The sequence below is a fragment of the Palaemon carinicauda genome, chromosome 32, assembly GCF_036898095.1.
Source record: "Palaemon carinicauda isolate YSFRI2023 chromosome 32, ASM3689809v2, whole genome shotgun sequence".
NCBI lineage: Eukaryota > Metazoa > Arthropoda > Malacostraca > Decapoda > Palaemonidae > Palaemon > Palaemon carinicauda.
In genome coordinates this window covers 26,213,230-26,357,408 of record NC_090756.1, presented here as the reverse complement: position 1 = coordinate 26,357,408, position 144,179 = coordinate 26,213,230, and the positions used below count along the sequence as shown (strand labels likewise).

At 38.9% G+C, this 144,179-nt stretch overlaps 7 protein-coding genes across 8 annotated transcripts in view; 4 read left to right on the top strand and 3 right to left on the bottom strand.

Annotated features, from left to right (window-relative positions):
* The window catches only part of LOC137625360 (uncharacterized), a 170,442-nt gene extending 160,900 nt beyond the window's left edge, over positions 1 to 9,542 (bottom strand). Inside the window, exon 1 of the transcript XR_011040847.1 lies at positions 9,400 to 9,542. The gene's annotated coding sequence lies outside the window, so the exon portion shown is untranslated. The remainder of the gene's footprint in view (positions 1 to 9,399) is intronic.
* Positions 9,543 to 14,424: 4,882 nt separating this feature from the next.
* ND-23 (NADH dehydrogenase (ubiquinone) 23 kDa subunit) lies at positions 14,425 to 22,320 on the top strand. The gene is made up of 6 exons (XM_068356645.1): positions 14,425 to 14,560; positions 16,976 to 17,128; positions 17,968 to 18,049; positions 18,987 to 19,077; positions 20,114 to 20,242; positions 21,900 to 22,320. Exons 1-6 carry the CDS (start codon positions 14,524 to 14,526, stop codon positions 22,029 to 22,031), a joined length of 624 nt encoding a protein of 207 aa, XP_068212746.1. The 5' UTR covers positions 14,425 to 14,523; the 3' UTR covers positions 22,032 to 22,320.
* A 9,614-nt stretch (positions 22,321 to 31,934) lies between these two features.
* Positions 31,935 to 54,717, bottom strand: Yif1 (Yip1d-interacting factor 1). Its single transcript, XM_068356218.1, is given in 12 exon segments — positions 31,935 to 33,287; positions 33,289 to 33,330; positions 35,467 to 35,505; positions 35,508 to 35,546; positions 35,548 to 35,563; positions 36,203 to 36,357; positions 38,067 to 38,161; positions 38,164 to 38,203; positions 39,143 to 39,325; positions 47,477 to 47,586; positions 48,223 to 48,396; positions 54,493 to 54,717. Coding segments are annotated over 12 exon segments (1,041 nt in total). The 5' UTR covers positions 54,530 to 54,717; the 3' UTR covers positions 31,935 to 33,176.
* A 4,653-nt stretch (positions 54,718 to 59,370) lies between these two features.
* Positions 59,371 to 73,885, top strand: LOC137625749 (metallophosphoesterase MPPED2). 2 transcript variants are annotated; one of them, XM_068356643.1, is made up of 7 exons: positions 59,371 to 59,523; positions 64,278 to 64,373; positions 65,303 to 65,489; positions 70,024 to 70,168; positions 71,563 to 71,740; positions 72,864 to 73,090; positions 73,522 to 73,885. In XM_068356643.1, exons 2-7 carry the CDS (start codon positions 64,297 to 64,299, stop codon positions 73,656 to 73,658), a joined length of 951 nt encoding a protein of 316 aa, XP_068212744.1. In that variant the 5' UTR covers positions 59,371 to 59,523; positions 64,278 to 64,296; the 3' UTR covers positions 73,659 to 73,885. The 2 variants fall into 2 exon arrangements, with proteins under 2 accessions (XP_068212744.1, XP_068212745.1); XM_068356644.1 differs by lacking the exon at positions 64,278 to 64,373.
* A 3,694-nt stretch (positions 73,886 to 77,579) lies between these two features.
* On the top strand, positions 77,580 to 91,272 carry und (methionyl aminopeptidase und). The gene is given in 10 exon segments (XM_068356217.1): positions 77,580 to 77,679; positions 77,681 to 77,735; positions 81,116 to 81,222; positions 82,441 to 82,606; positions 83,768 to 83,922; positions 84,630 to 84,867; positions 86,060 to 86,296; positions 87,273 to 87,447; positions 88,086 to 88,215; positions 90,649 to 91,272. Coding segments are annotated over 10 exon segments (1,485 nt in total). The 5' UTR covers position 77,580; the 3' UTR covers positions 90,772 to 91,272.
* Positions 91,273 to 93,372: 2,100 nt separating this feature from the next.
* On the bottom strand, positions 93,373 to 102,681 carry Dtwd2 (DTW domain containing 2). The gene is made up of 5 exons (XM_068356642.1): positions 102,492 to 102,681; positions 100,652 to 100,837; positions 99,787 to 99,982; positions 97,266 to 97,433; positions 93,373 to 94,248 (listed from the first exon to the last, which is right to left on the bottom strand). Exons 1-5 carry the CDS (start codon positions 102,584 to 102,586, stop codon positions 93,895 to 93,897), a joined length of 999 nt encoding a protein of 332 aa, XP_068212743.1. The 5' UTR covers positions 102,587 to 102,681; the 3' UTR covers positions 93,373 to 93,894.
* Positions 102,682 to 103,813: 1,132 nt separating this feature from the next.
* Positions 103,814 to 134,192, top strand: LOC137625356 (dentin sialophosphoprotein-like). Its single transcript, XM_068356216.1, has 13 exons — positions 103,814 to 103,956; positions 106,573 to 106,629; positions 110,260 to 112,285; positions 112,518 to 113,237; positions 114,644 to 114,848; positions 115,274 to 115,511; positions 116,460 to 116,647; positions 117,713 to 117,952; positions 118,244 to 118,382; positions 120,370 to 120,558; positions 129,329 to 129,472; positions 130,782 to 130,890; positions 133,041 to 134,192. The coding sequence occupies exons 1-13, from the start codon at positions 103,935 to 103,937 to the stop codon at positions 133,561 to 133,563; spliced, it is 4,800 nt and encodes a 1,599-aa protein (XP_068212317.1). The 5' UTR covers positions 103,814 to 103,934; the 3' UTR covers positions 133,564 to 134,192.
* The last annotated feature ends 9,987 nt before the right edge of the window (positions 134,193 to 144,179 follow it).

The window sequence follows — 144,179 nt, the reverse complement described above, 5'->3', positions numbered from 1 at the left end:
AATCGTCTGAGCACTAGAGCGTAGCCTACTCCACGTTTGGAGACAACTCCTCATTTGAGACGACTGAAGCCCCATGATAGTGCAAACCATATGCGAAGGCGAGTATATTATCTTCAAATAAAACCTTAACTCTATGGTAGTTTTATTTACTCTATGGTCTTTGTAGCATTCGTCAAGTTTAACGTCAACAAATTTCAAGAAACTGGATCCAGGACACTGGTGCCCGTACTGAGCATGAATCTTCTGCCAAATGTTGTCCAGTGATGTTAGATGCTTTGAAATAGTATATACTGATTAATAACATAGTAGTAATTAACAATCTGACCAATTATAGGGTCTATTTGTTGAAGTATCTGAGCAGTACTTACGTTTGTTTTCATGAATACAATCAGTTTCAACTGCCCCGGCTGGGAGCAACAGCTGACTTTTCGCTCAAAGTAAAACCATACTCAAAATTGGGTTCAAAATTTTGGTCCAACAGCAAGATGCACATCAGATTCTCGTGCAATTTTTATAGAGACAGGACAAACTCATTTCAACTCAATAGCTATTGCTTGGGTACCCTAAAGAAATCATAAAGAGCACGCGTGAAGGAGCGATATTACACGAAATTATACTTGACATCTTAAGGCAAATAACTTACTTTTCCTCAAGTACAGAAGTTAATAGAACATTAGCCAAGGTTAAGTACAGGAGATAAAACCTATTTGTTGAAGGTAATTCACTACAGGTTGTGATAGGCCAATTACAGGGGCCTGTGTCTGGCTAGATGGACCAGGCAACCTACAATGAGGTAAGTGTGTAAGTTGTCAACTCTGTGAAATTCATTTGACATTCTGTATTGTGTAAAACCAAGAAAAACAAGTACATATGAACAAAAGAAGGCTAATAAGTGCAACTGTTAACAGTAGGTGACATATTTTATCATATTAACCAATATTGACGTTGGTGAAATATAACAACGATCTGAAAAATTTGGGTGACTTGACTATTCTAAAGCGTTTTCTTTTAGAAATTGCTTCTCAGCACGGGCTCTTGTTTCATAACTGCCATTATTCATCTAATCAATCCCGTTTCCTCCAAAATATTTCTAATATTAAGAAAAGGAAGGTTTATACAGTATATGTAGGCTAAAGTAACTTGTGTATAGGCAAAAGTTAGAAATTTCAATAATGGCCCTTTCTGATTATTTTGAGAACTGTTCCAGATAGTTTCAAACTTTATAAACACAGGCTCTTGGTCATCTAAAACCTATAAATATAAAGATCTAATATATATTTTAATTATCTAATAGATTATTGTTTTAGCTTGAGCCCGCTCAGAAATTCTTGGTCTAAAATTATCCTTCAGATAAAAAAAATATGAAATATAATTCTTCCATAGCTATTTTTATCTCTATCAATAAGTTTATGTATCCTACCACACTAAAATATCTTTTTTATTATTTCAAATATAACTTGAACATAGCTTATTCATATAAAATTTCTAAATAATTCTCAAAATTTAATCTTACCATAAAAATGCATCATTTGCCATTGTGGCATACAAGATGTGAAATGGTGTAATATTTTACCTACTATATGAATTGCTAGACCATAGTCCATTTCTTTTATCGAGGCAGATTTGCACAGACTCGCAGCGGTGCCCTTTTAGCTCGGAAAAGTTTTCTGATCGCTGATTGGTTGGAATTATCTCGTCCAACCAATCAGCGGTCAGGAAACTTTTCCGAGCTAAAAAGGGCACCGCTGCGAGTCGGTGCAAATCGGTATCGCTAAAAGAAATTGAATATAGTTCCCTATTTTTCATAAGTACAATTAAGAAATTTCAGTAATAGTATATAAATTGACTACTTGGAATGTGGAAGTAGTATTCCCAATCATCAGTATATTAATCAGAACGAATGTGGAATTTGATATGTACAAATGGCTTCATAAATCTAGATAAACTATATTCGATGCCTACAGCCTGGGACCGAGCTGGAAGATGTCTTGCTTCTTTCCATAGCTAACATCTTAGGTATACCTGGTCCTGGATACCGTCAGGAACGAAATTCTATACGTCGGCACCGTTGTCAGTGCGAGCCGTATGAGCGTGGTTGTAGACGGCGGTTCGGCTGATATGAGCAGCGGGCGGAAGCTTAGAGCTGGAATCACAATAGGCTTTTTTTTTGCGAGCAGCGAGCCGTTGCTGCCCAAAATGGAAAGCGCGAGAGGTTGTTGCTCGAGATATTGGCTTCCCGACTGGATGGGAAGCAGCGCGCATAATGTAAACACATAAGATGGCGGCTTCAAATAAGACGTGCTCTTGCTTGGCAATCTTGGGTCAAACAAGCCTCAAGGGAATAAAAATCTGCTTTGTTCATCCTGTGGTAGTTGTAAAATTCTTCAATTCACGTAATATACCGATAATACATATTACTGCAACAGTTAGAAAATTTCTGGATGCCATGATGATATTAGCTAATCGGTTTCGTTTAACTTTTTCCTATTTTCCTCGAACTGCAAGATCATAGTGTGACGCTACAACGCTGTCACTCGCTATCATCAGCTGGAGGTTGGCAGAAACCTCGAGCAAGAAATGACTAGTGTTATTCCACCACAAGTAGCTAAGCTCCTACATCGATAATGGTAATCAGTCTTGTATGGAACTAATGGAGAACAGAAATTTCATATAGCTCGTGCAAAAGTTCGCATGAGCACGCACATATAAACTTACAGATACACAAGTGTCCGCAGCTTCCCTCATTGTAACCTATGATTACTACAGAGAAGTTCTTCTTGCAGGAAGAATGAAATGAAGTCTCTCAAAAGGTCTTTTCAAAATATCTCTGGTGATTTTCGACTAAAGGTACCCAACTGTCGGATTGGTGTCTTTGGTTTCAGTCAGCAAGAGCATAAGGTTAACGAACTACTTTTACGTTGATAGAAGCTATACCTACTTTGTCTTGGATGGGGTAGGTACTAACACCCTAGGCTAGGGTGAGGGCGAAATCACAAGCTGTATCATTTGTATGTATTTATCCCAGCTATACGAGCCCTACCTTTAAAAGAAATGGTGGGTAGCCTACAACAGAAATTTTCATCCGTTTTTCTTGACCATAGAAATATATGCTAATACGGACATATGTGCACAACTAGCATACATGCTCATGAGTATGCATCTTTCTATAGTCAATTCTCTTTAGCGAGGAAGATTTACACCGACTCGCATGGGTGCCCTTTTAGCTCGGAAAAGTTTCCTGATCGCTGATTGGTTGTTCATGATAATTCTAACCAATCAGAAAGCAGGAAACTTTTCCAAGCTAAAAGGGCACCGCTGCGAGTCGATGCAAATGAGCCTCATTAAAAGAAATTGAGTATAGTAACTTTCTTGGACTTTTCTTACAGGAAGAAGCAAAAAAGCCCAAGAAAGGCTTTTCATAAGAGTAAGCGCTCCTCTACCTCAAGTATACAGTATCCACGGATGCTATAAAGTCGCAGGATACATGTAGCACAATGGCATTACATACTCTTTGCCATTATCAACTACAGTATATCAAAACCTTACAGTTGCAACATGGGTTTAAAATTTTAAATGGGTTTAATAGCAAGAGAGGATGAAGGAATGGAGGTAAAGTAGCAGACAAAAAGATGGGGACAGCTGCGTATGTTAAGCCACCTCACTTGCACGATTTTCATGCTGTCCAATGCGTCGTGTAAGTGAAAGTCTTCGTATAGTGAAGAAGGGTGAGAGGGTGCTTAGGTGAGAATTTTGAAATTTCAAAATATTTTGGCACGCATAAATTTTCATAGTATTTTACCTTTAACACCTCGCGCGAAAACTTTAATCGCTGACACGACGCATTGCAGAAACGAAAACTGTGCAATTGTCACGATTTTCATGCTGTCCAATGCGTCGTGTAAGTGAAAGTCTTTGTGTAGTGAGTGAAGGGTGAGAGGGTGCTTAGGTGAGAATTTTGAAATTTCAAAAATTTGCCACGCATAAATTTTCATACTATTTTACCTTTAACACCTTGCGCGAAAACTTTAATCGCTGACACGACGCATTGCAGAAACGAAAACTGTGCAAGAGAAAGCATTGGGTAGCTAAGCCAACACTCGCGATTCTCCCAACATATCCACAGATGCAATGTAAAATCTACATGAATATAACGATCATAAACTTTGCCCTAAAGCTCTATTCCAAGAATCTCCATATTCTTCATCTTCAATCAAAAGCGATCATACTGGCGAAATGGTATATTTTCAAGACACAGTAGTGTGTAGGTTCAAAGAAATACACTTTTCTATAACATAACTTAAATATAATTGTTGTTAGTGGATTGAATTTATGTTAGTCCATAAGGACTGGGAGGCTCCTCATCGCCAATTTCAGTAGTTTTCTCTGGTATTCTTGCCTTGTGATGGGCCGGCACCACCCTGCATCGTAATTGGCAGCCCCTTTCTAACAGCTGATTTATGTACACATAATTTATGATCAGCTGATTGACGTATAAGGGTAACATCAAGTGTCTCTAGGTCTAAAGACCGAAGAGGAAAGATTTAGCTCGAGATGAACGGCACTATTGGAAATCCACAGATACATTAATGCTCTGGTACACTTCCATCACGACGACATGGCCTGAGCCAAAAAAACGGATTTTGAGCTTAGCGAAAAATCTATTTTTGGGTGAGGTAGCCATGTCGTCCTGATGGACCCACCCTCTTTTGGGACAAAAGGATAATGAAACCCTCCCTATAGTACTGTATCTGCATCACCTACAAAGCTACAAAGAATGACGGTGGCGCCTCGGGTGGCAGACAGGCGCACCATTTGCGGTACATTAGTGACTCGTCGAGAGCGATGTCTCTGGAACGACTCGCCCTATTCTTGCCTCTCTTTCCCCTCGTAGTGAAAGCTCTGTTAGGGGTGTAGATAGCCATGAGACGTGTCAAGAATACGTCCTCTGATATTACGCGATATCCCTTAGTAAAATTTTAAGGGATATTCGCTCCAGGAGTTAGAATTCTGGATACCTTTGGTAAATTCTCTGGGATATATCACTGTAGTCAAATATACCTAGGAAGCTACCTTTGAAGGAACTTCCATCAGGACGACATGGCTACCTCACCCAAAAATAGATTTTTCGCTACGCTCAAAATCCGTTTTATGTACACAATGATAATAATAATAAAACAAATTATAAGACTCAAGTGGCCAGTAATTATAGGGAATTACGATACTTTGATAGCGAACGATGCTGATGGGGTGTGTATAACATCGATGAATTGATTGCCAGACCAGAGGAGCAACGAGATAATGTTTATTTTTGGGCCCAAGCCATGTCGTCCTGATGGAAGGTTCCTTCAGTGGCTTCCTAGGGTATATTTAACTACAGTGGATATTCCCAGAGAATTAAACTAAAGGTTATCACAGAATTCTAACTTCTGGTGCGAGTACCCTAAAGGTTTCCCTCTAGGATATCGTATATCAACAGGGGACGCATGTATTAACACGCCACATAGCTATCTGCACCCCATATAGAGTTAACACTTCGATATGGAAAGGTGGCTGAGTTTATTTCCGAGCAAAGAGAGCCACGGCAGAGCAAAGTCCATTTGAGAGAAGTCTGCAAGGCTAGGTTAGGCAAGCTTCTGTATATTTAGCCTACATTAGAAATTAGATGATGCTGGGCAGTTCAGCGTTTTCCCATCTCTCAACGGCAATATTTCTACAATGACTTTTAAAAGTCCTTTTCTTCATATTTACAATTATCTTCAAGCTACACGAATCAACTGTGAAAAGGTAGCAGCCAGCCACGATGCAAAATGTTGGTACAGTAGTCGATCAGAAGGTAAAAATACAAGGGAGGACTAATCTACACAAGGTCCTGGGCTAACATTCGGCGCTAATGTGCAACTGGGGGGGGCTAACCCCCACAGGTGCACTATGAAGTAAGAGTACGAGAGGTTAGACAATAGGATAAAAGTTTAAGAAAAGGAGTTGGAACGAAGGTACGGTATAGTGGAAAAGAAGACTCCGATAGCAGCTATGAGCCAAAAGGCAAAGAAAATCAAGTAACGTTCGTTCGTTAGGTCGATTGCCTGAAGTTTTCTCCGGACGGGGGCTTATTGACAAAATGTCATAGCCCCCAAAACATTAAGTAATTGTTTGTCTAGATTGCCCGGGCCTTGTGCCCGGACGGGGGCTTTCTGACAAAGTGCTTCCCATGCCGGGAATCAAACCCGGGCCTCCAGGGTGAAAGCCAGGTATCCTAAGCCTTTAAGTAGTACCTACAGTTCACCTCTTGAGGCTGATTGACGACACTAACCCCTTATTTTGATGACTATTGTAGGTACTGCACAATTTCCTCATGAAATAAACACCGTTTTAAATAGAAAACCATTTTCGTTTCAGTGGAAGCAAATTACCAATTAAGTCTGTATCATAGTGGAGGAAATAAAAGTTAGCCCCATATAATGGATTTTGACGTAGGAAAAATCTATTTATGGGCTCAAGCCATGTCGTCCTGATGGAAGTTCCTTCCAGCAGCTTCCTACTGTATAATATTTCTGCGAGTGATATTACAAGAGAATTACCGTCAGGTATCACGGGGTTCTAACTCATGGAACGACTATCCTAAGATATCGTGTATAATCAGGGACGTATCCGTAGATAACCATAGATATCTGCACCCCAAACAGACTTAAACCAGTCTAGGAATGGGAGCTGTATCAAAATTAGGGACTTGGCTGTTTAAAAGAGAGGAGGCAGGATTTATGTAGTAGGATAGCCTCCACCTTTGTTCTCAGCCTTAACACCCAGGGAAATGCCAAAAAAGATAAATGAGACATAATTAGGCCTGGCAACAAACTGACTAAAAGTGACTTTAGGGCTATGAGACTAATATGTTCTGAAACTGTAACCTTAAACTTAGCTTGAAATGTTTTCCGATACTTCCCTGATTATACACGATATCTACGGATAGTCATTTCAGAGTTAGAACCCTGTGATACCTGACGGTAATTCTCTTGTAATATCACTCGCAGAGATATTATACAGTAGGAAGCTACCGAAGAGACCTTCCATCCGGACGACATGGCTCGAGCCCAAAGATAGATTTTTCCTACGTCAAAATCCATTTTAAATATCTATTATTATACACAAACATGATTACAGTACAATTACAAAAGGCTTGCATTAGTGAAACCTTAGGCCTATATTCACAGGAATGCATTCTAGCCTAACACAAATTAGGAAACTTGGCCCCAAAATTCCATAACCATGAGCAACCTATATCCTGCTGCGCCTGTAACGTCCTAAGACTAGATTAGGCCAGATGTATGCTTCCGTAACTTTAGCAACCCAAGAATTAATTGTTTGACGATTCAATAGTACGAAGGTTTGATAGTACGAAGGTTCGATAGTCCGAAGGTTCGATAGTCTGAGGGTTCGATAGCCCGAAGGTTCGATAGTCTGAAGGTTCGATAGCCCGAAGATTCGATAGTCCGAAGGTTCGATAGTGTGAAGGTTCGATACTCCGAAAATTCGATAGTCCGAAGATTCGATAGTCCCAAGGTTCAATAGTCCAAAGATTTGATAGTCCCAAGGTTCAACAGTCCAAAAGATTTGACAGCCCCAAGGTTCAATAGTCCGACGGTTCGATAACCGCACGAGGCAAGTATTTAAGTATTCAGTACTGTATACATTTGTTACACACATACATTACTGTAATATTTCTTACATAAAAGAATTATTACCATATGTCTATCAACCGTTAAATGTTCCTATTAACAAGCGATAATTGTGACTCCGTAAAAACGGTCCCGTATTTCTAGTGATTCGACAGTACAGTCCGATAGTTTGACAGTTCGATACCCGCATTGGCGAGTATTATAACGTTACTGAATCTTAATCCTTTAATAGAGGTAAATCACTTAGTTCCAATAGTTTCTTATCCACCGTGGCTTGCTTCGCTCGCAACTTAACATTATCTCATTACTATTCTGTTCCGGCAAACGGTATATGGATGTGCTGCGCACGCCAGCCACACTGGCGAGCATTTTGACTGTCATATTAAAGAGGCGCCGGACAATCGAGTAGAGCCGTAAAAAATACACGGCGTATAATATAAGAAGGATCACAACAAAAGCTTACCTGCCTTCATGATAATTGTCATTGGACATAATCTGTTCATTCTAAAACTGTTTTGGCTAGTTAAGATAATTTTGAATTATAATATCCAGAATTAGTGCTTCCATAAGATCAGTATGAGATATAAACTTTTTTGGGGGCCTCGAGCCATGTCGTCCTGATGGAAGTTCCCTTCGGCAGCTTCCTACTGTATAATATTTCTGCGAGTGATATTACAAGAGAATTACCATCACGTATCACTTGGTTCTAACCCCCGGAACGACTATCCGAAGATATTGTGTATAATCAGGGACATATCCGTAGATAACCGTGAGAGATATAAACTTTTTACATGGGTTGCCGAGGCAATAGCCCATGACACACGTAAGGTTAGGCAATTGAAGACCGATATAGACTTACAACAGATGACCAAAAGTAAAAAGTATATAAACTATCGAAACTCCCAATTTAGCCCATATAGGCCTACAATCAACCAAAAAGATAACAACCCACTAAAACAATAGGCCTACGTCCCCTAGCTACCGCAGTGCGGCAGGCTTTTCGTTATGACATAGGACTAGGCAAACAGTCCCTAAAGTAGCGCAAAGTGTTTAATATATAGTAGTATACCTAAGGAGCCTATTTAAACCTCAAAAAGGTCAAAAAATAAAATTTTGTAAAAATACATCTAAAATTAGGTCTACCCACAAACTCATCATAATACAGGGAAGGGGGGGGGGCATATCTCTTGTCTCAGGGGGCCCACACACCCCCATTTTTCTCAATGTACCCCCAAACTAACCTAACTTAAATCCTAAGGTACCACAAACTTATATATCCATTACCAATATTACAAATATTAATTCAAGTATATATACTTTGAAAATACATATATATTAATTCAAATAGGCCTATGTATACTTTAAAAATACATATATATTAACTCCAGAAGGCCTACATATACTTTAAAAATATCTTGGCCTATATAAATTTAAAATTAATTTGTTCCATGAAACATTTTATTCAGTTTTAAGCATTTAAAGCGATTTCTACAATCATTTAAATGGCATATTTTTCATCTATACGATGGTCCACACTAGCCACCTTGAAATCTATCCATATTATCACCTTAGTAATTAATAACAATGAATAAAATTATATATTTTTCATTTATAATAAAAATAAATGATAAAAACAGGAGTTATTACATTGGCCACAAAGTTCACGTTTAGAAAAAAAAAAACTTTTAAAATAATGAAAATTTGGGAATAAATAAGCTTTTCTCACCAATGAACTTTATCCCAATTTATTCTTGAATAAATCCTTTATCCTTATTTGTGATTTACGTAATTAATAACGATCAATTACCACTGTAATTAACGAAAATCACTTAATAAAATTCACTGTAATTTGGCGGTAACAGTAGAGCGTCATCTGGTGGCGAGACAGTAAACTAAGTTAACTAACCAGAAATATATTTTTGGCTCAAAATTATATATAATAAAAAAACAATATATTTTCTTTCATAAATATATACTGTAGATTTAATTGCATGAATTCTTAAGCAAGAGCCCGTGTTCAGCACAATTATAGCAAGTAAATGTCATAATTATTAAAATAGGTTTATCCAAGATGGGTAAAAATACCTTCAACATAACAGTAGAGTTATTGTTAATATTGTTATTATCCAAGCTACAACCCTAATTGAAAAAGCAGGATACTACAATATGTAAGAGATTTGGGGGAGGGTTTTAGCCAAGGACACCAGCCACCCGGTGAGGATCTACCACTAGAAAGTTTTTTGGTCTTTTGACTGTCCATATATTACTACCTTTGGCTTCATTTTTGGCTATGGTAAAATCTTTCCCTGTACCTACGCATAAACAAAATTGATTACCTTGTTTTATATATATTTTTCTTTATATCATAAGGCTAAATATATAGGAAATAATCTTAACAAACTTTTATTTACATAAAGAATTAATTTCTGATATGTAATTGCTCAGTGTCTGCTAATTTGGCTTTAAGTAAACATATCGTCGTTCTTACTCCAAAATCAAATCTTATTTCTGTACGTGTTCATGAATTAAACCTCATGACACGTCTATAAAATTAATAATTAACTAAAAGGCCAATCTTATATATATTTTGTGGTTATATACGCAATATAACTTAAAAGTTTATGATGTATTTCAAGATTAATTTTCTTGTCTATAGGTGTAAGAACAATCATAGGTAGAACTTCAGATACTTAGCCTAAATACACCCTCAAAAATTGTATTTAAAATCCTTTTTTTAATTATATCCATACCATGAACCTAATGGAGTATTAACAGTAGGTTTTTACCAATGAATAATCTATTGTGGAATTTAATTTGCAAAAGAAATCTAGCAGGATAGGTCTAATTTGATTTAAACTATAAATATATATATATTTCTATATCTATTATATATATATATATATATATATATATATATATCTATTATATATATATATATATATATATATATATATATATATATATATATATATATATATATATATATATATATATATATATATATATATATATATATATATATTATTATTATTACTATCCAAGCTACAACCCTAGTTGGAATAGCAAGATGCTATAAGCCCAGGAGCTCCAACAGGGAAAAATAGCCCAGTGAGGAAAGGAAATAAATAAATGAAGAGAACAGATTAACAATAAACCATTCTAAAAATTAATATAGAAATCTCTCTCTCTCTCTCTCTCTCTCTCTCTCTCTCTCTCTATACATACAGAATATGAGAAATTTATAGACACGCCTAGAGCTTTTAAGTCGTAGGCGCGTACAGAAATATGGTTTGATTTCGGAGTGTTACCATACGACGGGTTACCTCAACTAACCTTAAAAGCTACTGAACAATTTTAACGTAATATATAACACTTTATGCAAATAAAATTTTCCCGGTCAATTTTTTTATGTATAACTTATAAGAAGAAAAGAATAAATATATAAAAAATAGAATTATAACTTTTTTGTATGTATAAACACAAGGAAAAATTAATTGTGGCAATAAATGTACCTAAGGTAGTAATGTTTGGCCGGTCAAACATCCAAATAACTCTCTAGTGGTAGATCCTCACCGGGTGGCTGGTGTTCCTTGTCAAAACCCCCCCCCCCCCCCTACTATCTCCTAAATTAATAATTTTAGTATCCTGCTTTTTTTAAATAGGGTTGTATATATATATATATATATATATATATATATATATATATATATATATATATATATATATATATATATATATATATATATATATATATATATAAATCACTATAATTTGGTGGTAACAGTAGAGCGCTATCTGGTCACCTGGTGGCGAGACAGTAAACTAAGTTAACTAGCTAGAATAATTTTGGCTCAAAATTATATATAATAAACAAAATAACTATATTTTGTTTCATAAATATAAACTAGAAGCTACAACCCTATTTAAAAAAAGCAGGATACTAAAATTATTAATGTAGGATAGGTGGGGGGGGCGTTGACAAGGGACACCAGCCACCCGGTGAGGATTTACCACTAGAGAGAGATTTAGACATTTGAACGGCCAAACATTACTACCTTAGGTACATTTACTGTCACAGTTAATTTTTTCCTGTGTCTATACATACAACAATATTATAATTTTATTCTTTATATATTTTATCTTTTTTTCTTATAAGTTATACATGAAAAAATTGACCGGGAAAAATTTATTTACATAAAGTGTTATATATTACGTTGAAATTGTTCAGTAGCTTTTAAGGTTAGTTGAGATAACCAGTCGTATGGCAACACTCCAAAATCAAACCATATTTCTGTACGCGCCCATGACTTAAAAGCTCTAGGCGTGTTATAAACTTATCATATTAACTTCATATATATATATATATATATATATATATATATATATATATATATATATATATATATATATATATATATATATATATATATATATATATATATATATATATAAACCTCTAGAATTAAGGAATAATAGGTGAAGTATGTGAAACTATACCTAGGTCTAGAAAAACAGACTTAAACATAATTATTATTAACTATATAGATAAAACTCGAGTGAAGTCAATTACTCAGTATTATAATAGAAAAATTATATCCTTAAATTCACTTTACACAATATAAAAACATCTATTGGTGAGAAACTGGCTAGAGATTTATAGCACGGTAGGCCTATAGCCTGCTAATTTCGGCTGAACTCTCTCTCTCTCTCTCTCTCTCTCTCTCTCTCTCTCTCTCTCTCTCTCTCTCTCTCTCTATATATATATGTGTGTGTGTGCTCTATCCCAATTTTTTTAAGCCTTCTCATCTTTAAACCATCAAAATTAAAAATAAATTATCTTTAAGTTCTAATCAATGATCTAATATACTAAATAAAACCATTAAAATGACCTAATATAAAATAATACTGTCTATAAAACAATTTTATCTCCAGTTTTTAGTCCGAATAATAATCCTAGCGTTATAAAAAATCACCGCATCCAATAGATATTTCTTTAAAAACTATTAAATCCTATATTAAATTTTCCATTTAATGAAAATATTATATTGTAAAATAACTAGCTATGTATATTGAAATTTAATTATATGAATAATTAGATATAACATAAATATTTCCAGTTTATGAAATTTTCAGATTTCTCCGTGACTGCAGGCATGAGACTAGGTTTTTGCTGTTTCATAGATACAAACCATTATATATTGCTGATTTTGAAACGGCCATGCCGTTATAGGATTAATAAACTATCCTATATATCTAAATAATAATAATAGGTTAATGAATAACATTTGTGTATTTGTAAATTCTGTGTATTTTGTATCCATCCACACTAGGTCTATACCTACAGTAACCTACTACACATTCTAGTTACTACAAACTTTATCAAAATGCCGTTATAGGATTAATAAACTATCCTATATATCTAAATAATAATGATAATTTAATGAATAACATTTGTGTATTTGTAAATTCTGTGTATTTTGTATCCATCCACACCTGCTTCACATTCCTGTTACTACAAACTATTAAAATTTTCATTACTTATTCAATGTAAAACTTATTGAATCCTGGAAATGTATGAACTTTAACATCTTTTTTTAGTTAGAGAATTATCTTATATACCTATATTTTAATATATAACTAATGATTAGGAGATTTGTGCATGTGTAAAATATATGTAGACACCTGCTTCACAATCCAGTTACTACAAATAATCATTAAATTTTGATTCCTAGAAAGTTATGAAATTTAAAACATTGTTATAACTTAAACTACAAGATGAGTAATTTTAATCAGCAAGAAATTATTCAATAATAATTGTTCAGCATTAGACCTACTAGAAACTCCAGCTAATCTTAAATCAGTTAGACCTAGTTCATATATAATTGTATCAAGGAGCTTATCAAATAAAAAAAAAATATATCAATAGTTCATTTTAGACTTAAAGAATTAAAAATGGAAGTGAATTCCATTTCTGTTGATAAATGAATTTCATATAACTGTTTTAACAGTTGCCAGTTTATCAGAACTATTAAATTCATTTAATATAGGCCTCAACTATCTATCTTTAGGTCTATTGGAATCTTCAAAATATTCAATAATCTGTCTGAATTGGCATAGGTGAAATTTCAAAAGTCGTAATAATAATATTATTAATAACACTGAATATATAGACATTTATTCTACTGCTTTGGGCTTAGTTTATATATATATATATATATATATATATATATATATATATATATATATATATATATATATATATATATATATATATATATATATATATATATATATATATATATATATATATATATATATACGTGTGTGTGTGTAAACTCTTATCCAGTGACTGTATATTTCAATAATATTAATAGGTCTAATCATAAAATATTTATATTTTTCATTTGTCACATATATAGTTTATTTGCTATTTTCTTCTCTCACAGAGTCACTTTAGGGTTGTAGCTTGGCTGGTAATAATATGATTACTAATAAATTACTATTTCTAGATGGGAGAATAGATTTTTAAAATAAAAACAGCTACAAAATACTTTAGAAATTGTTAATTATACAATGAAATTCACCATGTTCCTAAATCGCGCAACAAGCTCATTCTTAAAACTACTTGCTTAATTAATTAATTAAAATTGTGATTAACACGATGCTATTTATAAATATTAAATTATATTATTTATATCTATATAAATATTATGTTTTACAAAGGAAAAATCTCAACTACAAAACCAACGGTTATAAAAAAAATCCATTTATATTCTCAAATCGCGCAAAAATATTCCGAAATACTTGCGCATTTCACAAACTAAAGATCAGCTACGCAATCTAAACAAACATGGCGACCGTCCGGCTGTTTTCGCTTGGAAGAAATGGTAAATATCAGTAAAACTATTATCCCTCTGTTAATATTCACTGCACTAATGCATCCAGATGGATGGAATGGTTATATTATCCCAATATAGCAACAATAAATTAAATAGGAAAGGTAATAATAAGTGGAAGAGTACCCTAGGCCCATGGTTAGATAAACAGCTGATTTGTCTCATGTCACCAAATCTTGATGTTTTATGTTATTTAATTTGACTACGGAGGTTTAATAGTAATTATAGATGGATTATTAATTAGTACAAGTCGTATAAACATTATAGCATATCGAGTTAGCTCCTAATATATAATGTAGGCCAAATTTTCGGATGAGCTGTGAATTTACTGTATGGTATAACTCTACTAATGCACCGTCCTATAGTAGGTCATTTGATTAACATATATACGTATTATCTTAATCATAACCTTAATGAAATATGTATACGTATTCTCCCAATCATAACCTTAATGAAATATGTATACGTATTCTCCTAATCATAACCTTAATGAAATATGTATACGTATTATCCCAATCATAACCTTAATGAAATATGTATACGTATTCTCCTAATCATAACCTTAATGAAATATGTATACGTATTCTCCCAATCATAACCTTAATGAAATATGTATACGTATTCTCTTAATCATAACCTTAATGAAATATGTTTTCCCAGATATACAGTAATATTATAATTACGCACAGAACATTTTGGACAGAAAAAAAAATAGTTTCACTGGCTTTAACCTTCGTTTAAAACCCGATAGACCGTCTTAGAGCGGGGATAATTTTTAGAAATCTAATGGTTTTTGCTGCGCTGTGCGTTCGCTTTGCATGTGGAAAACTAAAACTCGGGTAGCTTGTAGCGCTATGGCCAAGCGTCCTAATTTGCTTATTATCACTCCGACTGTTATCTTGTAAAGAATAAAAACGTTTGGAAATGGTCTACGGGTCTTAATTATGTTGTGTAAGGGGGGGTCCGGGGGGGCGCAGCCCCCCTGGATAAGGACACGGCTTTTAGCATAGGTTAGGTGGGTTTTTTAAGTTAACTTCTCCCGTCGTACTCGTAGGTAAGGAAACTGTTGTGTAAGGGGGGGTCCGGGGGGCACAGCCCCCTCGGGTAAGGATACGGCTTTTAGCATATGTTAGGTGGGTTTTTTAAGTTAGCTTCTCCCGCCAAAATCGTTTTTAGAACGACGGCCACAGTTTAGAATATTCCTGTTTTCTACGGGATCTGGCCATCACCCTACAAAGGCTCCCTAAAGCTCTTGTGTACTGGCAAGCGGTACGTGCCGAGCTGCTCTAACTAACCCCCATTGATTACTATTTCTTACATGATTAAGTTTTTATTTGAAGTGAAAATAAGTGTCATTTTTTTTTAAGAAAACAGACTTTTTCTATAGGTAACACCTGTTTTTTTTAGTAGGAAAGCTTTTTCCCTCTGTAATTTTAATAAAACCATATTTCCTTGTATTTCGAAAGATTTTTATATTTTACAATAAACTGATAGTTTTTGGCGAGGCAATATTTATCATGAAGTGAATAACCTAATAATTCCCAGTAATATCAGTTTTCAAAACATCTAAAAGTCATATCTTATAAAGAAAAATCAACACATTATGTGGTCAGGATTTTGTTAGCTAAATTTAAAACGCGAATTTAAATCTTTATTTTCCACGGCGACCGACAGTCATTTCGTGGAATTTGTTAGGAAAATAAGGTTAGCCTACCCTACATTCCACAACCTAACCTGACTTTTTTCGCTGTGTCGTTACATACTGAGAGGGAGCTTCAACCCCTTTGCAGCTAGCACTTGAAAAATAAATTATCAATTACCTTTATTCGTTATAGTCTTGAGGAGATAGGTCTTGGGGGGCGTATGTATGATAGCGGCCACCAGTGTGTATGATCACGGCCGACTTAGAATACGTTAGTATAAGGGTGGTCGTAGCGGGGGGCTCATCACCTCACTAGTGTGATCCATTATTTGTTACTCTCTTAACAGAAATTAACAAAACCCTTCTTTCAATATAGTTCTCGTATTATTATTACTTGCCAAGCTGCAACCTTAGTTGGGAAAGCAGGACTCTATAAGCCCAGGGGGTCCCAACAGGGAAAATAGCTCAGTGAGGAAAGGAAATAAGGAAATAAATAAACGATATAAGTAATGAACAATTAAAATATTTTAAAAACATTAACATCAAAACATTGCAAAGAAATGTACTTCCTTTAGGCACTATGAGTAAATATCTTAATTTTCTGTCATGATTAGATGTTGGGATTTGCAATTTTCCAAATTCACATGGTAGGTATACTATATTGTATTCATTCTTTGTTACACTGCCATAAAAATCAACAAAACCCTTTTTTCAACATAGTTCTCCTAATAGTTATCTGCTACATTAAGTTTTCTCCTTCGAAGGCACGAACGTTTTAAAATCGAGCGTCAGGGGCGCCGCCGTGACCCAGACGCGGTCCACCTACAAATACGTAACTCCCGACGAGTCGTCTTTGGAGTGGAAAGACATAACGGATCGAGCCGCCAGCACTCTCTTCTGGACTGAGATTTGGAGAGGTGAGTACGGTAAAATGGGACGGTTAAATTTTTTTTCTTTTTTTTTTTCTTTTTTTTTTTTTTACAAAGTTCCAAAATCAATAGATGTAGATACTGAGGGTTTATCTACATGTCGGTTAAAAGTATTAGGGAAAATATGCATTTCTCAATTGTTTACGGGCAGCAATTTCATGTTTAATTTGCTTACATGTTGCAAAATTAAGTTTATGAGGCCCTCGGCTTAAATTATAGTAATTCCAGACCTCTCAGCAGTTATTTTGTCTTTAAATTGATGTAATACTGTACAGTTCATATTTAATACAGTACATTAAAAAGGCAAATTTTTATAAATATTAACCCTTTTACCCCCAGGCTATTTGGAAATTTCCAACCCTTAACCCCCAGGGGGTTATTTTTTTTCCCAGCACATTTTGCAGTATATTTTTTTCAAATTGCTCTAACAGCCTTAATTTTTGTCATAGAGAGGTCAGGTTGGTCTCATTCTCTTGGAAAATGCCTGAATTTTCTCAAAAAATTGTCAAAAATATGAAGAAAAAAATTTTTATAGCATTTCTTTGCAAGGACGTACCGGTACGTCCATGGGGGTAAAGGGATGGCTTTTGTGAAACGTACCAGTACGTCCTTTGGGGGTAAAAGGGTTAAAGGGGTAGAGTTATTCTTCATGACAAACAAAAGTTGTTGTAGAAAATAGCCAAAATTACTTGACGAATTAGAATGAATATAGCTTCATTTCACATGAAAGTAATTGTCAATATAAGTATAATATAATATAGTGCAATTTAGTTTAAAGTTATCATAGAAATCCGAGACTGGTCCTAAGAACATCGTAATTATTACAGGTTTTGCCGTAACGCTCGCTCACATCTTCAAGGAGCCGGCGACCATTAACTACCCCTTTGAAAAGGGTCCGCTCAGCCCAAGGTAAGCATCGAGTCGCGTGCGGTCGAGCGACGATCCTCTTTTCAGCATGTTATTTATTTAGATGGGTTGGTATGATATTTTTCCTAAGTTGCCATTATATAAACAATTAATTTTTCAATTATATCCAACTTGAATAATGTGTGTTAAATGAAGATCAGTTTATTCAATATTTGATGGAGTTTATTTTCAAGTTTAAACTAGGCCTTAGGCTTCTCAATCATCATCATCATCATCTCCGACGTCTATCGACGCAAAGGGCCTCGGTTAGATTTCGCCAGTCGTCTCTATCTTGAACTTTTAATTCAATACTTCTCCATTCATCATCTCCTTCACATTTCATAGTTCTCAGCCATGTAGGCTTGGGTCTTCCAACTCTTCTAGTGCCTTGTGTAGCCCAGTTGAAAGTTTGGTGAACTAATCTCTCTTGGAGAATTTCTCGATACATTATCAATAGGAATAATGTATGAGATTATTGTATGTACTGTATTTTAATGTAGATTTTTTTTATTAACTATTCAATGCAAATATTAGTTTTCTTATTAATGTTGAAAAATGTTGACCGACTTGTGGAAACGTTCTGTGGGTACCTTAATGTTGGGAAAGAGTTTGTATATTACCATGATCAGCAAAGCTGTACTAGTCAGGGCCACCTATACTATGTTGCTTGCTGTGAGCGATCAGACTGAAGTCTCCCACCTTCACCAATTCGTAATGGCCAGAGGAGTTATATAACGCATCACCAATCCGTAACGGCCAAACCCCCCCACGTGAATAAGGACATATCTGAGGCCTTTGTCCTGCACTGGACTAGAAATGGCTGCATTTGTTGTATTATATTTAAAGATTAAAATGTTAAATATAATCTTATAATATTTGTTGCTTTAATGTATAAATAACTGAAGCTGCATAGCAATGATATATTAAATTTTTTTCTTAGGTTTCGCGGAGAGCACGCTTTGCGACGGTATCCGTCTGGAGAGGAACGTTGCATTGCCTGCAAGTTGTGTGAAGCAATCTGCCCTGCTCAGGTAAGATTATTCTCTTGTGGCTGATTTAGTATCGTCCCTGACTGGGGTTCAAATCCTGCTCAAAGTCATTAGCTCCTTTGGTCGCTGTAACCTCACCATCCTTGTGAGCTAAGGAGAGGGTGTTTAGGGGAGCCTATAGCTCTATCTTCCGAGTCACCAGCAGCCATTGCCTGACCCTCCCTGATCCTAGCTTGGGTGGAGAGGGGCTTGGGCGCTGATCATATATGTCAGTCTCTAGGGCATTACCCAGTTTGCTAGGGGAATACTACTGTCCCTTGCTTCTGCCATTCATGAGCGGCCTTTAAACCTTAAATTGTCTTGATTATATTTTGCATTTTCCTCATTATTACAGTCCCGTTAAACTATTACTGTACTTCCTTGGTCCAAAGTTTAAAAAAATACTCATGGTAGATTTCCAATGACACAACCTTAATATACCTGTGGGCTAGAATCAGTAGCCAATACCTTGCTCCTATGAGTCTTACTTGGGTGGAAAGAACACTTTAGCGTTCATATATTTGCGCATGCTCAGTCACGACTTATTCTCCCGCCCCTTGTCTCTTATACCCGACTCTCATGAAGGGCATTCTAGAATGATGGAAATAGTATAAGGTTATGTTAATTGCAACTACAGTCGATTTTTCTTAGCGAGGCAGATTTGCACCGACTCGCAGGGGTGCCCTTTTAGCTCGTAAATGTTTCCTGATCGCTGATTGGTTGGACAAGATCATTCTAACCAATCAGGTAGCAGGAAACTTTTCCCGAGCTAAAAGGGCTCCGCTGCGAGTCGATGCAAATGCGCCTAATTGAAAAAAATTGAGTGTAGGATAAATATGATTTTAATGCACCGACTCGCAGTGATGCCCTTTTAGCTCAGAAACGTTTCCCGATCGCTGATTGGTTGGACAAGATCATTCTAACCAATCAGGTAGCAGGAAACTTTTCCCGAGCTAAAAGGGCTCCGCTGCGAGTCGATGCAAATGCGCCTCATTAAAAAAAATTGAGTATAGGATAACAATGGTTTTAAATGTTTCAGGCCATTACCATTGAAGCCGAGGAGAGAGCAGATGGAGCGCGTCGTACCACGAGATACGACATTGACATGACAAAGTGTATATACTGCGGGTTTTGCCAGGAGGCCTGCCCCGTCGATGCTATTGTAGAGGTGAGCTTTGAAGAAACTATAAAATTTAACCCTTTTACCCCCAAAGGACGTACTGGTACGTTTCACAAAACCCATCCCTTTACCCCCATGGACTTACCGGTATGTCCTTGCAAAAAAATGCTATTTGATTTTTTTTTCATATTTTTGATATTTTATTTTAAAAATTCAGGCATTTTCCAAGAGAATGAGACCAACCTGACCTCTCTATGACAAAAATTAAGGCTGTTAGAGTATTTTTAAAAAAAATATACTGCAAAATGTGCTGGGAAAAAAATAACCCCCTGGGGGTTAAGGGTTGGAAATTTCCAAAGAGCCTGGGGGTAAAAGGGTTAAACGGCAGGGTTATTATTTAGTTTGTTTTAGCGCTGAAACTTTCCATTTCTTGTATTGATAAATGTAACTTTAGGAATGGTACAGTGTAGTCATGTTTTCCCTTCAAAGGTCTAGACGCCTTTTAAGAATTGCTAAATTATATGTCTTCGGTACTTTTAGACAGAGTTTCCATTTAATTTAAAGTCGTCCAAAGTCTTTTGACTTGATCGAAATAACTGTTCAGTATTGTGCTGTTTCCAAATGTGCCACTTTTACTTGTCGAGACCATCTCAAACTAAGAGCTTCAACATTATCCAGACCTTGAACCCTATTTCTAGTAGCTGTATTTAATATTTTACATCTTGAACCAAGAGATTCAACGATATCCAGACCTTGAACCTAATTTCTAGTAGCTGTACTTAATTTTTACATCTTGAACCAAGAGATTCAATGATATCCAGACCTTGAACCTAATTTCTAGTGGCTGTATTTAATTTTTACATCTTGAACCAAGAGATTCAATGATATCCAGACCTTGAACCCTATTTCTAGTTGCTGTACTTAATATTTTACATCTCCATCCAAGAAACTCAACGATATCCAGACCTTGAACCCTACTTCTAGTTGCTGTATTTAATATTTTACATCTAGAACTAAGAAACTCAACGATATCCAGACCTTGAACCCTATTTCTAGTTGCTGTACATAATTTTTTTACATCTTGAACCAAGAGATTCCAATACATCCAGACCTTGAACTCTACTTATAGTTGCTGCATTTAATTTTTACATCTTGAACTAAGAGATTCAACAATATCCAGACCTTGAACCTAATTTCTAATTGCTGTACTTAATATTTTACATCTCGATCTAAGGAACTCAAGGATATCCAGACCTTGAACCTAAAATATATAGCTGTATTTAATTTTTTACATCTTTAACTAAGAGATTCAATAATATCCAGACCTTGAACCCTATTTCTAGTTGCTGTACTTAATTTTTACATCTTGAAACTTAATTTTTACATCTTGAACCAAGAGATTCAATGATATCCAAACCTTGAACCTAATTTCTAGTAGCTGTATTTAATTTTTTACATCTTTAACTAAGAGATTCAATGATATCCAGACCTTAAACCCTATTTTTAGTGGCTGTATTTAATATTTTACATCTTGAACCAAGAGATTCAACGATATCCAGACCTTAAACCTAATTTTTTACATCTTGAACAGAGATTTAACAATATCCAGACCTATTTCTAGTTGCTGTACTTAATATTTTACATCATCATCACACGCAACTGGGAAATATATATATTAATAAGAGACTAAATCTTCCTCCTCCAGGGCCCCAACTTCGAGTTTTCCACGGAAACTCACGAGGAGCTGTTGTACAACAAGGAGAAATTGCTGAGCAACGGCGACAAGTGGGAGCCAGAGATCGCCGCGAACATCGAAGCGGACCATTTATATAGATAAACTGAATGTTTGATTTTTTATCATAGCAAATGTTGTTTATTTATAAGAATAACATCTTAGAAAAAATTATATTTAATACAACTACTACAATGGTATTGAAGAAATATGTTAGGATGTGTCTCTATATTGTATTCTTAGCGGGCCACTTTACTTTGTAGTATTGTTCGTAAGCAGTGAGATTTACTTTTCAACACTGTGGTGTTATATCCATGTCTAACACTGCAGAAACTCAAGGATTCTGGGAGTGAAAGCTGTACTGTAAAGTTGTAAATAAAAATCTTAACGTAAACTTCTTTGATTTTTTAGTCTGTGGTATCGTGGAATTGTAACTCAACACTGCATTTCCAAGTAGAAGAATTCTTATCAGTCTGTGGTAACCTGGAATTCTAACTCATCACTGCTTTTCCAAGTAGAAGAAACCTTATTTTTGTCATTCATTGCTTTGCCTTTTAACCCTTTTACCCCCAAAGGACGTACTGGTACGTTTCACAAAAGCCATCCCTTTACCCCCATGGACGTACCGGTACGTCCTTGCAAAAAAATGCTATTTACATTTTTTTTTTTATATTTTTGATAATTTTTTGAGAAAATTCAGGCATTTTCCAAGAGATTGAGACCAACCTGACCTCTCTATGACAAAAACTAAGGCTGTTAGAGCAATTTAAAAAAAAATGTGCTGGGAAAAAATAACCCCCTGGGGGTTAGGGGTTGGAAATTTCCAAATACCCTGGGGGTAAAAGGGTTAATTGATCAGATAGGCAGGCGTGTGCTCACATATTACTGTACTACAAAACCGTTAACTTCGTATAAGTTTATCGGCGTCAGGATGCCAGGTAACTCGTAAACAATGAATAAATCAATCGTATAAGTTTAGGCAGTTTACTTGGAACTCGTGTAAACAATGAATCTATTCCATTGTTCATTATAATGTCGTGAGTTTGCTAACCATTCTAAGAAATTGAAATAGGACCAAATTGGTTGATATCACACCCTGCTTATCCATTACTTATTGTTTTATGTCAAGGTTATAATTGTAATGCAGTATTCTTTGAGATTGCCGTTCATCATTTGCACGGTAGCTTTTCCATTTATTTGAGAATGAATGTAAAATGAGTTTACTATTGGCCTACATTCGCAAGTCTTTGTTCTGCTTTTCGGATAAGTTTTTCTTATCTCTGTCTTTTTCATATATTGAAGCTTTTATAAAACACTCCATACTCTTAAAAATCCTTCCTATACTTAAAAAAAAAACATACTCTTAAAAATCCTTTCTATACTTAAGAACTTTTAAAACTAAAACAAGCTTTTACTATGCTGTATAAATATCCTTGTATATTATAATAAACAAATTTAAATCTGAACACTTACCAGTCTAGGTAAAATTTAAATCTGATCACTTACCAGTCTAGGTAAAATTTAAATCTGAACATTTACCAGTCTAGATATGTACTAAAACTTAATTGATGATTGGCTGTGCAGTACTAAACAATGTACATTATGACAATGAGAAGGTAAAAGTACTGCACAGCAAATCAAAATCTTTACGGATCTTCTTAGAGTACAACTTCAGCAGGCACTTTGTCAGGTGGTACAATGTCTTTGCTGTTGCCGTCATCATCCAGTGGAGGAACGTCTATTTCTGCTGATCAAGCATTTATTCCTACACGGATACAAACTCCTCGACCCTTAATAATGAGAAAGTTCAGCTTTCTTTGCGTCTAACCTTAAAAAAAGAAGTTTACTTATGTAGCATGCATTGTAGCACGTGCGTCTCTGGTGTGTTGAAGACGTTACCTCCTCGGTTATCTTTTTGTCGGTGTCGTGTAATGATTTTCGATGCGTTACAAATTCCTGAGTGTGGTGATGATAGATCATGCTAGACAAAGAGCGGCCAAAGATGTGGCCTTGTCTTGGAGAAGGGGGACTCTTTTTTCAAGCAAGGAGTGATCAGCAGTTAATAACGCTACCTTTTCTTGAGGGTGTTTAGCAAATTTTCATGGCTCCGTCAATTGCTTTTCCAAACTGTAATGCATGTCTCTTCTCGGGTCCTGATCTCGCTACCTTCTCTGAAGTTCCTTTGATATTTTTGCTAAAGTTGAGAAGCTTTCCACTGATAGGATGACCTCCTAATCTTCTCCTGGATTCTCATGTCCTTTTTCATCCTCACTTGCTGACTTCATCTGTCGGTAGTCATCCCCTCTTAGCAATTCTGTCAAGCCTGACTGCCTTATCTACTGCCGAGTGGTTGATTTTGTCATTAAATTCAGTTGGTTTGGTGGGGTCATATCGTAGATAGCCCTGATTCCAGGTCCTTTTCACTGCCATCCTTAGACTTGCTGTACAACTGCCTGGCCTTCTTGGGTATGATGGTATCCAGAGCAATATTATTCGTACAATCACTGATCCAAAGTTATTAGACTCCATACTTACGATGACCTTAAAATAGGAGAGTACCCGCCTTTTTGGTGTATTGTTAAAAGTTACATTTGCCGTCGTTTTTATATTCTTTTCATCCTTCTTGATGTAACAAACGGTAGCTTCATCGATGCCTTAATAGGGACCTACGTCCACTTAGCTAACCCCTTTCTCGAGTATGGTGAATTTTTATCTTCTCTTCTGTAGTAAGGATCTAACTTTGGGACTTTGGTTCATTTGCAGAAGCCTTAATAGGTGCAGGACTTTGGATGGCTGGTCAGGCTCAAAATAGTAAAACATACAGTACCTCCACATAGATTCTCCCATCCTTAATTATGTTGACAAGTTTCATCTTCTCTGGTATACTAAGCATCTTCATGTGGCATTTAGGTTCATTTCCAGAAGCCTTAGAAGGTGCAGAAACTTTGGCTAGCATCGTACAACAGATAAGTACTGTACTGTACCACCATAAAAATGATGAGCGATGTAGAGTATGTATGCATAGAAACAAACTGAACGATGTGTTTCGAAGATATCAAATGGTAGACCTCTTTCTAACATCTGCTCTCCCGTTGCAAGATTCTGAGTTTTAATTTTCTTCCCCGTTTGCTATTATATATTCTGGGCGATTGAAATTTCTTACTTCAAGTAGATTTGGTAATTCAGAGCACCTCTTGTAATAACATCTGTTATTTTTAATAGAGTTCATCCCACAACCACTACTTGGTCACTTTTCCAATTGTAATTTTATACTTTATTCCAGTCATATTCTTCTATAAACACGGTCATTTAAAATCTCTCCTGTAAGAAATTAAATGTAAATAATTTCATAATTCACTAAAATACTTGCATTATCCTCGGAACGAGTCTCGTTCAGAAAAAGCAAAATCATCTCTAGACCAAATATCCTATTTTGAATGTGTATCAATTCAGACATTTTGTTTCCTAAATACAAACCTCGCATTTTCCTTGGTACCGAATCCATATTCTTGAAATATACTTAAAAAGTACATTCAAGATGAGACAGTATAGTGTAACCAGCTAGAATGTAGTTCTTCGTGCCCAGAAGTTTGAAATTCTAGCAAGAAGAGTCAACAACTAAATAAGGTGTGCACGAGGGAAAGCACAACGGACCACGAGGAAACACATGTGGAACACGAGAGTCGGGGACGAAAGGGTCGCACTGAGATACGGAGAGCATCGAGATATCACGACGCGACCAGAGAACTTACTGAGGGTCAAGACCCAAGCTAACATGAGGCCTGCCTCGAGACTGCCCTCAGGGCACGTAGCCTTCCGCCTAGGCCTACCATTACAGAAAACGGGAGTAGGGTAAACTACACAAAACTCTGGTCGGTTGAGAGGAGGTTCCAGGTAACTCCTAAGAAAGTAGTTCGAGGTAAGTCCCTGTGTTGGAACAAAAGGTGTTCTCTGATGGATATCATCTTCTAAGGGTGCTCCATACTTATGATAACATTCAGTCATTATCAGCTAAAGAAAGGAAAATAAAGTATTTTATCATTATTAAATGGATATTAACTAGCCCTATGAGTCGAGCACGATTTTTACAAAACCAAATCAGAATAGCTTAGAGGAAACTATTTATTATTATTATTATTATTATTATTACTAGCCAAGCTACAACCCTAGTTGGAAAAGCAAGATGCTGTAAGCCCAAGGGCTCCAACAGGGAAAAATAGCCCAGTAAGAAATAATAAGAGGTTTGCAATTATGGAAGTGCCAACGGGTATTCAAAAACATATGTGAGAGCTCTGGAAATCGAGAATCAATTGGCAGGGTTAGAACCATAACCATATTTACTAATTCCCAACGTCCAAAAAGAACCTCTCACGAAAACTAAGAGGCAATTATAGCTCCGTCCACACGAGGAGCAAATGCATGGCGGACAATCTGATTGGCTTGCAATTCTCTCGCTTTTAGTGTTATAATATTATTATTATTACTACCTAAGCTACAACCCTAGTTGGAAAAGCAGGATGCTATAAGCCCAGGGGCCCCAACAGGGAAAATAGCGCAGCGAGGAAAGAAAAAATGGAAAAATAAAATATTTCAAGAAGTGACATTAAAATAAATATTTTCTATATAAACTATAAAATCTTAATAAAAACAAGAGGAAGAGAAATAAGATAGAATAGTGTTCCCGAGTGTACCCTAAAGGCAAGAGAAAATCAAGCAGGCCAAGGCAGGCAGGCAAACCTTTATCTTGGCCCACATGATGGCCAGAATGTAGTAAAAGTGGTCTCCAGTGAGACACCCACCCAGTCCCTCAACAGCGTGCAATGAGATTTCAATGGTCTTGTCTGTGGTTTCCTCGTCAATGATGTCTATACTAGTATAGCCATCCACGCACAAAATTTGTAACGGCGTCTGCTCGCCATACATTTGCCCCTCGCTTGTACAAGGCTTTAGGAGCTAAAAAATCACCTGTCTTAATGAAAAAACTCATGAAAAATTGCACTTACTACCTGTTACCTGTGTACCATGGTCTTCCACTATCTTGGGTTCGAGTTCTCTTGCTTGAGGGTACAATCAAGCACGCCATTCTATCCGTTTCCTTATTTCCTTTCCTCACTGGGTTATTTTCCATGTTGGAGCCCTGGGGCATATAGCATCCTGCTTTTCCAATTCTATCCGTTTCCTTATTTGCTTTCCTCACTGGGTTATTTTTCCCTGTTGGAGCCCTTGGGCATATAGCATCCTGCTTTTCCAACTAGGGTTGTAGCTTGGCTACTAAAATACCTGTAATAATAACACAGTAATGGATCATAAGACCATGTGTTCTTGATCACTAGCTCTCATCGTTCTTGAAGATTTCCGAATATACCTTTCCAGAGACGTTCCGATCACAAAGGCTCTATTTGATCGATGGGTTTGCTATAAAAACATAACTTTATCCCCCCCAAAAAGCAGTAGGAAAACTACAAAATCCACATTTTCATTATTTACATGTATTAAAAAATATTTCCATTACAAAACACATTCTCTTAATGAATTAGTTGGAAAACTTATCAGGTAGATCACAAGCAATGTATGAAATAAAATTTGCACTTTCTTACTCCTTGTTTTTATAGTTAATATAAATCTCACATACCAAATATAGGTTCCATTTGCCTGATATTTACATAAGTCTACAGTTTATACAGGAAAGCTTTCACACAGTTTCAATGTTCTTGTATAGAACGCGTTGCAGTTCTTTTAACTTCGTATTTTCATTTGGTTATGTCGGAACTCCACGATGCTTACGGACATAAGGGTGTAAATATATTTATGAGAAATTGATTACCACTTTGATCTTAGAAATGGATACAGAAAGTCCTTAACGTATAAACACTCGGAAATACAGAGACCAAACTAAAATAATGAATCTCGGATACCGTATCAAAAAGCTCATAATAAAAAATGCCGTATCATAATAAGATATCATATAATTTGATGCATTTAGCGAGACAACGTTTGCAATATGAAACAGGATTATTCGTTGACTTTTGCCGATGAAAATCGTAGGCGTGCGAGTTAGTTTAGGCCTACCCTAAGCCAATATTTATCAAAATTCAACTTGAAAGCCGCTTCCTGGAACCTATTAAGTTTGTAAGTTAAGTACGTTACACTTTATAACTTCATTCATGTCATTCATGACTGACTTTTAACATAAAGTTTACATTTCATGAATGTGATCTAAAAATTTGAAGATCACCCAAAAAAATGTCACTACAGAACGTACTCAATTTACATAGTTAATTGGTTAAAAGAAGCTGTTTTGTAAGTTAAATTTTCGTTAAATTTTAACTTAGGGTAGACCTAACCTAACCTCCCATGCCTATACAGCTTCAAAAGTAAAAAAAAAAAGTAGTGTTTTGTTAAATTTTGACCTAGGGTAGACCCAACCAGAATCAGATGCCTATACAGCTTCAAAAGTATAAAAATAGTCGAGTTTCATATGAAATAGATATCAGGTTATTACGAATGTCATTTCGCTTACTGTATTAAATTATATAATACTATTCTATTAAAGTATTTCTTTATCTTTTTATTTTCAGTTGGATTTGTGTTCGCATCTCCGAATATTTAAGTTGGGGATATCGAAAAGAAAACGTAATTAAAGAAAGTTCCAGAATCTCCGAATATTTAAGTTCCAGAATCTCCAAATATTTAAGTTGGGGATACCTAAAAGAAAACGTGATTAAAGAAAGTTCCAGAATCTCCGAATATTTAAGTTAGGGATACCTAAAAGAAAACGGAATTAAAGAGAGTTCCAGAATCTTAATTATTTCCTTCCGTATTACTTTAAATATCATTTTATTTCATATACAAAAACCATTAATATATTCATTTTTAATCCCATTTTCAAATGAAAATCCTAAAAACTCAAATATCAAATACCAGAAAGAAAGACTTTTAATATATGCTATATCATTCATTTAAGCAAAGAAGCAGCTATGAAAAACACTTCGCATTTAATTTTGATCGATACAGAATAGGAATTGAACATTTTGAAAAATAAATTTGTATCTTTTCTTATAATACGAACCTTGGTTATCTTAATAGGAGTTTGGCTTCAATGAAATCAAGATATCAAACTCGTATTAAAAGATTCTTTGTATTGGTTAAGAACAAATGTAGTGCTGTACTCGACTGTATTCTGTATTCGTGTAGGTCAAATGTAGTACAGTACTGTACTCTGTATTCGTGTAGGTCAAATGTAGTACTGTACTCCCTGTACTCTGTATTCATGTAGGTCAAATGTAGTACTGTACTCTACTGAAATCTGTATTCGTAGGTCAAATGTAGTACTGTACTCTTCTGTACTCTGTATTCGTGTAGGTCAAATGTAGTACTGTACTCTGCTGTACTCTGTATTCTTGTAGGTCAAATGTAGTACTCTACACCACTGTATTCTGTATTTGTGTAGGTCAAATGAAGTACTGTGCCCTGTATTCGTGTAGGTCAAATATATTATTGTACTCTGTATTTGTGTAGGTCAAATGTAGTACTGTACTCTACTGTACTCTGTATTCGTGTAGGTCAAATGTAGTACAGTACTGTACTCTGTATTCATGTAGGTCAAATGTAGTACTGTACTCCACTGTATTCTGTATTCGTGTAGGTCAAATGTAATACTGTACTCTGTATTCGTATAGGTCAAATGTAGTACTGTACTCTTCTGTACTCTGTATTTGTGTAGGTCAAATGTAGTACTGTACTCTTCTTTACTCTGTATTTGTGTAGTGAAATGTAGTACTGTATTATGTATTCGTGTAGGTCAAATGTAGTGCTGTACTCTACTGTACTCTCTATTAGTGGAGGTCAAATGTAGTACTGTGCCCTGTATTCGTGTAGGTCAAATGTAGTACTATACTCTACTGTATTCTGTATTTGTATAGGTAGAAATGTAGTACTGTATTCTGTATCTGTGTAGGTCAAATGTAGTACTGTACTCTGTATTCGTGTAGGTCAAATGTAGTACTGTACTCTGTATTCGTGTAGGTCAAATGTAGTACTGTACTCTGTATTCGTGTAGGTCAAATGTAGTACTGTACTCTGTATTCGTGTAGGTCAAATGTAGTACCGTACTCTGTATCCGTGTAGGTCAAATGTAGTACTGTACTCTACTGTATTCTGTATTCGTGTAGGTCAAATGTAGTACTGTACTCTGTATTCGTGTAGGTCAAATGTAGTACCGTACTCTGTATCCGTGTAGGTCAAATGTAGTACTGTACTCTACTGTATTCTGTATTCGTGTAGGTCAAATGTAGTACTGTACTCTGTATTCGTGTAGGTCTAATATAGCACTGTACTCTACTCTGTATTTGTGTAAGTACAAATATACTGTAGTACTGTACTCGAACACCAGTCCAACATAATGGTAAAGGACGAAATGTTGGTTATCCTAAACTTCAATATAAAATGAATCGATCTGTAGCATGATCATTCACCGAGTTCACAATCTGCTAGCATCAATAAAGGCTGCTTTAAAGATACAACTTTAAAATGATCTTTATATCGTATCCGTACTAATACGGGCATTGAGTTCCTTCTGCATTGAATTCTAGTTTTATTTTCCATTTATTAATATTTTCCAACAAAAGAAAGCAAATAGAATCGCCTTTTTCTTAAGGTGAAACCACCGACTATCGGCGACAAGTGACGAAGGTATATAAAAGCTCTTTGACATTTCTAATAGCCGTCTATTTCTCGAAACAGTCCTTTTCTGGATTAGTTTATTTAAGTGACGAGTGATGGAGCTATATAAACAGTTCTTTGACATTTCTAATAGCCGACCATTTCTCGAAACAGTCCTTTTCTGGATTAGTTTATTTAAGTGACGAGTGACGGAGCTATATAAAAGCTCTTTGACATTTCTAATAGCTGTCCATTTCTTGAAACAGTCCTTTTCTGGATTAGTTTATTTAAGTGACAAGTGACGGAGCTATAAAAACAGCTCTTTGACATTTCTAACAGCTGTCCATTTCTCGAAACAGTCCTTTTCTGGATTAGTTTATTTCTCGGAAGTCCTTTTCTGGATCAGTTCATTTAAGTGACAAGTGACGGAGCTATATAAACAGCTCTTTGACATTTCTAACAGCTGTCCATTTCTCGAAACAGTCCTTTTCTGGATTAGATGAATATTTAAGTGACGAGTGACGGAGATATATAAAAATTCTTTGACATTTCTAATAGCTGTCCATTTCTAGAAACAGTCCTTTTCTGGATTAGTTTATTTAAGTGACAAGTGATGGAGCTATATAAAAGCTCTTTGACATTTCTAACAGCTGTCCATTTCTCTTAAGTCCTTTTCTGGATTAGTTTATTTAAGTGACAATTGACGGAGTTATATAAAAGCTTTTTGACATTTCTAATAGCTGTCCATTTCTCAAAACAGTCCTTTTCTGGATTAGTTTATTTAAGTGACAAGTGACGGAGATATATAAAAGCTCTCTGACATTTCTAATAGCCATCCATTTCTCGTAAGTCTTTTTCTGGATTAGTTTATTTAAGTGACAAGTGACGGAGCTATATAAAAGCTCTTTGACATTTCTAACAGCTGTCCATTTCTCAAAACAGTCCTTTTCTGGATTAGTTTATTTAAGTGACAAGTGACGGAGCTATATAAAAGCTCTTTGACATTTCTAACAGCTGTCCATTTCTCAAAACAGTCCTTTTCTGGATTAGTTTATTTAAGTGACGGAGATATATAAAAGCTCTTTTGATATTTCTAATAGCTGTCCATTTCTCGAAACAATCCTTTTCTGGATTAGTTTATTTAAGTGACGAGTGACGTAACTATTTAACAGCTCTTTGACATTTCTAACAGCTGTCCATTTCTCGTAAGTCCTTTTCTGGATTAGTTGAATATTCAAGTGACAAGCGACGGAACTATTTAACAGCTCTTTGACATTTCTAACAGCTGTCCATTTCTCGAAACAGTCCTTTTCTGGATGAGTTGAATATTTAAATGACGAGTGACGGAGCTATATAAACAGTTGACATTTCTAACAGCTGTCTATTTCTCGTTAAGTCCTTTTCTGGACTAGTTGAATATCTAAACTTAAAAGTCATCATGAGTTTTGCATTGGTGGAATATTTAAACTCAAAAGTCATCACAAGTTTTCTGGCATCGATAAACTGTTTGTTCCACTGCTTATGATTGTCCTACACTGCTAATTAGTTAGTTATTCCACAGTAAGGTGGAGCCAAGTCTCTTTAGTACCTCCACACGTTATAAAAATAGATGAAAAACATACATACTATATAACCAACACTACCGGTCTTATAAATCTGATGGGGGATAACACAGCCTGATTCAATGTAAATCGATAAAAATTTTACCTAATTTCTTGAAACTAAATTTGCGACTTTATGCAATTCATAGGTCATATATTTCTTAAAGTCTATAAAAGATGTTTAATAAACCTACATACTTTTCTGTTTTAGAAAGACACTTACTCTATCTTTATGCTCCCGATGCATTGGCCAAACCTGCTCTTAAATATATTATTCATTTACTTTAATATCTATTGTGAATACCATATATTCAAGGTACTTTTTAAAGTATAAAATTACCTTGAATTAACCACAGTTGCTCTGTTTTGTAAAGCTACGCAAACTAACATCAGGGAAACGATACAAAATGGCTCTTTTAACATGTTAAATTCTTCAGACTAATATAATGTCATGATAACTGCCCAAAAGTCTATGTTTCTTACCCATTTTTTTTTTCTATTGTTTACCAAAACACAATCCGCTGTACTGCGTTCGCTTCTGTAAACATCGCAAACTATTACAAACAGGCGAACAGTTCGCTAAATCCGAGAATGAAAACCTGCAAAGCGGAAGATAAACAACACTGGTTAACGCAAGTCACGGCCCTAACGCATTGCATAATAAGCTTAAAATTAATTCCAGCAATATTACATGAAGCTACTCGCACAAACTTATACCTGACTTCACTTCAACCTGACCGATAACTCGCAGGAATATTGTTTGGGGTGTTTGAAGTCCCTCGATGTTGAAATAAACAGGTTGAAATTCCATCTGAACGCAAGCCTAAACAAACACTGCATAATGAGCTTACTTTTTCTTACCAAAAGCTTCAAAAGTCTGTACAATAATAAATGGTTAAATACGTTCCTTAAACAACTTAAGGATTGAAAATAGTGGCGGCAAAAATATTGCGTTTGATGACGAGGCAAAACGGACGCGACCCCGAGCTTAAACGGACACCAGGTGCCTCGTGAGCCACCACATCATCGCCGGCTGCAAGCCAGACATGAAGAGGAGGAGATACAGACGCCGTTTGTTTCCCGCGCTGTAGCCGTCCATCCGCCGCTCCGGCTCCCTGTATCTGCCATCGAAGCGTGCGGAACTGGAGGATAAGAGAAATAACAGAGGCTTAATTCTATACGAACATCATCATATTTCAGGAGTTAACGCTATCAGTATATCTAAAAATATTAACCCTTTTTACCCCCAAAGGACGTACTGGTACGTTTCACAAAAGCAATCCCTTTACCCCCATGGACGTACCGGTACGTCCTTTGCAAAAAAATGCTATAAAAATTTTTCATATTTTTTGATAATTTTTTTGAGCATATTCAGGCATTTTCCAAGAGAATGAGACCAACATGACCTCTCTATGACAAAAATTAAGGCTGTTAGAGCAATTTAAAAAAAAAAAAAATACTGCAAAAATGTGCTGGGAAAAAAATAACCCCTTGGGGGTTTAAGGGTTTGGAAATTTCCAAATACCCCGGGGGTAAAAAGGAGTTAAATTGAATTTTCCCCCTTAATGACTAAGAGACTAGAGGGGCACTCAGTAGAGCGCAGAACCTCCGCCGCGGCAGCTTATTTCTCGACCTTTTGCTTGACCCTGGACCTTTGACCTTAACATGTATTAATTGGCGTGGATTTTCATGCGCTCAATTATGAACCAAGTTTTGAAGTCTCTGTGACAACGATGTCCACAATCATGGCTGATTACCGTGAATTGGACATTTCGCTTGACCATGACCTTGACCTTCCAAAATTGAATCATTTCCAGCTTTTTACATAATTAATTCCTGCAAGTTTCATTACTCTACGATCAAAATTATGACCAGGAAGCTGTTCAAAAACTTACAGACACACACACACACGTGGTAAAACATAACCTCCTTCCAGCTTCGTTGGCAGAGATGATAATATAGATTGAAAGCTTAATTTTGATTAATGTTATTATCATCATTATGACAAGAACGAGGAACATCGAGTTCCTCATTACTCTGATTGCTGTCAAACACATTAGCCCAGAAGGGTTGCCTTTTCTTTTGGACAGTACCTTCATTTGAGAAACAAGTTTTGGAACATAAAATATCACACTGTCTAAAAGCAACTGTGACATTTATACAGTCATATTGTCAATGTAGTCCACACAATATTGCAACACACTAGACGACATTGGCGAAGTCTAGGCCGCGCTAGTCCTAGATTTTGCTCAATATCTCCTGACACAATAGGAATTAAAAACAAAAATAGTCGTATCATACTCGAGAAACAAACTCAACAATAATGATAAAAACCAATATATATACTGTATATAACAATAGACGGAAAATAAAAAGCAAATCATACAACTCGTAGACTAAAGGCAAAATCAGATAAAATTAGTCAACACAGAATAGCCGACACACCATGCAAGATTTATTACCCTCTGGGATAGCCATTTAAAATGAAGGAAAGACATAATGATGGTTTTGAAAAATAAATACCAGTGAGGAAGAAAAAAAAGATAGGGGAAAGGTAACCTCTTCATAAACCACTAGGCATCCTTTGCCCTTCTATTAAGCCTGCCCGATATACTTTAATATAATAAAAGGACGAGAGAATAGATTAGTGCCTGACTGTACCCTCAATCAAGAGAACTCTACCCCCAAGAGAGTGGAAGAGCATGGTACAGAGGCTATGGCACTACCCAAGACTAGAGAGCAACGGTTTGATTTTGGAGTGTCCTACTAGAAGAGGTGCTTCCCATAGCTTAAAACTCTCTTCTACCATTACCAGGAGGAAAGTAGCCACTGAACAATTACAATGCAGTAGTTAACCCCTTGAGTGAAGAAGAATTTTTTGTTATCTTTGTATTGTCAGGTGTATGAAGAAAGACGTGTCTGTGTAGTAGGAGATGATGATGAATGGAGAAGTATCGATTTAAAAGCTCAAGATAGAGACGACTGGCAAAATGTAACTGCGGCCTCTTTGGGTCAATAGCCATAGGAGGAGATGATGATGATGATGATGATGATGATGATGATGATGTAGGGAAAGGTAAAAAAGCATGTAACCGTAGGGCAAGGTAAAAAAAGCACGTAACCGTAGGGAAAGGTAAAAAAGCCCGTAACCAGAGAGATACAATGTACTATCTGCTCCCTCAAAAAGGACCCAGTGACTGTACACTCTAGCGGTAGTATCTCAACGGGCGGCTGGAGCCTTGGCCATCCGACTACCTAAACGTTAACCGTGGACTTACCATGAAGACGACGAGACTGAAGCTACAGTAAGCCAACACACCCAGTAATATCCAAAAGATTCCATAAGTAGTCCTGCCAGACAGAGCAAAGATCATCCTGCAAAAGGAAATAAAGAATTGCTTCATTTACGGAAAGGAGCGTACCTAATATCTTCAGTTTATAATAAAACTACAAAAAATGACTCAAGTAATCAGAAATAGGTTGCAGCTGCTTTTATCTTTTTTTTCCATCTTTATTAACCGCTTTTACCCCCAAAAGGACGTACTGGTACGTTTCGCAAAACTCATCCCTTTACCCCCATGGACGTACCGGTACGTCCTTGCTAAAAACACTGCTATTTACATTTTTTCTTTGCATATTTTTGATAATTTTTTTAGAAACTTCAAGCATTTTCCAAGAGAAATGAGACCAACCTAACCTCTCTATGACAAAAATTAAGGCAGTTAGAGCAATCTAAAAAAAATATACTGCAAAATGTGCTTGAAAAAAAAATAACCCCTGGGGGTTAAGGGTTGGATAGTTCCAAATAGCCAGGGGGTAAAAAGGGTTAAGGTATAGTTATTATCAACATTCAGCTAATACTTACGATTAAAACCATACTATACAATAAAAAAACCATACTATACAACTCTCTGTATTGGAACAAAATCATAAACGACTACCGTCAAAATACCACATACCTACAGACATAAGTTATCAAAAACAACCACTGTACAAACTTTTAAGACAACTTACCCAACATATTTATAAGAGGCAAACGCCAGTAAGTCCAACGTCTTGATCTGCGTGTTGATCGCAGTGACGTACATAGTGGCGATGATGATGAATATCTCTAGCACAAGCCACACAAGTGCTGAACTTGCTTGCATACCCAAAACGTCAGGTGAAAAACCTTGAAAGAAAAGGGTGAATAATAACAGACAGTTGCAGAGGATGGTGATCTGGGATCAGAATAAAACCACAGAATACAAGCAGGATGGAAGAATTGGAAAAAAGTGCGTGGAATACTTCTTCTTTGTCTACATCTTTTCCCCACTTCTATGTAGGGTCGATTTTTTCTGGTCAGCTTTCTCTATGCGACAGGAAAAGAGGGGTTAAATTGAAAGGTAAAGTACACAGGACCGTTGCAAGACCGGCAATGATGTATGGAGCGGAGACGTGGGCAATAAAGAAGACAGAAGAGAAGAAGATGGATGTGGCAAAGATGAGAATGTTAGATGGATGTGTGGGGTGACAAGAAGAGATAAGATACGGAATGAGGTAATTAGGGGTACCACAGGAGTTAGAAAAACTATCAGATAAGATCCAAGAAAGTAGACTGAGGTGGTATGGTCATGTCATGAGAAGAGATGAACAGTATATTGGGAGGAGAGTGATGGAAATGGAGGTACAGGGAACGAGAAGGAGAGGGAGACCAAAGCGAAGGTGGGTGGACTGTATCAAGGATGACCTTCCATCAAAGGGATTAACCGGTGATGAAGTGTGGGACAGAGGTAGATGGAGAAAGCTGACCAGAAACATTGACCCCACATAGAAGTGGGAAAAGATGCCGACAAAGGAGAAGAAAGAGGAAGAATAAGAGACATTTTTATTCCAATCTAGCAGTAATGGATTTACAATAATGATTGGAGTGTGTACCCGGGAGAATGAGCAAAAATAACACTTCCTAATACAGCATTCCCTGCCTATATGATTAGAATTCATTCCAATCATTATGATTATTTGCTTAGCTACAACCTTAGTTGGAAAAGGGATGTTATAAGCCCACGAGCTCAAACGGGAAAAATAGCCCAGTCATAAAAAGAAATAATGAAATAAAACTATAAGAGAATAATAATCAATGAGAATAAAATATCTTAAGAACAGTAACAACATTAAATTATATCTCTCATATATAAACTATAAAAAACATGTGGATGAGATCATGGTGAGGAGTACAGTAGATGGAGATTGTTTGGGCATGCTCTTCGAACTCCTCAAGAGATTAGTTCACCAAACTTTCAACTGTGCTCCACAAGGCACTAGAAGAGTTGGAAGACTCAGGCCTACATGGTTGAGGAGTATGAAGCACGAAGAAGGAGGTGATGAATGGAGAAGTATTGATTTAAGAGTTCAAGTTAGAGACAACTGGCAAAATCTAACAGAGGCTCTTTGCGTCAATAAGCGTAGGAGGAGATGATGATGGTGATGATTGAATCTCTCTCTCTCTCTCTCTCCAGGAATCTAGACACATATTTTGCTAGCTTTTCAACATACATATATTTAATTTTTCAATTCCAATCTCTCTCTCTCTCTCTCTCTCTCTCTCTCTCTCTCTCCTCTCTCTCTCTCTCTCTCTCTCTCAGAAAAGATAGTTAAAAACAGTAAAACTTGTTAATATTCAAAAGCATTTTTTGCATTGGAATAATTTGGGAATCTCTCTCTCTCTCTCTCTCTCTCTCTCTCTCTCTCTCTCTCCCCTGATAGGCTATTGACATATCGTCAATCCGTCCTTGTTTACAAAAAAGGCAATTGGCGTTATAGGTTAACCAACTCCTCCTGTTCAAAGAGGTAGGGACTGCTGTATAGTACTAATAGCGCGCGATATATTTAATATTTACCTTTCCTGAAGCCCCAAACACAAACCCGCAACCAAGATGTAAGTGACGACGGCCATCAGTGGGATGTAGAGATCTGGCGCATTGATCTCGTGCGAGGCTGCACGGGCTCGTCCTGTTCGTATCGCACGCTCCAGTCCTGTAGAAAAGGAACAAGTATAAGTATCTAGTATATTTTTAAAGCTTGATGTAATAAGAGTATGTGCTATTCTCTGTTAATAAAAAATTAATGAACCAAAAGGGAGGATACAAGAATAGAAAATAGAAAAATGTAATAAAATTTGCAATAACGTTTTTCTGCTAAAAGTCTTGGTGTTTTAGTTCCATGTTTTAATCTTCAATTCTGATTTAATCTACATAATTCTTCTACATATTTTTAACAGTTATTGCGGATGGACAGAAAATACAGCAGTCTGTAATACTGCAGCTGAATTTAAACACTCAACACTGTATATCTAATATGTAGTACTTGTAAATCTTCTAAATATTGTTGGCAGTACAGTGAACCCTCGTTTATCGCGGTAGATAGGTTCCAGACCCGGCCGCGATAGGTGAAAATCCGCGAAGTAGTGACACCATATTTACCTATTTATTTAACATGTATATCCAGACTTTTAAAACCTTCCCTTGTATGTAGTACTGTTAACAAACTACCCTTTAATGTACAGAACACTTAATGCATGTACTACAGTACCCTAAACTAAAACAGGCACAAATATTAAAGGCAATTTTATATCATGCGTTTCCTAAACACGCCAAAAAGCACGATAAAAAATGGCAACCAATGTTTTGTTTACATTTCTCTGATCATAATGAAGAAACAAACGCATTTACTGTACACATCTGTGTATAGGTTAGTTTTTGCATCGATTATATTGATTATTCAGTACAGTATGTTGATTTTGTTATTACCAATATGTATATATAATATATATGGGTTATGAAAAAAATCCGCGATGGTCGAACCGCGAAGTAGCGAGGGTTTACTGTAAGTGCGGATGGGGACATAATAGGTCAGTCCGTAATACCTAACCTGAACTAAAACGTACAGCATCTCACACCAATGCCACGAACTTACCGAGTGCGTAAAAGGGAAGAACAGCAACTGGAGCTTCTTCAGAACGTATCGGGTGTCCACCGCAAAGTAGTACTTGACTTGACTCATGGTGACATATTTCTCCAGCTTCTTGTCGACAAAGTCGCGTCCCTGGCCGACAAGGTTCTGGCCGTACTGCATTGCCATGCTGGCTACCATGGGATCCTGCAAAATGAACCGTCGATGAATGAATGATCTGTGACTATCTGGTGCCATAACATCGGTGGTCATTGATGACGATTTAAGTATGCTTAATCAACAATTAATAACTTCAAGACAAAAATGAAATAGAAACAGAAAATGACAAATTCGGAGATAATTTGTATTTTTCCTAACCATACAAACCTTAGCTATTTACATTGGGTTTACTTTCGGCGTAGCTGAAATTGACGAGCCAATAGATTTTAACGAGGGTTAACTACCCCCGCGCTAGTTAGCGGGGGTAGGGGAAGGGGTAGCTTGCTACCCCTCCCCCCCACACACCGGTGATTTGCTTCACTTCACTTAGAGGTAGGACTTGACTTGGGGGACAGGGCTGGCAGACAAATATGTGTAGCTAAGGTTTGTATGGTTAGGAAAAATACAAATTATCTCCGAATTTGTCATTTGTTCCATAACCGAAATACAAACCACGCTATTTACATTGGGTGACTTAGCCTACCCCTTAGGAAGGGTGGAAAGTCCCCAGCCTTACTGGCTTTGGCTTTACCCGGGGACTCCGACTCCAAGTGAGTATCACTCGAGAGAGGAAGTCCCTGCACCTCACAAGTTCCTTGCTCCGCAAAGAACGAGTGGCCTACGTAAGTTGTGTGTGGAGGAAAGAGCGTGACTCGTCCTAGGAAGTTGACCTTGAATCCTTTAGATAGGAATCTAGGCTAGGACGTTCCCAATACCACCTTGTCAGGGTATGGGGGACGCGACAGTATTAAACTTAATACTAGGAACACAAGGGAGCATGGTTTACCTGCAGAGGTTGAGGTCAGCTATGCGGAGACCAGAATGCTGCTTTCCCCAAGAGAGGGCAGGATGAAGAAAGAAGTAAGGGCCACACATACTCTTTCATTCACGCAGACTAAAACCGGGTAACAACGCCCTCAACCTACTGCTACTTGTCCATCAAGGAGCCTGAGGTTAGACCAGCTGGTGTGCAGCCACCACGGGGCCGATAGAAAAAGTATCGAAGCTCCTCTGAGTCACGTCCTGCAGGTAGTGGGCTGTGAAGGTCGTTTGACGCTTCTAGACCCCAGCTTGAAGCACCTGTGTCACAAAGAAGTTTCTCTTGAAGGCCAGGGACGTAGCGATGCCCCTGACGTCGTGTGCCCTAGGGCGACGTGACGGATGAGGGTCCGGATTCAAGGCGTGGTGGATGACCCTCCGAATCCAAGCCGAGATGGTATTCTTGGTGACCCTCCTCTTCATCCTGCCTGTGCTAACGAACAGTGCTTGCACGCGAGGACGAACTGCAGCTGTTCTCTTCAAGTAACGTCTCAGACTCCTCACTGGGCACAATAGCAGATGGTCTGCGTCGCTTGTTACAGAACGGAGACTCGTGACCCTGAAAGAGTCGAACCGTGGGTCCGGCACTCCAGGGTTCTGAGTCTTGGCAACAAACTCGGGGACGAACCTGAACGTTACCTCCCCCCATCCCCTTGAATGGGCAATGTCGTACGAGAGACCATGAAGTTCACTAACTCGTTTGGCAGAGGCCAACGCGAGCAGGAAAGCCGTCTTCCAAGTCAGGTGGCGATCAGAGGCCTGGCGTAATGGTTCGAAGGGAGGTCTCTTAAGAGCCCTGAGAACCCGAACCACGTTCCATAAAGGAGGTCTCACTTCCGACTGAGGGCAGGTAAGCTCATAGCTACGTATGAGTAGAGAGTTCCAGTGAGGAAGAAATGTCCACTCCTTTCAGCCTAAAAGCCAGGCTTAAGGCTGAGCGATAGCCTTTCACCGCTGAGACCGAAAGGCGCATTTCCTCCCGCAAATAAACGAGAAACTCCGCTATTGCTGGAATAGTGGCATCGAGCGGAGAGATGCCCCTCCCACGACACCAACCACAGAAGACTCTCCACTTCGCCTGGTAGACTCCCGCAGAGGACTTTAGCAGGTGCCGAGACATTCTCTCCGCAACCTGTTGCGAAAAGCCTCTCTCCGTGAGGAGACACTGGATAGTCTCCAGGCATGAAGCCGAAGCAAGGCTACGGCCTTGTGGAAGATGTTGCAATGTGGCTGTCTGAGTAGCTCGTGTCGTGGGGGAAGCTCTCTCGGGAGCTCCGTCAGGAGCTGCAGAAGGTCCGGGAACCATTCCGCGTGATGCCATAGCGGAGCTATCAGAGTCATCGACAGGTTGACCGATAGTCTGGTCCTGTTGAGCACCCTTCTCATCAGACAGAACGGTGGGAAGGCGTACACGTCGATGTTGTCCCACCGTTGTTGGAAAGCATCTAGCCAGAGAGCCTTGGGGTCCGGAACTGGGGAGCAGTACAGAGGCAGCTTGAAATTCAAAGCTGTCGCAAACAGATCCACCGTCGGGGAACCCTACAAAGTCGGGACTTTGTTGGCTATCTGAGGATCCAAAGACCACTCGGTACTCACTATCTGCGAAGCTCTGCTCAGACTGTCGGCGAGCACATTCCTCTTGCCAGGAATGAAGCGAGCTGATAGTGTTATCGAGTGGACTTTGGTCCACCTCAGAATCTGTACTGCAAGATGGGATAGCTGATGTGAAAAAGTACCTCCCTGCTTGTTGATATAAGCCACTACCGTGGTGTTGTCGCTCATCACCACCACAGAATGACCCGCCAGGGTCCGTTGGAACTGTTGAAGAGCCAGGAATACGGCCTTCAATTCTAGCAGGTTGATGTGCAGGTACTTTTCTGATTCTGACCAAAGGCCTGAGGTCCTCTGGTTCAGAATGTGCGCCCCCCACCCTTCTTTTGACGCGTCCGAAAACAGCGTCAATTCCGGGGGGAGGACGAGAAGATCCACTCCCTTTCGCAGGTTCTCGTTAACCAGCCACCACCACAGGTCCGCCTGTTCCGAGGGTCCTATCGGAACCAGACAGTCCGGGAAATCGGATCCTTGAGTCCACCGGGACTTGAGCCGCCATTGCAGGGATCTCATCCTGAGACGGCCGTTTGGAACCAGACGAGCCAGGGAGGCTAGGTGACCTAAGAGACGCAACTACGATTGGGCTGGAAGCTCTTCCCGCCTGAGGAAGGGTTCCGCCACCCTCCTCAGCCTTGCTATCCTGTCGTCTGATGGAAAGGCTTTGTGGAGATTGGTGTCTAACAACATGCCTAGATAAACCAGTCGCTGGGACGGCTGCAGAGAGGACTTCTCGAGATTTACCAAAGTCTCGGTGTCGAAGAAGGGTCGACTCCGAGTCTGCCAGGATCAACCAGTCGTCCAGATATCGGAGGAGACGGATGCCATTCCTGTGCGCCCAAGACGAAATCAGGGTAAACACTCTGGTGAACACCTGAGGTGCTGTGGAGAGACCGAAGCACAGCACCTTGAACTGGTAGGTCTTGCTGTCTAGGCTGAATCTCAAGTACTTCCTGGAAGACGGATGGATTGGGATCTGGAAGTACGCGTCCTTCAGATCCAGTGTGCACATGAAGTCTTGTGGTCTCACCGCAAGTCTGACCGTGTCCGCTGTCTCCATGCTGAACAGAGTTTGCTTGACAAACTTGTTCAGAGCTGAGAGGTCGATGACAGGTCTCCAGCCTCCAGACGCCTTCTTTACAAGAAAGAGTCGACTGAAGAAGCCTGGGGAGCCGTCGACGACCTCCTGGAGAGCATCCTTCTTGAGCATGGTCTCGACTTCTGCCCGAAGTGCTAGCCCCTTTGCCGATCCCATGGCATAGGAGCTCAACGACACTGGATTCGCTGTCAGGGAAGGTTGAGATGTCGTGAATGGGACGCGATAACCTTGGCCGATCACGTAGACCGTCCAAGAATCGGCCCCATGTTGCTGCCACCTGTGCACGCAACTTTGAAGGCATCCCCCCACAGGTGGACACGCGGGGGGAGGGGGGACTGCCACTCCTAGCGTTTGCAGCCGCGGCCGCTCCCTCTAGGAGTCTTGCCTCCCCTGGAGGACTTACCGCCCCTCTTGTCCTTGGCAGGAAAGGGCTGGGGCTTAGACACCACTTTCTTAGCTGCCAGCGCCTGCTTCGGTGTCCTGCGAGGCTGCTGCTGATGTTGCTGTGGAGCTGGAGGCTTGTAGGGCAGAGATGCAAAGGCCCTTTGGAGGAGGGAGTCCTGGCTAGACTTCCTCCACCTCTCAGCTGTGCGTTCCATGTCCTTGGGCTCGAACAAACTTACCCCAAGGATGGAAGAGTGTCTGAGCCTGCAGACATCCATGGCGGGGACCTTTGGGTGGATCTTCTCGGTCACCGCATCACGACGCTTCAGCACCGAGTTGGCCCACAGGTTGGTAACCTAATGTGCCAGGAACTCGATGGAGCGAGTGCCCGAGAGGAAGGTCTCCAGGGCCTTCCTATTGCGCTCCTTAGACAGATCCTCGGAGCGCAATAGGATGCCCAGAGAACCCAGCCAGACATCCAGCCACGAAGTGGCCTGCATGGCACACTTCGCGACCTTCTCCTGGCTCAGGATCTCCGACGCCGAGAACGTCACCTGCCGGGCGGAGAGCTTCTCAAGGGGAACTCCCCTAGTAAGCTCTTCCACCGAATGGTGGAGGGGAAGAGCGAGACTAGACTCCCCCATGATCTCAAAGTACCTTCTCTGCTGGAGACGAGGAGGTGGGAGGAGTCTGTTCCCGGCAGAGGAACGACTGGAGGAGGCGAGGTCTGCGAGCTGAGCGTTGGCCCTGTCTCTGGCACTCTTCACCCCTTGGGACCAGGGCAGAGCCGCACTGGCCTTTGGGGGCTTCTGAGTTCCATAGACCTGATCCAGGACCGTGTCCTTGCCTTCACGATGGGCGATCACCGGGTCCTTGAACCTGTTGAGCTGCCTCATCAGGCCCAAGACCTGCCAGAAGGCATGCTCAGACTCCTGCTGCTCTCCTCCCTGCGGACTGGCAGCTAAGTCTCCTGTCCCCGGATGTTCTTCCTGGGGAGACACGTGGACGTTCTCCCCGGGTCTGGCTGGTTCCTGACGAATTCGCGAAGACGACTTCGGAATCGTCTTGGAGTCCTTGGGTTCCCTCCTGGGTGGGATACAAGACTCCAGCAAAGAGGTCTGGAAGGTACCTTCCATGCGAGACGATTCCCCTCCACGAGGAGGAGACTCCCCCCTTGGTGCCGAGGGGGAGACCGCCGCCTCGCTGGACTCTCCTGAGGACGGAAAGGCCTCGTCCACAGGAGAGGGAGAAAACGACTGCGAAGGGGAAGGAGCCTTCCTGGCGGACCTCTTAGGAACCAACTTCTCCCCGGGAGAAGTCACCACGAAGTCCACTCCTCTCCTCTTCAGCGGGGGCGAAGCCGTCGTTGGCTTGAGTCCTAGATCGGCGAGTGCCGGCTTCATAGCCTTCACTAACGCCCGCATCAGAGGACCAAACCAGGACTGCCGAGATACGGACACAGAGTCCGTAATTCCCGCTGGAGGGAAGGGGATCGGCCGACTCTTCGGAGTGGACACAACTGGACCTGCCTGCAAAAAAGAAGGGGAAGAAAGTTGCCTTGACCTCTCCGACGATCCTTCCTTGTCCTGCGAGAGAGACCTGCGCTTACGCGGAGGTGATTCTGACTGCGACCTGGAAACGCGCGTCCCTGCTGCCGCCGCGAGCTGCGGAACCCGATGAGAACGGGGGTCGCGCTGGTGCTCGCGGGGGAGTTTCCAAAGAATCGCGGGGGAGTTTCCAAAGAATCGCGCGCGAGGGGCTGCTGGAGCGCAGGCACATAGTCGCGCGGAGATAGACGAGCGCGGGCGAGTGGGCGCGTGGGCGAAGGAACACGCGAGCGCTCAGGGCCAGGAGAAAAGTACAGCGCAGGGGAACGATGGTGTCTTGGAGACCTGTGACGCGTGGGCGAGAGATGGTGAGTCGGCGAACGATGGCTCGTTGGCGAACGCTGGCACGCAGGCGAGCGATGGCGCGTTGGCGAGCGATGGCGCGTTGGCGAGCGATGGCGCGCAAAACGCGCAGGCGAACGACCGCGTGTGGGCGAGCTGATCGCAGAGACCTATGTCTGTCAAGATCCGAGTGGCGCCGACGCGTGGGAGAGCGCTTGCGCGCAGGCGATGGATCGCGCGGGCGGTCAGGAGATCGCCAGGACTCAGGGGAGCGCTGACGCGCTGGAGAACACTAACGCGCAGGAGATCGCCAACGCGTTGGAGAACACTGACGCGCAGGAGATCGCCAACGCGTTGGAGATCACTGACGCGCTGGAGATCGCTGGCGCGCAGGAAGACGACACGTAGATGGCTGCGCAGGAGCAAGAGGCGCGACGCGCAAAGGCGAACGCTCGCGAACGGGCTCAGGAAGAGAAGGTGCGTGGGAGTGCAGGAACTCTGGATGTACGCGCAGAAGACCGTGCGCGTTGCTGCGCAGGAGAAGGATGACGAGCAGGAACGCGTGGGCGAGGAGGAGTTAAATCCTTGCCCGCGTCCAGAACCGGAGTTCCAGGGCGCGTGGGCGAGTGTGGGCGCGCAGGGCACGTGTCAGGAACTGGATGCGCAGGTGCGCGCTGACGAGCAGGGGATCTTGTACGCTCAGGTGACCGTTGGTGCGCTGGGCGCGTAACAGGAACAGGAGGTTGTATGTTGTCAACAGGAGAGCGCTTGCGAGCAGGGGGACGTTGACCATCAGGAGAGCGCTGGCGAGGTGAGTCAGGAGACTGCAAAGATGGAGAGCGCTTACGCGCTACTGCGCGTGAACGTGCAGGAGGGCGCGCAGGGGAACCCTGACGTGCAAGGGAAGCCCCCACACCGTGGGCGGCATCCCTTTGCCCCGAAGGGACCGGTGCCCGTCGGCTGATAGGGAGCGGGAGGCCCCTGCGACGAAGAGGACGACGAGCTTTACGGCGAAGGCGGCCACGAGGGAGGTCATCAGGATCGTCGGTCCTCCGAAGAGGAGTCTCAGTCAGAGCGCTCCCCCGAGGGGGAGACGTAGCCGCAGGAGAGACAGTGGGACCCACTTCCCCCTTCGAAGGATGTTCGGAAGGGGAAGGAGAGCCTTCAGCATCGTCAACAACATCAGGAGCCGCAGAGGTTTGACCAGACCCGTCGGAAGCCTCTGCTACCACGACGTCGACGATAGACAGAGGATCTACCTCTGCTATCACCGGCGACTGCTTGACAGCGGCCCCCAACTGGATAAGGTCAAACAGGGCTTCCTTGGAGGGTAGGCCCTTAAGCCCCAAGGAAGCCCAAAGCTGAAAAAGATCATCGTTAGAGACAGAGTTATCAACATTATCAAAATCCTCCCCCGGAGGAGGAGGGGGAGCCGCCCCGCTATGGGAGGCGACGCCCTCTCCCACACCCCGAGTTCGGGAAACAGAACAAGGGTCTGCGCTACCACTCGGAGGCCTCTCACGAGAGGCCGGACGAGTGGGAGCTTCGGAGGAGGTTTGGGCGGCGGAAGAAGAGTCCCTAGAGCCTTCCTCCTTCAAGGCAACCCCAGGGGGAGAACGGTCTCTCTGGACTTCTTACGCCGGCGGGCAAACCTCTCCCACTGGGAGGCAGACCACTCCCTACACTCACTGCACGTATTTTCCCTATCACACCGTCGGCCTCGATACTGCGGGCAAAGGGTGTGAGGATCGGTATCCACCGCCGACATGAAGGTACCGCAAGGGCGGCCGGCGATCCCAGGGCACTTGCGCATGATGAATACCAAAGGGCGAGGCCAACTTCAAACACACAGCTGAGGAAAAGCAAAGAAAAAGATTAAGGCTGTCAACAACGAGGACGATAGACAGACACGTCTGCACATCGTCCGAGCCAAAAGTGAAGTGAGTCAAATCACCGGTGTGTGGGGGGGGAGGGGTAGCAAGCTACCCCTTCCCCTACCCCCGCTAACTAGCGCGGGGGTAGTTAACCCTCGTTAAAATCTATTGGCTCGTCAATTTCAGCTACGCCGAAAGTAAACCCAATGTAAATGGCGTGGTTTGTATTTCGGTTACGGAACAAATGCTGTATTAAAGTAGTACTAAAGATGCAATGTACATACAATACTGTATTTTTACTGCTAATCATGAGATATATTCTCTATGAATACAGAAAAGTACCAATGATTTTGAAACCTAAAACCAACTTAAGTCATCTAAATCATAATCAATGCATCATAAACTCACTGAAATATATTATAGGAATAGAAATACTGTACTACATTATATATACAGCAATATTTACCTGAAATATCTGTGGGCCAGGCACACCGGGGTATCCGAAACCCCCATCGTTCCGGGCACCCTGGTTCTGCCCGGTATACCCGTAACTGTTTCCTCCAGCTGCATATCCGCCTATAAAACGTGAGAAAAAAAGGATATATGAAAAAAATGAGACATATTAATGGTAATAAGTCTTTCTAACAGTAAGGTAGAAAGACCACTAATATTACACTGTATTTAGTAATTCCTCAACTATCGCGGGTTATACATTCCATGCCCTGCCCCATAGCTGAAAAACTGTGGAGTACATATAAAAAACTATGGTATTTTTTTCACTACTTTTATAATTTTCATGTTTTACATGACTTTTTATAAATTCTAACTTATACAGTATAACAGTTACAACGTAAAAACAACCAGCTGTATTTGGATACAACAAAGTACTGTATGCTACACTCACACGATTACACATACGCACGATTAGAAAGCATCTTTTTGATTGTAAGTACAAACATAACTATAATAAAAGTCAATCGTCCAACCTTGATTTGGATAGCCGTAGTTTGGAAAAAGTAGGCTACACTTACACAAGATTAAAATGCATCTTTCAGATTGTAAGTACAAACGTATTTACAATAAAAGTCAATCGTCTAACCTTGATTTGGATAGCCGTAGTTTGGCAAAAGTAGGCTACACTTACACAAGATTAAAATGCATCTTTCAGATTGTAAGTACAAACGTATTTACAATAAAAGTCAATCGTCTAACCTTGATTTGGATAGCCGTAGTTTGGCGTGCTGGTATCCTCGAACAGCTGCGGCGGAGGAGGCTGCTGCTGCTGCTGCGGCTGTTGGGGATGCCCGTAGGCGTCGTACTGATTGTCGTACATGTTGGCAGCGCTGTTTGCCACCCGGCGACCCCTCACTTTCTCACCTTGCTGGGCTGGAATTTAAATCAAGGGGTTTTTTTTCATATTAATTACGTATCAGATGATGCTCAACTCACAAACATTCGAAGACATACAGCTGTAGTTATAAATCTCAGGTCTTGTATTAAAAGTTCATGATGAAATACAGCTATGTTTAAAATGCTTCGAGATGACTAAAATTACAACCAGATTTTTGCTCAGACAGCATCTATAATGAATAAAACGCTTCCAGAGGTAAAAAATTACTGCTACTGTATATCTTTGCTCAGGCAGCTTCTGTATCAAAAGTTCATAATGAAATACAGCTATAACGTTTAAAATGCTTCGAGGAGACTAAAATTACAACCAGATTTTTGCTCAGACAGCATCTATAATGAATAAAACGCTTCCAGAAGTAAAAAATTACGGTCATATCTTTGCTCAGGCAGCTTCTGTATCAAAAGTTTATAATAAAATACAGCTGTAACGTTTAAAATGCTTCGAGGAGACTAAAAATTACAGACATATCTTTGCTCAGACAGCATCTATAATGAATAAAACGCTTCCAGAAGTAAAAAATTACTGCCATATCGTTGCTCAGACAGCTTCTATACAGTACTGTAATAAAATGACAAATTTGGAGATACAGTACAGTAATTTGTATCCATAACGTACAAACCTTTAGCTATTTAATAGAGAATAATCTCTACTAAATAGCAGTTGGGTTTTAGTGACGGAACAAACAATATATAATTTAACGCAGGAAGCAAGATGTCATTTGCAATATGAAACGACTATTCGTTGACTTTTGACGATGAAAATCGTAGGTGCAAGTTAGGTGAAGCCTACCCCAGGCCAAAATTTGATAAAATTCAACTTAAATTTTCTTGGAAGCTATTAAGTTTGTAAGTATAGGAATTTGTACGTTTCAATATCATATGTTTTTCTACGTGCTTCAATTAAAGATAAGACCTAATGTTATTACTGTGCAAACACATATATTACAGTGCATCAAAAATAAAAATAAAAATGTCAATAAGATATAACAATTATTTGGTTACGGTATTCTTAAAAGTAAATCAAATCCTCAAGGTCTCGGCAATAGGATTTGGTAATTAGAAGGATCAAAACTCTGATTAATAAAGTTTTAAAAGTTAAATTTATAAAAGGTTTATTAAAAAATTCGGGCAACAAGACAAAACTTTTAGCATGTTTTCTTAATTTCGTAGATTAGGGCGATCAACTTTCCGTTCTTACATTTTCACGTTTATCTTTAACATTGTGCGTTATGGAAAGTCAAGATTCTAACGTTTCGGTAGGATATGACGCGACTGAATTAAAGAGAATGTTGAACAGGGACGCGACTGAATTAAAGAGAATGTTGAACAGGCTGACGTAAGTCTTTTTATGGTTTATATATGAAATATGTTTTGATGTTACTTTTTTTAGAACATTTTATTTTAATCGTTCATTATTTCTCATAGTTTATTTATTTCCTTTCCTCACTGAACTATTTTTCCTTGTTCGAACCCTTGGGCTTATAGTATCTTTCTTTTCCAACTAGGGTTCTAGCTTAGCTAGTAATAATAATGATAATAATAACAACTAAGCCATTTAGCACTTACCTTGAAGTGCCAGAAAAAACCCAAACTTTCAGATTTCCATTACATTTCATCATTATTGGATAATACTTTAGCACCGAGAAGTCCTCCACATTGAGGAAATCTCTATTTAAAACATGTAGGCAACTCATTCTCTGAGACGAAGCATCCTCCAACGACAACGTCGCAGTTTTTCCAACAATGTTCAAAATGACGTTCGACTTGATATGGTTCGTATATGCGTTACCAGATGCAAATATTTCCCCGTATATCTGACCGGGATTCTCCTCTTTTGCAAACCAAGCAAAGCATTGGAACTTCAGATCGTAGCCGAAGACTTTTCGCTAATTGGGTATACTATAATATAATGTACTCTGTACAACTGCGTACTCTAAACAAACAAACATACTTACTAGCCAATAACTACTTTCTTATATCAACTTGAAAAATTTGTTTTAACCATGCAGTGCTACACGAAATAATCATGAGTACGGCTGCGACGAGCCGTTTTCATTACGATGCAATTCTAAATAGTACTCGTACCAAGGCCACTACAGTACGATAGCAATCTACGCTAATTTTACAACAACGCTTAACCTAAAGTTGTGCTGTATAGAGTAGTAGAAGTCCTTTGAAGACAAACTTGCTACAGTGAAGGAAATCTTATCTCTAAAAACTGTGGAAAGAAACATCACATAAGGCGGTGCACTACATTCTATATAATGAACACACAAAACTGCTTCACGGTTCGGTTCATGTTTCATATCGACACGTGCAAAATCAACGTTCAATAACCCACGTGCAAATAATTGCATTGGTGTGTAAGGTCTCAACATACTACAGTGAATAATAACGTACCAACGGAGCTATAAGACTGATGGAAAATCCATATGATTGAAGCTTAAATCATATGTCCCTTGTCAATACAAAACAAAATTGACTAATATAATAAACAAAAACTCAATCTTCATTATCCCATGCCTATCTATTTTTTAATACCTTCATTACTATTTTTGCAATTACAAACTTATTATAATCTAACGCTATCTCATGGAGGCAAACTAAAATTGTTTTCTAAAGTTAATCTCTCTCGTATAGTTATTACGATAAATACTGGAAGCGTACCCTTCCAAATTCGTTGCAATTCATAGCCACCGCTTATGCTTGCAGCAAAAATATTCTAATCCCCTAAGCTACCTTAACAAACCTCTACTTCTTGACCTACAATCTTTAATAAGAAACCAGTAATGGCTTCAGCATAGAGAAATCAGAAGACAAGTTTGTCCCTGTCAGATGGGGCATATTTCTTAGAATGTGAAATAACAGTGCAACTGGGCTCCACAAGACACTAGAATAGTTGGAAGACCCAGGCCTACATGGCTGAGGACTATGAAGTGTGAAGACAGAGACGACTGGCGAAATCTAACCAATAGGCGTAGGACAAGATGATGATGATGAAATAACAGTGACTACATTTCCAGGAGACTTGGGATATACTCAGTGTTTAGAAATCTCTCCGAAACAGCAAAACCTCAGACATTGGGAAGATAACATGTTGATGGTCACAGCTTTTAATATCCTGTCGAGTTCATCTACACAAATTTTTAACATAAAAACAGTTCATAAATGATAGCTAGAAGTTCAGGAGTGTTTTATACATTAGTTCTGTTTAAACTATTCTTAAAAGACCCTACAAGTTGCTAGCAAAAAAATCACGAATTTTTGTGTTTTGAACAAAAGGATTTTAGCAGCAAAAGACATCTTTTTAATTATAAGGAGTCGTACTGGAGGAGTTCAATTGGGGGAAGTATATCTTGCCGATCAGCAATAACATTGACAGCTACAACTTAATGACGTATAGTGTTTACTCAAAGGTGTCTGGTTTCAGTTCATGTTTCATCAGAATAGATACTCAACAGAACTTGACAATCGAAATGGACTAAAGCGTAAGATTCCGCAAATATTTCTATTAAAGGAACGTACATTACAAAAGATCTTGTGGTCCGTTTTTAAGCCAAATACAAAGTACGAGGTCGTTACAAACTCTAATCCCAGCTTGTACATACCCTTCTCTGGGGTGTATGTACTTGGTTGGGATAGGCGTAAACTTATCACTTGCCAAATTGATTTTCTTTATTGGGTAACTCTTTTATCTTTGTCTGAAATTTGAAATTTAGAAGATAATTTACAAAATATCTTTTAGTGTTACTTCGCCAGGAGTGAAATCAGATGGAAAGCACACACAGGGTTGCGACTTAGCCTTAGGGTAAGCTGAGGATATAGCGGTCTATGGGGGGACATAGCCCAGGTAGGTAAGTAAGTATGGATACGGCTCCTAGATTAAGTTACGCAGAGTTCTCGTTAGTTTCACTTTTAAAACGTGGTTTTTCAATCGTAACTTTTGGAATTTTAAAGTGTCTAAAATTCAAAAAATTTATTTCACCTAAAAACAGTTCAAAATACACTTTATTTTCCCTCGTTAACAATGTTCTGCTACAGTAAATATTCACCCTCATTTTAATTACCGAGCCGAACAACTACAAAGGCTCCCCTTCTCTATCCGGTAAAATTATAGTTACTGACATTTTGAACAGGAAAAATAGTTTTTCCTGAATTGGACGTTCATTTTAACAGGAAATAAACCAATAACCCGTTAGACCGTCTAAGGACGAGGATATTTTTTAGAAATCTAATGGTTTTTGCTTCACAATGCGCCCGCGGTTAAGAAAAAAATCAAGCTATGTACTAGCAAGAGGTACATGCTGAGCTACGCGCGCTAACCCCACCGAGTACTATTTCTTAGATAATTGTTTCTAATTGCAGTGAAAATAAGCGTCATTTCCGGGGAAAAAGGACGTTTTTCTATTGGAAACCCATTTTTTTTTTTAGAAGCTTTTTCCGTTCGTAACTATAAAACTGGAGACTTGCTTAAACTATATAAGTCCAAGCTTAACATACACTAATCCTTATCCTAGCTCGTAAAATTCCTAGCCTAGCATATACCCATCCTAACTGGTAAAAATCCTAGCCTAGCATCGCCTGAATGTACCACACCCTATACTGTATAAAATTTAATCTATATCTGTAGGAATTTAAATTTAAACTGTATACATTTAAAGATATCCTACAGAAAAACTTATCAAAACCTAAATTTATTAAATCCTTAACCTAACCTACAGGATATTCACTTGTCTGAACATATCCTATGACAAGGCTTAACGTATCATACCAAAGTTATCTATATGATAAAAAATTAGTCAAATTAACAGGTATCCTACAGAAATCCTTATCAAAACCTAAATTTATTATATCCTTAACCTAACCTACAGGATATTCCCTCGTCTAAACATATCCTACGATAAGGTTTCACCGTATCCTACCCAGGATATCAAATATAATCAAATTATCCAAGACAAACGATTATTATAAGATATCCTACAGAAATCCTTATCAAAAACCTAAATCTATCAAATCCTTAACCTATCCTACAGGATATTCACTCGTCTGAACCTATCCTACCACAAGGCTTAACGTATCCTACCTAGGATATCAAATATAATAAAATTAGTCAAATTAACCAAGACAAACGAATTAAATTAACAAAAAGACACTCTTAAATATTTAAATAGCAGCAGGTAACAGTAGTTTTAACAGCTAGTACCTATCCTACGATAGGCTTTAACGTATCCTACCTAGGATATCAAATATAATAAAATTAGTCAAATTAACCAAGACAAACGAATTAAATTAACAAAAAGACACTCTTAAATATTTAAATAGCAGCGGGTAACAGTAGTTTTAACAGCTAGTACCTATCCTACGATAGGCTTTAACGTATCCTACCCAGGATATCAAATATAATAAAATTAGTCAAATTAACCAAGACAAACGAATTAAATTAACAAAAAACACTCTTAAATATTTAAATAGCAGCGGGTAACAGTAGTTTTAACAGCTAGTACCTATCCTACGATAGGCTTTAACGTATCCTACCTAGGATATCAAATATAATAAAATTAGTCAAATTATCCAAGACAAACGATTATTTTAAGATATCCTACAGAAATCCTTATCAAAAACCTAAATTTATCAAATCCTTAACCTAACGCACAGGATATTCGCTCGTCCGAACCTATGAACCTATTTTACGACAAGGCTTTACGTATCCTACTTAGGATATCAAATATTAAAAAATATGTTAAAATAACCAAGACAAACGAATTAAATTAACAAAAAGACACTCTTAAATATTTAAATAGCAGCGGGTAACAGTAGTTTTAACAGCTAGTAACAGCAGTATCGACCGAACCTATCCTACGACAACGCTTAACGTATCCTACCTAGGATATAAAATATTAAAAAATTAGTTAGAATAACCAAGACAAAAGTATTAAATTAACATAAAAACACTCTTAAATATTTAAATAGCAGCGGGTAACAGTAGTTTTAACAGCTAGTAACAGCAGTAATGCTAGTAGCAGCGGTGGAGGTGGTCCAGGGATTAAACATGCTTCTCATTTTAAGACGTACACTTACGCTGCCTCACGCCTGACACCGGGAAGTCCATATTTTTGGGTGAAAAAACCCTAAAAATGACCCAACTCACACAAGAAAAGGGGGGGAAATAAGGTCACCACAGGTCAGCTGATGTTGACAAGTTCCTCGGGTCGGGATAGGATCGCCTTCGAAGGTGGAGGATTAATTGGTAGGACTTCGAAGGGGAAAACGCCTTCGAAGTCGTCATCTGTTGAGACGCTCTTTACGGATGGAGTGTTGGTTCTAATATCATATTTTTTATATATAAAAAAAATTATTAATAGTTATATTTATATATCATAAAATTATGTTTTTTATATACATCATGAAATTCCCCTGGTAGAATCACTTGGTATAATATTAAGTCAAATTGATGATCTTATATAGTAATGTCATATTTCCTTTTAATAATATTTTCTATGTTATCAAAATTGATTGACATTTATATTTATATCTTATAAAAATATGTTTTTTATATATATCATAAAATTATCCTGGTAAAACTACATAGTTTAATATTAAATCAAATTATTTTCCGATAGTTGTCATTTTTGAGGAGGCTTCTTAGGTTGAGTATTGGTTCTAATATCATATTTTTTATGTTATTAAAACTCATTTTTAGTTATATTTATTTATCATATAAAATAGCAGTATATATATCATAAAATTAACCTGGTAGAACTACCAAGAATATTTAATCAAGCTGATAATTTCCAATAGTCATTTAAGATTGATTTCTGGTACTATTGCTGTATTTTCTATACATTATCAAATTTTGATAATAGTTATATTGATATATATTATAAAAATATGGATATTTATATATATCATAAAAATGCCCTGGTGAAACTGTACATTTAAATATGAAATTAGAGTAATTATTGGTAAATTTGGCTCATAATAAGAAAATAGGCCTAAAATTCTACTTATTTTGTCTTTAATATGGGCATCAATCATTTATCTTAATCAAAATTATATTTTCATATAATTATAAGACGTAATTAAGTTGAAAATAACTTTAAAATTGTTAGAAAATGAAGTATATAAATATTTATATACCTAAACATGCCTTTTGCTCGCTTAAATTGACAATATCACCCGAAATTTATAATAGAATTATTATCATTTCCTTAAAATATATCAATTTTAAGTATGTTTAACTCAAATACTCATTATAAATTAGCAAAAACATCTTATTAATATATCATACAGAGGATATTACTAAAAATAAAAGCGAAATATTAAAAAAACGCTCACTGATTTCTCAAAACCCTAAATTTCAGTCTAGATTTGAGGGTCCAAGTGCCAACACTACAGTGAGCAGTGAGACATCGGCAAATAATTGTCGAAATATTTCGAAAAAGCATAAATTTCTTACATTTAATTACTTTTTCATACTTATTATATTCAATTATGTATACAGACAGATGTTGAACGAATGAATATATATAAAAGCAGTCAATTTGAAGTTAGCGGTGACTCATGTCAAATTCAACGTAAGGAATGAAAATTACAGGATATGAATTTAAGCTTTTTAATGTTATTTAATATATTATTTATTATCGTTATAACTTCAATAATTAAAGGTTGTAAAAACTATAACCAGAAATATAAGCTTGAAGCTTTTTTTTAGATTCTTAGATAACTGGAATTATATAAATGAGATAAACTAGATGGATGATGTTATATAATCAAAGATCGTATATTGTGATGTATAAAGAAAATAAAATATAAATTATAAGTATAGCTAAAATAGCTTATATATATATATATATATATATATATATATATATATATATATATATATATATATATATATATATATATATATATATATATATATATATATATACATATGTGTGTGTGTGTGTGTATATTATATATATATATATATATATATATATATATATATATATATATATATATATATATATATATATATATATATATATATATGTGTGTGTGTGTGTGTGTGTGTGTGTGTGTGTATATATATATATATATATATATATATATATATATATATATATATATATATATATATATATATATATATATATATATATATATATATATATATATATATATCAGAATGGGTCTCTAAAGACTGCAAACGAAGCAGGGGAAGGAAGAGAAGACGTTGGATTGGCGAGCTAAAAAAACTTTTGGGTATAAACTGTCATAGAGACCATTAACAGACAGGTGGAAGTACATGTCTGAGGCCTTTGTCATGCAGTGGACTGGCAATGGGTGATAATAGATAGATAGATAGAAATGTGAATTTAAAAACTGGAATAAAGAAAATGAGTGATCTTCCATGAACATATTACAAGGAATAAAAAATGTACATAGACCTATAAGAAAATATTTGAGGCTCTGCACACTTTTGCTATTAATCTATCTATAAAAACTTAAATTTACCACAATATCTTCAATAATAATTCTAGATTTTTTTCCTAAATTACTATAGGAATGATAAATGTAGCCTACATAGGCCTATAAGAAAATATTTTAGGCTCCACACATTTGCTATCAATCTATGTATAAAAATATAAATTTGCCATAATATCTTCAACAACAATTCTATTATTTTTTTCTAAATTACATTTCCAGTTTAATCCGGATATAAGCAATCAAATATCACATTATGTCTAGTGAACTTAACCTTTACGAATTCATGCTTTTTTAATGTGTTCCACGAGCATTCTTTGATCAAAATTGACATATAATCCAGCATTAGGCGGATTTTTCAAGGTCTCGAAATTCAAAATCAATAATATCGTGTTCGTTTAGTTTCTGAATTTAGTAAATACTGTTTTTTTCGGTTTGTACGATAATTTTGTACTTGCAGTATACGATAATTCTTTAAATAAAATGTACGATTTTTTTTTCAGATGTACGATAATTTAAATTTTTAGCCGCAATATTGATTTGAACCAAATATTACTAAAAAGAAATTAAAAAACGTAGTGAAAGGAATTGCGTATCGCCATGATCAGCAAAGCTATACTAGTCAGGGAAACCCATACTAGGTGGGTTTGCTGTGAGCGAGCGGACAAAAATCTCCCACCATCACCAATCGACACTGGCCAGCGTGGTGATGAAAACAGGCCAAACCCCAGAAGTGAATAAGGACATTATTATTATTATTATTATTATTATTATTATTATTAAATGCTAAGCTACAACCCTAGTTGGAATAGCAGGATGCTATAAGCCCAGGGGCCCCAACATGGAAAATAGCCCAGTGAGGAAAGGAAACAAGGAAAAACAAAATATTTTAAGAACTGTAAAAACATTGAAATAAATATTTCCTATATAAACTATAAAAACTTAACAAAACCAGAGGAAGAGAAACTAGATAGAACAGTGTGCCCGAGTGTACCCTCAAGCAAGAGAACTCTAACCCAAGACAGCGGAAGACCATGGTACAGAGGTTATGGCACTGCCCAAGATTAGAGAACAGTGGTTTGATTTTGGAGTGTCCCTCTCCTAGAAGAGCTGCTTACCATAGCTTAAGAGTCTCTTCTACCCTTATCAAGAGGAAAGTGGCCACTGAACAATTACAGTGCAGTAGTTAACCCCTTAGGGGAAGAAGAATTGTTTAGTAATCTCAGTGTTGTCAGGTGTATGAGGACAGAGGAGAATCTATAAAGAATAGACCAGACTATTCGGTGTCTGTGTAGGCAAAGGGAAAGAACCGTAACCAGAGAGAAAGATCCAACGTAATGCTGGCTGGCCAGTCAAAGAACCCATAACTCTCTAGCGGTAGTATCTCAACGGGCGGCTGGTGCCCTGGCCAACCTACTATATACCTTATCTAAGGACTTTGTCCTGCATTGGAATAGAAATGGTTGTATTTATTGATGATGTACACACACACACACACACACACACACACACATATATATATATATATATATATATATATATATATATATATATATATATATATATATATATATATATATATATATATATATATAATAGCACTAAGTTTTTTTTGGTTAATATTATTGTATTTTGATATATGAAAAATGTCTATAACACATTTTAAAAAATACTATGGATTCACAATACTAAAATAAAATATAGAAACAAAATTTAAATTTTTATCACAGCTCTGGCTAATTAAAAACCATTTGTCCTCATAATTTATGTATTAAAATCAATGTTTTGACATCCTTTTGTCAAAATAAATAACAATTTATTACCATAATTAGTTATATATCACTCAAAAGAATTATGATATCTGCATGGCAACTCATTTATTGCAAAATCCGGCAAATTGGCAAAATAAAAAATAACATTTGTCATAATTGATGGATAAAATTAAGAATTTTGATATCCTTTTGTCAAAATAAATAACAATTTATTGCCATAATTAGTTATATCTCACACAAAATGATTATAACATCTACATGGCAACTCATTTATTGCAAAATCCGGCAAATTGGCAAAATAAAAAAAAACATTTTTTGTCATAATTGATGGATAAAATTAAGAAATTTTATATCCTTTTAGCAAAATAAATAACAATTTCTTGCCATAATTACTTATATCTCACTCAAAATAATTATAATATCTGCATGGCCATTCAATTATTGCAAAAATCTGGCAAATTGGCAACTAAATCCTTTTGTCAAAATAAATAACAATGTATTGCCATAATTAGTTATATCTCACTCAAGATAATTATAATATCTGCATGGCAACTGATTTATTACAAAAAACCGGCAAAATAGCAACTCATTTCTTGCAAAAACCGGCAAAATTGGCAACTAATTTCCTGCAATAAACCGGCAAACTGGCAACTCATTTTGGCATCGCAGTAAATACTAAACACAGGGCCGCAAAGCGCCATCGTCAGTCAGCGTTTAGACGTGATAGTGTAAGGACGTGTATACTAAATTACTTTTCTCTACACATGCCGATAGATATACCCGCATTTCGAAGTGTAAATACACAATTATAACCCTGTGTTACTCGGCTACACTGAATACAACACACAGATCTATATATAAAGTGAGTAAACCTCTGCGAAGAAATGTGTATCATGATTTTTGCAACCGTTGTGCAATATATTTTATTTCCTGCAGTGTGTGTGTGTGTGTGTACCCTATTTGTATACAGTATACCCCTAGGTGTTGCAAGTGTCCTATTTTGCAATGCAGAAAGAATGCAATTGCATTTCTCGTTGCATAGATACACAGGAGAGCTACACTGTTCGGTTTATTGATTTCTGCTTGGGCCATAACATAAGCTATACTCCACGACTCCAAAATGTTAAGTGATTTTTATATATTGGAAATGTCACCTATTGCGTAGGGCTTATAGCCACATAGCTCTCTCTCTCTCTCTCTCTCTCTCTCTCTCTCTCTCTCTCTCTCTCTCTCTCTCTCTCTCTCTCTCTCTCTCTCTCTCTCTCTCATTTGATATTACATTCAAAGGCCGTTCTATAGATATTAAATGAGTTCAACATTAAAATGTTTCTCTCTCTCTCTCTCTCTCTCTCTCTCTCTCTCTCTCTCTCTCTCTCTCTCTCTCTCTCTCTCTCTCTCTCTCTCTCTCTCTCTCTCATTTGATATTACATTCAAAGGCCGTTCTATAGATATTAAATGAGTTCAACATTAAAATGTTTCTCTCTCTCTCTCTCTCTCTCTCTCTCTCTCTCTCTCTCTCTCTCTCTCTCTCTCTCTCTCTCTCTCTCTCTCTCTCTCTCTCTCTCTCTCTCTCATTTATTATTACATTCAAAGACTGTTCCATAGATATTAAATGAGTTCAACATTAAAATGTTTCCATATAAACTCTCTCTCTCTCTCTCTCTCTCTCTCTCTCTCTCTCTCTCTCTCTCTCTCTCTCTCTCTCTCTCTCTCTCTCTCTCTCTCTCTCTCTCATTAATATTACATTCAAAGGACCGTTATATATATGTTAATTTAATTTAATGTCAAAATGTTTCTCCTATAACATCTGTATACATAATGAAATTATTTATACACTCTATAGGAGTTACACCATGTATTACACCATGTATATGTGTATAATATGTATATATTATATTCTATTCCCTTCTTCTTCTTGGTGTTATTTCTAAGTCTTCTTTATTTTAAACTTAGGTGGATAGAATAATGACTGGTAAGGTATAAGTGTGGGCCTACAAGGCTGATTATTATTATTATTATTATTATTATTATTATTATTATTATTATTATTATTATTATTATTATTATTATTATTATTATTATTATTATTAAAGTTTGGAAATACAGAAATAACAGACAAATTAAGATTATTTATAGAATATAGTTAAATTTCACGCAATGGTGTGTGTATTTATTTAACCTTGTTCTCATTAAAACAATGATTTTATTGAAACACTGTTTCATTAGAGCACTGTTTCATTAAAAAAAAACTTTCATTAAAACAATGTTTAATTGAAACACTGTTCTATTGAAAAACTGTTTCATTGAAACACCGTTTCATTTAAACACTTTCAGTGAAACACTGTTTCATTAGAAGAAACTTTCATTAAACACTTTCATTGAAACAATGTTTCACTAAGATGCTGCTTCGGTAAAACAATGTTTTATTGAAACTTTCATTCAAACACTGTTTCAGTAAGATACTGTTTCATTAAAACACTACTTCATTAATACACTGTTTCATTAAAACACTGTTGCATTAAAATACTGTTTTATCAAAACACTGTTTCATTAAAACACTTCTATTAAAACAATGTTTCATTAAAACATTGTTTCATTAAAACACTGCTTCATTAAAACAATGTTTCATTAAAACACTGTCATTAAAGAACTGTTTCATTAAAACACTGCTTCAGTAAAACACTGCTTCATTAAAACACTTCCATTAAAACACTGTCATTAAAACCCTGCTTCATTAAAACACTTCCATTAAAACACTGTCACTAAAACACTGCTTCATTAAAACACTCTCATTAAAGAACTGTTTCATTAAAACACTGTTTCATTAAAACACTGTTTCGTACTAAAATATAAAAAAAAAAATGTAAAATTCTCCATTTAATCCCCATGCGCAATCTGGTAATTTCTTTCACACGTCGATTCCAGGAATCGCTCGTTTGCGCAATGTTAAAAGGAATGTGAATTACGTGAGATTATGAAACGTACTATACAGTACATATTTTCTCTTTCCTATAATTATTTTCCTAGAATAATAAAATAAAAAATAGAAATTATTAATTTAATTTGTTTTTTTAATTATAAATATCATCATCTGATATCGTTGAACTTAGATATCGATTTGGAGTTTTTCATTATTTATTTATTTCCTTATTTCCTTTCCTCACTGGGCTACTTTTCCCTATTGGAGCCCTTGGGCCTTATAGCATCTCTCTTTTCCAACTAGGGTTGTAGCTTGGCTAATAATAATAATAATAATCAAAAGATTATGAAATGATATCAGTTGTAGGAATTTATAACTTAAAAATATTTTTGTTTATGTAAATATTGATTTTATAATTGAATAATTAATAGCAAGATTAAATGCATATACTGGATTAATTTTAAGTGATGCAGCTCTTCTGTCACGTTTGTAAGGTCACTGGGTTGTTACCGGTTTAGTCTAGACTTACTGTGACCTATTACTGGTTGGTAGAATTATTTAAAATGACTGTAATTTCTCTCTGTTTTTTGTTTATTATTTTTTTTGCCATAATATCTCATGTTTTTTGGTTTATGATAATTGTAATAAACTTTATTGTTTTCATTTATAATTAGGCTTATCAATATTCTTTATATTTATTTAAATACAGTATATTTTGTTTATAAACACACATATAGGCCTACACATACAAGCCTTGTGTGTGTATATAATGTTTCTTTACCAATAAAATTATATGGATAAATCCAACCAATTATAATAACAAATTCTAAAACATTAATTAATAATTCATAATACATAAAATAGACCTATACACCAACATCAAAATATAATAACAACTAGTAGGGGGCTCAGTAGAGCGCAGACCTCCGCCAGGGCAGCTTATTTCTCAACGTTTTAGATGACGTTTTGTTCGTTCGTGACCTTGACCTTTGACCTTCCAAAACTTAACCATTTCCAGCACTTTACATCAGTTTAAAATCCCTGAACGTTTAATTACTTTACAATTAAAATTGCGGCCGTATGGTTTATGACTGAAATTTGACCTTTTGCTTGACCTTGACCTTGAACTCGACCTTGACATTTGACCTTAATATGTATTAGTTGGCGTGGATTTTCATACACTCAGATATGAACCAAGTTTTAAGTCTATGATAACGATATGCAAACTTATAGCTGACTACGCGAATTGGACGTTTTTGCTTGACTGTGACCTTGACCTTTGACCTTGACCATTGACCTTGAACCTTGACCTTCCAAAATTTGATAATTTCCAGCTTTTTTAAATCACAGTTAATCCCTGCTAGTTTCATTACGTCAAGATTAAAATTGTGGATGATGTCCAAGCATATGGCTGATTACGTGAACTGAACATTTTGCTTGACCTTGAACTTTGCCCTTTAAATTTGACCTTGAACTTTGACAATGACCTTCCAAAATTTGATAATATCTAGCTTTTTTATATAACAGTTAATCCCTGCAAGTTTCATTATGATTAAAATTGTTGCCAGGAAGCTGTTCACAAACAAACACATTTGACCTTGAACTTTGACCTTGACCTTCCAAAATTTAATAATTTCTAGCTTATTAAATAACAGTTAATCCGCGTAAGTTTTATTACTCTACGATTAAAATTGGGGTCAGGAAGCTGTTCACAAACAAACACATTTGACCTTGAACTTTGACCTTGACCTTCCAAAATTTAATGATGTCCAGCTTTTTAAATAACAGTTAACCCCTGAAAGTTTCATTACTTTAAGATTAAAATTGTGGTCAGGATGCTGTTCACAAACAAACACATTTGACCTTGAACTTTAACCTTGAACTTTGACCTTGACCTTCCAAAATTTAATGATGTCTAGCTTTTTAAATAACTGTTAATCCCTGCAAGTTTCATTATGATTAAAATTGTTGCCAGGAAGCTGTTCACAAACAAACACACATTTGACCTTGAACTTTAACCTTGAACTTTGACCTTGACCTTCCAAAATTTAATAATTTCTAGCCTTTTAAATAACAGTTAATCCCTGCAAGTTTCATTGCGATAAGATTAAAATTGTGGTCAGGAAGCTGTTCACAAACAAACACACATTTGACCTTGAACTTTGACCTTGACCTTCCAAAATTTTATGATTTCCAGTTTTTTACATAAGAGTTAATCCCTGCAAGTTTCATTACGTTAAGATTAAAATTGTGGTCAGGATGCTGTTCACAAACAAACACATTTGACCTTGAACTTTGACCTTAACCTTCCAAAATTTAATAATTTCCAGCTTTTTTAAATTAGAGTTAATCCCTGCAAGTTTCATTACGTTAACATTAAAATTGTGGTCAGGATGCTGTTCACAAACAAACACACATTTGACCTTGAACTTTAACCTTGAACTGTGACCTTGACCTTCCAAAATTTAATAATTTCTAGCTTTTTAAATAACAGTTAATCCCTGCAAGTTTCATTACTCTACGATTAAAATTGTGGTCAGGAAGCTGTTCACAAACACAAACAGACACAAACTCAATCAAGCACACACAAACAAAAACACAAACAAGGCTTAAAACATAACATAACATAACCTCCTTCCAACTCTCTCCACTGAAAATATGAGACTCACTACCGCAAAATTCAACTTCTCCCGCAGATCGTTTTGAAAAACAAATATGGCCGGAACTAAAACATCTTCTTCTTTTGGACTCCTCTCTAGAATACGGAGATTATCGTTCCTTTCAAACGCCAGGTAAATTGATGGATTGATTCACGAGTTCTTTCAAACCGTTTGATTGATGTCTGTCTTTTTCCAAGGCAGTTTGTCATACTGGCTTTGTCTGTCTGGGACGTTTGTCGTAGAAGAACGGTTTGTCTTCAAGGTTATTTTGAAATCACTAAGTTTAGAGTAAGCACTTTTATTATTATTATTATTATTATTATTATTATTATTATTATTATTATTATTATTATTATTATTATTATTTAGAAGGATGTATAGGTTTTAGCAGACATACGCGTTCTCATTTCACAGTCCAAGCGCACAAGAATAGGCCTATGTTCCCTTCAAATAGGTAGGCCTATCTGTTTTTAAATCCTTCACATATGCAAATCATCTTTGGGATGCAGTTGCTTGCCATACATCCTTTTTAACCAACTACCAGATACACAATTCACCTTCTAGATTATAAAATAACAATTTCCCACGCGTGGAATCGATCCCGGGTGTTCGTAGTAAAAATATGTGCACTATGAGTGATTTTGGCACTGCTCGGCTCACGTTTGCTAGGCGTACCGATGCAGCATTGCGGCTGGTCGCTATTTGGATGGGTGACGAGCCAAGAATGATATTAGCTAGCTGCTTCGAACACTTACACGAAAGGCTTCTCAGCATTAAGTCGAACCCTCTTACGCACTCTGCACCAATCATCTTTACCGTAAAAACAGACTTTCGATTTTTTACATGCTTCCGTTTTCCCTATTATTTCTATAAACTGTTCAATTATTAAATTATATTTAAATATTTCCCCTTAAATATATCTAAATCTCTTAGATTATTTAATATCTTTGAATCATAATTTCTATTCTAATTTTTAATATTTCCAGTTATTCATATGGAATTCTACCTTTAATTATTAGCATACTTTAAACTCCAACTGTCGATTGACGCGTCTCCCTCAGTTGCAGGGAAACAAACAAACAAGTAAACATGACGACAGGTGAGCTTCTGGACAACGACCTGAGCGCGCTGGACGTCGAGGACATGAGCTGCCAACCGGACGAAGCCTGGGAGGCAATCAAAGGTCGACAGATATTGGTGGATGTTGACCCGCCTAACTACAAGAAGATGCCCATTACGTCTGATAAGGTCAGTTGCGAAGATAAGGTCAGTCGTAATAATAAGGTTAGTTGTGAAGATAAGGTGTAATGATAAAGTCAATTGTGATGATTAGGTCGGTTGTAAAGATAAGGTCAGTTGTAATGATAAGGTTAGTTGCAATGGTAAGGTCAGTTGTGAAGATGAGGTCAGTTGTAAATATAAGGTTGGTTGTGAAGTTAAGGTCTGTTGTAAAGATAAGGTAGGTTGCGAAGATAAGGTCAGTTGTAATGATAGGGTCAGTTGCAATGGTAAGGTCAGTTGTGAAGATAAGGTCGGTTGTAAAGATAAGGTTGGTTGTGAAGATAAGATAGGTTATAATGATAACGTCGGTTGTAAAGATAAGGTCAGTTGTGAAGTTAAGGTTGATTGTAAAGATAAAGTCTATTGTAAAGATAAGGTCAGCTGTGAAGATAAGGCTGGCCATAAAGATTAGGTCAACTGCGAAGCTAAGGTCTGTTGTAAAGATGAGGTTGGTTGTAAAGATAAGGTCACTTGTGAAGATAAGATCGGTTGTGAAGATAAGTTCGGTAGTGAAGATAAAGTAGATCGTAAAAATAAGGATGGTTGTAAAGAATAGGTCAGTTATAAAGATAAGGTTAGGTGTGAAGATAAGGTCGGTTGTAATGATAAGGTTGTTTGTAATGATAAGGTCGGTTGTGAAGTTAAGGTTGGTTGTAAAGATATAGTCTGTTTTAAAGATAAAGTCAGTTGTAAAGAGAAGGTCTGTTTTAAAGATAAGGTCAACTGTTATGATAAGGCTGGCCATAAAGATTAGGTCAACTGCGAAGCTAAGGTCTATTGTAAAGATGAAGTTAGTTGTAAAGATAAGGTCATTTGTGAAGATAAGGTCAGTTGTGAAGATAAGGTAGGTTGTAAAAATAAGGATGGTTGTAAAGATTAGGTCAGTTATAAAGATAAGGTTAGTTGTGAAGATAAGGTCAGTTGTTAAGATAAGGTCAGTTATGAAGACAAGGTTGGTGTTAAAGATTAGGTCAGTTGCAAAGCTAAGGTTGGTTGTAAAGATAAGGTTAGTTATAAAGATAAGGTCAGCTGTAAAGATAAGGTCGGTTGTGAATATAAGGTTAGTTAAAGTCAAGGTTAGGTGTAAAGCTAAGGCCAGTTGCAGAGATAATGTCAGTTGAAGAGATAAGGTCATTGCAAAGTTAAGGTCATTAGTAAATATAAACTTAGTTTTAAAGTGAAGGTAATTTAAAAAGATTATGTTGGTTGTAAAGAAATGGCCAGTTGTAAAAGTAAGGTCAGTTGTAAGGAACTGCCTCTGGGTAAGATTAATTTCATATCTTGTTTTCAACTAAGGTCAACTTGATCACACTGATATGTTTTAATGGCCAGTCTTTGGGTAAGATTCATCTGATGTTTAGTTTTCAGATAAGGTCAGTTTAGTTAACCACATAAGGTCAACTTTGATGAACAGTCTACAATATCATTGCAATGAGTTATCGTCAGATAATATCTTTCCTTAGATAAGATCAGTAATACGGTGAGCAATTTTTAGTTAGCATCCTTAACTAGTTCATTTCTGTCAATGTCCTGCTGTTAAGGTCAGAATAATGACCTTTTTATAATGATCATTGTTTTATTGTAATGAGTTATCATCAGATAATATCTTTTCTTAGATAAGGTCAATGATATGTTGAGCAATTTTTAGTTAGTATCCTTAACTAGCTAATTTCGGGCAATATCCTCCTGTCAAGGTCGGAATAATGACCTTTTTATAATGATCATTGTATAGAAAACCCTTAAATTATGTTGCCTCTGTTATAGCATCATTATCAATAATGATGATAAGGTCAATTATATGTTCAGCCATTTTTAGTTAGTATCCTTAACTAGCTAATTTCGGCCAATGTCCTCCTGTTAAGGTCAGAATAATGACCTTTTTATAATTATCATCGTAAAGAAAAACCTTAAATTATGTTGCCTCTGTTGTAGTATCATTATTAATAGTGATATCATCATCATTATTATCATCTAAAAAGTCTAAACTTATTTTAGAATGATTTATTGTTAATTTGTTCTCTTCCTTTATTTATTTCCTTTCCTCACTGGGCTATTTTTCCCTGTTGGAGCCCCTGGGCTTATAGCATCTTGCTTTTCCAACTAGGGTTGCAGCTTGGATTGTAATAATAATAATAATAATAATAATAATAATAATAATAATAATAAGAGAAGCTCAAAAACCCAATTCGGTGCTGTGACCTACGTTCTCTTCATTTATTTATTTCCTTTCCTCACTGGGCTATTTTTCCCTGTTGGAGCCCCTGGGCTTATAGCATCTGGCTTTTCCAACTAGGGTTGTAGCTTGGATTGTAATAATAATAATAATAATAAGAGAAGCTCAAAAACCTAATTCGGTGCTGTGACCTACATTCCACCTCTGTGTCAAGGCGTTGGAGATAATTGATTTTTATGAGGAATATCCTACGCATCCTTCTCGTCGCATGCTGCGAAGTCCTTGCCATTTCCACGTGTTGTGCAATGCAGGTGTGGATACGGGGTGGTCCTTTTGGAGCGAGGCAGGGACAAGGTTAATTTGCTTAGATTGAATTGGCGGTATGAAAGGAGATCTCTGTATAGCTCTGTACAGCTCTGGACTGTGGGTTGAGGATAGAGATATTTCTTAATTGGGGTAATTTTTACAGTCAAGGGTCTGTTTAGGTAGAACAGATGGATAGAAAATATAGATAATAAAATTTATAGTTTTTTTATAATTCAGATTATAAAGATAATTGTCTTGAACAAGATTGTAAGACCATAAAATGCCAATGGTTTGAAAAGCAAGCTTAGACAGAAGATGAATTCATTCTGTGAAGCAGTACCAAGACTTTAAGACCAGAAAAGTCCAATGATTTGAAAAGCAAGCTTTGACAAAAGATGAATTCCTTCTGTGACTGTTTAGGTAGAATAGATGGATAGAAAATATGAATGATAAAAAAGATAGTTTTTTATAATTCACATTATAAAGATAATTGTCTTGAACAAGTAAGAAAGACCAGAGAAGTCCAATGATTTGAAAAGCGAGCTTAGACAAAAGATGAATTCCTTCTGTGACTGTTTAGGTAGAATACATGGATAGAAAATATGAATGATAAAAAAGATAGTTTTTTCTTTTCACATTATAAAGATAATTGTCTTGAACAAGTAAGAAAGACCAGAGAAGTCCAATGATTTGAAAAGCAAGCTAAGACAAAAGATGAATTCCTTCTGTGACTGTTTAGGTAGAATAGATGGATAGAAAATATGAATAATAAAAAAGATAGTTTTTTATAATTCAGATTATAAAGATAATTGTCTTGAACAAGTAAGAAAGACCAGAGAAGTCCAATGATTTGAAAAGCAAGCTTTGACAGATGATGAATTCCTTCTGTGAAGCAGCACCAAAGATATGAAGGAATCTATACAGACAGATCATCAGATGATTGCTATATACAAATTAGAGGAATTGTGAGTAAAATAAAAAATAGTGTTCACACAAAAATAAGTTAAAATGGCATAAATATGCTCTCTATATCTTTGTATCCTGGAGTATTTTTTAACTGTTTTTTATTTTTCAGTGTGAGACTGTAGTCCTCACACCCTGTTCAAGGGTTTATACACTGATGTCTAAAGGTTTCAAATTGGTCAATGAGTATCAGAGATTAAGAAATGCCTGCAGTACACCATGGGAGAAGCACTGAAAGCACTACATAATTTTCCATGTAGCTTTTTTTTTAAATTCTTGCAGGGGTGTACCCTTTCGAAACCTTTGGTTTGATTTTGATCTGTAGGATTAAAGGTTAAAAGTTTCTGGTTTCAGTTCCTGTATCGTCTGAAGAGACACTCACCAGAACGTCAGCTGGGCAAGCCCAAACTCCCCACTTTGGTGCCTAACCACTGCAGTATACTCCCCAGTAAATAACTTAAACTCACAGTCCCAGGCAGGGATAAATCTACTGTCATGCCATTGCTAGGCAAGCCAGGAGTCTAGTTGAATATTCAAAAATTTCTATTATTACATCTGCCAGCAAAGTTGGAAGGAGGTTATGTTTTACCCCCTGTTTGTGTGTATGTGTGTTTGTTTGTGAACAGCGTCCTGGCCATAATTTTAATCGAAGAGTAATGAAACTTGCAGGGATTAACTGTTATGTAAAAAGCTGGAAAGGATTAAATTTTGGAAGGTCAAGGTCACAGTCAAGCAAAATGTCCAATTCACGTAATCAGTCATAAGTGAGGACATCGTTATCACAGAGACTTCAAACTTGCTTCATATTTGAGTGTATGAAAATCCTCGCCAATTAATACATGATAAGGTCAAAGGTCAAAGTCGACAAATAAGCTGCCGCGGCGGAAGTCTATGCTCTGCCAATTAATACATGATAAGGTTAAAGGTCAAGGTCGAGCAAAAGGTCGAGAAATAAGCTGCCGCGGCGGAAGTCTATGCTCTGCCAAGTGCCCTGCTAGTTATAGATTCTATTTTTTAGGGTGAATTTTTCAAAAGCTCTACAAAAATTTCTTATTACAGGTTAGGTTCGTGTGCATGAGTGACACCCACTCCAAAACAGATGAGCTAAAACACTCGGTGCCTCCCGGAGACGTTTTCCTCCATGCTGGGGACTTCACAAGAAAGGGGACAGTGGAAGAGGCACAGAAGTTCAACGAATGGCTAGGTAAGATGGTCTTCATCATCATCTTCTTCTTCTTCTTCTTCGAACATCCATCTATCCACTGACACTCCAAACTCCTCCCCATCACTGGCATGTTTATAGCTCTCTTGGTTGGTTCCACTTTCTCCACACTTCTTCTACCCATCACTGGCATGTTCATAGCTCTCTTGATTGGTTCCACTTTCTCCCTTATAACATGGCCATAATAACTCAGACGAACTTTCCTATCCTTATATTTTACATTACATTTACCAAACATTCTTCTTGTATCTTGACTCTCCCTCCTTCCCTGTTGTGATATTCCAGCAATCCATTTCACCATCCTCATCTTGGTACTTTCAAACAGTCCATCCTCTTTCCTCTTAAGTGCCCAAGTTTCATTGCCCCGACCTTCAGATGGTGCTGTGAGCCAAATGGGATGAGTGTACAGCTGTCAACTTACACTTTCTAGGCCTGGAACTTATCTGGAACCACCTATTTCAAAGAGGAATATCTTAAAGCTTATGTAACCTGGAAAATGAAAATAGCATTGCATAGAGACCTTTAAACTAGAATTTCCATAGAAAAGGGAATAAAGTAATTTAGTAGATAAGAATACGGCAAATAGATTTGACAAGACATCATTGGCAGTAGAATAGTATATAATGAATTAGGAAGACAAGGACAGCTGTCTTGACTATATCCTCAAGCAAATGAAGTAAAACTTAAGGCTAGGTGTTCGCTGTACAGCGACTACTGCCCTGTACAATATGTGAGGAGCTATGTTACTTAGTTTCCATCTAAGTTAAATGCAGCACCTAAGAACTCTTAGAAGTGACTCACAGAAGAATCAACTAGTCAGTTCAGCACAGTTTACACCTAGCCATTCATATGTAGAAGTCACTATACATTTTTTCTTAAATGAGACATACACTAAATTGAACAAGTGAGAAAAAGTGGCATTACCTGGTGAGAAAAAATTAAGGCAACATAAAGGAATCTGCAAGTAGCCTGTATTAATTCTTCACATTGTATCATGTTAGGGTATCTGTTATAACGTTAAACTCATAGGATGCTTCTGTAAGAAAACTAGGATCTTTGAGTTTAAGCAGGGTCTGCTATAGTCCATTTCTTTTAGCGAGTCATATTTGGACCGACTCGCAGCGGTGCCCTTTTAGCTCGGAAAAGTTTCCGGACCGCTGATTGGCTGGACAAGATAATTCTAACCAATCAGCGACCAGGAAATTTTTCCGAGCTAAAAGGGTACCGTTGCGAGTCGGTGCAAATATGACTCGCTAAAAGAATGGACTATTGGTGTCCATTGAAATTCCAGTGGCTAAGCAAAGCCACAAAGTCACTCAGGGTTATTTGTATTGTGTACCATAAGTAATAATGCTCTGCTTACTGTATCACCTCAGGTACGCTGCCTCACCGCTACAAAATCGTCATAGCTGGTAACCACGAGTTGCTCTTGGACTGGGAGGCATCAGCTGTCACCAAGGTTGCTAGCCCGGACGAAGTGCTGACAAACGCTACCGCGTATCTACAGGGATCGGGCACTTCAGTTTTCGGCATAAAATTGTACGGCTGTCCTTGGTAAGTCGATCATTATTTCACGCAAACACGAAGTTCAGTTGTACTGAAGGTAAATGCAAAATAGATTAAAAAACATTGATAAATACTATTAAGTACCCTTTGATTAAAAATATCTCTGCAGAAAGCTAGATGCATAGATTCTGTGTATACTTGTAAGAGTAAGATCTTCACTATAGGATGTCATTGAGAGAGAGAAAGGTCAAATAAGCTCATTGTATCAGATAACGGATTTTGAGCGAAGCGAAAAATCTATTTTTGGGTGAGATGGCCATGTCGTCCTGATGGACATATATCCCTTAGGAAGCTACTTTAAGGAACTTCCATCAGGACGACATGGCTTGAGCCCAAAAAAATTGTTTATTATTTAGCATCACTGACTGTATGTTGTTGTGGGTAATTGTTGTGTCATACCTTTTTGAACAAGTGAACACAACACCTGTCATAAAAACAATTTAATTGATAACAAATGTGCAGTACATCTGGTCTGATCTGGGCAGTCTTCGAACTTGCCGTTTTTATAGCGATCTATCATGTGTTGTTGCTTGATCGGTATATCCAAAATATGCTGTATAGATTTGTTGACGGTTTACTGTACAATTGAAAACTGAAAACTTTTCGAAACTTTACCTAAACGATCTGAAAATTTCAGTAATGACAAATTTGTATAAGGAGTACAGAAAGGATTTTATAATTTTGAACTTCTATCTTGGAAGAATGTAGGAAAAAGAACTATATTAATCCCTGGACTATTATTTGTGGTTCTGTAGAATGATTAGATTGTTGATTATAACGCTTCCGGATGGCTCAAATCGCTGCCAGATCTTTGACGAGGCAGTTTCTGTAACATTCACACTTCCAGAAGGCCCTCTCTGAGTGGAGATACCTTAACGTGTTGAAATGGTTTGCGTATCGCGAGGATCAGTAAAGCTGTACTAGTCAGGGCCACACATACTATGTTGATTTGCTGTGAGTGATCAGATTAAAGTCCCTCACCATCACCAATTTGCACTGGCCAGCGGGGTGATGAAAACTGACCAAACCACAGATATGAATTGATATATCTGAGGCAATTGTCAAGCAGTGTTGTTGTTGTTGAATATACTGTAAGCCCTTTTTTTTGCAGGACTCCTATTTATCACATCATGGCCTTCAATGTGGAACGCGGGTCGCCTCTGCGCAAGAAATGGGCGGCCATACCCAACGACGTCGATGTTCTGATGACTCACGGGCCCCCGCTGGGTCGCTGTGACCTTTCGCATAGGAACAAGCGGTCTGGATGCGTGGACCTTTTGAAAACCGTCCAATCGAGAGTTAAGCCGAAATATCACATATTCGGACATATACACGAAGGTAGGTCTATGCTTCTTGAAGTTTGAATAATCATACTTCTCTCCTTAAAATGGAAATTTTGGATATAGTTGATGACCTAAAATTGTAAATAGAAAAACTTGCTTATCCTCTGTCATATATCTTCCTAAAATCATCATCTCCAACACCTTTTGCATTCTTATGAGCACCGGGTCAACTAAGTCTTGCCGACACTAGTGTTTCTTAGTTATCTGGCCATTTAATTGTTATATTTTTCCTTCTCTCCCATTATCTCTCCATGAGCAAACCACCTCACTCGTGACTTGTAGTATTATTGCCAAACTGACCACCCAACACTTGTACAGTAACTGTTAATTTTAAGTCCAGCATCAGAGCTATGTGTACAGAAACTGTACTTTTCACTATTCATTTTTAGTATTTCAAAACTGTATCTTCTCGTTTTCCATTTGCAGGTCACGGCATCTCTTACGACGGGACCACGACGTACATAAACGCATCCACTTGCGACGTCAAGTACCAGCCTGTGAACCGGGCCATCGTCTTCGACTATCCTTTACCCGAAGGCTGCCGCAAAGAAGATTTTAACTAGCGAAAAAATATCTTTGTTATTGTTAGCCTTGTTATTTTCTTGTTATTGCACTGATAAAAATTTGTGCAAGAGATATAGAAGGCATTTAATCAAGACGTGATTCGGAACGTGACGACAGAAAAAGTTACGGAGATGTAATGATAGGATAAGTTACCAAATGACATTATTGTGATGATACACTGTGATCGGCATTTGATTTTTACCCGGAAATATATTTTATCTTTCTACTTGATGTTTTTATTGTTCATTGAAATGTAATTATTAAAGATTATTTCTTAGTTGTCTGGTTGAACAACCCATTGATTGTGAATATATATTTGCAGAATTTATATTTTTATTTGAGTGAATGTTTAGCCGCCATTGTTTGATATATAACGCGTGGGTTTCAAATTGCTTTAGCGTGAGTTCCACAAGGCTCTTTATTAGCACTAAGAGTGAAACTCGCTTGTTAAGTTTAACCGCTAATCAAAATCTGTCCTGTACGTTACTTTGTTTGCAGTTTAAATATTAATGTACCCATAGAAAGAACATCATACCATCAGCCACATGTGGAAAGGCCTTATCGCAGACTAGAAACCTCTTGTATCATAGCGTTGTAATTGTCCGTCGCCACGTCTTATCGGAATTGGATGTCACCTTCTCACAGCCTATTCATGTAAACATAAAAGTGATGATAATAAAACAGATAATAAAGAACTAGTATTCAGTAATTATAGGTAATTATGATGCTTTAATAGTGACTCGTGCAGATGTTGTGCACAGCACATCCATGTATTGCTTGCCGGAACAGAGGAGCAATGAGATAATGTTCATTTGCAAGCGAAGCGAGCCACAGCAAAGCAAAGACCAGAAGACGGTTGCAAAGCAGAGTTAGACAAAGTTCCTGTATGTTTACTGTAGAAATTAGATGATTGTTATTGTTATGTTTACACAAATAAGCCATGAGAAGGTGTCGGTCAATCACGATGTGAGAATACGATAGGGGACTAATCTGCGATGAGATGAAGTTTAACTTCTTGCGCTTTACGGAGAACAAAGATGAAGATGACAATAATGACGTCCCACGAAAGGAAAATTTATCCCTTGTACCTAACAGAGGATAAGTTTAACCATCTAGGCCTACATGTGGAAAGCAAGTTTAGGCCTAGGCCTCTGCATTTCAAGGAAATAAAGAATAAGCCTCAATATTTCATAGAAGGAAAATTTGACGATTCACATCTCGTGGAAATTCAAAGTTCGTTTGGTCAAAACCCAAATAGGCCTACATAGCTTTACCACATACTTGGATATTAGAAAAATGGAACTCTACAGCATGCTTTTCCTTTCCAGGAGAGAGAGAGAGAGAGAGAGAGAGAGAGAGAGAGAGAGAGAGAGAGAGAGAGAGAGAGAGAGAGAGAGAGAGAGTCAAAACCATAAAAAATCTCACCGAAAAAATATCAAAATAGCCATCCTAAAAGTGAATCCTATAACCAGGCCTATGTCCTATAGATTTAATATATGAAAATAGGCCTACAACACATGAACCAAACACTGGAAATTCATATATAGGCCTGTCTCAGCTATAAAATTAGGTTCATATTATCCTAAACCCGAATTGAATTAAAAATATTTAGTAGAGAAATAATAAATAGAGAATCAGAAGCTAATAAACTATTTTGTTTTACTGGAAGAATGTAAAAGAGAACATGTGTGTTTTATATAGGCCTATGTATACATAAAGATCAGCTCTTTAGAGTCTAACAAAAAATGCCATCGTGACTTATAAAGTCTAAGTTGGTGACTTTACGTAGTGAAAACAACAAGTGTTTGTTTAGGAATCTAACCTGAGAGAGTTTATTTACTCTTTCATTTGTTTATTTATTTATTTATTTGTTTATTTGTTTGTGTGTTGAGTGTATTTGCAAATCCCCTTTTTTCTATGTCCTGATTAAATCCACTACACAGGATTTGGCTGAAGAGCTTTGAGCTAAAGAATCACATTATGTGTATATAATAGGCCTATTTACTATCTAATGTGTTTCTTTACATATAAATTACTACCTTTTTTATATTAAATGTCGTAGGATGACCCCCAGAGAGAGAGAGAGAGAGAGAGAGAGAGAGAGAGAGAGAGAGAGAGAGAGAGAGAGAGAGAGAGAGAGAGAGAGAGAGGAGAGAGAGAGAGAGAGAGAGCGGGTTAAATAACAATTATTCAGGTGTGACCTTCTTCTTAAACATTGAGCTACAGTACACAGGTGTAGCCTTTGCATTCAGAGAGAGAGAGAGAGAGGAGAGAGAGAGATGAGAGAGAGAGAGAGAGAGAGAGAGAGAGAGTAGAGAGAGAGGAGAGAGAGAGGAGAGAGCGGGTTAAATAACAATTATTCAGGTGTGACCTTCTTCTTAAACATTGAGCTACAATACACAGGTGTACCCTTTGCATTCAGAGAGAGAGAGAGAGAGGAGAAGAGATGAGAGAGAGAGAGAGAGAGAGAGAGAGAGAGAGAGAGAGAGAGAGAGAGAGCGAGCAAAAAATACTAGGTTTATTAAATACATTAAATAATAAGCCATACCTAGGTCTATGGGTGGGGATATCTATATGATCGGCAAAGCTGTACGACTTAGGGCCACCCGTACTAGGTTGGTTTGCAGTGAGTGAGCAGACCAAAGGCCGAAGTGGCCAGCGTGATGATGAAAACTGGCTAAACTCTAGCCATGAATGCAAGACATGTCTGAGGCTATTTATCTGCAGGGTGGCTAGCTTATAACATTTATCCCCAATTAGGAAATAATAATATCAATAGGTCAGTAAAGGTAAGTTAAACATAATTAAGTTATGCCATGAATATACTTTAAATCACATAAACACTTGATATACATATATATATATATATATATATATATATATATATATATATATATATATATATATATATATATAATGGAACTTAAGATCTTCCCTATATATATTATTTTCTATCTTTTTTAGCTTATGTATGTCAATTTGTATCCTTCTCAATCATGGCTGCCATTGGTTTCCCAAAATTCGCTTTCTAGTAATACTTATTTAAACATATACTCTTATTAGCACTTAATATTTCCCTATATACCAAATTCTTATCATTTTCTAGTATATATATACATCAAATCATATCATTCAAAAACATGGCTGCCAATTAATTTCCAAAATATTTAGCTTTCTAGTAATGCTTTGTTGGTATGATATCTATGAATAAAGTTACCAGTTGGGTCAGTCTAAGATCCCCAAAACTATGATTTAAAAAATCCCCAAAACAACCCAAATTTTCCCAAAAACAACACAAAAATCCCCATATCCACAAACATATATGCTTTTGATCATGTAAAATTTACTTAAATATAAATTAATCAAATAGAATAATTTCAACAATATATTTTACTCATTTTTGTTTCTTTTTTTCATAGAAATATAAACAACCCAAATATCCCCCAAACAACACAAAAATCCCCATTTCCACACATATATATGCTTTTTGATCATGTAGAATTTACTAAAATATAAATTAATCAAGTATAATAATTTCAATTATATAATTTACTCATCTTTGTTTCTTTTTTTCATAGAAATATGTTAAGAATATCCCCATCGGACACTCAAAAATCCCCAAAAATCTGGAGATAAATTCCCATATCTGGCAACAGGGTTGCCAGGTTTTCTAAATGAGAAAAGGTCAATTTCTAATCAACAGAGGCTTTAAAAGGCCAACCCATTAATAGAAAAGGGTAATAAATATAGTATTTAAGGCTCGGCTTTTTTCATATTACTAAAGGCCAACCTATTTAAATACAAAAAGGTCAAATTTGAGTTTTTTTTGGCCGGAAAAAAGGCCAAACTGGCAACCCTATCTGGCAACACTGTCCCCATCTTCTTCTTCTTCCCCTTCAACATAAGAAGACAAAAAACAACATGTCGGCCGCCGTAGTAAACGACGTGGGAACAAAACCCGAGGAAAACCAGCACGACGAGGAGGATGTCGAGGATATAAGTGAATCCGTCGACGGGGGTGGCCCCTGAGGAAGCCAAGAAGAAAAAGAAAAAGAAGAAGAAGAAGAAGAAAGCTGGTGAGAAATAAGACGAAAAATGAGGGAGTTTTGGTGTCCGGAGTGGCCATGCGCTCAGTGTTTTGTTGTTTTTTTTATTCTTTTTTATATTTTATTGTCATTTTTTATTATTTCTTGATTGATTTGTCTTAATTAAAGATACCTGTTTCCTGTATGTCATTTTTTAATAGGTATTTATACGTCAAAAGTCATTTTTTAGGTGATAATATGGATCAGATTAAGGTTCGCCGACTGTACGTGTATTTTATTGTCATTTTTTATTATTTCTTGATTGATTTGTCTTAATTAAAGATATCTGTATCTTATACGTCATTTATTAATGGGTATTTATACGTCAAAAGTCATTTTTAAATGATAATATGGATTAGATTAAGGTTCGCCAACTGTACGTGACCAATTGCAGTTGTTTTGTTGTTTTTTTATTCTTTTTTTATTATATTTTATTGCTTTTTTTATTATTTCTAGATTGATTTGTCTTAATTAAAGATATCTGTATCTTATCCTCCATTTATTAATGGGTATTTATATGTCAAACGTCATTTTTAAATGATAATATGGATTAGATTAAGGTTCGCCAACTGTACGTGACCAATTGCTATTCTATTTTATTATATTTTATTGTCATTTTTTATTATTTCTTGATTGATTTATCTTAATTAAATATATCTGTATCTTATACGTCATTTATTAATAGGTATTTATATGTCAAAAGTCATTTTTAAGTGATAATATGGATTATATTAAGGTTCGCCGACTGTACGTGACCAATTGCAGTTGTTTTGTTGTTTTTTTATTCTTTTTTATTATAATTTATTGTCCTTATCATTAATTCTTGATTAATTTATCTTAATTAAATATATCTGTATCTTGTCCTCCATTTATTAATGGGTATTTATGTCAAAAGTCATTTTTAAATGATAATATGGATTAGATTAAGGTTCGCCAACTGTACGTGACCAATTGCTATTCTATTTTATATTTTATTGTCATTTTTATTATTTCCTGATTTATTTCTCTTAATTAAATATATCTGTCTCTTATCCTCCATTTATTAATGGGTATTTATATGTCAAAAGTCATTTTTAAATGATAATATGGATTATATTAAGGTTCGCCGACTGTACGTGACCAATTGCAGGTCAAGCTAGGTTTAATAAGCATTTATGAAAGCTCAGGAAATTTATTTATATTTACAATTATATTTTGACATCAAATTTGATTTTGATAAAAAATTTATCATTTTTGAAGGCTATGAAACATGCTAAACTACCTTTATTTAATGAAATCCTTTATTTTTGTTAATATACGTCAAATTTACTTTTATCGAGAATATATTTATCGTGATCTAAAAGGATATGTAGCCTATCTGTATTTACAATTTACAAAAATGTATTATTTTGAGAGTATGTAGTTAGTTTGGACACGCGTAAAGTTATTACTTGACGAATACGATTTTCCGACGGTTACGAACACCAATATCGTTCAAAACTCCTTTTTCGATAAACCAGGGATCCTTTGTAGTTGGTTGGGGAGCTTTTGTAGGGTGACGGCCAGATCCGTTCTCATTCATAGAAAATGGGAATATTATAAAGTGGGGTGGACTCTGGCCGTCATTCTAAAATCAAGTTCGTAGAAAACTGGAATATTCTGAACTGTGGCCGTCGTTCTAAAAGAGATTTTGGCGGGAGAAGCTAACTTAAAAAACCCACCTAACCTATGCTAAAAGCCGTATCCTTACCCAGGGGGCGGACCCCCCCCCCCCCCCTTACCTACTACGGGAGCGAGAAGATTCGTGGCCGGAGTAAGAACTCGAGCCACAAATTTTCAGGTAATTTAGGGTTTTCTTCAAAAAACATCAAAGTGTGCGTTTAAGTACATATTTAAGATCCGTAGACCATTTCCAAACGTTTTTATTCTATACAAGATAACAGTCGGAGCGATAATAAGCAAATTAGGACGCTTGGCCGTAGCGCTACAAACTACCCTTGGTTGGGATGGAGCCAATATAAAATTTCAAAATTTAGGACAAAAACAATGTTAAAACTGAAAAAAACGCAAGAACACCGCCTAACCTAACCTAGGAGCCGTGTCCTTAATTACTTACCTAATTTGTGGGCTACAACCCTCCTTAGACTACCTTATCCCTAGCTTACCTTAAGACGAAGTCTCAACCCTGTGTTTGCTCTGTATGGTCAAATCTTGGGGTGTATGTATGATAGCGGCCACCTGTACGTATGATGACGGCCGGCAAAGAATACGGCATTCTAAAGGGGTCCGCAGGGGATGTTAGCTCTCCTTTTAGGTAACTAGATAAGGACATGGCTTGTAGGATAGGTTAGGTGGGGAAATTTAAGTTAGGTGGTGTTCTAGTATAGAGATTTTGCAGAAAAACATGTAGGTACGACTAGAAAATGTGAAGAAAATTCCCATTTTCTATGCCCGTGGGAGGAACTGGCCGCTGATATACAAAGGCTCATATATTTTTCTATCGTTATGGGTTAACCTGTGCTTATTTACATCTTACTCGGTGATATTGCTCCTTTAGTAAAAGTGGGAGGGTCGTAATAAATAGTAAGAATTCACCATTAGTAAATCTTGCCGTATCAACTATCAACTGTTTTATTTCATTTTGATTGTTTATTACTTTACTAATAGTTATTTATTTCCTTGTTTCCTTACCTCACTGGGCTATTTTAACCTGTTGGAGCCCTTGGGCTTATACCATCTTGCTTTTCCAAATAGTTATAGCTTAGCTTTTAGTAATTATAATAATAATAATAAAGCGTGCTATGGAAGGGGTAGTCAGTGGACCCCACTAATAACAATGACTTGGTAAGAGCATTGAGTTGTCCCTTAACTGTAAAAATCACTCCAATAACAAAGTTGATAATAAATGCAAATGAACCCCAGTTATGTTGTCTAAAAAAGATTCGAGTAATGTTTGAAACATTCAGTTTTAGTTATATTTAATTAGCTCCGTCAACGTAGTTTAAAGGAGGTTAGTTTTACCCTCTGTTTGTGTGTTTGTTTGTGAATAGCTTCCTAGCTAAATTTTAATTGTAGAGTAATGAAACTTGGAGGGATTAACTGTTTTATAAAAAGCTAAAAATTATTAAATTTTGGAAGGTCAAGCAAAATGTCCAATTCACGTAATCAGCCATAAGTTTGGACATCATTGTCACAGAGACTTCAAACATGGTTCATATTTGACTATATGAAAATCCAGGCCAATTAATACATTTTAAGGTCAAAGGTCAAGGGAAAGGTCAAATTCCAGTCATCAACCACAGGGCCACAATATTAATTGTAAAGTAATGAAACTTGTAAGGATTTTAAACTTATGTTTTAGGAATGCTCTGACCACACATTTTTCTTTGTAGCCGGAGGAGCTGGGTCCGTCAATGTCCCGGACGGGGACGATGCTGCCGAGGTGAATGGCGTCGCCGGGGACTTGGCCCAGGCTAAGCTCGACGACGCGGAAGATGGGGTAAGTACTGTACGTTAATATGCTGCATAATTTTATCATCATCTCCTATGCCTATTGTCGCAAAGGGCCTCGGTTAGATTTCCTCAGTCGTCTCTATATTGAGCTTTTAATTCAATACTTCTCCATTTATTACCTACTTCACACTTCATGATCCTCAGCCATGTAGGTCTGGGTCTTCCAACTCTTCTAGTGCATTGTGGAGTCCAAGTGAATGTTCGGCTGCATGATTTAATATTCGTTAGTTATTTTTTATTATAAAACAAATATTTTTTCCATTGCAAAATTTATTCCGTTATGTCATTTATATTACTATACCAGCAAGGACTGCTATATATGAAGACTTCATTTAGGTTTTATTTTTATCGATAATATTACTACTTGCTAAGCTACAACCCTAATAGGAAAAGCCGGATGCTATAAGCCCAAGGGCTCCAACAGGGAAAGTAGCACAGTGAGGAAAGAAATTAAGGAAAAAATTACAAGAGAAGTAATGAACAATTAAAATTTCTAGAATATCGAGGGTTTAAAATGATGAGCTACGGATAAACCTGTTCGTTAACTGATTCATATGAGTGAATTATTACCAGCTCTCAAATATTCAGTGTCTTGAATCTTAGATAATGTTATGATGTGCTCAACCACGAGTGCATATGCACTTGTGAATTGATAAAAGTGATTAGAAGTTAGCTTTAGTATAGTGTTACAGTATTTTTAACCCTTTTTCATGAAAAGTAGAGATTTTCTCTATAATATTTGCCTCCTCCAATGAAGTTGGAAGGAGGTTATGTTTTACCCCCTGTTTGTGTGATTGTTTGTGAACAGCTTCTTGGCCACAATTTTAATCTTAGAGTAATGAAACTTGCAGGGATTAACTATTATGTAAAAAGCTGGAAATGATTCAATTTTGGAGGGTCAAGGTCACGGTCAAACAAAGTGTCCAATTCACGTCATCAGCCATAAGTTTGGACATCGTTGTCGCAGAGACTTCAAACTTGGTTCATATTTGAGTCTATGAAAATAAACGCTAATTAATACATGTTAAGGTCAAAGGTCAAGCTCGAGAAATAAGCTTCCGCAGTGGAGGCCAGCGCTCTACTGAGTGCCCCTCTAGTTTTAGATGTTGTGGAATTACGGCTTCCTGTTTTTAATACAGTACAGTATTCAGTACTTCAAAATATATTAGAAAAATAACTAAAATTCATTCTCCCTTCGCAACAGGAGGGTGGAGATGGAGAGGATGAAGCTGCTGCCAAGAAGAAGAAAAACAAGAAGAAGAAGAAGAAGGCAGCAGGTGGAGGCGGGGACGGCGGTGCAGGCGGGAGTGCTCCGGTGCTAGAGCAGACCGATCCCCCTTCGATTCCGGTCGTAGACCTGTATCGGGATTGTAAGTTTTGGCGTTAGTTTTTATTCTTTATCCGTTAATGCCAGCGGCCTTTCATCATTCTTATGATTAAGGTTTCTGTTTGGTTAGAGAGTTAATGATTACTGCCATAATCTTTCGTCTTTAACCCTTTTACCCCCAGGCTATTTGGAACTTTCCAATCCTTAACCCCGAGGGGTTATTTTTTTCCCAGCACATTTTGCAGTATATTTTTTTTAAATTGCTTTAACAGCCTTAATTTTTGTCATAGAGAGGTCAGGTTGGTCTCATTCTCTTGGAAAATGCCTGAATTTTCTCAATAAATTATCAAAAATATGAAAAAAAACATTTTATATAGCATTTTTTTGCAAGGACGTACCGGTACGTCCATGGGGGTAAAGGGATGGGTTTTGTGAAACGTACCAGTACGTCCTTTGGGGGTAAAAGGGTTAAGAATTCTGTTTGGTTAGAGAGTTAATGATTACTGCGATAACCTTTTGTCTTTAACATATTAAAAGAATATATAATTTTTTGGTCGATAACCTTAGATTTAAAGATGATCTTACCAAGCTGGCCTCCAAGCAAGATGTATGAGGTCCCTTTTTCTTATTTAAACCTTTTACCCCCAAAGGACGTACTGGTACGTTTCACAAAACCCATCCCTTTACCCCCATGGACGTACCGGTGCGTCCTTGCAAAAAAATTCTATAAAAATTGTTTTGTCATATTCTTGATAATTTTTTGAAAAAATTCAGGCATTTACCAAGAGAATGAGACCAACCTGACCTCTCTATGACAAAAATTAAGGCTGTTAGAGCAATTGAAAAAAAATATACTTCAAAATGTGCTGGGAAAAAAATAACCCCTGGGGGTTAAGGGTTGGAAATTTCCAAAGAGCCTTGGGGGTAAAAGGGTTAAGCTTGTGTAATTCATATAATATATTCAGTATTAGAACAATGTCTATGCTACAAGCCTGTGAATATAAGGTTTATAGTACATAAGGGCTCAAGATAAATGATTAAGGGTTTAATTATATATCATAAGCCCTACTTTAGTCTGAATGGAAAGATTTATCGAATATTTCTTTTGGTTGATGTTATTAAAGGTAACCTACAATTTTTTCAATGTTTACTTGATTTTGTTTCCCTGCAATTTTCTCGTATTTATACCTACGTTCATTTCCAGCAAATTACCCAATCGGGGAGATTTGCGAGTACAAAATAAACCAGAACGACACGACTGCCATAAATCGTATGACGTCGGCCGAAAAGAAAGCTCTGGAGATGTCGTACGACGACATGTACAGGGAGATCCGCATTGGGGCGGAGGTTCATCGCACAGTAAGTTGTTTTAGATTCTTTCCTTTTAGTTTTATTTATATGGAATTACTGTACAGCCTTTCGAAGACTTTGGATATTTGTTTCCGACGTATCATAGGACTTCCTAAGAATGCAGTTCTTGAAAAGGTAATGGGTTATATACTGTACTTCTTTTTAAAAGCATAAGCAGTTCTTGAAAGGACTTCCTAAGAATGTTTAAAGCATAACTGTTTCTTTGAAATTTAATTGATTATATACCTCTTTAATTTGTGGCAGTAGTTATTACCTCCGCCAACAAATGTGGAAGGAGGTTATGTTGCTTCCCCTGTTTGTGTGTTTGTAATTTGTGTGTGTGTGTTTGTTTGTGAACAGATTCCTGGCCACAATTTTAACTGTAGAGTAATGAAACTTGCAGGGATTAATTGTTAATGTAAAAAGCTGGAAATGATTAAAGTTTAGAAGGTCAAGGTCAAGCAAAATGTCCAATTCACATAATCAGCTATAAGGTTGGAGATCGTTATCACAGAGACTCCAAGTTTGGTTCATATTTGAGTGTACGAAAATCCACGCCAATTAATACACATTAAATTCAAATCTCAAGGCTGAGAAATAAGCTGTCGCAGATGAGGTCTGCGCTCTACTGAGTGCCCCTCTAGCTTGTATGGAATTTTACACTTTTGAAAGACTCCCGCTGAGTACTATCTCTCTCTCTCTCTCTCTCTCTCTAGACCAGGAAGTACTTCCAAAAAAACGTGAAACCTGGAATGACAATGATCGAGATTTGCAACATGATCGAGGACATGAACCGCAAGCTCATCAAGGAGAACGGCTTGGAGGCCGGCCTGGCCTTCCCTACGGGATGTTCCCTGAATCACTGCGCTGCCCATTACACTCCCAATGCCGGCGACAAGACCGTTCTGAGCTACGATGACGTTTGCAAGATTGATTATGGTGTACATATTAATGGTGGGTCGTTGGAATTATTTATAGGTTTGGGAAAGCTCAAAACCTATGTGATCTAGAAGTTTTTAACCCTTTTACCCCCAGGCTATTTGGAACTTTCCAACCCTTAACCCCCAGGCCTTTTTTTTTTCCAACCACATTTTGCAATAATTTTTTTTTAAATAGCTTTAACACCCTTTATTTTTGTCATAGAGAGGTCAGGTTGGTCTCATTCTTTTGGAAAATGCCTGAAGTTTTTCACAAAGTTATCAAAAAATATGCCAAAAAAAAAAATGTAAATAGCAGTTTTTTGCAAGGATGTACCGGTACGTCCATGGGGGTAAAGGGATGAGTTTTGTGAAACGTACCAGTACGTCCTTTGGGGGTAAAAGGGTTAATATTTTTATTACTAGCTAAGCTATAACCCTAGTTTGAAAAGCAAGATGCTTTAATCCCAAGGGCTCCAACAGGGAAAATACCCCAATAAGGAAAAGGAAATAACAAAACATTGAATAGTGTGCCTGAGTGTACCCTCTAGGAAGAGAAAAGAATTTTTGTATAGTGAAAAGACTGTTTTCTTTATTACTATATACAGTACAGTATACTGTAGTATTCATATGTTTCTACCTTTATGCAAAGGAAATTCTATGTAAGATTGCGAAATTGCCAAAGAAAAGACTTAGGTGTAAGAAGAACACAGAAGGTTGTTTAGAGGGAAATCGAGCTGCTGAGATGAGCAAAATTTTCTTTTATTTTATCCATCAAAATATTTTCTTTTATTTTATCTATCAAAATATTTTTTTTAGCTTTATCAAAATGTGTTCTTTCACTATTCATTTATAATCATAATTGATAAAAATCCAACATACTTAGAGAGTAAAAGGCAGTTAAGAATAACTTTTAGTATGCACAGTGACTGAACCCACTTACAATTAATTTTGATTTTGTAAGCTATGTGCAACTTCAAATATTCAAACTTGCAGTGATTTTTTTAATGTTGAACAGACTGTCTTAGCTCTTTTTATAGTTTATTTATAAAAGATCGATTTGATATTACTGTTTTTTAAATGTATTTCAATTGTTCATTACTTCTCTTTTACTTTACGTATTTATTTTCTTATTTTCTTTGCTGGGCTGTTTTTCCCTGTTGGAGCCCTTGGGCTGATAACATCCTGCTTTTCCAACAAGCTTAGCAAGTAATATGTTGTAATTCCAGGTCGCGTCATTGACTGCGCATTCACCCTGTCTTTCAACGACAAATACGACAAACTCGTCGAGGCTGTCCGAGCTGCAACGAACACCGGCATCCGCGAGGCCGGCATCGATGCCCGCCTCTGCGACATCGGCGAGGCGATCCAAGAGACGATGGAGAGTTACGAGCTCGAGCTGGACGGCAAGACCTACCCCATTAAGTGCATTCGCAACCTCAACGGACATTCCATTGCACCTTATCGTGAGTTGAGCGGTTCTCGTTTTTGCAGAGATCAGCAATTTTGTTTTGTACAAGTCTTCAGCTTACAAACTTCCTCAACTTAATAAACTTTAACTTACAAACTTAGTTGGTTCCAAGAAGCTGTTTTTGTAAGTCCAATTTTGTTCAAGCGCTTTTTTTTTCGGAGATCGGAAATTTTATTATGTTTGATTGAAGATGAAAAGTTTCTTCCCGGTGTTTTGTATTGGTTTTTTAATGGTTTTGCTTTAGTGTTCTGTTATTTAAATCTTTATTACCTCCGCCAACAAAGTTGGAAGGAGGTTATGTTTTACCCACTATTGGTGTGTTTGTAATTTGCACAATTTTAATCGTAGAATAAGGAGACTTGCGGGGATTAAATGTTATGTAGAAAGATGAAATGTTTCAATTTTGGGAGGTCAAAGGCCAAGGTCACAGTAAAGCAAAATGTCCAAATTCACGTAATCAGTCATAAGTTTGGACATCATTGTCACAGAGACTTCAAATTTGGTTCATATTTGAGTGTATGAAAATCCACACCAATTAATACATGTTAAGGTCAGAGGTCAATGTCGAGAAATAAGCTGCCGCGGCAGAGGTCTGGGCTCTACTGAGTGTGCCTCTAGTTAATATATAAATCTTTATTATGATGTGTGTTAAGACACTAGTGCTTTTTCTTTAACAGCTTACCGTGAGTTGAGTAGTTTTCATTTTTTCAGAAATTGGAGATTATGTTGTTCATTGTGAAATTGAATCTGAAAAGTATTTTTCTTAGTGTTTTGTCTTTGTTCTTGAATCTTTTTCCTATAGTGTTCTGTGTCATGTGAATGTGAATCTTTATTGTATGATAGAAACTCCAGTGCCTTTTTCTTGACAGCCTTAAGTTTCATCTAAAAATAATTGGGTGGAATTTATTTTTGAGATAAAAACCAAAATTATCCTTATCAAATTCTATCTCAAACTGGCTTGATTCTTCTAGGAATCCACGCTGGAAAAACTGTGCCAATCGTGAAAGGAGGCGAGGCAGAGATCATGGAGGAGAACGAAGTCTACGCCATCGAAACCTTTGGTTCCACTGGCCGTGGATACGTCCACGACGACATGGAGACTTCTCACTACATGAAGAACTATGACAGTGGACATGTGCCTCTCAGGTGAGATATTTGTAACTAGAATTATTATTACCTCGGCCAACATTTACTTTGCCAGTTTTCAATTTTATGAATGAATTCCTTATGGAAGTACTTATGAATGATAGTACTATATAAAGATGATTGTTACAACTGATTCATTTAAATTACTTAGCCATGAATGAACTGAATTAAATCTTTACATCCTATGAAAGGTTTTCGCTAATGTTTATCTACGTTGTGTAGCATTTCCCTATGATGGTTTTACACGGGAATTTTCAACTGCTGTGGTTTTATTCAAAGAAATCCAACCGATATCTTAGTGCCTACTTAAAATCAAGTCTTATGACCCCAAAATGTTTTTATGTTGACCAGGCTGACATGAGTCTTTTTATTGTTTACATATGACATATCTCTTTTTGACATTGTTAATAGTTTATATAGGGCATATCTGTTTTGACGCTGTTACAGTTTTTAGAATGATATATAGTTAATTTATTCTCATCATTTATTTATTTCCTTATTGCCTTTCCTCACTGGGCTATTTTTCCCTGTTGGAGCCCTTGGGATTATAGCATCTTGCTTTTCCAACTAGGGTTGTAGCTTGGTTATTATTAATGGTAATAATAATACTAGTAAATAAAACTTTTCTTCTCTTCCAGGCTTTCAAAATCAAAGCACTTGTTGAACGTCATCAACCAGAACTTCGGCACCTTGGCTTTCTGTCGCCGTTGGCTCGACCGCTTAGGAGAAACAAAGTACCTGATGGCTCTCAAGGACCTGTGTGACAAAGTAAGCGTTTACATTCTTTTTGTAAATGTGTATAGACGATGTAGTTAGACTACTGTAATTTTAAGTTTTTTATGTTTTGTATTTTGGGTTGCATTTTACATACATACATATACCAAGGCACTTCCCCCAATTTTGGGGGGTAGCCGACATCAACAAATGAAACAAAACAAAAAAAAGGGGGACCTCTACTCTCTACGTTCCTCCAGCCTAAACAAGGGACTCAACCGAGTTCAGCTGGTACTGCTAGGGTGCCACAGCCCACCCTCCCACATTATCCACCACAGATGAAGCTTCATAATGCTGAATCCCCTACTGCTGCTACCTCCGCGGTCATCTAAGGCTCCGGAGGAAGCAGCAGGGCCTACCGGAACTGCGTCACAATCGCTCGCCATTCATTCCTATTTCTAGCACGCTCTCTTGCCTCTCTCACATCCATCCTCCTATCACCCAGAGCTTCCTTCACTCCATCCATCCACCCAAACCTTGGCCTTCCTCTTGTACTTCTCTTGCATTTTATTCTTCATAATTCACTGTGATATATTAGGTAGATGCCTTATTCTTCAGGAACATATTTCCTTGACCTGTCTGGCCTTAATAATGGGACATGTCTCAGGTTTATGTGTCTGATCATAGTTTTATTTTTTTTTACCAATAGCCGTTTCATTTTCTACTTAGTCGGTAAATCGACTAATTTTAGAGACAATGGTGTTCCTTAGAAATCATAGGACATGTCCCAAGTTTATATGTCCGATCTTAGTTTTATTTTTTGCAAAAAGCTGTTTCATTTTGTAGTTGGTAAATCGACTAATTTTAGAGACAATGGCGTTCCATAGAATAACATGGGACATGTCCCAAACTTATATATGTCTGATTATAGTTTTTACCGAGAGCCGTTTCATTTTTGAGTTTGTAAATCGACTAAATTTTGGAGACACTCGAGTTCCATAGAATAACATGGGACATACCCCAAGTTTATATGTCTGATCATAATTTTATTTTTTACCAAGAGCTGTTTCATTTTTAAGTTGGTCAATCAACTAATTTTGTAGACGTTCGAGTTCCATGGAATAACAAACTGTTAACTAACAAGCGGTTGTATTAGTTTAGATAATTTACAAGCAGTTTTTTAATCCTTATTTCTTTGTCGGCATTTCCACCTCTTCTGACATTTACAGTGTTCATTGGTAGTGAACATTCAGTCTTGTATCTCCAGAGTTTATTAACCCTTTCATCCCCAAAGGACGTACTGGTACGTTTCACAAAACACATCCCTTTACCCCCATGGACTTACCGGTACGTCCTTGAAAAAAACTGCTATTTACAATTTTTTTTTGCATATTTTTGATAACTTTTTGAGAAACTTCGGGCATTTTCCAAGAGGAATGAGACCAACCTGATCTCTCTATGATGAAAATTAAGGCTGTTAGAGCAATTTAAAAGAAATATATACTGCAAAATGTGCTTGAAAAAAAAATTAACCCCTGGGGGTTAAGGGTTGGAAAGTTCCAATAGCCTGGGGGTAAAAGGTTTAAGGAAAGCAGATGCAAGAAAGTTTAATATTCAGTATTTTGAATAATAATTTTTTTTTATATTAAAGTGGTTTTCTTTTTAACCCTTTTACCCCCAGGCTATTTGGAACTTTCCAACCCTTAACCCCCAGGGGTTAATTTTTATTCAAGCACATTTTGCAGTATATTTTTTTAAATTGCTCTAACAGCCTTAATTTTTGTCATAGAAAGGTCAGGTTGGTCTCATTCTCTTGGAAAATGCCTGAAGTTTCTCAAAAAAATATAAAAAATATGCAAAAAAAATTTAAATGGCAGTTTTTTGCAAGGACGTACCAGTAAGTCCATGGGGGTAAAGGGATGAGTTTTGTGAAACGTACCAGTATGTCCTTTGGGGGTAAAAGGGTTAACATTTACTGTACTGCATTCATCAGTAGTGAACATTGTCTTGTATCTCCAGTTTATTAAGAAAAGCAGATGCGAGAAAGGTTGATATTCTGTATTTTTAATAATTATTTCTTTTGGTATTAAAGCTCTGGGTGATAGGAGGATAGATGTGAGAGAGGTAAGAGAGCGTGCTAGAAATAGGAATGAATGGCGAGCGATTGTGACGCAGTTCCGGTAGGCCCTGCTGCTTCTTCCGATGCCTTAGATGACCGCGGAGGTAGCAGCAGTAGGGGATTCAGCATTATGAAGCTTCATCTGTGGTGGATAATGTGGGAGGGTGGGCTGTGGCAACCTAGCAGTACCAGCTGAACTCAGTTGAGTCCCTTGTTAGGCTGGGAGGAACGTAGAGAGTAGAGGTCCCCTTTTTGTTTTGTTTCTTTTGTTGATGTCGGCTTCCCCCAAAATTGGGGGAAGTGCCTTTGGTATATGGATGGATGTATGTATGTATTAAAGCAGTTTCCTTTTTCTTTTTGTCTTGCAGGGAATCCTGGATCCATACCCCCCTCTCTGTGATGTTAAGGGCTGTTATACAGCCCAATTCGAGCACACCATTGTGCTCCGCCCGACTTGTAAGGAGGTGGTCACTCGAGGAGACGACTACTAAACGCCGAGAGGAATCATCTCCGTCCGTCTGACGACGGCAATATGTTCCACAAGAATGTGACCATTTTTCCCTGTCTTTTTAGTGTTGAAGATTTCAATATATAATCTTACGGGATAGCCTTTCCAATTACTGAAATTCGTAAGGCTCCGTTCGCTTACGTTTCGGGATGGGACGTCCCGCTGTCGTGTAGCCGGACCGGTTCCTGCGTTTAGGACCCTAGTCAAGTTTGGCATTTAGAGATTTTACATTAACTTAATTGTATCGTAATGTAGATTTGTCCTTGTATACTTTTCATACAGTATGACTGATAATGCAGTACTGCGTATGTCTGCTAAATTAGTTTGGTGAAGTAGTATTCTAGAATTTAAAATTTAAATTTAAACATAGCACAACTTGCCCTCTTAAAGTTGGGGGAAAAATGCCAGATTTTTTTTTTTTATATTGCAGAGTATTATATTAATATGTCTTGTGACTTAACGGTTTGTGAGTTTGTACACTCGATCAGGCAAACCTGTTCAGTGTTATTAACAAACGAAGATTATATTGCATTGCTATTTTTTTAAAACTTTTTGATTTCTGCTTTTGAGTACTGTAATATACTTCCAGTTTTATCTTGTACGTTTCTCATTACAGTATATAAAAAATATATGGTCACATAAATACGTCTTTCTTTACTCTATAGATTGGACGATGGTGAATGCGTTTAGTAAAGCAGAGGGAAAAATACACATACATACATATACCAAGGCACTTCCCCCAATTTTGGGGGGTAGCCGACATCAACAAATGAAACAAAACAAAAAAGGGGACCTCTACTCTCTACGTTCCTCCAGCCTAACGAGGGACTCAACCGAGTTCAGCTGGTACTGCTAGGGTGCCACAGCCCACCCTCCCCCTGTGGCCGCGGGGGCATATAAAAATTAGAATATCGCCAACATTATCCCTGCGTGTCGTAAGAGGCAACTAAAAGGGACGGGACGAGGGGGCTGGGAACCCCCTCTCCTGTATCTACAGCCTGTGAGACAGCAACAAAGAGGGAAAAATAAAAAAAGGAAATAAAAGCTGTCTTATACAAGTAGTGATTCCTTGGGCGTTAACCCAACCTGCATTATATTCTACCTTTTCAGATGCATCGTCTTCCCACGATAAGGAAGTTATAGAGAAGGTCCTCAGCTTATTAACATCCACCTGAAAATAACGACGATAAAGAAATACTGTTATAAAATGTCCTTATACAGTAAGGAAAATTACATTGGTAGTAACCCGATGTCTATTTCATATGAAACCTGACTATTCATTGACTTTTGTAGCTAGAAATCATTGTCGTGGGGTTCAGGTTAGGTCTACCCTATGTTAACAGAAGCTTTGGTGAGATTCAGTTGAACTCAGAGTAAAGTATTACTACTGCGGATAAAGGTTTGGATGTATCAATATAAATTCCATATTGCAGACCATTAATACTTACTTCTGATATCAGGAGGATATTCATAATACAAGTATTATAAGTATATATTTTTGCGTGTTTTTATTTTAATCTAGTAGGTTGAAGGATTTATGGCAATGCTAGTTCATAAAGGTTTAAAGGCTGCTCATGAGGAAGTGACATTGTCTTAGCTAGTAGGACAATGCCCTAGACACTGACCATATATGATCAGCACCCATGTCCCCTCCCAGAGCTACGACCAGGGAGGGCCAGGCAGTGGCTGGTAATGACTCGGCAGATAGACCTTTAGGCTCCCCCAGCAACCTTAGCTCATAAGGATGGTAAGCTTGCAGACACTAAAGAGTCTGAGCAGGACACTAATCCCCGTCAGGCAAACACCAGGGAGAGACGTTACCGATCAGCCCACAACAATGATGTAAAAGTCGAGAGGCTGAGAAGCAAAGAAGGTAAAGGACATTTTGAAGGACCTTATATGCATTGACAGTCCTACTATCCTAGGGGGCTGGTAGGACGAAGGCCAAGGAAATAGACTGGTATGGAGTTGTTCCTTTGCATGAGAAAGGATTTTCGACTTGGGCTTAAGAGTTTATAGTTGACGATTTTAAAAGATAGAAGCAGAAGGAACGCTCTTTAAGCTAACCTCTTTCAGTTAGTGTGAAGACATAGAAATGATTTTAAGTGCTTTTTCCAAGGAGTTTGCAGTGCTCCCAATTCTGTGAAGTCTAAAGCTTTTTGAAATTTAAAGAACATCCAAATATTTGTTCAAATTCTTTACTGATTATTTAGTTTTTAACTCGCTAAAATTTTCATGCTAAAGCAAATTATGATGTTACTTTAAAAGTTGAATACCTCTTGTGCTAACTAAAGTTCCAATAACAAATTTAAAAGGAAATTTACTATCAATGACAATCAGAATTTTTATCTAACAAAAAAGACTATTTGATTAGCTTTGGTTGTTGAAGAAGTGGTATTACACAAGAAAACTATTCCACCAAACATTTTAAGGTGACGACACTGCTTCACCTAAAAAGAATTACCATTGTTGTATAAATTATATCCATTTGTTAAGATTTTTCATAATCAAATAGAATGAATTATCAAAACAGAAATTATGGATATATCACAAACCATATCAAAATTTGGATAAATAACAAACCTTTTATGTACCAATAGTCAAAAGATGTTTTTAATAAATAATATAAACAGCTGATAACACAACTCGAAAAGAGAAAATTAACTAAGCCAGATGGCAAATTTTGAAGGAATATTTTCTTAAATACAATTAAAAATCAAATTAAAATATCCTCACGTAAAAATGCTAATGACTATCACTAATTTAAATATACACCAACCTGTTTAAATCAGAAATCAATCAATCCTGACATAGCACTACACTACAAATACAATCGAAAGGTCTAGATTGCCATTCTGCATAATGTATTCAATTTACGGCGTTAAAATCACGTGATTCAAAGGGTTTATTGCGTGAGTCTAAAATTCGGACTAGCGAAGTTACTAATACTGTATATTTGAAGCCATTTAAATCTTTGAAAAAAATCCTTAAGAGGATGTCAACTGGCTAGTAAAACTTGCATGAGTAACTTGCTAGCTGAAAGTAACTCTTCGATATATAAATTTCTAGTGAAAAACGTAGATATTCCTTTAAATTCAGAGTCGTATCATCTGATATCATCAATGCTGTCGACAGATCCTGTGGTGTCGCTACTATTTTTAGGTTCCTCAGCCGTTTCGCAGGAATCCTCCTCTTCGTTTTCCGTCGATACCTTTGTCTCCTCCAAATTATCGTTCACTTTTTCATCTCCGTCTTCCTTGTCTAACGCATCGGGATCAGAGCCCTCTTTCTTCTTACTCTCGGTTATGTTCAGGGAGTCCAGGAAGTCCGAGAGGGATTCCTCCTGCTTGGCCCCGCACTTGCGTAGCTTCTTGTACGTGCGTTTCCCAAGGGGTTTCTTGTACCGCCCGGAGACGATCATGTACTCCTTGCTGTGGTGGGGTACTGCTCCGTGTTTCATCTGAAAAAAGAAATAAAGTTTGTGAAGGCTTTTTATGACGAGACAAACTGATTGTAAAATATTCTAAGCAATGTGCATTTTAAGTGCAAGAATAAATTTTATTATTATTACTACCCAAGCTACAACCATAGCATGATGCTACAAGCCCAACGGCTTCAATAGGGAAAGCAGCCCAGTGCAGGGAAGTTAGTGGAGAAATAAAGAATAAACTGAGTTACATTTTTAAAATATTCTTATATAAACTATTGAGATTTTTGTCAACCTGATCAACCAAAACAAATTGCGTTTTGTGGTTAAAAAAGTACAAGATTATTACATTAAGTTTTCTCCTTAATCAAATATCTAACTTCACATGCTAGTCTTGGAACTGATGACTTATTAATTATAAATTATTAGAAGAAATTGGTTTTAGATCCTTAACAGGCTAAGTGACGGGTGGTCACAATACTCTATTATTTTTGAGGCAAGGTTTTCAAACAGCAACTGTCCCTGTAAAATGTGCTTTTTAGAAGCAGAAAAATACTGGACTTATTCAAGCTGCCAGGATCAAACCAATAGCTTTTTTAAATTAAATTTTTATATAAAATAATTGCTCTGAAGAATGAGTTTGTTGAAAATAAGCTTAATTATGAATTAAGTAAAAATTAAAAGTTATTTCCACAAGGAGTGGAGCTATGCTGTATTCATTAAAATCTTAACTGATATTACTAGACTTCTCTTTTTAATTAAATTTCATAAAAAATAATTGCTTTGAAGAAATAATTTGTTGAAAATAAGCATTATAATGAATAGAGTAACATAAAATCATTATTTTCACAAGAAACTCTGCTGTATCATTATTATCATTACCATCCAAGCTACAGTGAACCCTCGTTTATCGCGGTAGATAGGTTCCAGACGCGGCCGCGATAGGTGAAAATCCGCGAAGTAGTAACACCATATTTACCTATTTATTTAACATGTATATTCAGACTTTTAAAACCTTCCCTTGTACGTAGTACTGTTAACAAACTACCCTTTAATGTACAGAACACTTAATGCATGTAATACAGTACCCTAAACTAAACCAGGCACAAATATTAAAGGCGACTTTATATCATGCGTTTCCTAAACACGCCAAAAAGCACGATAAAAAATGGCAACCAATGTTTTGTTTACGTTTATCTCTGATCCTAATGAAGAAACAAACGCATTTACACATCTGTTTATAGGTTAGTTTTTGCATCAATTATATTGATTATTCAGTACAGTATGTTGATTTGGTTATTACTAATGTTTTACTTAATTTTTCTTAGGACTTCCAAATGAAATTTTTTCTTTATGACGCCGCCTGAAACGACGGCGTCATAAAGTACGCTCAGTAAACAAACTAAGGAATTTAACCCGCATGATGAAAGTGATAAATAATGATATTACAGTAAAAGCTTTTATAAAATATGTTATTACAAATATTATTTACCGTATCTATATAAAATCATACATACGTAGCAAAGCAGGAAAACAATCTACGAGAGAGAGAGAGAGAGAGAGAGAGAGAGAGAGAGAGAGAGAGAGAGAGAGAGAGTTGTTTTACATACGTAAATGTAAATTTAAAAAAAAAAAAAATAGCCCCATTTCATATAAAATAGATTACAAATATTTTACTTTATCATATTACAGTAGTCTGTACTGTATATTACTGTAAAGTTCAGTACAGTATGTTGTTGTTAAAGTCGTGGCGATGAAATTCTCACGAAACAAAAACACGCCATTTGATTACAATAGCTCTCTCTCTCTCTCTCTCTCTCTCTCTCTCTCTCTCTCTCTCTCTCTCTCTCTCTCTCTCTCGTGTTATACAATACTTACATTTAGATGAAGAAACTAAAATTAGTTTTCTTAGTGTCAATTAAATACGAAATGAAATAATTAGGCCGAGTCTACATCCATTTCAATCATAGCTAAAAATAGGGCATCCGATTTCATCAGCAAACCACTATTTTTTGGGAAATATCATTTTATTCTAGAAAATTGCCACTCTTTAAATAGTTAATTGCACATTAAGAAAGTGTGTACTTTTGTTTTTAAATTTCGGGTGTGTTTTAAAAATCGAGTATTGTTGACTTTTTTTTTTTTACTTTTGGCTGTGATTAGATCAGCTGTCATCTAGCTGCCGCTCTTGAGTGTGTACGAATACACTAACAAAGTATCATTTATACCATTTCTTAACTTATTCAAACCGTCTACAGTATACAGTTGATATTACATAAGCACCAATGTGTTATAACCTATCAAATTTTTTTGTTTATTACATTTAAACCCCCCTCTATCTCTCTCTCTCTCTCTCTACCTATATCTCTCTCTCTCTCTCTCTACCTCTCTCTCTCTCTACCTCTCTACCTCTCTCTCTCTCTCTCTGTGTGTGTGGGCTACTTTTCACTACCTCCCATTCCTTACCTCTCTCTATCTCTCTAACAAATGATATCTTTGTTGCTCCTCAAAGTTTCATTTATATTGAAAATCAATCATGATTCAATTTTCCTTACTTTCTCCAATCTCGCACCATCGGTCACATCGCGGTATTTTCGATATTTCCGGAAAATCCGCAATATATGTATAGACATGGGTTATGAAAAAAATCCGCGAAGTGGTGAATCCGCGATGGTCGAACCGTGAAGTAGCGAGGGTTCACTGTACAACCCTAGTTGAAAAAGCAAGATGCTATAAGCCCAGGGGCTCCAACAGGGAAAAATAGCCCAGTGAGGAAAGGAAATAAATAAATGAAGAGAACAAATTAACAATAAATCATTCTAAAATAAGTAAGAACGTCAAAACAGACATGTCATATATAAACTATTAACAACATCAAAAACAAATATGTCATAAATAAACTATAAAAAGACTCTTGTCTGCCTGGTCAACAAAAAAACATTTGCTCCAACTTTGAACTTTTGAAGTTCTACTGATTCAACCACCCGATTAGGAAGATCATTCCACAACTTGGTAACGCCGGAATAAAACTGTAAGCATTAAAATCTAACCTGATATTGACAGAGTAGTTGTAGGGGCCGAACGAGCGTGTCGTAAATAGACCAGTCGTTCTCCAGGGTTGCGAGCGCTATGGCCGCAGTTTCCACGGTCGAGAGAGCGTCTTCGGTCGGCTGAGTCCGTATGACGTACTCGCTCGTGTACTTTCCTGATAATTTGACCTGAAATGATGAAAATTTAGAATTAAGTAGATGCAAAATTGAGGACAGAACGTGATAAATTTTCAAGTCATTTGTTATTTTCCTAATTATACAAACCCAAGTTCTTTATTATGGATATGTTTTTTCCAGATACAACGAAAACAGAATGTCCCCAACTTAAAAACATTCAGAGATAGAAACAAATCCAACTAAAATTAACAGATAAGATAAACAAATACTATACAGTAATACAGTAAAACATTTAATACAATAAGCAAAACAACATTTATAATAATCTGACATCTATTTCATATGAAACCTGATTATTTGCTGACTTTAGTAGCTGAAAACCATAGGTATGGAATTCAAGTTAGGCCTTCCCTAGGGCAAAATTTACCAAATTCGACATGCAAACAGCTTCTGCATGTCACGAGAGAGAGATATCTAATAACCCTCAAAACAAACCAAAAGTAAAGAAAATATAGATCAGCTAAAGAGCCAATTGGGGAACCACTGCTACACGTCCTTCCAGAAGACGGCCAAGGTGAAAAGTGGGCAAGTGGGAACCTGTCGTTGCTTACCATAACTACACAACTACCTGGTTAACAATTCAATGGCTGTTCCAGTTTACGACAAAGCACTTATTTAAAGGTATGGAAGTTTGTTTTTGTTTAGAAGCAAATGTTATCATATCAGTAAAAAGTGGGCAAGTGGGAACCTGTCGTTGCTTGCCATAACTACACAACTACCTCGTTAACAATTCAATGGCTGTTCCAGTTTACGACAAAGCACTTATTTAAAAGTATGGAAGTTTGTTTTTGTTTAGAAGCAAATGTTATCATATCAGTAAAAAGTGGGCAAGTGGGAACCTGTCGTTGCTTGCCATAACTACACAACTACCTCGTTAACAATTCAATGGCTGTTCCAGTTTACGACAAAGCACTTATTTAAAAGTATGGAAGTTTGTTTTTGTTTAGAAGCAAATGTTATCATATTAGTAAAAAGTGGGCAAGTGGGAACTTGTCGTTGCTTGCCATAACTACACAACTACCTCGTTAACAATTCAATGGCTGTTCCAGTTTACGACAAAGCACTTATTTAAAAGTATGGAAGTTTGTTTTTGTTTAGAAGCAAATGTTATCATATCAGTAAAAAGTGGGCAAGTGGGAACCTGTCGTTGCTTGCCATAACTACACAACTACCTCGTTAACAATTCAATGGCTGTTCCAGTTTATGACAAAGCACTTATTTAAAAGTATGGAAGTTTGTTTTTGTTTAGAAGCAAATGTTATCATATTAGTAAAAAGTGGGCAAGTGGGAACCTGTCGTTGCTTGCCATAACTACACAACTACCTCGTTAACAATTCAATGGCTGTTCCAGTTTACGACAAAGCACTTATTTAAAAGTATGGAAGTTTGTTTTTGTTTAGAAGCAAATGTTATCATATCAGTAAAAAGTGGGCAAGTGGGAACCTGTCGTTGCTTACCATAACTACACAACTACCTCGTTAAGAATTCAATGGCTGTTCCAGTTTACAACAAAGCACTTATTTAAAAGTATGGAAGTTTGTTTTTGTTTAGAAGCAAATGTTATCATATTAGTAAAAAGTGGGCAAGTGGGAACCTGTCGTTGCTTACCATAACTACATTACCTCGTTAACAATTCAACGGCTGCTCCAGTTTGCGCTGAGTATTTATTTCAAAGGATGAAAGTTCGTTTTTGTTTTGGAGCAAATTTTATCATACTTGTAAATAGTGGAAACCTGTCGTTGCTTGCCATAACTACCTCGTTAACAATTCAACGGCTGTTCCAGTTTGCGCCGAAGTATTTATTTCAAAATATGAAAGTTTGTTTTTGTTTTGGAGCAAATATCATATTTGTAAAAAGTGGGCAAGTGGGAACCTGTCGTTGCTTGCCATAACTACCTCGTTAACAACTCAACGGCTGTTCTAGTTTGTGCTGAAGTATTCATTTCAAAGGATGATAGTTCGTTTTTGTTTTGGGAACAAATGTCATTAAATTTGATTTTGCTTTGGAACAAATATTTAAGATTCTGGATAAATATTGTATGATTATGCAATGAAAAAAAAGGAAGAAAAACATAGAGCAGCCTTTCCATATGTACGTTTTTACGAGGAGTTTCGGCACTGTCTAATACATAACTATATGCAACAATGATTGAGATATTACACACCCCTGCAAAATAAAACCTGAAAGAAACAATATTAAAGCACCATGAAAAACTGTTCCTTCCAAAGTAGACCCTCACACGATTAAGCTCAAAATAAACAATATCAATGACTACAAAAAACTGTTCTATATCTCATTTTAATTGCAAATCTCTTCGTAAAAGAATAAAAATGTATGCCTCACCTGCCTAAGGGAGTGAAGATGACGGCAATTATGGTAGATCGACTTGGCTTGCTGCCAGGTTCCGTCGATGATTATGATATTATAAGGCGGTTGGCCATTACCTATCGGCAGGAGGGACTCCAGATCCATGGCTACTTCTCCCGGGTACATTAATATAGAATTCTCACTTGTCAGTATTTCTTCCAAGTGGGGGAACCTGTAAAATAAAGCGAACTACCATGAAGATATCATACTACATACATACATACATACATATACCAAGGCACTTCCCCCCAATTTTGGGGGGTAGCCGACATCAACAAAGAAACAGAAACAAAAAGGGGACCTCTACTCTCTACGTTCCTCCCAGCCTAGCAAGGGACTCAACCGAGTTCAGCTGGTACTGCTAGGGTGTCACAGCCCACCCTCCCAAATTATCCACCACAGATGAAGCTTCATAATGCTGAATCCCCTACTGCTGCTACCTCCGCGGTCATATCATACTAAACGGTAATATTAAATATTATAAATACTACCATTATTATTATTATTACTTGCTAAGTTACAACCCTAGTTGGGAAAGCAGGATGATATAAGTTCAAGGGCTCCAACAGGAAAAAGTAGCCCAGTGAGGAAAGGAAATAAACTACTAGAAGTAATGAACAATTAAAATATTTTAAGAACCGTAACATTAAAATGAATCTTTCATACATAAACTATGAAAAGATATTTATGTCAGACTGTTCAACATTAAAACATTCGCTATAAGTTTGAACTTTTGAAGTTCGGTTACTGTGGTTCTATGGGCCGACCAAGGGAATGGTCTGTGCCAACGAGAACTGTTGGCTATAATCTACAGCAAGCAAGTTCGGTTACTTTTTCCTACCTCGTGAAAGAGAACCGCTTCCCCTTGGCCTCCACGTAAGCCCCCTGGGGCAGTCCGGCTTGCAGAATAGGGGCCGTGCGGAGACATCGCTTTTCTTCGTGCGGGTGCTGGAGGATGACGACCCGACAGGACGTCTGGACTCTGTGACATCCTAAGCTGGAGCACCAGCAAACGCCGACGGGTCGACTGAAATAAAATGAGCCATTACCTTACGGGAAAGGAATATTATCTAGGCTTACCTTTAGATAGTAAACAACCCATTCATAAACATAGTTTTAAATGCAATTCCTATCAGTTTACATATGCTTATCATGTGTAGCCAGTAATAATAGTACCCTCATGCTTGAGGGTACACTCGAGCACACTATTCTATCTTATTCTCTTCCTCTTGTCCTTTTTGGAGTTTTTATAGTTTATATATGAAAGGCCTATTTTAAGGTTATTACTGTTATTAAAATATTCTATTTTACTTGTTAATTACTTCTCTTTTAGTTTATTTCTTAGTTTCCTTTCTTGACTGGGCTATTATTCCCAGTTGGAGCCCTTGGGCTTATAGCATCCTTCTTTTCTAACCATGGTTGTAGCTGAGCAATTAATAAAATAGTTGCAATTTATTCTTGGAAATGTTTCAGATTGTTTAATTTTTCTTATGAACTCTTATGTCATTGTAAACGGGTCAAGAAATATCTCGTAGAAACTAATTTTACATTTCTTGTGCAAAAAAAAAAGAAAGAAAAGGAACAAAATAACTATCTTATGCTAATAATAATGATGGAGAAGGTCAAAATTTGGGGTGTATGTATGATAGCGGCCACCTGTATGCATGGAGACGACCGATTAAGAATACGGCAGTGTAAGGGGGGCGGGGTTCCAGGATGGCGTTAGCCCCCCGCTAGGTAAGTAGGTAAGGACACGACTTGTAGTTTAGGTTAGGTGGGGAAATTTAGGTTAGTTGGTGCCCATTTACTGCGCACGCAGGAGGAATTGGCTGCTGATATACAAAGGGTACCAGAATTTAACCACACAGAGCCTGCGCCATGACCAAATTTAACCAATGGTATAATTTCACATACAAAAATGTTAGATAAATGAGAAAAGCTATCCAAGTGGGCTATTTTGGCTAAGTAAGGACACCGAGGGTGTATGTATAATAACGGCACCTGTATACAGCAGGGTAAGGGGGGGGGGTCGCAAGAGGGCATTAGCCCGCCATTAGTAGGTAAGAAAACGGCCTGTAGGTTAAGGGGGGAAGTTTAGGTTAGTTGGTGTCCATTTTCCATGTAAGTGGGAGGAACTGGCCGCTGATATACAAAGGCTCCAGATACTGGAGCCTACTGTGTCCTAGGTCAGGCAGGGGAACGAGAGGTATCCATGTTTGCTAGCGGCAGCACACGGGACAATATTTACCAATTTGACTATGACTTATTTCAGCGGATTTATGAAGATACAGAAGTTGTCGCACATAAAATGTAGGTCGGCACGTCAATTATTTGATTAACGGAAATTGGTGATTCGCCAATTTTGCGGAGCTTACTCCAATCTTACTTCTATGAGATTACGTATTATTACTGATTAAATTTGGGCCATACTGGCGGAGCACAGGGGCTGGGAACCCCATACTTAGCTGAAGAACTAGGGGGGGGGGGCAATTGTACTATGAAGTTCACAATTGGAAGAAATAAAGTGGGAATATATCAAGTAGAAGTATAAAAAGTGGGTGCACAAGAAATAATAATACTCCAGGACCTTAAAAATAGCGAAATATGGTATACATTAGACATTACCTAAGAGTAAAACATAATCATATTGCATTTGCCCATACATTTCCCTTAATACTTACCTACACCGATTACAAAGAGGCCGCTTTTCTCTCCTCCCAATCTCAATATGAACCAAGTCAGCCATTTGTGCCAATTCCTGCTCTTCATCTTCCATTTTAGCACAAAATATAACCTAAAATACGGACATTATCCGAGAAATTCTTGATTCCTTGCTTCCTGACGGGCCAGTCAGCTGGAGGTAATGTGTTCGTTAAGTTGGTTTTCGTCAAGAGGTTAGGTATTATATCCAATGAGATTTCTTTTAAGTAAAAATATCTTGATTCTGATTGGTTTAAAAAATGAGACTCTTACGAAGCGAATTTTTTATCCCCTATTGGTCCAGCATTGTTTACAAATGGATTCATTACCCAATGAGAACCTGGAAAAATATCTTAGTTCTCATTGGCTGTGAGGATTATCTATTTACCCAATGAGAACCTGAGAAAATATCTTAGTTCTCATTGGCTGTGAGGATTATCTATTACTAAATAGTTCAAAAAGTTTTTTTTAATTTAATATCAATATGGTTTCATTGTTTTAGATTTAATTTATATACGATTTTATTATATATTTTGTATTTAAGCTTGTTGACACTTAGATCATGGCTTCTACATTTAGGGGAATTATTCCAAAATCAGAAAAATTTAGGGATTTGGGGGATAAGTTTTCAAAATCAGTTTGATGCTTTAAGGAAAATTTCATTATTTATGATTACAAAAATGTAATTCCTGAAATTAATTACCTTTTATAATGTAACTAGAAAGCAGAGAAATATATATAGCACTGATTTTAGATTGTGTTGATGAGTGCTAGGGAGAAAATTAGCCCCTATCTTAGGGGAAGTTTCGAGAAATATCTTAATTCTCATTGGCTGTAAGGATTATCTATCAATAAATATCGAGGTTCTGATTGGTTAAAACTATTGTTTATAAATGAATTACTCGATTCTGATTGGTTCCCAGCAGTGTTTATAAACGATTTAATCGACCAATCAGAAGTCTTCCCGCGAAATTTTCCCGGCGCGCGAACAGCTGAGCTGACACAGGACTCAAGTGTTGCCAGGTTTGGATATTTATCCCTAGATTTGGGGATTTTGGGTGTCTGATGGGGATATTCAGTACAAATTTCCATGAAGAAACAAAGACTTTTAAACATTTATATAGTTATAATTAGTTTGCTTTTGCTTATATGAAGTATATTAATTAATTTATATATTATTAAAGCCTACATGATCAATACAGAAGGGAAAACATATATGGAAATGGGGATTTTTTAGGTGTTGGGGATTTTTAAATCATGAGTTTTGGGGATTTTTACACACCCATTTGGCAATACTGCACAAGACTCCAGGAGGGAAACACAACCGAGTGAAGTCACAATCTTCATTTACGGATTTATTTTCATAAATTGTTTCTTTTATTTAAGTGATTGGGATTAAATTCATCTATCAAATCCAAGGGAAGATGAGTGACGATTGTGTGATTGGTAAGAAATCCGTGAAGTGGATTAGAAGATTGGTTTAGAGGAAGATTTTTATAAATTTTTTAACTGATGTATTTTTGACACGTTGACCTTTGAAACTGGGTTCATGATTTAACTGTTTTTTGGACGAATTTATTTATATTTTAATTGTATTTTCATATAAATAAAGAATACAACATCTTTATGTATTAATTTAATTGTTATTGTTATGATTTTAATTTCTAACATTTATCAAATTCTAAGTTACAAATATTTTAATTTTTCAAAAATTTATATTTATATTTTTATTGTATTTTCATATATAGATAAAGAATACATCTTTATATATTGAAATCATTATTATTGTTATTATGTTATTTAACATTTTATATCACAGATTTCAAGTATTCAGAAATCTTTCATTTTTTTCGAAAAATTTATATGGTTATTTTTTTTTTTAAATTTTGCCTTTGTCCATAATTTTCAATATAAATAAAATCCTATATTAAGATATTTATGCCTTACTTATCCAAAAAAATTATCAGCAGGCCTATTAACCTTTTCGTCTTTATATTGGAATGATAAATATAGAAATACATCAAATTTCACATTATTCTTAGCCTAGGGGGTATGTCTGTATATATTCACTGTAGGACAATTGTTATAGTTTAGCTTATAAGTGTTCTTGGAGTATTTATAGGTATGGGATATGTGTAGTATGTTAGGACAGGCGTAAACTTTCTTATATACAGTATGTCAATTTTTTGAATGCGGTAAATTGGTTTTATTATAGTTACGGTCAGAATGATATTTTCTAATAAAAATTAATGTTCTTCCTATAGGAAATCTTCCTGTTAATTTGAAAATGACATTTATTATTGTGGCTGATGAATAACTAGCGAGATACAACATACTGTAATATATATGCCGATAACGAGAGACTAGTTGGAACCAGGGGTTTAGGGTAGGGAATATTTATCTTGGTCTAATGTGATCAGGTTTTTTTTCTGTAATAGGGGGACATTTCATATATATATATATATATATATATATATATATATATATATATATATATATACATATACATATATTTAAAATACCATCGTACCCTTGGTGACTATCTCGGCCCGTTATTCTGCTGACATCAGCAGCTGCACACGGGTGCTTTTTATACACTGTGGTCTATGATATTCATTTAATTCACTTCATTATGTATTGTAGCAGTCGGAGAAGACAATAGAAGTTACCAGTTAGTAAAGTGGCAAAATTAAACTGCATATCGGTACTTTTCCAATAAAATAGGGACGGTTTTGTTTTTGTAGCACACAAAAAAGGGGACAAACATGAATGAAGGGGAACAAAACTCACAAAAGTTAAAAAAAGCGGGATTCTGGTCACATCTCGGTTATAAATGCAATATCAAGATAGTTTTAAAATTTACAATGTATATTTTAAGGGCCATTTTCCTGGCTTCATCGCATAGGGGAAACCTGCACCTACAAGGCATACAAGATCTGTTTGTCGTATAAATTCTTAGGTACTGTATTTGGAGTACTATACAGCATGTTCTGTGTTAATTGTCAAATTCACATTATCGAAGCACTTGGAAAACAAGAAAGACTGCGGTTTCTTCTTGTCTTTCAAATGTCTAGTGGGAGCTTGTTGTATAGGCTTGGGGTCGTATATTTGAAAGCTCTAGGACCTTTGGTAGACATTGTATCTTGGCTCCAATAATTTGAAACCATTTATAACCATTCTCGTGTTTACGCGATTCATTGGGTACATGTTTTGTGTAGCAATTCGCTCGTATTTTTCGGACAATTGGTTGTGATAACTTAATGGGTTATTACCTAATGTTACCTTGCTAAGATTGAAACCCTTTTGAGAGGCAAACAGGGTTGAGACTTAGCCGTAGGATACGCAAAGGATATTGAGGTGTTTGAGGGTCTTGGTAGGATTGAAGCCGTTTGAGAAACAAACAGGGTTGAGACTTCGTCTTAGGATAAGCAAAGGATATTGGGGTGTTTGAGGGTGCTTAACCCTAGTCTTAGGGTAAGCGAAGGATACGATTGCCTTGGGGGTGTTTCAGGCGCATAGCCCCCTCCCTGCTTGGCAAGTAGGTAAGGATACAGCTCCTAGGTTACGTTAGGACTTGTTTTTGTGTTCATTCCCATTTAGAATGTGTATCTTAATTCAAATTTTGCTATTTTGAAATATTGAAAATTTGAAAAAAAAGGGGGTTTCCCCAAATTATTTGTATCAGAACAGTGCAAAATACCTATAAATACACCAAGAATACTTATTTTCTTCATTAGAAATGTCATAGTAAATATTTACCCATATTTTCATTACTGACCTGGTCTGTCCCGTTTAACTACAAAGGCTTCTTTGACTAACCCTGGTCAAAAAATCTGATTAGTGCACAAGTATCTCATTATATTAGCATTAGATTATTACTAATTTCCATTATATAAGATGAATTGGTATTTGACGCATCAATTTTATATACAGTACCATAATTTTTTTTTTTCTCTCTCTCTCTCTCTCTCTCTCTCTCTCTCTCTCTCTCTCTCTCTCTCTCTCTCTCTCTCTCTCTCTCTCTCTCTCTCTCTCACTCATTTGATTTTCAATTCTTTCCAGTGGGGGCAGTGCAGAAGAGTCCCATCGGCAGTCCGCCTTTAAAGAAACTAAAACAAAGTAAGTAATTATTTCAGTTTATTTAAATATTAACCACAATCTTTAGTGCATTCTGTATGCATTATGAAGTATTCCATTCAGATTAATACTGTACAAGGTTTGTTATTTTGTATAAATAAAAGATTTTTATCTTTAAGAGATATGGAAATGCATTATTTTGTGTTAGCTTAGGTTTTCATAATTTTGTTCCTACACGAAAGTAAACCTTTGCTCTATGGTAAGATTCTGCCTTCAAAAAGCTGTTACAATCGTTACGATTTAACGAGGTAGATATAACTACCGGTGGGTGGCGGGGAAGCCCTGCCATCTTGTCAATCATCCATACAAGCACTTTGGACTTCAGCCGCAAGTAGTACCCACGTACTCTTGCTGCCTCTCAAAGTTTTGCATAGATATTTTACTTTCTCTCTCCGTTATTAATGTATAAGTGTACAAACTTGCAGGAAAACTGGATAAGGGAAAACTATGAGGTTATAAAATTGTTTCCGGATAAAGCCTCTCGAAAAATGCTGTGTGTGTAAACCCCCCATTTATCCTAACCAGCTTAGTTCCTTTTACGTGGCAATGACTCTTCGCTGTCGACAAGAACCTGATCCCAAAGGATTTAACCTTCCTTGGCCATCAGTGGTGCTGCGTCAGCGGGAGAAAGTTTTCTGCTGGCAGGACTCTTGAGGCTGCCTCTGCTGTTACTACGCATGTGGAGGCACTGAACGGTGTGTTCTGATGCTTTTGAAGAGGCCTCTATGGCGTCTTTATTTCGTGGGAATGTTGTCGTTGTTGGTTTCTAAGACCTCGATTCTTAAGAAGGATTGAAAGAAGTGTATGCGTTCCTCCTCCTCTTGTAGTTTTTCTTCTTCCTCTTCTGCCTTGTCTTTGTCAGATTTTCCAGACATTGCTACTTTTAGGGTGAAGAATTTCAGCAAGATTGATTGATAGAAGGCCTCAGAGACTCCAACCGATCTTTCCCCAGTTTTGCTCAAGACGTTGCATTTCTGAAAACCATTCCTAACAAGGAAATATTCTTGGTTTGCAATACATGAGCGTATGTTCCTGCTTTATCGATGCTCTGTCATGTACCGGAGATATTACACCTGCTGTTAATCGAGATGAAAGGCTTAGCTCTCCAACCTTTTACAAGGACCTACCCAGACCTGTAGAGCTTCCCTCCTTAGACGTATAGTTCTTACGGGCTGAGATCAAATGGAATTTATCCTTAACCCACTGAGAATTTTGAAAACCTATCTCAAGATAATTACAGATTATGGGTTTAGTAAGTATCCTTTTTGTTTGGCTGTGTGTTTGGTTGGAGGTTAGCTAATAGGCTTCTTTGTAAGAACGCTATGTCATCAATTATTGAGTCGACAATGCCCACTAAAGTATAGACAACCAGAACTTAAAACTAGCAAAGGTCAAACTCCAGTGTCAGGGGAGGGGCCACTTTTATAAAAGAAACTCCTTGGTCTTCGCTATGCGATACTGTATAAGTATAGGATGGGTGGCTAAAATGTTCTGCTAGGATGGTTGATAGCAATGGGAGACTGACTTAGGTAATATTTGTTTAGGTTTAATTTCCTTATGGTTAAATTAGGGTTGAGAAGTTCAGAAAAAGGTGCTCATTGGCTAGAGGTTGAAGCACTGCGAATGAAGATTCCCACAACCCAGAGGGTCCTGGAATACTGTACTCTTTAAGTACAGGTAAGACCCATCTTTTAAAGATTTGAATTAGGTAATCCATTTTGTATCTGATTTGAGCACCATTGCCCTCTTACCAGACTAGTGTGGAAGAAAGTGATAAGCTCTGGGAAAATTCATTGATATGAATACAATTGTTAATTAGAATTGATAGTTTTTGTACGTATTGAAGTTCGTTATTATTATAATTTACTAGCTAAACCACAACCCTAGTTGGAAATACAGGATGCTATAAGCCCAAGGGCTCCAGCAGGAAAAATAGCCCCATGAGGAAAAGGGAACAGATTGTATAGTGGGCCAGAGTGTAACCTCAAGCAAGAGAACTTAACCCAAGACATTAGAAGACCATGGTACAGATGCTATGGCACCACCAAAGACTAGAGAACAACGGTTTAATTTTAGAGTGTTTCTTCTATTAGAGCTGCTTACCATAGCTATAGAGTCTCCTCTACCCTTACCAAGAGGAAAGCAGCCACTGAATAATTACAGTGCAGTAGTTAAACCCCTTGTGTGAAGAAGAATTTTTTTGGTTGTCTTAGTGTTGTCAGGAGTGTGAAGAATGAGGAGAATGCGTATGGAATAGGCCAAGCTATATAGGCAAAGGTAAAATGAGCCATAATTATTATTATTATTATTATTATTACTTGCCAAGCTACAACCCTAGATGGAAAAGCAGGATGCTATAAGCCCAGGGGCTCCAACAGGGAATATAGCCCATTGAGGAAAGGAAAATGGGAAAAATTAAATAATTGAAGAAGAGTAACATTAAAATAAATATCTCCTATATAAACTATATAAACTTTAACAAAACAAGAGGAAGAGAAATTAGATAGAATAGTGTGCCCGAGTGTACCCTCAAGCAAGAGAACTCTAACCCAAGACAGTGGAAGACCATGGTACAGAGGCTATGGCACTACCACTATCCAATGTAGTACTATCTGGCCAGTCAAAGGACCCAATAACACTAGCTGTAGTACCTCAACAGGTGGCTGGTGCCTTGGCCAACCTACTTCCCATGCGCAGTCAGGGACGACGAGCTCTCACCATTTTTACATACTCGTCTGGGAAAGGAAACACGGAAAAAGGAAATAATTGCCCTCTCTGGGTAGTTGCCTGTCGCAGCCAAGTGTGGATTGCGAGCGATACAAAGGGCAGCCATTGTATCGATGGGAAGAGCTTTTGAAATTACAAATTAAAGCAGTGTTTCCCAACCCTGGGGTAAATTACCCCAGTGGTGTAATGGACCCGTATTTTTGGGGTAATCAAGACGTTCTGAAATTGAGTTATTCACATTCCCATAATTATTGCCATAATTCATAACCAAAATCTGCAATAATTATTTTATAGGAAAACTCAATAATTTCAACATTGCTGTACAATAATTTGGTCCAGGTGGCAGGCAGCTCAACCCTGGCCCCCTGCACTGATGATGGTTCACTTTGATATCCATTAAAATGGAAAAGTTTGCATCTGTTTTGGATCCTTAACTCTAAGCAGCCAATAGCGGGCTACATGATCCATACAGTTCATCAGGTGGCTGCAAAAAAACATCCGATGTTACCGGGTATATGTTCAATGGGGTCATTGATTAGTTGGAAATAAAATTTTGGGGTAATCATTTAAAAAAGGTTGGGAAACACTGAATTAAGGGTTGTTGCTGTCCTTTGCATATCAGGGAAGTATTGACCTTCTGTAAGTGTTGAAATATTTTATATAAGAATTTTGTTTATCACTTGCTGCTAAATCTTGGCAGTTCCATTTCATCAATGTTGGCCTATTTTTATGCTTTATCAGCTTTCAATTTATCAACTTTTTATAATTAGTTTCTGTTATTGTTTGTCACTGACTGATTATGTATTGAGATTCAATTTATAATTAAGTAAAATTGCAGAAGTCATAATGAAATTTAACACTTTTTTTTTTTTTTCTTTCTCGCAGGCCGTCTACCCTTCGCTCCCGTGAATAACAAAAGCCCAAAACAGAATGACAAATCAAGCGACAAGAAGAGAAAACTCTCGGGATCCGATTCTCCCTGCACCACCCCAAAGACCCCTCGCAGCGAAAGCAAGGATCCAGCGGCGGACGAAAACGACGCGGCGGAACCAAAGGGCTCCTCGAGTTCTGGGAAGTCTTCCCTAGCGAAGAAGATCAAGGAAGGCGTGAGTAAAAAGAGAGGCAGACCTGTTGGGGCGAAAAGTAAGTCTAAGGACGAGAGTTTTACCAGCTCTCAGAGCGACAGCTCACCCGCTGTCAAGAAAGGTAGGAAGTCTGTTTCTGATCTTGACAGCTCTCTTGATGTAGGTAAAAGTTCTCGTGGTGAGAAGGATAAGCCTGAAGATGCCGAAAAGCCGTCTGCGTTGGACGACGCGTATTCCCGAGATTCGGTTCAAAGCAGAGAAGAGGAAATTGTTCTAAGTGATGATGAGGAGAGTGATAAAGAAGAAAAATCTACCAAGGAGAAGAAGCCTTTCAGGTCGTCGACCCGTAGCCCTACAAAAAGACCTTCCGGTGTTGATGATAAGAATGCGAGTTCACAAGGTTCAAGTAAGAAAGATGAGCCCTCCGAAGATGTTAAAGAGAAAGCCGCCGTGGGCCGGAAGAGGGGTAGACCCGCAGGCTCTAAAAAGAAATCCAAAGATGAGAGCTTCACCAGTTCTCAGGGAAGTGTTTCCCCCATCGGCAAAAGAGGCAGGAAGTCCCTCTCGAAGCTCGCAGACTCGTACGATGCGGATAAAAGTTCGCAGGGCGAGAAGGAGGAAATTGATACTGAGGAAGATGTGTCGCAGGCTGAAAGCAAAGAAGACTCGGAGGGGAGTATGAAGGACAGCGTTAAGGTTCAATCTAGTAAGAATAGTCCACAGAAGTTGGAAGATAACATTTGTGAAAGTGCCGAGGATTCCAATGCATCGTCAGACAGAAAGGATGAGGACGATAAACGGGATGAATCTAAAAAGGAAAGTAAGGTTACGGAGTCTGAAAAAAGCATTTCGGAAACCACTTCCGGCAGGAACGAAGATGACAACAAGCCAGAGAAAAACAAGAACAAGTCATTGCTCTCGGAAAAGGAGAAGGCGAATGCGAAAGAAGCGACTAAGAAGAGGGGTCGACCCGCAGGATCCAAGAACAAGTCCAAGAGTGGAGTCTTTACAAGTCCCAAGGCGGGCAGCTCGCCAAATATTAAGAGGAGCAGGCAGTCCGTGTCTGATCTCGACCAGTCGTGTGACGAAAGTAACAGCTCTTTCAAAGATGAGAAACCCATGAAGAAAAAGAGTCAGTGTGTGGAAGATGCTGTTGATGGCGAAGACAAGGCTGAGACAAGTGATGGTGAAGATGAGACGGACGTAGAAGATGGTAAAGATGAGGCCGGCAGTAAAGATAGGGCTGACGCAGAAGATAAAGATGAGGCTGACACAAAAGAAGATAAAGATAGGGCTGACGCAGAAGATAAAGGTGAGGCCGACACAAAAGAAGGTAAAGATGAGGCCGACACAAAAGATGAAGATGAGGCCGATGCAGAGGGTGGTGAAGATGAGGATGACACAGAAGATAAAGATAAGGATGACACAGAAGAGAAAGATGAAGCTGACACAGAGGAAGATAAAGAAGAGGCTGACACAAAAGATGAAGAAGATGAGGCCAACAGAAAAGATGATGAAGATGAAGGAGACGAGGCCGACACAGAAGAAGATGAAGATGAGGCCGACACAGAAGATAAAGATGAGGCTGACAAAAAGGATAAAGAAGAGACCAACACAAAAGATGATAAAGAAAAGGCCGACGCAAAAGAAGTGTTTCAATCGCCATTGAACAGCACAAATAAACTTACTCCAACGAACTCTGCATCTGCTGAAAAAAACAAAAAGAACATCACACCGCAAGACAAAGACAGCGCTAAGAGACGTCGTGGCCGTCCGTCTGGCTCCAAGAATAAATCCAAAAGTCGGTCGTCTCTCAACGGATCAATGTAAGTGCTTCACTTACATTTTCGTGTATTGAAGGTATTTTTGAGTTCATTAGATACTATTTTTTAAGGTTTTTATAACTGAGAATCTGTATAGTGAAATTCATGTTGATATTTGTCTTCATAATGCCAAGTGAAATAATTTGCACTTTTCAGTGTCAAGTTTTAAGTATTGCTCTATTTTATTATATAGTTTTCTTGTAAATTTTTTACATTTTAATCTTTTTATCAACAGTTGTTCGAATGCTTCCGAAGAAGAAAGTGCCAGCCAGAACAATACTCCAGTTTCTAAAAAGAACAAGAAACCCTTGGAGAAGACGCCCAATATTTTAGCCCTTTTCGCTTCAGTTTCTAAGAAGAAGAAAGAGTCCTCTCAAACCAACAACGAAGATGGAACAAGCATTAAAGATAAAGGGGACAAAGAGGAAACGGTTGGAAAGGCTGCCGTAAGCAAAGAAGATAAAGGGGACAAAGATGAAAAGGTTGGAAAGGCTGCCGTAAGTAAAGGAGACGACGATAAGAACAAGGAAGATGATCAACCCGAACCGACTGAATCCGAGAAGAGTAGGGATCTCGACGAGTCCACCGATGCCTTAGAGGCGAGCGCTTCGGAGGCGGAGAGGAGCCTGAACATGTCGCTGTCACCCGGCAGCTGTTCCGATGTCGGCAAATCGCCCTTGTCCGGCGCGAAGGCAGCGGGGACTCCGAGCTCGAAGGTGGACTTGCTCTCTGGGGCGAAAAAGCTGACGCCCAAGCAGAAGGAGAGAGAAGCCGCTAAGTTGATGAAGATAGAAGAGAAGGAGAAACAGAAGCAGGAAAGGGAAAAGCAGCTTCAGGAGAAGATGGCCGAGAAAGAGAGACAGAGGAAACAGAAAGAGGAGGAGAAACAAAAGCAGAAAGAGGAGAAGGAAAAGGCGAAGGAAGAAATTAGGAAAAAACGTCAGGAGGAGATCGAGTAAGTAAGGATGGCATTAGCCAAATGGGAGGATTTTTAGCTTTCCCTTAATTTCTTGAGTTCTTTGTTGTATATATTCATGCTTAACCCTTTTAACCCCAAAGGACGTACTGGTACGTTTCACAAAAGCCATCCCTTTACCCCCATGGACATACCGGTACGTCCTTGAAAAAAATTGCTATAAAATTTTTTTTTTCATATTTTTGATAATTTTTTGAGAAAATTCAGGCATTTTCCAAGAGAATGAGACCAACCTGACCTCTCTATGACAAAAATTAAGGCTGTTAGAGCAATTTAAAAAAAATGTGCTGGGGAAAAAATAACCCCCTGGGGGTTAAGGGTTGGAAATTTCCAAATAGCCTGGGGGTAAAAGGGTTAATTAAGTAATACTTTCATTTTAGTTGCTCTTCATTACATAGTCTAGAATTTAGCCTGAATAGAGATTTTATTTAGCTAATTTGTTACATCAAAACTTTACCATTATCATTTAGATATTTAAGAAAAATTGTCGTCATTCATTGGAAGGACTTGGAATAACAAAATCATATTTACGGATATTCGCAGTTAGATGAAAGCAAATTACAGATCAGTCTTGCTTGCATTGATGTGAATATACCTTAATTGAAAAGATAAAAGAGCATTGAATTACTGTATATTCCAAGTACATCACAGCGTACTGTAGTTTGGAAAAATACAAATGATTAAAAAGAAATTTCGTTTTTACTTGATATAATAGTAAAGTTGTTACATGTGATACTATTTTTCAAATGCACTAGACAATATTCCATGGTCTCATTGACTTTGTTACATTTTCTTCTGTCCATTTTTCTCTCATCCAACTGGGTTTAATCACATCTTTCCTACATCAGTAGTTCCTTATTTAAAAAAAAAAGTCCCACTGACCAATTGAGCTAATATTTATACGTTTGAATTACTTTATTATTGTGAAATAAGTACGATATTAAGGTGATCATTAACCCTTTTACCCCCAGGCTCTTTGGAAATTTCCAACCCTTAACCCCCAGGGGGTTATTTTTTTCCCAGCACATTTTGCAGTATATTTTCTTAAAATTGCTCTAACAGCCTTAATTTTTGTCATACAGGGGTCAGGTTGGTCTCTTTCTCTTGGAAAATGCCTGAATTTTCTAAAAAAAATTATCAAAAATAATAAAAAAAAAAAAATTTTATAGCATTTTTTTTGCAAGGACGTACCTGTACGTCCATGGGGGTAAAGGGATGGGTTTTGTGAAACGTACCAATACGTCCTTTTGGGGGTAAAAGGGTTAAGCAATTCCTGCTATAAAGTAACGGTGCAAAGGATTTCGCTCCCAAATGCTGTGTATTTGAAATGTTTGACTGTCTTGTTCTGTGTATTCAGTATTTGGTATTTTGGTTCCTCATTACAGTGCAAAGAAGCAGAAGAAGGAGGAGGAACTGAGGAAGAAAGAGGAGGAAAAGCAAAAGAAGCTGGAGGAACAGCAACGCATAGAGGAGGAAAAACGTAAACAGAGCGACAAGTTGAAGAACAAGTTTGCCAGTTTCTTCGTGGCGAAGAAGAGAGAGGCCGAGAGCGTGGACAAAGACACCGAAGGACCTTTCAAGGATTTTCGGGTACTGTATCGGGACGTCGGCCAGCGTAATTTTACATTTATTCCTCTTATCTAGTTTTTACAGTTTACAAAGAGGACATCTATTTCAAACTATTTTAATTCTCTCTCTCTCTCTCTCTCTCTCTCTCTCTCTCTCTCTCTCTCTCTCTCTCTCTCTCTCTCTCTCTCTCTCTCTTTATAATAAAGAGCAAGTGTCTGAGTGTCTGACTATATATATTTGTTTCCTGTCAGGCACAGCAGCATTGCCTGATGTATAATTACTAGGGTAGAGGGAAGAGGGAGTAGTCATACCATGGAGAGAGGGTTTGTTGTCAAGAAAGGGGGAGAGGATGCGAAGGGTTGATTCTTTGTATATGCTTGTGCATATCTACGAGTCACACACTAGTGACTACGTGTTCTGAACGGGACTTCATTTCTCCTTCTCAGGTTAAGGAGGACATGCACTTAGCCCCGGTGGTTAGGAACACACTAACGGAGGACCAGATTGCAGAGTTGGATAAATGTATAGCTACCAGTGGCAAAAACAAAGCAAAAACCTACCTGAGCATCTTGAAGTCGGGGTCCTACGTCAAACAGAAGTCGGAGAAGACCTGGCTGGGCAGGAAAGAACCGTCGAAGGAAGACGGCGACGATAACGACGACGATGATGATGTCATGGTTGTTGGTAGGTTTCGTGAGATGTATTTTCATTTTTTTTTATTAGGTATCTTAAACGTACCACTGACTGGATATATTTTCTTAGTAGTGTGTGTTTTATGTAATTAGCCATTACCTCCACCAATGAAGTTGGAAGGAGGTTATGTTTTACCCCTTGTTTATGAACAGCTTCCTGGCCACTATTTTAATAGTAATGAAACTTGCAGGGATTAACTGTTATGTAAAGAGCGGGGAATGATTAAATTTTGGAAGGTTACGGTCAAGCAAAATGTCCAATTCACATAATCAGCCGTAAGTTTGGACACCGTTGTCACAGAGACTTCAAACTTGGTTCATATTTGAGTGTATGAAAATCCACACCAATTAAAGAACAAGTACACAGCAGTACTTTGAAAATAATTTCTATGTTAAGTGTATAGCAAATGTTTTGTTAGTTTGTTTGTGAACATTATGACAAAATAATTGAACCAATTTCAGTGAAACTTGGTGGACATATGGGGTATGACCTAAGAACAAATCCATTATACTTTGAAGAAGATACAACTAAGTACAAGTATGCAGTAGAGTTAACCCTTTTACCCCCAAAGGACGTACTGGTACGTTTCACAAAACTCATCCCTTTACCCCCATGGACGTACCGGTACGTCCTTGCAAATAAATGCTATAAATTTTTTTTTTTTTTTTCATATTTTTTATAATTTTTTGAGAAAATTCAGGCATTTTCCAGGAGAATGAGACCAACCTGACCTCTCTCTGACAAAAATTAAGGCTGTTAGAGCAATTTAAAAAAGATATACTGCAAAATGTGCTGGGGAAAAAATAACCCCTTGGGGGTTAAGGGTTGGAAATTTCCAAAGAGCCTGGGGTTAAAAGGGTTAAGAGCTAAATAAGACTGCTTGACATGGCATAGGCATTCCTTCTACCGAGCGCCCCTCTTATTTTTCATGTTTTTCAGATGGTAGCGACGATGAGGACATAGGAAACTGCTCCGCCATGGTTCAAGATCCAGCAGCAAGTTCGATCCAGGGCAAGAAATTCAAAGCAAAGCTTCTGTACTTCTGTGAAAACCAGAGACCTGCGTATTGGGGGACGTGGTCGAAGAAGAGCTCTGTCGTCTCGGCGAGACGACCGTTCGCCCAAGATGTGAGTTTTATTTTTTGTTTTAACTGCCCAAAAGCATACATAATGTATTTGTATTTTATGCTCATCGGATTTGCGTGGGAGTGGGATCTACAAATGAGTTTCCTGATGTATTTTATGTATCAAAGTTTATTTTGATAGATTTTAAGTAACATTGAGAACAGTGAAGATTTATTCTGCTAATGCGTGGACCACATGTTAGAGAACAAATTACTTTGTTCTTTAACTTTTTAGTGACTTTTTTCCTCTCTTCTCTCCCTTAAAATTCATACATAAATTTCCATTTGGTCAAAGTCTTCATCTATGGCCTTGCATCTAGATTACCCAAGACTTCTTAAGGGTCTTTCGCCATCTGATTTCATTATTAGCTGTTCTCAATCCCTTTTCATCACTTGTCCATACCTTCCTATTTATGAGATATCTGTCAGTTTCCAGCCTCTAGTCGCCATCTGATTTCATTATTAGCTGTTCTCAATCCCTTTTCATCACTTGTCCAAACCTTCCTATTTCTGAGATCTCTGTCATTTTCCACCCGCTGAACATCTCGTTGCAACATCCTTCATGGCGATATATTACAACAATCTTTCCAAAGTCAAGTCACGAATGCTGGTATTCATCACACCTTTCTCTATTTTTCAGTGCCCATTATTGTTGCTTTGATTATTCCATCTTGTTGTTTCTTTTACATTTCTTTCTCTTGGATAATGCCTGAGTTGGAAAATTACATACATACATACATATACCAAGGCACTTCCCCCAATTTTGGGGGGTAGCCGACATCAACAAAAGAAACAAAACAAAAAAGGGGACCTCTACTCTCTACGTTCCTCCTGCCTAAACAGGGACTCAACCGAGTTCAGCTGGTACTGCTAGGGTGCCACAGCCCACCCTCCCACATTTCCACCACAGATGAAGCTTCATATCCCCAAAACTAGAGTGCGGGGAGCAGTCACTCTCCCCCCAGCTCCATCTCTTTGTTTCTGTCTCACAGGCTGTAGATACAGGAGAGGGGGTTCCCAGCCCCCTCGTTGGAAAATTAAATGTAATTAATTTTTTATTTTTTCTCAGGAAATCTTCGATTACGAATACGACAGCGACGACGACTGGGAGGAGGAGGAGACGGGCGAGAGCCTGAGTGACTCCGAGGGCGAGGAGAAAGAGGAGAAGGAAGAGGGAGATCAGTACGAGGTCGACAACGACTTCTTTGTGCCCCACGGGTATCTCTCGGACGACGAAGGCAAGTCTGACGAGGAGGAGGAAGAAGAAGGAGGAGGAGCTGCCGATTCCGAAGCACCCGCCAAGTCGAAGGTATTTTTCATTCGGATGAATCCCTCGTTGTTTGGGTTTTCGTGTTTAAGTCATATATGAAGGATTGGACTTATTTGCACACTTTGTTGTTGTGTGTCATTGTCAATTCATGTTATTGTAGACTACAGTATTTAAATTGTATGATAATTTAGATAAGATTTATAAACTAAACTTGTAATTGCTTTTGCTAATTGAATAGGGAGTGGATTATTGTCATCCATTTTGCTAATGGAGAGTACTCCAATCCTCTTGATATTACAAAAAATGCTTCAATTAATGTCATTTCTCCAGGACACCGAACGGACCAAGAACACAGAACAACTCAAACTAAAGCAAGCAGAGTTTGAAGAAGAAATGAAACAGAAGACGAAAGTGTTGAAACCCCGGTTGTTTGGATGCCTGTGGATGGCTGACGAGAATAATAATCCAGGTAAAGGACTCTCTTACTTGTTCAAAGACGTTTCGCATTGTGTTGTTGTGTCTGCAGATCTCAATGCCATAGTTTTTCTCATCTGTGTGAATTGTAAATCTATCCGCTTGCACTTTTGATGACCAGAGAATATCAGGGTGTTACTTTTTCCTGTATTAGATATAAGCATTGCTGTGTTAACAACATAGCAATCAAGACCAGATGCTGTTCGGATATAGTTATTTCGGCCTAAAGGGATAACATTTATGGATGTCTTTGAAATATTTCCATGACAAAAAAAAATATGATCCTTATATATAATATAAAACTAAACATTATGTCTACAGCTACTCTTAGAAAAAAAAAGAAAAATATTAGATTCAAGTTATGTTTTGCCTCATTATTATTAGGATAAAACAGAGAATGCAATCTTGGAAGTACAGGGTGGTTTTAGAAGAGGTAGGGGTTGTATGAATCAGATTTTTACAGTTAGGCACATATGCGAGAAATATTTAGCAAAAGGTAAGGAGGTGCATGTTGCGTTTATGGATCTGGAGAAAGCATATGATAGAGTTGATAGGGAAGCAATGTGGAATGTGATGAGGTTATATGGAGTTGGTGGAAGGTTGTTGCAAGCAGTGAAAAGTTTCTACAAAGGTAGTAAAGCATGTGTTAGAATAGGAAATGAAGTGAGCGATTGGTTTCCGGTGAGAGTGGGGCTGAGACTGGGATTTGTGATGTCGCCATGGTTGTTTAACTTGTATGTTGATGGAGTGGTGAGAGAGGTGAATGCTCGAGTGCTTGGACGAGGATTAAAACTGGTAGGCGAGAATGATCATGAATGGGGGGTAAATCAGTTGTTGTTTGCGGATGATACTGTACTGGTAGCAGACACAGAAGAGAAGCTTGACCGACTAGTGACAGAATTTGGAAGGGTGTGTGAGAGAAGGAAGTTGAGAGTTAATGTGGGTAAGAGTAAGGTTATGAGATGTACGAGAAGGGAAGGTGGTGCAAGGTTGAATGTCATGTTGAATGGAGAGTTACTTGAGGAGGTGGATCAGTTTAAGTACTTGGGGTCTGTTGTTGCAGCAAATGGTGGAGTGGAAGCAGATGTACGTCAGAGAGTGAATGAAGGTTGCAAAGTGTTGGGGGCAGTTAAGGGAGTAGTAAAAAATAGAGGGTTGGTCATGAATGTAAATAGAGTTCTATATGAGAAAGTGATTGTACCTACTGTGATGTATGGATCGGAGTTGTGGGGAATGAAAGTGATGGAGAGACAGAAATTGAATGTGTTTGAGATGAAGTGTCTGAGGAGTATGGCTGGTGTATCTCGAGTAGATAGGGTTAGGAACGAAGTGGTGAGGGTGAGAACGGGTGTAAGAAATGAGTTAGCGGCTAGAGTGGATATGAATGTGTTGAGGTGGTTTGGCCATGTTGAGAGAATGGAAAATGGCTGTCTGCTAAAGAAGGTGATGAATGCAAGAGTTGATGGGAGAAGTACAAGAGGAAGGTCAAGGTTTGGGTGGATGGATGGTGTGAAGAAAGCTCTGGGTGATAGGAGGATAGATGTGAGAGAGACAAGAGAGCGTGCTAGAAATAGGAATGAATTCCGAGCGATTGTGACGCAGTTCCGGTAGGCCCTGCTGCTTCCTCCGGTGCCTGAGATGACCGCGGAGGTAGCAGCAGTAGGGGACTCAGCAGTATGAAGCTTCATCTGTGGTGGAAATGGGAGGGTGGGCTGTGGCACCCTAGCAGTACCAGCTGAACTCGGCTGAGTCCCTGGTTAGGCTGGAGGAACGTATAGAGTAGAGGTCCCCTTTTTTGTTTTGTTTCTTGTTGTCGGCTACCCCCCAAAATTGGGGGAAGTGCCTTTGGTATATGTATGTATGTATTTCATAAATATTTTGTCTTTAGAATATCTTATTAACAAGTTATAAACAAAATAGTCACACTAAACATTAGTAGTCTTTATTTTATACATGTTTCTAATTTCCGTAAGTAATTTCAGCATATGACCAACTGATGAAGATCTTGGGACCCCACAAGGCCATAACGTTGTGCTCCCAACTTCCGATTGGGTCCAGACTAGCGGCTGCGCAGCCAAAAGAGTACAAGGACACGGACGGAGAGGACGAGAGCTTGGCGGAAGGCAAGCCCGGTAATTTCAAGAAATACGAGAAGACCTTCCCTGAAGAAGGTAAGATTATTTTATCTCGAATATGAAACTACTAAAAAAGGTGATAAATGCAAGAGTTGATGGGAGAAGTACAAGAGGAAGGCCAAGGTTTGGATGTATGGATGGAGTGAAGGAAGCTCTGGGTGATAGGAGGATAGATGTGAGAGAGGCAAGAGAGCGTGCTGGAAATAGGAATGAATGGCGAGCGATTGTGACGCAGTTCCGGTAGGCTCTGCTGCTTCCTCCAATGCCTTGGAAGACCCCGGAGGTAGGAGCAGTAGGGACTTCAGCGTTATGAAGCTTCATCTGTGGTGGATAACGGGGAAGGGTGGGCTGTGGCACCCCTAGCAGTACCAGCCGAACACGGTTGAGTCCCTTGTCAGGCTGGGAGGAACGTAGAGAGGAGAGGTCCCCTTTTCGGTTTCATTTGTTTGATGTCGGCTACCCCCCAAATTGGTATATGTATGTATGTGATAAAACTAATCTTCCTCTTGTACTTCTCCCATCAATTCTTGCATTCTTGATCTTTAGCAGACAACCATTTTCCATTCTCTCAACATTGCCAAACCACCTCAACACTTATATCCAGTGTAGCTTTTAACTCATTTCTACTCTGCTTTACAAACTGAAATGAGAAAGTTTTTGTGTATTTTGGGAGGAATCTGTTAGAGGGAGAAGATCAAGAGGGAGGGAGAGATAAGGTGAAGGATGATATGGAGAGAAGGGGTTTAGTGGAAGAGGATGCCTTTGATTGAAGGCATTGGAGAGGGTTCATCTGGTAACCAACCTCTTAACCATTTTACCCCCAGGCTATTTGGAACTTTCCAACCCTTAACCCCCAGACTTTTTTTTTTTTTTTTTTTTTTTTTTTTTTTTTTTTTTTTTTTTTTTTTTTTTTTCAAGCACATTCTGCAATATATATTTTTTAAATTACTTTAACAGCCTTAATTTTCATCATAGAGAGGTCAGGTTGGTCTCATTCTTTTGGAAAATGCCTGAAGTTTCTCATAAAGTTATCAAAAATATGCAAAAAAAAATGTAAATAGCAGTTTTTTTTGCAAGGACGTACCGGTACGTCCATTGGGGGTAAAAGGGTTAACGTAGGGATAACGGTGTGAAACAAGCGAGTTGTGTATCTTAACTGTGTACCTGGAAATCTTGATTTGAAAAGTAAATGATGACGTGCTCTTAGCAAGATTTCTTTTAAGTTTTTAACTCTCTTTTTATTATTATTTTTTCAATATTAAACTTACCCGATAATCATGTAGCTGTCAACTCTGTTGCCCGACAGAATTCTATGGAGGGATACGCCAGCTATCACAATACTAGAAGGGGGTGTTCTTACCAGCGCCACCTGTGGCCAGGTACTCAAGTACTTCTTGTTGACACCTCCTCAATTATTCCTCTGTCGTGCTTCCGGCAAGACGTTCTGGGATACGCTTATGTTCTTGGAGTATTTTCACGACTTTGGTGAAGTATTTCTCTTTGATTTCGGCTGTCGCTTTACTGGAAACTTCTATATTAGCTTAGTTAGCTTTTGGAATTAATTTGATTAATTATGGTGACGAAGAGAGTATGAACTCTCGTTCACCTTTCAATGGCCGACCCTTCCCTTAGACGGAAGTGTTGGTGTCTAAGAGAGTATAGACTCTCTTTCTTAATTTTGCTAAACAAAAGTTATAGATTTATTTTATATCTCTCCGCCTCTTATAGGCCTCTTCGATTAACTTCCTTTTATTATAAACTTATTAAAATTAATTTTTATATTTGTTTATATTCGACCTTCCTAATAGTAGGCGGTCTTTTCTTGGTACCGAAGTTAATTATCGTGAGCCCGTCATTTCGGTTTTACCTGTTAACATATTATGCTATTTTAAGGTCTTTGAAAGAATTTCTTTGATAGTCTCGTATTTTTTCAAAGTTGAACTAACGTTTTGTTTGTCTCGGCAGTTGTTGACGTTCAGAACGTTTCAACTTGCACTCTATCGTTACGATAGAGAAAGAATGTTCACGGTTTCACATTGCAGTAAAGAGTAACCGTTTCTAGCGTTTTGTTCATTCTTTCGTAACTTAATGGTTTTGATCCTAATAAGGAACTTTTCTTTTTGGGAAATATTTCAGTTTTTTCCTTTAACAATAATATGTTTTAACGATATATATGATTGGGCTCTTCTCTCAGGTTCTAAGTCAAGAGAGAGAGAGAGAGAGAGAGAGAGAGAGAGAGAGAGAGAGAGATAGAGACGGAGGGAGAAAGAGGATAAACGTTTCCCTCAAGCCTGCCAGGCGTACGAGTAACGTCGTTATCGTTTTGCTCTTATCCCTAGTCTCTTTAGGGGAAGAAACTAAACGTTTCTAGAGTGATCTAGTGTTTAGTCTCTTTCCAGCCACTGAATTATCTTTCATTAGATTTTTCTGTTACATTGTAATTCTGTTTTCGCAATTACTAACTTTTGAGAAGGATAGAATTGCGTGTTTCAGGTACAAACCACTTAAAGTTTCGAGTTCAGTGAAATAAGTGCAAACAGAAATCAAAGTGATAAGTGATTAGTGCAAAGTATGTCAGTGTTATGCGTGAGGGTACTTTTGTGCGCGCCAGTCGTCCTTCCAGTCCGGGACCTCTTGCAAGCTCCCAAGCCCAGGGGAGAAGCAATGTCGAAGGGCATAAGGGTTCGGCAGGCCTTGATCGGCGCACAGAAGTATCCTCGGTGGTTGTGGGCGTGTCTTACCGAGACCGTCACTCCCACCCGCAGACGATTGAGCCCTTATTTTGCTCGTCTGCAGAAGAGATTTAGAGGAGAAAATAAAGGCAGAGTTACGCTGGTCTCAGGTCTCAAGACCTCTTAAACGTAAAGTCCAGACCTATGCCAGACGTACGAAGTAAAGTTCAACAACCCGGATGCAGTCATTGGGTTAGCTCTGTCTCTCCTCAGTCATCAGTTTGTCGGGCTGAGAGTGCGCCTACACTCCCCCCCCCTATGCTCGCTCCGCCTGATCGCAGTACCACCTGCCAGGCGTACGATGTTGTGGACTCTACTACAGTCCATGCAAGCACAGCTTTCGGACCTGATGCGTGAGTGTCGTGCTGAGAGTGTTGCACCTCCTCCTCCTCCTGCACCGGTGGTGCACCAACCGCCTGCACCCGTTCAGCCTGTGCTGCACCCGCCTGCACCGGTGGTGCACCAACCGGCTGCACCCGTTCAGCCTGTGCTGCACCCGCCTGCACTCGCTGCACCCAGTCGCAGCACCATCTGCCAGGCGTACGATGTTGTAGACTCTACTACAGTCCATGCAAGCACAGCTTTCGGACCTGTTGTGTGAGTGTCGGGCTGAGAGTGTTGCACCTCCCCTGCACCCGTTCAGCCTGTGCTCAACCCGCCTGCACTCGCTGCACCCAGTCGCAGCACCATCTGCCAGGCGTACGATGTTGTAGACTCTACTACAGTCCATGCAAGCACAGCTTTCGGACCTGTTGTGTGAGTGTCGGGCTGAGAGTGTTGCACCTCCCCTGCACCCTTTCAGCCTGTGCTCAACCCGCCTGCACTCGCTGCACCCAGTCGCAGCACCATCTGCCAGGCGTACGATGTTGAACCTCTTTCTGTGTTCGCTGTTCCCAGTGTTGTTCAGCCTCAGCCTTCTTTAAGGCAACCTTCGGTTTGGGATCAGGAGGATTACCCCACTCTTCCTCCTCCTCCCCTGGCTGCTCCACCGGTGGTGCAACTCTCGGTGGAGGTACAACCTCTTCCACCTGGGAGTCAGTCTCCTCAGCTGCTGCACCGAGCTCAACCCGTGCACCCTGATTCTGCACCTTCCACTGTTGTTGTTCCAGCTCGTTCTGACTCTGCTGTTCAGCATACCTTACCTCCATTTTCTAACCATGGCAACAATATGAATCATGAGTTATGAATGTAAGGTAAACATTATGTTGATTTTTAAATCCCATGCAAGCATGCATAAAGCACTCTAGCACTGGTCATGGAATTTCTGAGAAATGTTAAACGCCATGCACACGCTCTGCTTTCCTTACAGCAGGCTCTGCTTACAGCAGGCTCTGCTTACTACATGCTCAGCATTCAGCATGCTCTGCATTCAGCATGCTCTGCATACAACATGCTCTGCATACAGCATGCTCTGCTTTCAGCATGCTATGCATACAACATGCTCTACATACAGCATGCTCTGCATACAGCATACTCTGCATTCATCATGCTCTGCATACCTTACCGAATGCTTCTCAACATATCTTGGGTTGTTGCCAACTCACTAGACTGTCAAGCAGTTTCATAACATTGCCTTCTAGTCTGCTGCTTTTGCACCAGTGAACCCTCACTCAGAGAACTTAGCTTTTCTAGGATAAGGTCCCTGTAGATGAGAAAGTTCTTTTCTCCCTCCTTCTGATATTCCCTTGAGGACTTTGTCATTTGGAGGGAGCCTTTAGCTGCATAACCTCTTATGGACTTTTATTTAAGCATAACATGCTTACAGGGAAGGTAATGGTTTCACTTCAGCCGCTAATCCCGTCTGTTACCACACCTGCTCCCATAGACCTTGAGCTGTGTTGCATGACATGCAGTCCAAGCTTAGTCCTTGTTAGAGGATTTTTGTTTACGGAGTCAATGTGTCACGGGGAAGACGTTCAACAACCAACAGAAGGGACTTGTTGTGACGCAGTGCGGCAACCTCAGCAACCCGTTAAGGAGTTGTCTGTACGACCCAGATAGTCTAGACAGATTCGGGTTGTCACTGTACTTCCTCGCTTGCCCATGATTGTCAGTTTACAGACTGTGCAGCAGTATCATGATCTTGTGTCCGGCTCCGTCAGACGACTGGCTTTTAAGAGCTCCCACAAGTCGTCGCTGTCTGGAGATTTTCAAATGGACTATGGATCTGACCAAGGAACTGGGCCTCCTGGTCAATTTTGAGGAGTCTCAGCTCGTTCCATCCCAGACCATTGTTTCCTTGGGTATGGATCTTCAGAGTCGAGCTTTTTGGACTTGTCCGTCGGCCCCAAGGATCTTCCAAGCCCTAGAATGCATCCAGAGCATGCTGAGAAGGAACCGATGCTTAGTCAGGCAGGGGATGAGTCTAACAGGGACACTTTCATCGCTGGCCCTGTTCATCGAGTTAGGGAGACTCCACCTCCGCCCCCTTCAGTATCATCTAGCTGCTCACTGGATAAAGGACATGACGCTAGAGACGGGCTCAGTTCCTGTTTCCGAAGAGATGAGGTCTACTCTAACGTGGTGGAAGAACAGCATTCTTCTCAAGGAAGGTCTACCTTTGGCTGTTCAGACCCCCGACCACCGTCTCTTCTCGGACGCATCGGACACGGGCTGGGGTGCGACACTGGACGGACAGGAATGCTCGGGAACATGGAATCAGGAGCAAAGGACACTTCACATCTATTGCAAGGAGTTGTTGGCAGTTCATCTGGCCTTGATAAACTTCAAGTCCCTCCAGCTTACAAGGTGGTGGAGGTGAACTCCGACTACACCACAGCCTTGGCTTACATCTCCAAGCAGAGAGGGACTCATTCGAGGAAGTTGTTCAAGATCGCAAGGGACCTCCTCATTTGGTCAAAGATCGAAAGCTCACGCTGGTAACGAGGCTCATTCAGGGCGATATGAATGTCATGGCAGATCGCCTCAGCCGTAAGGGTCAGGTCTTCCCCACAGAGTGGACCCTTCACAAGAATGTTTGCAGCAGACTTTGGGCCCTGTGGGGTCTGCCAACCATAGTTCTATTCGCTACCTCGATGACCAAGAAGCTCCTCTTGTATTGTTCTCCGATTCCAGACCCAACAGCAGTTCGCGTGGATGCCTTTCTGCTGGATTGGTCCCATCTCAACCTGTATGCATTCCCGCCGTTCAAGTTTGTCAACAGGGTACTTCAGAAGTTCGCCTCTCACAAAGGGACACGGTTGACGTTGGTTGCTCCCCTCTGACCCGCGAGAGAAGGGTTCACCGAGGTACTGCAATGGCTGGTCGACGTTTCCCAGGACTCTTCCTCCTAGAGTGGACCTTCTGCGTCAACCTCACGTAAAGAAGGTACACCCAAACCTCCACGCTCTTCGTCTGACTGCCTTCAGACTATCGAAAGTCTCTCAAGAACTAGAGGCTTTTCGAAGGAGGCAGCCAGAACGATTGCCAGAGCAAGGACGACATCCACTCTCAGAGTCTATCAGTCTTAATGGGAAGTCTTCCGAAGCTGGTGCAAGGCCAATGCAGTTTTCCTCAACCAGTACCACTGTAACCCAGATTGCTGACTTCCTGTTACATCTAAGGAACGTAAAATCCCTATCAGCTCCTACGATCAAGGGTTACAGAAGTATGTTGGCAGCGGTTTTCCGCCACAGAGGCTTGGATCTTTCCTCCAACAAAGATCTACAGGACCTCCTTAGGTCTTTTGAGACCTCAAAGGAACGTCGGTTGTCCACTCCAGGCTGGAATCTAGACGTGGTCCTAAGGTTCCTAATGTCATCAGGATTTGAACCGTTCCAATCAGCCTCTTTTAAGGACCTCACATTAGAAACTCTTTTCCTCGTGTGCTTAGCAACAGGTAAAAGAGTAAGTGAGATCCACGCCTTCAGCAGGAACATAGGTTTCACATCTGAAACGGCTACATGTTCCTTGCGGCTCGTTTTTTTTTGGCTAAAACGAGCTTCCTTCCCGTCCTTGCCCTAAGTCGTTCGAGATCCCAAACCTGTCCAACATGGTGGGGAACGAACTAGAGAGAGTACTTTGCCCTGTTAGAGCTCTTAAGTACTATTTAAGAAGGTCAAAACCATTACGAGGACAATCAGAAGCCTTATGGTGTGCTATCAAGAAGCCTTCTCTACCAATGTCTAAGAACTCAGTTTCTTACTACATCAGGCTTCTGATTAGAGAAGCAAATTCTCATCTGAAGGAAGAAGACCTTGCTTTGCTGAAGGTAAGGACACATGAAGTGAGAGCTGTGGCTACTTCAGTGGCCTTCAAACAGAACCGTTCTCTGCAGAGTGTTATGGATGCAACCTATTGGAGAAGCAAGTCAGTGTTCGCATCATTCTATCTCAAAGATGTCCAGTCTCTTTACGAGTACTGCTACACCCTGGGTCCATTCGTAGCAACGAATGCAGTAGTAGGCGAGGGCTCAGCCACTACATTCCCATAATTCCATAACTTTTTAACCTTTCTCTTGAATACTTTTTATGGGTTGTTCGGTCGGCTAAGAAGCCTTCCACATCCTTGTTGATTTGGCGGGTGGTCAATTCTTTCTTGAGAAGCGCCGAGGTTAAAGGTTGTGATGAGGTCCTTTAGTATGGGTTGCAGCCCTGTATACTTTAGCACCTTTGGGTTGATTCAGCCTCCAAGAGGAACGCTGCGCTCAGTAAGGAAGTCGAACTTAAAAAAGAGACAGAGTAACGGTTCAATTCGACTTCCTTACCAGGTACTTATTATTTCATTGTTATTTGAGATAACTGTTATATGAAATATGGGATACTTAGCTATCCTTTAATCTTGTACACTGGTTTTCACCCACCCCCCTGGGTGTGAATCAGCTACATGATTATCGGGTAAGTTTAATATTGAAAAATGTTATTTTCATTAGTAAAATAAATTTTTGAATATACTTACCCGATAATCATGATTTAATTGACCCTCCCTTCCTCCCCATAGAGAACCAGTGGGACCGAGGAATAATTGAGGAGGTGTCAACAAGAAGTACTTGAGTACCTGGCCACAGGTGGCGCTGGTAAGAACACCCCCTTCTAGTATTGTGATAGCTGGCGTATCCCTCCATAGAATTCTGTCGGGCAACAGAGTTGACAGCTACATGATTATCGGGTAAGTATATTCAAAAATTTATTTTACTAATGAAAATAACATATTATTCTTTCATGCAATAGTCAGACAAATATGGAAGTGAAACTCAAGTACATTCTAGTTCTGTGATAAAAAATTCACGTAGATAATTCAGTCCATCGCAATTTTTTTTTATATTAAATGCTATATAATCCTAACATACTTTTCCATAGAAATCTAAAATCATTTTTGTATATGCTCTGGTCACCTTTCTATTATCCTGTGCCATACTTGGTAACAGGGTAGACGAGCATAGTACTGAATTGAAGCTCTTAGGTGGAATGTATTTTCAAAACATATATTTTCAGGACAACATAGAAATATTTTGCAAGCTTTACCTGTAATTTTCATTGCCTATTGCTTGATTGCACTATAGAGTATTGCTTCAGTTCACTCACTGTATCTGACAAGGCGTATAGCTATAATCAAAACGTGGTACAGTGTGACCATTTGCCCTGAAATTTTCTTTCTTTCATTTTTTTATCAGCAGTATTTATCGTAATTTTCTTTTTTTCATTTTTTATCAGCCGTCACAGCAATATTTATCATAATTTTCTTTATCTTTATATTTTATCAGCCGTCCCACCAGTATTTATCATAATTATCTTTATCTTTATTTTTATTTTATCAGCCGTCGCAGCAGTATTTATCATAATTTTCTTTATCTTCTTTTTATTTTATCAGCCGTCCCAGCAGTATTTATCATAATTTTCTTTATCACCTTTTTATTTTATCAGCCGTCGCAGCAGTATTTATCATAATTTTCTTTATCTTCTTTTTATTTTATCAACCGTCCCAGCAGTATTTATCGTAATTTTCTTTATCTTCTTTTTATTTTATCAGCCGTCCCAGCCGTATTTTTCATAATTTTCTTTATCTTCTTTTTATTTTATCAGCCGTCACAGCAGTATTTATCATAATTTTCTTTATCGTTATTTTTATTTTACCAGCCGTCCCAGCACTCATCAAATTGCTGCACGGAAACCGCCACGGAAAAGGAAAGCTCTGTCGAGAATTCGTGGATTACTGGCGGAAACTCACCAGCGGCGAGTTGGATCCAGATATGATAAACCCTACTCCTGTAAAGGCTTCAGGTAAGCATTTTGTGTATGTGGTTGTATAGAATATTCATTCAGCTTTCTATTTCTATTTTCAGTTTCTTTCTATCCTTATTACCTCCGCTAACAAAGTTTTAAGAAGGTTATGTTTTCGCCCCTTTTTGTGAACAGCTTCCTGGCCACAATCTTGAATGTAGATTAAAGAAACTAAGTGTTGAGAGTTGGTTGTATATTTTGTAGTAAAGAAACATAGATTAGTTAGAGAAGTGTTCTTCAAGGAAGGTAATGTACAAAACCATAAGGAAGTTGTGCACTGTTCTGTTTTAAAAATCACCAGGCTGAGCTCAACCACAAGTAACTAGAGTACCTTTAAAGGTTTAAATGCTACTCATGAATGGTAGAAGCAAGGGACAGTGACATTGCCCTATCAAGCAAGATAATACCCTACAGACTGTCCATATATACATATGATCAGTGTCCAAGCCCCCTCTCCACCCAGACTAAGACCAATGCCTGCTGATGACTCAGCAGATAGACCTATAAGCTCACAAGGACGGTGAGGTTGCAGCGACCAAAGGAGCTAACGAGTTTCAGCGGGACTCGAACCCCAGTCTGGTAATCACCAGGCAACGATACTATCACCAGGCCACCACATCCCTTAACACTTGAAGATGGTGTTCTCAGTGCACTTCATGAGTTGCAACATTGTCATTATTTTATATATTTCAACTTCTTTCTCACTTCCTTTCTTTCATCTTTCTTTCCAAGCTCTTCTAACTTTTACCTCATGGTGCAACGCCATAGTTTTAACCTAGATTTACTTGGGCCCTAAATAGCTTAACTCCTTGAACTGGAATTATTTAGACTTCAAATGTCCATTTCATTTATTTCACGTTGTCCCTTATTTATCTTAGCATTTACAAAATGATGTAGTAGGGTAATTGTGAAGCTTAGCTTTATAGTCCAACTTTGGGTGTTGTCACACAGTCTTTCAAAATGGCCGATCCCTTGTGGTCGTGAGTCACCTGCTTTTGGGGCGGCTATTACTTGTACGCGCCTTCCCAAACAAGGCGGTTATTACTACAAAAATGCAATCCTTATCGGATTTCATCATCACTACTTAACAATTCACTCGCTCTCTCTCTTCTCTCAATAAAACTTAATTCTTTCTTTACAATAGCAAGCCTGTTCGTTTGTTTTTATCACTTAGTTAATGAATAAAGCTTATGAAATAGTCAATCACTTACAGTTACTAACTCATTATGAATATACATGAAATAATTCATTTCCAGACATAATTGCATTTGCTACATTATATATTTTACATTTACCTTTTTCATTTCAGTTTCAAGAACTGTGTATATATCCAAACGGAAGGTCGAGGCAAAAATCCAGGAATTAGGAAGCTGGAAAAGATGTCTGGACGATGCAAAGGCTCGCCATCACATGTGCTGGTAAGATCTTGTACTTGATGTGGTCTCCAAAAGTTATTTGTTCCAACACGGAGTACTTACCTCGAACTACTTTCTCAGGAGTATCTGGGATCTCCTCCCAACCGACCAGAGTTTTGTGTCGTTTACCCTAGTCTCGTTTTCTATGAGGGGTAACCTCGGGTGGAGTGATACGCGCCCTGAGGCTAACCCCAGGTCAGAGAGCATGCTTGTGTTGATCAATTTTGTATCCGGAACAGGATTATAACCTTGAATTTTATTTTATAAGGATCATTGATTGATGGATCTAGTATTCTCTGGCATCCTGACATTGGAGGTCATTGACGCCGAGTTATAAGTAGCATATTTCATTGTAGGACCCTTGGATAAATCCCAGACAGGACCCAAGATAAATGTTAAACTTTGCCTGATAATTCTTGACCTTGGGGCATGAGAGAATGACCTTTTTACATGTAGGCCTTATGTCCTAGAGGTCATAAGAACATCTCTATAGATTTTAACCCTTTTACCCCCAAAGGACGTACTGGTACGTTTCACAAAACCCATCCCTTTACCCCCATGGACGTACCGGTACGTCCTTGCAAAAAAATGCTATAAAAATTTTTTGTTTTTTGTCATATTTTTGATAATTTTTTGAGAAAATTCTGGCATTTTCCAAGAGAATGAGACCAACCTGACCTCTCTATGACAAAAATTAAGGCTGTTAGAGCATTTAAAAAAAAAATATACTGCAAAATGTGCTGGGAAAAAAATAACCCCCTGGGGGTTAAGGGTTGGAAATTTCCAAAAAGCCTGGGGGTAAAAGGGTTAACATGAATAACCTGTCAGTGGTTTAATAGAAACATTGTTTTTACAATATATTACTGCATATCATCGTAAACGTTGACCTTTTAGCCCCTCAAAATCATCCCTAAAGGAAGGGTTGTCCTATATAACGTTCATTTGTTTGTTCGTATCGCAATCAAAAGTATGCAGAGAAACGAATCTATTGTTATTTATATGCCATATTTTTTATATGCCCCCTGTGGCCGCGGGGGCATAAAAACAATTAGAATAGCGCCAACGTTATCCCTGCGTGTCGTAAAAGGCGACTAAAAGGGACGGGACAAGGGGTCTGGGAACCCCCTCTCCTGTATTATAACCCTGTAAGACATCAAAGAGATTTGTTTGATGTCGGCTACCACCCAACTTTGGGGGAAGTGCCTTGGTATATGTATGTATGTATTTTTTATTTTATATGGCAAGTAGAACATTGTATATATAGATAAAAGTTCTGTTTTAATATTACTGTGCTTAAAATGTTTTATTTTAACTTCATAACTTCTCATATAGTTTATTTCCTTTCCTCACTGGGGTATTTTTCCCTGTTGGAGCCCTTGTGCTAATAGTGTCCTGCTTTTCCAACTAGGGTTGTAGCTTAGCTAGTAATAATGATAATAACTTACCAGTATTTTTTAATTGATGCCCAGTTATTTATATATGATAACTCGTACACTAATGCCAAAACTAGACGATAATTTCGGCGAGTTTTGTATTTTAAAGATTGACTTATATCTCAGATAATAATCAAAATCAAAAGAATTTACTCAGGTATGGGGGTCAACTTATCTCTGGAGCCCCTTATACAGCGAGATATACAGTAGAATTCTCCTTTTCTCAAAAAAATAAGTTTTTCTCAACTTGGAATTAAATTGATCTGTATTTCCATTCAATTTATCTTCAATAATGTAATTAGGGGATGCTTGAAAAGAAATGATCGTTAGAATTCTCCTTTTCTTTAAAAAAAAAATTTTAACTTGGAATTAAATTGATCTATATTGACGTTCGATGTCTCACAGGATGTAGATACAGGAAAGGGGGTTCCCAGCCCCTTCGTCCTGTCCCTTTTAGTCGCCTCTTACGACACGCAGGGATAACGTTGGCGCTATTCTAATTGTTTTTATGCCCCCGCGGCCACAGGGGGGAGGAACGTAGAGAGTAGAGGTCCCCTTTTTTGTTTTTGTTTCATTTGTTGATGTCGGCTACCCCCTAAAATTGGGGGAAGAGCCTTGGTATATGTATGTATGTATATTGACGTTCAATTTATTATTATTAATGTAATTAGGGGACACTTAATTAGAAATGAATGTGATGTTGTTTTCCGTTTGCCTCAGGTACGTTTCCCAGAAGAAGAGAGACGAATACGGCCTGGGAGACCTGAGCATAGCCAACTCGTGGACGTACGTCAACAAACTACTGAACGACAAGAAGGAAGAGGCGGAAAGCGAAGACGACACTCCGAAGGCCAAGAAGATCCGCCCCATAACGGCATTCGCCAAGAAGATCCCCTCGACGCCGTCCAGCACCAACACTTCGCCGAGCTCGACCCCGGGGACGACGACGCCCATCGGCAGCGCGCTGTCCGCCGACACCCCCGCCACGGCCTCGGCCTCTTTCGGCAACACCCCGTCGTCCTCGGCGGCGGAAAACACGCCCTCCAGAATACAGCCGGTCAGCGGGAAGAAGAGCAAAAAGAAGAACCTGTTCTCGGCGAAGAGCCAGGACACGTGTACGCCGCAGAAGAGCTCGATCATTTCCTACTTCAAGAAAAACAAAGGGATTTCTCCCCAGCCTTCGAAGCCGAAACCCAAAGAAGAAAAATCATCAGGAAAACCCGACGTTATAGATTTGGAGTAATATAGATCATGCTTCTTTATAAAAGGCTAACTGTACAGTAAGTTTTAACTAAAACGGAGTTTTGTGTTATCTATTGTAGCAGGTTTTATAAGTAAAGATATTTTTTTCTTTTTCATATGTATCTGTTTTAATTTTACTCTAAATTCATATGTACATAGAAGATTTAGAATTGACATTTAATCTTTAAATCCATAAAAACTAATTGGATAATATTTTGATATTGCAAAATAATCATAGGATTTTTATGTAAATCTGTTCTTATAGTACACATTCATTTTAATAATTTCTCTATTTTTTCTACACCTATATTTTTCCTCTTATCAAGTGTACTGTATTTCCTAACAGAATCTACTTAAAGACTTGATTTGTGCCATTATATATAAATTGGTAGCAAGTGCTCTATATACCTTCTTTGGTTGAAGAGAATAATACATTTCCATGCATTGTAGATTTGATTGTAATATGCTATTGCAAATAGTGATGGGTGTAACTCTTTCATAAAAAGATAAATCTACAGTTTCTTTTGTCACTAATCAATCCATCTTTTTATTTGGTTCACGTAAAGAGAAGCACTCGGAGAAAAGTGTCCCGTGTCTTACCCAAGATCTGAAATGTGTCTTTGGCAACAGAATTGATATGGACTCAATGGTGTTGAAATCTCCATTTGAATGGACTTTGGCAGCTCGATAAAGTTTCCTTTTCTTAAGTCCTTCTCTCAAAGGAACTCTCAAAGGAATATTTATAATTTAGTTTCCCAAAATCTTTCCGTACTGTGTAGCAACAGGCTGAGGTACGCGTACGGGAAAGGATCGTGTCCCTGTCCTAGTTTGTAACTAGTTTCATCTTCGCTTGAACGGACTTTGGCACCTTGATGAAGTTTCCTTTTGTTAAGTCCTTCTCTCAAAGGAATATTTATAATTTAGTTTCCCAAAATCTTTCCGTACTGTGTAGCAACAGGCTGAGGTACGTGAAAGGATCGTGTCCCTGTCCTAGTTCGTAACTAGTTTCTGACGAAACTTCATGTAAATGTATGAGGATCCATTGGTGTGGTAGTTTGCTCATTTATGGTTTCCTGCGTAATGCACAACCCGTTGGTGCTGTAGCAACTAGTTGTTGAGAACTCCATCTTCCAGAAGGGAAACTTTCAAATTCAACATTGTATAATGTGAAGTAAATTATCTTCAAGGTTTCAATGTAATGAAACTTTGTTACACGATATAAAGGAAACTACCCAACTATTGTCCATTTCTTTTAGCGAGGCATATTTGCACCGACTCGCAGCGGTGCCCTTTTAGCTCTGAAAAGTTTCCTGTTCGCTGATTGGTTAGAATTTTCTTGTCCAACCAATCAGCGATCAGGAAACTTTTCCGAGCCAAAAGGGCACCGCTGCGAGTCGGTGCAAATATGCATCGCTAAAAGAAATGGACTATAGAAAATAAGTTCATTCGATGTGTTGGGATGTGGCAAACTGTGCAATCAATTTCATCAGAGTTCATAATATTGGTTGGTAGTTTCCAGAGTGAAAGGGTCGCTGTTGCATTTAGAACGGATTGTGGATTAAGACCTTCATCATAACAATTCTCTCGGCTTCTTGCATGCAGAGAGGAAAGTCTTATGCTTGAAATAATATCTTGGAACACAAGGGATGGGAAACTGTGTATGCTGATAGGTTGTCCCAACGTTTGCCTATAAATGCGAATGCAATATTTTTTATTTTGATAAACTAATTTGCTCCACAGGTCATAAATGCGAAGATGTTTGTGTAAATTATTGGTTCCAGTGCCTGGTATTAAGAAAAAACTTCAATGAATCAAATATTCTTAGAGTCAAATGTAATGGAAACATAATACCATGAAATATGGAAGACACAAAATAAGAAAATTATAACACCAGGTGCTACTCATTCATATAAGGGAGAGCTGTCAAAAAATAGTTAATAAATGTCTGATCTTAAGACCAGGTTGGGTGTTAACCTTCTATCTAATAATCTATATCTACCAAGGTACTTCCCCCAATTTTTGGTGGTACGTGATATATATAAAAAAAGAGGGAAACTTTTCTTCTTTTAGCTCCTCCTAGCCTGACGAGGAATACAGCCAGGTTTCACTGGTATTGTTAGGGTGCCACAGCCCACCCTTCCCCGTTATCCACCACAGATGAAGCTTCATAACGCTGAATCCCCTACTGCTGCTACCTCGGTCACCAAGGCGACTGGAGGAAGCAGCAGGGCCTTCCGGAATCGTGGTACAATCGCTCGCCATTCATTACTATTTCTAGCACTTGGCCTCTTTCACATCTATCCTCCTATCACCTACAGCTTTCTCCACTCCATCCATCCACTCAAATCTAATAATATTAGGAGTAAATGGAGAAAATTGTTGGAGCAAACACAGGGACAATGATTAATTAAAGAGAGAAATGGTGTGCATTGTAAATATTTGTCACGAAACTCCATTTTTGACACTGCACAAAATTCTGAAATAAATATTGTACTCTCTTGCGTACCATACGCTTCTGTGTATAAGTTAAATGTTCTTTATCAAGGTTAGTGGTAAATCCAAGTACTAAGTACTGTATGCCAAAGGGAAATCGATTATTAAGTACTGTAGTATTTTGACTTCAAGCTAAAATTAACATAATCCCATTCTTTCATACGAATATAAATCACTAGAAGATTGCGAATAGAGCCTGTAGCTAATACAGTATGAAAGATGGAATTGGCCAGAATACAAAATGTAAGTCCAATCAATATCTTATCGCTAGAAACTTCAAGATTTAATCACCATGTTCTAATGATTATCAAATCTTTGACAGGTCCTTATGTAGAGTTACCAGTAACTCCTAAGAAGGTAGTTCTAGGTAAGTATGTTAGGAAAAATACAAATTACTTAAAAATTTGTGATGTTCTAACGATTATCAAATCTTTGACAGGTCCTGATAAGTTGAGATTCTAAGGAAGTCTAAGGTACAGAAAAAAATTAATCGAATGGGATACATGCTGCGGTCTGCACCGGCCTGTAATCACATACGAACCTGTACTTGAATGGGGAAAAGAAATTTACAAGTAGATTGACAATAGGGCTGCTTTTTCTAATGTAATTTAATTTAAAATTGAATGATGGAAGATTTTTTACTCCATTTGATTTTATATATCGGTGGTTTCGTGAGTTAAACGTTCTTGATTTCCCTAACTCATAGGCCACTAAAAGATGTCTTTTTCTACCTTGTACAGTTGTGTATGTGTTGGTGCCGATAGAGGTATTAAACTTAGTGTTTGCTATGTTTATATAAATTATGATTCAGGAGAAAAAATATACATTTGAAATCTATCTAGAGGAAGTATGATCTAGTGTTCCCGTTTTCCGGGACATATCGTAGTCTTTGAAGCTGCAACAGAACAAGATGTACTGTTGAAGTTAGAGATTGCTTCATTATTAAAAGATAAAAAGTTAATACACCAAGTTGCTGATGATGAAATATATAGAATAAAATTGAGAAATTGGATACCTGCTGGCAATAATGGTACAATTGAAGTAGACACACTCAAGGAAATCATCGAAACGTAGACACACGACTAGTATTCTCAAGCTATCAACCCTTTTACCCCCAGGCTGTTTGGAAATTTCCAACCCTTAACCCCCAGGGGGCTATTTTTTTCCCAGCACATTTTGGTGTATATTTTTTTTAAATTGCTCTAACAGCCTTAATTTTTGTCATAGAGAGGTCAGGTTGGTCTCATTCTCTTGGAAAATGCCTGAAGTTTCTCAAGAAATTATCAAAAATATGAAAAAAATAATTTTTATAGCATTTTTTTGCAAGGACGTACCGGTACGTCCATGGGGGTAAAGGGATGGCTTTTGTGAAACGTACCAGTACGTCCTTTGGGGGTAAAAGGGTTAAGAAAACAGTATTATACATACTCCACTTGTATTGCAATCATGTTTGCAAGTAGTGAGGTGAGGTGCTTTTTTTCCATAGGTGTGTACTACGAAGGTGCTACAAGAATGAACAGAATTAGAATTTCGGGTAGAATTTATGAGGATTTTGTGATTTGTCTGCCTGGGTACCATCTTAATACCTTTACTGATTTTGGTTTTTAACATTGTTAGACTAAACCTAGCAATCTTATATGGTAATCAAATTTTACATTTGTTCCGTAACCGAAATACAAACCACGCTATTTACAAAGGGGATTACTTTTAGCGCAGCTGAAATGACGAGCCAATAGTTTTTAACGAGGGTTAATTACCCCCGCGCTAGCTAGCGGGGGGTGGGGAAGGGTAGCTTGCTACCCCTCCCCCCTCCACACACCGGTGACTTGCTTCACTTCACTTTTGGCTCGGCGGTGATCAGACGTGTCTGTTCATCGCCTTCGTGACAGCCTTTAATTTTCTTCTTTTTCTTTTCAGCTTGTGTGATTGGTTGGAAGTTGACCTTCAGTTATTTTCTTTTTTTTTTTAATATGCGTACATGCCCTGGAGTTGCCGGCCGTCCTTGTGGGACTTTCATGTCGGACGTGATTACGGATCCTCACACCCTCTGCCCCCAATGTCGGGGCCGACGGTGCGACCAGGATAACATGTGCCGTGAGTGCAGGGAGTGGTCTGCCTCCCAGTGGGAGAGGTTTGGCCGTCGGCGTAAGAAGAAGTCCAAGAGAGACCGTTCTCCTCCGGGGTTAGCCTTGAAGGAGGAAGGTTCTCGGGACTCTTCTTCCGCCGCCCAAACCTCCTCCGAAGCTCCCCCTCGTCCGCCTCCTAAGGAGAGTCGTCCGAGTGGGAGCGCAGGCCCTTGTTCTGTTTCCCTACCTTCGGTGGGGGGAGAGGGCGTCGCCTCCCATAGCGAGGCGGTTCCCCCTCCTCCTCCGGGGGAGGTTATTGATAATAATACTTTATCCAGTGATGATCTGTTGCAGATTTGGTCGTCCCTGGGGCTTAAGGGCTTGCCCTCCAGGGTCGCTCTTATTGACCTTGTCTCGTTGGGGGCCGCTGTTAAACAGTCGCCGGTGGTAGCGGAGGTAGACCCTCTGTCTATTGTCGACGTCGTGGTGACAGAGGCCTCCGACGTGGCTGGGCCTTCCGACGCAGGTGCTGTTGCTGGTGATGGTGCTCTAGGCTCTCCTCCTCCTTCCGTGCATCCTTCGAAGGGGGAAGTGAGTCCTTCGGTCTCGACTGCTGCCCAGCTTCCTTCTGAGGGAAGTGTTTTGAAGGAGACTCCCCTTCGGAGGACCGATGGTCCCGACGATCTCCCCCGAGGCCGCCTCCGCCGTAAGGCTCACCGCCCTCTACGCCACAAGGGCCTCCCTTCCCCTTACAGGGGGACTAAGAGGCGCCTTTTTGGGTCTTCGTCCTCCGGGGGGGACTCTCCTCGTCAGCCTCAACCGACTGCTCCGCCCTCCTTGAACCTCTCTGCGGACCGCTCACCATCTCCTGCCGGATCTTCGCCTTCTGGAGAACTCGTCACCCGACGGGCAACGGTCCCTTCGGGGCTAAGGGATTCTTCCCTTACGCGAGCAGGGCCAGCGCACAAGCGCTCTCCTGCTCGCCAGCGATCTCCTGCTCGTCGACGATCTCCTGCTCGTCGACGATCTCCTGCTCGCCGACGCTCACCTGCTCGTCGGCTCTCTCCTGAGGTTCGCCCCCCTCGCCAGCGCTCTCCTGCTCGTCAGCTCTCTTCCGAGCGTCAGCGCTCATTTGAGGACCATCGCCCTGCGGTCTCTGACCACCCTTTAGTTCCTGCTGAACTCCCTGCTCACCATCCACCTGGTCCTGTGGCTACGCAACATCGTGCTGCGCGTGTGTCAGAAACACATGTTCGCCAACGCGCCAGCGATCTTCCCGTTCCTGCTCGTGAACCTATCCTCTCACAGGACACGCGTCGACCTTCTGCTCGCCAGCGATCACCAGTTCGCCAGCGATCACCTTCACATGCTGCCCGCCATCGCACGAACCTGCATGATCGCCCGCTTACGCATGCTGCTCCTCATCGCAATACCCTGAACGATCGCCCTCCTGCGGATGCTGATCACCATCGCACCCTTTCTCGCGATCATTCACCTGCGCATGCTGCTCGCCATCGCACAACCCTGCACGATCGCCCGCTTACGCATGCTGCTCCTCATCGCAATACCCTGAACGATCGCCCTCCTGCGGATGCTGATCACCATCGCACCCTTTCTCGCGATCATTCACCTGCGCATGCTGCTCGCCATCGCACAACCCTGCACGATCGCCCGCTTACGCATGCTGCTCCTCATCGCACAACCCTGAACGATCGCCTTCCTGCGGATGCTGATCACCATCGCACCCTTTCACGCGATCATTCACCTGCGCATGCTGCTCGCCATCGCACAACCCTGAACGATCGCCCGCTTACGCATGCTGCTCCTCATCGCGCAACCCTGAACGACCGCCCTCTTGCGCGCAATCATTCACCTACACATGCTGCTCGCCATCGCTTACCATCACGTGGTCATTATCGCCAGCGATCTTCTTCACCTACGCGGCAGCACGATCCCTCGCCGTCGCGCCATCGCTTGCGTTCGTCGCCTCGGACACGTGTTCATTTACCTGCCCACCCTCACGCCCACTCGCCTGCGCGCCCGCGTGATCGCTCGCCTGCGCGCCCGCGCGATCGCTCGCCTGCGCGCCCGCTCGCCCGCGCGACCGCTCGCCTGCGCGCCCGCGCGACCGCTCGCCTGTGCGCCCGCGCGATCACCCGCGCAACCATTCGCCTTTGCGCGACCGTTCACCCTCGCGCGACCATAGTTCGCGGCGAATTCCACAGCCGGTGGTAGCAGCAGGGACGCGTGCTCCTAGACGGCACTCGGGATCACCTCCATCCAAGCACAGGTTGGTATTGCAGGACGAGGACAGGTCATTACAGCATTCTTCCCCACCTTCTTTTCAGGCAGGTACCGTCGTGTCCACTCCAAAGGATCGCCCGATCCCTTTCACCTTAGCGAGGATTTCGGACTCTGTGTCCTTTGAGCAGCAGACTTGGTTTGGTCCGCTGGCACGGGCGTTAGTGAGGGTTATGAAACCAGCACTCGCCGGCCAGGGTAACAAACCAGCGGCTGTCTCTCCTACGCTGAAGAGAAAGAGAGGAGTGGACTTCGTGGTGACTTCCCCCAGGGCGAAGTTGGTTCCCAAGAGGTCGGTCTCGAGGGTCCCCTCTCCTGCACGAGTACTCTCTCCTTCTCCCGTGGACGAGGCCTTTCCGTCCTCAGGTGAGTCCAGTGGACCGGTAGTCTTCCCCCCGGCACCAGGGGGGGAGACTTCGCTTCAGGCAGGAGAATCGTCTCGTGAGGAAGGGGCCCCTCGAACCTCGTTGTTGGGATCCTGTATCCCTCCTAGGAGGGAGCCCAAGGATTCCAAGACCATCCCTAAATCCTCTGCAAGGATTCGACAGGAACCCACGACTACCCAGGGGAATGTCCACGTATCACCCCAGGAAGAGATTCCTGGGGCAGGAGACTTAGCTGCCAGCCCGCAGGGAGGAGAACAGCAAGAGTCCGAACATGCCTTCTGGCTGGTCCTAAGCCTGATAAGGCAACTTAACAGTCTTACGGATCCAGTCATCCCCCCCCGTGAAGGCAAAGACACAATTCTGGATGAAGTGTTCGACGTTCGGAAGGCCCCTAAGACCAGTGCAGCTCTGCCCTGGTCTCGGGGGCTGAAGAGTGCCAGAGCTAGGGCCAATGCTCAGCTCGCACTTCTTGCCTCCTCCAGTCGTTCCACTGCCGGGAACAAACTCATCCCTCCTCCTCGCCTTCAGCAGAGGAGGTATTTCGAGATCCTGGGTGAGCACAACCTCGCTCTTCCGCTCCATCACTCTGTGGAGGAGCTGGCGAAGGGAGTTCCCTTGGAGAAACTCTCTGCCCGGCAGGTGTCGTTCTCGGCGGCAGAGATCCTTAACCACGAGAAGGTCGCTAAGTGTGCCATGCAGGCCACTTCGTGGCTGGACTTCTGGTTAGGATCTCTGGGCATCCTATTGCGATCTGAGGACTTGTCCAAGGAGACCAATAGGAAGGCCCTAGAGACCTTCTTGCTCTCGGGCACCCGCTCCATCGAGTTCTTGGCGCACCAGGTTACCACCCTGTGGGCCAACTCGGTGTTGAAGCGTCGCGATGCTGTGTCCGAGAGATTCCATCCGAAGGTCCCCGCCGTAGATGTGTGTAGGCTCCGACATGCCTCCCTCCTGGGGGAGAGCCTGTTTGAGCCTCAAGACTTGGAGCGAACGGCTGAGAGGTGGAGGAAATCCAGCACGGACTCCCTCCTCCACAGGGCCCTTACAACTCGGCCCTATAAGCCTCCAGCCCCGCCACAACAGCAGCAACAGCCTCGTAAGGCTCCAAAACAGGCACCGGCAGCTAAGAAAGTGGTGTCTAAGCCCCAGCCCTTTCCAGCCAAGGTCAAGAGGGGTGGTAAGTCCTCCAGGGGAGGCAAGACTTCTAGGGGTGGCGGCCGCGGCCGCAAGCCCTAGGGGTGGCAGTCCCCCTGCGTGTCCACCTGTGGGGGGATGCCTTCAGCGTTGCGTCCGCAGGTGGCAACATCTCGGGGCCGATGCTTGGACGATCTCAGTGATCGGCCAAGGTTATCGCGTCCCGTTCACGTCATCTCAACCTCCCCTGACAGCGAATCCAGTGTCGTTGAGCTCCTATGCCATGGGATCGGCAAAGGGGCTGGCCCTTCAGGCCGAAGTCAAGACCATGTTCGAGAAGGGTGCTCTCCAGGAGGTCGTGGACGGCTCTCCAGGCTTCTTCAGTCGACTCTTTCTTGTAAAGAAGGCTACTGGAGACTGGAGACCCGTCATCGATCTCTCGGCTCTGAACAGGTTTGTCAAACAAACCCGGTTCAGCATGGAGACAGCAGACACGGTCAGACTTGCGGTGAGACCACAAGACTTCATGTGTACACTGGATCTAAAGGATGCGTACTTCCAGATCCCAATCCATCCGTCTTCCAGGAAGTACCTGAGATTCTGCCTAGACAACAAGATCTACCAGTTCAAGGTGCTGTGTTTCGGTCTCTCCACAGCTCCTCAGGTGTTCACCAGTGTTTTCACCCTGATTTCGACTTGGGCGCACAGGAACGGCATTCGTCTCCTTCGTTACCTAGACGATTGGCTGATCCTAGCAGACTCGGAGTCGACCCTTCTTCGACACCGAGACAGGCTTCTAGATCTTTGCCAGGATCTGGGGATCGTGGTAAACCTCGAGAAGTCCTCTCTGCAGCCGTCCCAACGACTGGTTTATCTAGGCATGCTAATAGACACCAATCTCCACAAAGCCTTTCCATCAGACGACCGGATAGCAAGGCTGAGGAGGGTGGCGGAACCTTTCCTCAGGCGAAAAGAACTCCCCGCCCAATCGTGGTTGCGTCTCTTGGGCCACCTATCCTCCCTGGCCCGTCTGGTTCCAAACAGCCGCCTCAGGATGAGATCCCTTCAATGGCGGCTCAAGTCCCGGTGGAATCAAGGATCCGATTCCCCGGACACTCTGATCCCAATGGGGTCTCTGGAACAGACGGACTTGCGGTGGTGGCTGGCCGACGAGAACCTGCGAAAGGGAGTGAGTCTTCTCGTCCTTCCCCCGGAATTGACTCTGTTTTCGGACGCGTCAAAAGAAGGGTGGGGGGCGCACGTTCTGAACCAGAGGGCCTCAGGCCTTTGGTCAGAATCAGAAAAGTGCCTACACATCAACCTGCTAGAATTGAAGGCCGTCTTTCTGGCCCTTCAACAGTTCCAACGGTTCCTGGCGGGTCACTCCGTGGTGGTGATGAGCGACAACACCACGGTAGTGGCTTATATCAACAAGCAGGGAGGCACTTTTTCGCAACAGCTATCCCATCTTGCAGTAGAGACTCTGAGGTGGACCGAAACCCACTCGATAACACTATCAGCTCGCTTCATTCCTGGCAAGAGGAATGTGCTCGCCGACAGTCTGAGCAGGGCTTCGCAGATAGTGAGTACCGAGTGGTCTTTGGATCCTCAGATAGCCAACAAAGTCCTGACTTTGTGGGGTTCCCCGACGGTGGACTTGTTCGCGACAGCCTTGAACTTCAAGCTGCCCCTGTACTGCTCACCAGTCCCGGACCCCAAGGCACTCTGGCAAGATGCTTTCCAGCAACGGTGGGACAACATCGACGTGTACGCCTTCCCACCATTCTGTCTGATGAGAAGGGTGCTCAACAGGACCAGACTATCGGTCAACTGTTCCATGACTCTAGTAGCTCCGCTATGGCATCACGCGGAATGGTTTCCGGACCTTCTGCAACTCCTGACGGAACTCCCAAGGGAGCTTCCTCCACGACACGAGCTTCTCAGACAACCCCACTCCGGTGTCCCTCACAGGGCCGTAGCCTCGCTTCGGCTTCACGCCTGGAGACTATCCAGCGTCTCCTCGCGGAGAGAGGCTTTTCGCAACAGGTTGCAGAGAGAATGTCTCGGCACCTGCGAAGGTCCTCTGAGGGAGTCTACCAAGCGAAGTGGAGAGTCTTTTGTGGTTGGTGTCGTGGAAGGGGTATCTCTCCACTCGATGCCACTATTCCAGCAATAGCGGACTTCCTTGTGTATCTGCGAGAAGAAATGCGCCTTTCTGTCTCGGCAGTGAAAGGCTA

Excerpts from the sequence above, each read along its gene's own strand:
- Dtwd2 (XM_068356642.1), bottom strand. The coding sequence starts at position 102,586 with ATGGAAGATGAAGAGCAGGAATTGGCACAAATGGCTGACTTGGTTCAT. Across the intron at positions 100,838-102,491 it reads CCTCTTTGTAATCGGTGTAG|TCGACCCGTCGGCGTTTGCT; the intron begins GTAAGTATTAAG and ends ATTTTATTTCAG. Across the intron at positions 99,983-100,651 it reads AAGCGGTTCTCTTTCACGAG|GTTCCCCCACTTGGAAGAAA; the intron begins GTAGGAAAAAGT and ends TTTATTTTACAG.
- LOC137625749 (XM_068356643.1), top strand. The coding sequence starts at position 64,297 with ATGGCCGGAACTAAAACATCTTCTTCTTTTGGACTCCTCTCTAGAATA. Across the intron at positions 71,741-72,863 it reads AAATTGTACGGCTGTCCTTG|GACTCCTATTTATCACATCA; the intron begins GTAAGTCGATCA and ends TTTTTTTTGCAG. Across the intron at positions 73,091-73,521 it reads ATTCGGACATATACACGAAG|GTCACGGCATCTCTTACGAC; the intron begins GTAGGTCTATGC and ends TTCCATTTGCAG.
- LOC137625356 (XM_068356216.1), top strand. The coding sequence starts at position 103,935 with ATGAGTGACGATTGTGTGATTG. Across the intron at positions 115,512-116,459 it reads TGATGATGTCATGGTTGTTG|ATGGTAGCGACGATGAGGAC; the intron begins GTAGGTTTCGTG and ends CATGTTTTTCAG. Across the intron at positions 130,891-133,040 it reads GCTCGCCATCACATGTGCTG|GTACGTTTCCCAGAAGAAGA; the intron begins GTAAGATCTTGT and ends CGTTTGCCTCAG.
- ND-23 (XM_068356645.1), top strand. The coding sequence starts at position 14,524 with ATGGCGACCGTCCGGCTGTTTTCGCTTGGAAGAAATG. Across the intron at positions 17,129-17,967 it reads CTGGACTGAGATTTGGAGAG|GTTTTGCCGTAACGCTCGCT; the intron begins GTGAGTACGGTA and ends TAATTATTACAG. Across the intron at positions 20,243-21,899 it reads CCGTCGATGCTATTGTAGAG|GGCCCCAACTTCGAGTTTTC; the intron begins GTGAGCTTTGAA and ends TTCCTCCTCCAG.